Source organism: Ahaetulla prasina, chromosome 1 (assembly GCF_028640845.1).
Source record: "Ahaetulla prasina isolate Xishuangbanna chromosome 1, ASM2864084v1, whole genome shotgun sequence".
Lineage (NCBI taxonomy): Eukaryota > Metazoa > Chordata > Lepidosauria > Squamata > Colubridae > Ahaetulla > Ahaetulla prasina.
The window spans coordinates 261,027,102-261,137,951 of record NC_080539.1 but is presented as its reverse complement, the minus strand read 5'-3'; the positions used below and the strand labels follow the sequence as shown (position 1 = coordinate 261,137,951).

Genomic DNA, 110,850 nt, shown 5'->3' with positions numbered 1-110,850 from the left:
TGGCTCTCTAGAATATTATGTAGACTAATTTTCTTCTGCATTAGTATCCAAGGGCAATCATTAATCACTCTTCTTATCTGAATGCAATTAATTAATGAGAAGCATTTTTTTTAATTTGCATTTATATCCCGCCCTTCTCCGAAGACTCAGGGCAGCTTACACTATGTTAAGCAATAGTCTTCATCCATTTGTATATTATATACAAAGTCAACTTATTGCCCCCCAACAATCTGGGTCCTCATTTTACCTACCTTATAAAGGATGGAAGGCTGAGTCAACCTTGGGCCTGGTGGGACTTGAACCTGCAGTAATTGCAAGCAGCTGTGTTAATAACAGACTGTCTTAGCAGTCTGAGCCACCAGAGGCCCTAAATTTTCCTATTTAGTTAACTGTCTAAACCATGATTGGATTTACATATCTTGCTAAGACATAAATACTATGGTTTGTTAAATTTTTGTTTTAGTGTATTCTGTGAACTCCACTAATTGTGGTTTATTCAATAAACTGTGGCTGAATAAACAATGGGTTAAGTTGGATCCATCCATTGTGTATAATACTCTTTTTTATATACTTTGTTTATTTACTGAATCCTCCAGTTTTCATATGGCTTCAACTTTAGGACAAGCATTATCAAGATGGAGAGAGATATTTTGTCTATGAATGCATGGCCTATCACTATTACCTCACATAATTGTTGTACCTTTTACAATGGTTCAGTGTTACCTTTTTTCATTTGTAACTTTTTATTTTTCCCCTTTCTATAAGATTTCTTTGGAATTGATAACACCAGCAATCCTTCTTTAACCATATGTGGAATGAAATGTTATATTTAGATCTAACCAAGAGAAAAAATATGGTTTCTGTGTTTACACCTGCACAGAGAAGAAAAGGAAATCAAGGAAAATATTTTTAGAACATAGAACATGGAATAATAGAGTTGCAAGGGACCTTGGAGGTCTTCTACTCAATCCCCCTGCTCGAACAGTAGACCCAATATCATTTCAGACAAATGAAAGCCTTCAGTGATGGAGCACCCACAACTTCTGAAGGCAGGTTATTCCATTGGTTAATTGCTCTCACTGTCCATTGGTTGATTGTTTTAACCATTAGGAAATTTCTTCTTAGTCCTAGGTTACATCTCTCCTTGGTTAATTTCCAACCATTGTTTTTTATCCTGCCTTTTGGTGCTTTGGAAGTTTGTAGGAGCCCTTCAAATATTGGAACACTGCTATCATGTCCCCCCCAGTCCTTGTTTTCATTAGACTATACATACCCAATTCCTGTAACTGTTCTTCGTACCTTTTAGCCCCCAGCCCTTTAATCATTTTTGTTGCTCTTCTCTTCACTTTCCAGAGTCTCAATATTTTTTTTTGAATTGTGGTAACCAGAACTGGATGCAATATTCCAAGTGTGGTCTTACATGGCTTTTCAAAGTAGTACTAGAATTTTATGTGATCTTGAGTCTATCCCTCTATTAATGCAGCCTAGGATTGCATTGCATTGTTTGCTTCAAGACAATGTTGCATAGCTGTTGGATGTTTGCACCAAAAAGCTAACATTTCAATAGCTAGCTAGCTAGCTAGAGGATTGAAGAGAAAAAAATCTCAACCAAAATAGTCATTACTTATGTCCTAGAACATTATTCATTTGCCAATAGAAGATAACATTTATAGCTCAGAGTTGATTCTCTCTGAGCTTAGTTGGGTTTTCCCCCCAGACATTTCATTACCTGACATCATTACCTAACAACATTAGCACTGATGATGTTACCTAGTTGGGTAATGAAACATTTGCAAACAAGCTCAGAGAGCATCAAGGATTCCACATTATTCATCTGGAAAAATCTAAGATGTTGGCCTTAGAGGCTAGCATCTATTAATGTATATAAAAACTTTCTTTAAGAATAAAACGATAATTTAAAAAGATCAGGGATTCTTCACACCACCCACAAAGCTCCAAATCCATTAATATCTATTTGCACAAACACATTGCCCCATTTTTGTACAAATATTGCCTTTTCCTAAAGACAAGATATTAATCCTGTCTAATATAGATGGATGTTAAATCTCATGGATGCTAATTCCACAAAATACGCTTTCAGGGGGAATTTTTCAATTATGAGATTCATTTTACTGAAAATTAAGGAGGGGAAAGAACTGAAACTATGTTCTAGACTTCAAAGAAAAAGAAATCCGAGCATTTGCTGATTTGTATCAATTTATAACATGGCAGTGAAAAGCATATTAAGGTTAATGTTTCATTTCCCTTAAGTTCAATATTTTTTAGTTTGACATTGATTGCATATTATATAATGCAATACATGCTGTTAATGACTGATCTAAAAGTAGGAGCGAAAGATATTTTAGCTCTTCAAAATCAATGTTCTTTAGCACAGTTAATGATTGGTAACTTCCATGCAAGAGTTCTGCGTCAGTTTAATATGTCTGTAATTCCAGAGTATTGGTTGGGTTGAAGCACTGACCCAGTTCATTTCAAGTTAAGGTTAGACTGTCATCACTTAGCACTTCTATCAGTCTGTTTATTATGTTACAAACAAATTTTTTTCCATGTCTGAATATGAGGAAGCAGTTCCAATTTAATACTAAACTTATTTGGGCTTATTTAACAACTGAGATCTGACCTGCACAGAGACAGTCTTACCACAGCTATACATGCTCTGGTAATTTCTTTTTTTTTTTTTATTCAAAAAGTTTTACAAAAAAAATTTTCCCCCCCTTTCCCCCCAACCCCTCTCCCTTCACAAACCCCCTCCCCCCCTGGCTTCCCGGAACAAACACAAGGTATAGTTAAAAATAAAACAACCATATGCTAAAAAAATTTTTTCCCCCAAAACTATTATACCAATTCTCCCTCTCTAGCTCTGACTTCCTCCTTACATAACCAAAATCCTTCAAAAAATTAACAATAAACAGTAATAAAATATATAGATCAGTAGAACAAATTAATCCTAAAATATTTAAAACCAGCTAAAGCATAAAAATCCAATCCAATTCAGAGAATATCTCCCTTATAACTTCTATAACCATATAATTTTCCCCCCAAGTCTTTCTTACATAAGATCTTTCGAGAATATTCTATTTAAAATTCAATACAACAGATTATAGAATTTCAATACAGGGAAATTACAATATCTGTTCAACTTTAGTCCTTCCTCGTCAAAATCCAGTATAAATCCAAATATCTAGTCTTTTATGATGGTTATAAAACATATAATCAACCCATTTCTTCCAAATCTTCCTTACGTATTGTCTTTCAGAAAGGCTAAAATCTTTTTCTGTTAATATTTCAAAAAAAAATTCTTTCAAAAATGATACTTTTGTCTCTTGCCATTTTTGATGCATTAGTCTCTGTCTTTCCTTCATTACTCCTTTTGAAAAGTCAGTCACAATATTTCCTAATAGTTCCTTATGTCCAAGAATCCACGAGTTACTGCCGTATATTCCCTCAATCCGAAAAGAGAACTCTTGGAAAGCATTAACCCTGTGAATTTTTCCATTTCGGGAGACAGCCTCCTGTAGCACAACTTCAGGCTTTTCATCCAAACTTTTTAAAAAAGGCTTCTTTACATCCATTCCATATTCCAAGTCCTGATTACTTTGGTTAATTTCCTCCAAACTCTCATCCAAAACGCCTCCATTTTTTTCCAATTCGTATTGTTGAATAATTAAATACATTCTTTCTGTATAATCCTGTATAAAGTCACGAATCCATTCTTCTGAAAAAACCTTCATGGCAAAGTTCTTGCTGAAAATCCCCTTATGAAATACTTAAACAAACTAAAATAATCCAACAATCCACAGTCCAGTACAATAAGATAAAATCTCCATTCAGTTTCACTTTCTCAACAAGTAAACACCATTTTATTTCATTGTGTTGATTGTAGATGAGAGAAAAAAAAATTATTATTTTTTTAAAAGAAAAAATAGAAGTCAGATTTAATACTTGCAATTTAAATGACTGATCTCCTGTGTTTTATTCCGTCTGCTTATAAATATCCATAACAATCAATTGAAGCAGAAGTGGTCGCTCTCTTCTCTGTCTGCTTAAAGCAGAAACACACTGGGGCTGGAGCTTTGCAGAAGGAATTCCAGGGAACTTTCCCTTTCGAGTTCCCCAAACGGGGCCTCTACCCTTCCCTCTTCTGCTCTTTCCCTTCTCCTTACCGGGGAAGGTACTTTCAGCCGTTGATTTTGCCGGCTTTTACAGAATCCCAGCGCGGGCGCCCTTAGGGCGTCCTTTGGAGAGAGCGGAGCCACCAGAAGCCATGCTCTGGTAATTTCATGGTTGGATTATTATAATGAGTTATATATGGAGCTGCCTTTTTAATAATTTTGAAACTTTAATTAGTTCAAAATAAATTGACTCTGGGATTGACTAGTATGACCGATATAAACATATGCTTGTACTTTTCCATCTATACTGGCTGCCACTTTGTTTCTGGACCTAATTCAAAGTCCTGTTTTTGACCTTTAAAGTCCTAAACATCTTAGGACCAGTTTACTTGAAAGAGTGTGGCATGGAATTACCCAAACTTTAAGAACCTCTAATGAGGTCCTGGTCCCCCCCCCAGTACCCCCCAGTACCAAGGAAGTGATGCAGTGGCTCAGTGGCTAAGACACTGAGCTTATCAATCAGAAAGGTTGGCAGTTCAGCGGTTTGAATCCCTAGTGCCGCGTAATGGAGTGAGCTCCCATTACTCGTCCCAGCTTCTGCAAACCTAGCAGTTCGAAAGCACGTAAAACATGCAAGTAGAAAAATAGGGACCACCTTTGGTGGGAAGGTAACAGCGTTCTGTCCGCCTTTGGCATTTAGTCATGCCGGCCACATGACCACGGAGACGTCTTCGGACAGTGCTGGCTCTTCAGCTTTGTAACAGAGATGAGCATCACCTCCTAGAGTTGGGAACAACTAGCACATATGTGCAAGGGGACCTTTACCTTAATGAGGCCTCATCCTGGTCCCCCCTCCGTACCAAGGAGGTGAGGTAGATCTATACAAAGGAAAGAGCCTTTTCTGTGGGAGCACCCCATCGAATTTCCTTCCTTGATTGGTTGCCTGCATTAGTATAATTTTGGCATTAGGTGAAAACCTTTCCCCCCACTCTTTTAAATCAGTGTTAAATTCACATTTAAATCCATATTTTTTTTCAGATTTGCAATTACTGCCATGCTGCTGTCTAGTTTCTATGCTTTTACAAAATACATCTTCTTTGATTTTATTATATATGTTTTTATCCAAATTGTATTTTTATTATAAACTGCCCAGAGAGCTTCAGCTGTTGGGCAGTTTATATTTTTATTTAAATAAAATAAAAATAAATATTTCTGGAGTTCTAGTAGAATTCTTGGAGCAAATCAAGTTATGTCTAAAACCCATGAGTCTCTCTAAGCATGTTTTCAACGAAAAAAAATGGCAGCTGCATGAGGACCCTGAGACCCCAACCTTGAAAGCTTTTCCATTTATTAAAAAGGAATACATTTTTCCACCAATTCTTTTCAGTCTATTTTCCTCTTGAGCATAGAAACTCAGAACAGGAAGCTCCCAGCAGTTTAGCTAGATCACAAACAAGATCTGCACCCCTGATAAATAACGCTGAAAGAGACCCTACAGAGAAATCATAGTTAGATGCACAGGATGCGATTAGAATTGTACCTAGAAGCTTGTTGCAGCTTGGGCTGTGAGGAAAGCAGGGGTCTAGGTGGCACAGGCCATGCTAAGAACACCTGAACAACATGACATGTACATGTGCTTTCCAAGCTGAACAGCAGTATTGGTAAGAAATTTGCAACCTAGCGCTGTTCTGAATTTCCTGTATCCTGAGGTATAAAAATAGAATGCCAGTCCTCCTCAGTGCTCCCTCCCAGCTCCCCCCCTTTTTTTTTGCTAACAGAGAGCCCATTTGCTTCTGATCTGAAATAAAGTGACAAATTTCCACTTTCCTCAACCCTTCTGGTATTGATTGGCTCTTGTGCCAGGTAAACCAATGACAGATTGGCTCTTGGCCAACATGTATTAGAGGTTAGAAAGAAAAAAAGGAAAGCGTGGAAGGAAGATCTTCTGGTCTGAGAGATCTAAATTGCCAATGAATCTCAGTTGTTTTTCTTGACTGGCTGCTGTGGATGAATTTATACAATATACTAAGCCAGGGGTCTCCAACCTTGGTCCCTTTAAGACTTGTGGACTTCAACTCCCAGAGTTCAGAGCTTTGCTGGCTGAGGGACTCTGGGAGTTGAAGTCCACAAGTCTTAAAGGGACCAAGGTTGGAGACCCCTATACTAAGCCATATACCACAAATTATAAGCTAAATAGCTAGGGTCAGATATTGAGGTAAACTAGAACTAAATTAACCTTTGGTGGTCGCATGACTGAGTTGACAGGGAGCAAACTGGAAGACTCAGTCTTCCTATCGCAGAAACCCCTTAGTTCTGCATACCCTGGTTCCAATCTCCTGTCTTGGAATAGCAGATCGATAGCCTGTACCACAGTCTGTCTTCCAGGGAGTGCCTCACCTAGTATTCTCTCCCTAAACTCAATCCCTAAGTGGGATCCAGCGAGTTCGGGCTGGTTTGCGTGAACCAGTTGTTAAATTGCTGGCTGGCCCTGCCCCGCCCTGCCCTACCCCTTCTAGGAGTCCCCCCCCCACACCCTGTTTTGGCTCCCAGGTAAGTGCAGGGAGGCCTACCAGACCCAAAAATGGGGTGCAGGGGATGTGTGATGTGGTCCCTCCGTAGCCCATTTTTGCTCCCAGGAGGCTGCAGGGAAGCCTATCAGGCCCCAAAGGGGGCGTGAGGGTGTGTGGCCCAGCCCCCCATGGCCTGTTTTTGCTCCCAGGGGGTTGCAGGAGCCAAGTGCTGCCTGCCACACAACCTGCCCACGCCCACCCAGCCGGTCATTAGGGCAGAGAACCGGTTGTTAAATTATTTCAATCCCACTACTGCCTAAGTTTAGTGTATGCAAAACAGAGGGCCCTCACTATTTGTGCTGCCTTTCTGGATATTAAAAGATAAAAATGGGGGAAATGAAATAATCTCTGTAATGCAACCTGGCTGTATAATGGCTGTATAGCTTAAAGCAGGGGTCTCCAACTTTGGCAACTTTAAGCCTGGCGGACTTCAACTCCCAGAATTCCCCAGCCAGCTTTGCTGGCTGGGGGGTTCTGGGAGTTGAAGTCCTCCAGGCTTAAAGTTGCCAAGTTTGGAGACCCCTGGCTTAAAGATTTGTGGCCAGACCAGCACCAGCATTTCTCTGCTTTGGGAAATTCACCAGTCTCATAAGGTATAAGAACAATCAAACTTTATTGGAAAAAATAATATAAAACATATTTTACTGGAGATGGAACTGATCAAGTGGTAGATTTAATTGTGTTGCTGCTGACATACGGGTGAGTGGGTGGGTTATGATTCTTAATTTTGTGGAGTTTTAATGTTGTAAGTAGCCCGGAGTCATCTGTGTGTGAGTTGGGTGGCCATATAAATATGTTTACTAAATAAATACATACAGACTTTAAAATTTTAAAAGGCAAACACTGAGTAGGACAGGAGCAAAATATTGTAATAGAATGGTTCAAACCACAATGATATAGCTTAAAAATCAGTTGGGAAAGAAAAAGAAAAACCACAAAGGGCAAATGTTATACACTGGGTTGATCAGAAGATGGTGCTGCTGATCTCAAAGTCTTGTTCTTCCTGCCTCGTTATTGCCCGAATCTAACACTGGCGGCGAAGGTGGGATCTCGAGGCTAAGAGCGCCAGGAAAAAGCTGAACTCACCAGGAAGGCGAACCCAGCAAACAAGGGCGGAAAGCAGCGATGTCCAGCTACACACCGCCAGCGCCATTCGACCCAGCTAAGGAAAAATGGGGTCATACATGGCTCGTTTGAGTGTTTCCTCGTGACGAACTCAAGGAGTCTCAGACAACAGGAAGCGGCGTATTTCCTGAGCCACTGCGGTCCAGAGGTTTTCGACACCGCAGAATCCTGGCGAGCCAACGCCGTACAGTCGGTGCCGTGGCAGACTCTACAGACTATTGAAAGCCCATTATGCACCAACGCCTCCAAGTATGTGGAATTCAGGAGCGTAGGCAGCAAGAGGCGAGTCCATCAGCGTATACATGGCAGCCCTGAGGAAAGCCTCAAAACATTGCAGTACCGAGACTTGGAAGAGGCATTGCTGGAGCAACTCATTCGTGGGGTCAGGGACATCCGTTTGCGGCGGCTGCTGTCCAAAAGCAACTTAACGCTGGCAAGCGCCTTGGATGAAGCCAGGGCTCATGAGATGTCTACCCAAGCGGCGGAAACCCTACAAAAGCAGGTCGCACCAACGGCTGGTGCGAAATCAACCCCGGTCCACAATGAAGAGGTCCAGGCCGAGTCGGACGGTGAGGAGGAGGAAGGAGTCTTCCACACGGGAGGCGGAGAAAGAAGACCGGGTGACTGCGCGAGTTGTGGAGGGCAACACCAACGACAACAATGCAAATTTAAGGATGCGACTTGTCGGCGGTGCGAAAGGAAGGGCACATAGCACAGGTCTGTCGAGCACCCCAACCTTCCGCCAAAATTCAAACCGACCAATCAGGCGCGGAGCAGCGGCGGCCCGTGATTGGTCAATTCAAAAAGGCGAAGTTGAATCAGACTGTCGTGAGAGTGGGTCACGCAGCAACACGCCTAGAAAAAAATCTTTACAAACAAAGATTGAGGGGGTGCCGTGCCGATTGGAGGTGGACACCGGCTCAGCGATCACGATCATGTCCTGGGACACTCTCGTGAAAGCCTTACCCGCCATCGCAAAGCGCAAGCTGAAACCACAGAAATTAAAGGTACAAGACTACCAAGGGAATCGCATCCCTGTTCGAGGGTAACGTCCGTCCGTCGAGTATGGACACTACAAGAAAACTCTGCCCATCACCATAGTCGATGGGACCCTGCCAAGCTTGTTGGGACTGGACTGGTTCCGAGCATTGGGCATGGGGGTGACTGGAATCTTCAGAAACGAAGTCAACCTCAAAGACGCACTCATGAAGGAATTTGGGGCGTTTTCAGAGACTGCCTGGGCAAGTACACGGGACCCCTATTTCTTTAACTTAGACCCACAAGTTGCCCTATCCGTCTAAAGGCTAGGAGGGTCCCGTTAGCCTAAAGCCCAGGATTGACCGGGAACTGGACAAGCTAGTAAACCAGGGAATTCTAGTGCCAGTTGACCATGCTAAGTGGGAGACCCTATAGTCACCCCAGTCAAACCGGACGGGTCGGTCCGGATTTGCGCTGACTATAAGGCAACGCTTAACAAAGCGTTGCAAAGAGTGCTTACCCGTCCGGTGGTACAGCACTTACTGCACTCAATGGGGCAAGGGCAGGTTTTTGCCAAGCTAGACTTGGCCCAAGCCTATCAACAGCTGCCTGTAGATAGCAGCACAGCCGAAGCGCAGACAATTGTGACTCACAGAGGGGCTTTTAAGTGTACCCGGTTACAGTTTGGGGTTAGTGTGGCTCCAGGGTTATTTCAGAACCTAATGGAACGGCTATTGCAGGGACTACCAGGGGTGGTACCATACTTTGACGATGTACTAGTATCCGCTGAGAATCTAGAGGAATTAGGGGTAAGGCTGCGAAAAGTTTTGGGCATTTTCCGGTCTGCCGGTCTCAAAGTTAAACTGAACAAATGCCAGATCGGGGTTGAATCTGTGGAATTCCTAGGCTACCGGATAGACAGGAAGGATTCACCCACTGAGAGCAAGGTACGGGCCATCAGGAAGGCCCCAGTTCCAAAGAACAAAACGGAATTACAGGCATTCTTAGGTCTGGTCAATTTCTACGCGGTATTCTTAAGAAATAAGGCAACAGTAGCCGAGCCGCTGCATAAATTACTAGCAAAGACGGCTGCATGGTCTTGGGGAAAGGCGGAAGCTAGGGCATTCGAAGGGGTAAAGAATCTCCTATCGAGTGATAGCCTCCTTATCCAATACAATGGCACGCTGCCATTAGTGTTAAGCTGCGATGCATCTCCCTATGGGGTGGGGGCTGTGCTCAGCCACAGGTTGCCAAATGGCACAGAAGCCCCTATTGCATATTACTCCCGAACCATGTCATCAACTGAAAGGAATTATAGCCAGCTTGATAAGGAAGCCTTGGCTATAGTCTCCGGAGTAAAGAAATTCCATGAATATGTATTTGGTCGTGATTTCGAAATCATCACGGACCATAGACCTTTGCTAGGCCTGTTGGCAGGCGACCGCCCAACGCCCGTGGCACTTTCGCCCAGACTGACCAGATGGACTATCTTCCTAGCAGCGTATTCCTACAAGCTACTACACCGGCCAGGGAAGGAATTAGGGCATGCAGGCGCCTGAGCAGATGCCCGTTACCAGAGACTAACGAAGACCCCACTCCGGGGACACCAGTTCTGCTTATTGACTCTTTGGACTCTGGCCCAGTCACATCCAAAGAGGTGGCTCGGGTTTCGTATAAGGACATTACAATAAGGACTGTAATTGGTTGGGTACAAAGAGGTTGGCCCGCTGCGCCGGGCGGCGTTTTAAAGAATTTGTAAAAAACGTGGGAACTCTCAGCTCAAGGGGTGCCTGCTATGGGGGATCAGTGGTGATCCCGGAGAAATTGAGGAAAAGGTATTGGAGCTCCTTCACGAAGGCCACCCAGGGATCGTGAGAATGAAGGGTCTAGCGAGAAGCTATGTGTGGTGGCCCTTAATGGACACGGAAATTGCTGAAAGGGTAGGAAATGCCAGGCCTGCCAGGAGTCAGACCGCTACCCCAACGGCCCGATTCGGGAATGGGAGAGACCCCAGGGCCCTTGGTCTAGGATCCATATCGATTTTGCGGCCTTCCACGGCCAAACCTTTCTGGTAGTAGTCGATGCCTACTCCAAATGGCTGGAAATCATTCTCATGAGATCCATGACAGCCGAGGCCGTGATTTCAGTCCTCGGCACCTATTTGTAACCCATGGGTTGCCCGACACTTTAGTCTCCGATAACGGCCCGCAATTCACGGCAACCCAGTTTGAGGGTACTTGGCAGAGGAGGGCATCCGGCATGTCCTCTCGGCGCCTTTCCACCCTGCGACGAACGGCCTTGCAGAGCGTTTCGTCGGGCGCAAAGAAGCATTGTCCAGAATCAGGCCAGGCGATTGGCAAACAAAAATCGATACATTCCTAGCAGTCCAACACAGAACCCCTGTGTAACAACTGGCGCAGCCGGCAGAGCTATTAATGGGTCGGAAGCTTAGGTGCCCACTAGACCGTTTAAACCCAAACTATACACCAGACGGTTACAAAGGGCTGCGGTAAAACAAGAGGATGGCAGTAGGCGATCTAGTGTGGGCACACAACTACAGCGAGGGCCCGACCTGGTTAACAGGAAAAATCCTAGAGATAACAGGACCAAAATCATATCTAGTAGAGATAGAGGATGGTCGGGTATGGAGGCGCCACATAGACCAAATAAGGAAGCATAACGGTAAATCAGAATCAGACGAAACAGGCCCTGACTATCCAATGTTTGAATCCACAGCTGACTCAAACCCGGGGCAAACGCGGGACTTATCTGAGTTCCAGGAGGTCCAGCGACGCCAACCGGTTCCTCCTGAAGACAGCAGGGACGACTCTGCAAATAATCCAGGGCCGGATGGCCTAGAGGAGGAGCTGAGAGGAACAAACAGTCCCTCCGGTCAGCTCGACTCACTCCCAGAAAATGAATTGCGCAGGTCCGAAAGAGTCAGGAGACGCCCAGTCTACTTGCGTGATTACGTAGAAAAATAAGATGTTAATTCTATGTAAATATTGGTAAAGTGTTCTCTGGGAGGGAAGGAGTGTAATGTATCTTTAAGAGTTTTGGAGGGAAAACTGAGCGGGGAAAAAGCACGTTGCTGATTGGATAAAGCCTCTGGCTAAACTGTATATAAAGAGAGGGTTTTCCCAGCCCGAGCCGCTGGGTTCACCATATAGTAAAGAGCTGTTGTCACTATCCTGGTCTCCTGCCTCGTTATTGCCCGAATTTAATACCTGGCTTAAAGATTTGTGGCCAGACCAGCACCAGCATTTCTCTGCTTTGGGAAATTCACCAGTCTCATAAGGTATAAGAACAATCAAACTTTATTGGAAAAAATAATATAAAACATCTTTTACTGGAGATGGAACTGATCAAGTGGTAGATTTAATTGTGTTGCTGCTGACATACGGGTGAGTGGGTGGGTTATGATTCTTAATTTTGTGGAGTTTTAATGTTGTAAGTAGCCCGGAGTCATCTGTGTGTGAGTTGGGTGGCCATATAAATATGTTTACTAAATAAATACATACAGACTTTAAAATTTTAAAAGGCAAACACTGAGTAGGACAGGAGCAAAATATTGTAATAGAATGGTTCAAACCACAATGATATAGCTTAAAAATCAGTTGGGAAAGAAAAAGAAAAACCACAAAGGGCAAATGTTATACACTGGGTTGATCAGAAGATGGTGCTGCTGATCTCAAAGTCTTGTTCTTCCTGCTAGGACCTTTATTTAAAAGAGAGAGAGAGAGAGAGAGAGAGAGAAAGAGAGAGAGAGAGAGATTGGAAAGGGCTCAAGAAATACAACAGATTATAAATAGGTAATATTATTACACCCAAATTGTAGAATGGTTAAAAACTGAGTTTTAAAAACCCAATTTTATCAGTAATACAAAAAAATAAAGACAGGAATAAATCTTAACTGAGATTCCTGGCTAAGCTTGTTATCTATTAGTCTGCAGCCTGAATTCCCTTAAAACAGATATTCTATCTGTCTCAATTCCCTGTGCATCTCCAAGAATCCTGGTACATCAAACTCTAATGAGAGGCTCTGGGACATGTATTTCTTTCTTTTTTTCTGCCTCAGTCCTTATCTTAAGAAGTTTTGGTTGATTTTAAAAGCATTCCAAATGTTGCTATTTCCAGAAAAAAGGCAAGAGCTGTTCCTACATGTCAAATGCCATCTTTCTAAAATGTAGATTCTGCTTAAAAGAATAAAATTCTTTGTTTGGAAAAAGGAGCTGGCAGGCAGAATATTGCATAACTCCATATTATGGCTTACCCAGTGAGTTTTTGTTATTTCTCAATCTTTATTATACAGTTGTTATGTTAGCGAATACAGTATTTAGATTACACACCACTGTATGGATATATGAAACAATGATATTGTATCATCTACTGCACAAATGCTATTGGAATATGTCATTAATAACAATAATTATTTACTGTAACTTATACCATTTTCTATTTAATATTACTTTCTACTTAAAAAGGCTCCACAAGGTGTTTTACAATGAAAATAGTTTCAAAAAGGGGGGGAAAGGATGGAAAACCAAGAACTATCTGCCCCAAATCTCTAATAAAAGACCTGGATAACAATGGTCTTCAACAGATGCCTTCTAAGACACAGCCTATTTAGAAGCCTGTTGAACACCTTTCTCTATGCAGATCTCCTTGGTATAAACCTTTGAATTGTTTTGAAAATAAGTGAGTTTAATTATTTTTATTTGTAGAACAAATGTGGAGGAAAGTGCCAAGTGAAAGATCATCTTAATTCATCAGCTATTAAAAGGTCAAGAACTAAAACATGCTCCAACTTTGTTAACTTTTGGGGTGACCTCTGGGGCTGTAACACTTCAACAATTTGGTCTACTGGAGTTAACAGAATGTTGCATTCATCTTAATACTGTGAAAAGCTTTCCTTACTATTCTCCTGATCCAGCCACATTTTCAAAATAAAGAAATTCCGTTCTCCTAATGTAGCATAGAAACATGCAAATCATGTTTTTGCTACTTGGATTGGAAACAAACCTGCATGTAATTAAGATTTGAGTGGCTTTCTAATATGCCAGCAATATATTAATCAAGTTACATTTACTTAACAGTAATTGATTTCCATATCCTGTTCTTTAGAAGCAATATCTCTGTAAGCAAATAAAACACTAAACAAATCAATACTACAATATTTAGTTTTATTATCAATGCAGTACTCACTACTTCTCTTTCCAATTCCTTGTTTTTTATTCAATTTAGGTTTTTTAATTCAGTTTCTTTAATACACAATTGTGCATCCAATCATGCTTCACAAAGACTGTTCTAGTAATATTTATTTCATTATTTGTTTTATTAGTATTTGATAATTCTTTAATATTGCTATTTATCCAAGTAGCAAAATAAATGATTAGATCTTATTTTCACATGTCAATTGCAAAATGCAGTTTTATTTGGAACAATTTACATTCTGTGATAATACCTTTAACCAGAAACATCTCATATCCCACGTATTTGGGAAGGATTCAAATGGGGGGGAAAGATGCCAAATCCAATCTAAACATTTGTCTGACTTTGTGACCAACCATAATAATGTGAAAGTATTTTCCTAGCGATAATAATATTGTGGTATTTTTGTGGCAAATGTCTTGGTTGAGGCTTTTCCATAATCATGTTGTCACTACTAATCAGGTTTTCAAAATCCTCACATGGCATTCAGGCTAGAAAGGAATTGGGAACCAGGGCAGTGGCTCTTATCCCAGCTAATAACCGCAGGGAGACGGGACCAATACGTTGGTTCCGTCCCAGGCGCCTGATGGACCCAGAGAGGTTCCGGACGGAGCTTGGGCCGTTTCCTGAGGGTCTGGCTCATGACACGGCTGAAGAACTAGTCGCGGCCTGGGAACTGGCCGCGGCTGGGGCTCTAGACCGTGTCGTGCCTTTGCGGCCTTTGCGGCCTCTGACCCGGCGTAGGTCTCAACCGGCTCCTTGGTTCTCCGAGGAGCTAAGGGAGATGAAACGCCGGAGAAGACGCCTAGAGAGTTCTTGGAGGTCCAGCCGTTCGGAGGCTGATCGGACACTAATTAGGTCATATAGTAGGACCTACCTAGTGGTATTGAGGGAAGTGAGACGTTGTTACGTCTCCTCCCTCATTGCATCGGCAGATAACCGCCCGGCCGCCCTGTTTCGGGTGACCCGCTTCAACAGGGAGAGCGGGATGACCCATTACAGGGACGTGCTGAGGAGTTTAGTGGTTATCTATACGATAAAATCGTTCAGCTTCGGGATGGCTTGGATCAAAATTGGGTGGATCCAGGTGAGAGGTCGGAGAGCCGTCTTGTTGAGACTGTTTGGGATGAATTTGACCCTGTGGCTCCCGAGGACATGGACAGGTTGTTGGGGAGGTTGAATGCCACCACATGTTTACTGGACCTGTGCCCCTCCTGGCTGGTACTGGCCACGCAGGAGGTGACACGAGGCTGGCTCCGGGGGATTACTAACGCTTCGTTGTCGAAGGGAGTCTTTCCGGCCGCCTTGAAAGAGGCGGTGGTGAGACCCCTCCTCAAGAAGCCTTCCCTGGACCCAGCTGTTTTAGGTAATTATCGTCCGGTCTCCAATCTTTGCTTTGTGGCAAAGGTTGTAGAGAGTGTGGTGGCATGTCAATTACCCCAATACCTGAATGAATCTGTCTATCTAGACCCGTTCCAGTCCGGCTTTTGGCCCGGATACAGTACGGAGACGGCTTTGGTTGCGTTGGTGGATGATCTCTGGAGGGCCAGGGATAGGGGTTATTCCTCTGCCCTGGTCCTATTAGACCTCTCAGCGGCTTTTGATACCATCGACCATGGTATCTTGCTGCACCAGTTGGAGAGTTTGGGAGTGGGAGGCACCGTTTACCGGTGGTTCTCCTCCTATCTCTCTGACAGTGTTGACAGGGGGGCAGAGATCGACCCTGAGGCGCCTCACTTGTGGGGTGCCACAGGGGTCAATTCTCTCGCCCCTCCTGTTCAACATCTATATGAAGCCATTGGGTGAGATCATCAGTGGTTTTGGGGTGAGGTACCAACTGTACGCTGATGATACGCAGCTGTACTTTTCCACCCCAGGCCACCCCAATGAAGCTATCGATGTACTGTCCTGGTGTCTGGAAGCCGTACGGGTCTGGATGGGGAGAAACAGGCTCAAGCTCAATCCCTCCAAGACGGAGTGGCTGTGGATGCCGGCACCCCGGTACAGTCAGCTGCAATTGCGGCTGACTGTTGGGGGTGAGTCACTGGCCCCGATGGAAAGGGTGCGCAACTTGGGTGTTCTCCTGGATGGATGGTTGTCTTTCGAAGACCATCTGACGACCGTATCCAGGAGAGCTTTTTATCAGGTTTCCCTGATTCGCCAGTTGCGCCCCTTCCTTGACCGGGATGCCTTATGCACGGTCACTCATGCTCTTGTTACCTCTCGCTTGGATTACTGCAATGCTCTCTACATGGGGCTTCCCTTGAAGAGCACCCGGAGGCTCCAGTTGGTTCAGAATGCAGCTGCGCGGGTGATAGAGGGAGCCTCTCGTGGCTCCCATGTGACACCACTCCTGCGCAGGCTGCACTGGCTACCTGTGGTCTTCTGGGTGCACTTCAAGGTGTTGATTACTACCTTTAAAGTGCTCCATGGCTTAGGGCCGGGTTACTTACGGGACCGCCTACTGCCACCGACTGCCTCTCACCGACCCGTGTGCTCTCACAGAGAGGGACTCCTCAGGGTGCCGTCCGCCAAACACTGTCGGCTGGCGGCCCCCAGAAGTAGGGCTTTCTCTGTGAGGGCTCCCACCCTTTGGAACGAGCTACCCCCAGGACTTCGTCAACTTCCGGACCTTCGAACCTTCTGCCGCGAGCTGAAGACATATTTGTTTATCCGCGCAGGTCTGGCATAGGGTTTTAGATATTGTTTGGTTTTAATTATAGTGGGTTTTATTCTTTTAGTGATATTTTAACTTGGGCCAAATTGAATCAGTTTTTTAAGTCGTATTTTATTCTGTATTTATTCTGTTTGCTATTTTTATTTGGCTGTAAACTACCCTGAGTCCTTCGGGAGAAGGGCGGTATAAAAATTTGATTAATAAATAAATAAATTAATAAATAATATCTTTGCAACTTGTTTAGGGTTAAATTCAAATGTTGAACTAGCTTCTAAACCAATGCTATTTCTGACAACTTAATGTTCACTAACTGGTTAATTGCTGGGAAAATAGTCTAAAGCAAACCTGTTTGGAAGATTGAAACTGGGAAACTGGTCGAAAGAGTCACTATATGCCACTGATCTGGAAAAATGATGCCTCCATTGATAGCAATAGCATTTAGACTTATATACTGGTTCACGGTGCTTTACAGCTTTCTCTAAGCAGTTTTCAGAGTCAGCCTATTGCCCCCAACAATCTGGGTCCTCATTTTACCGACCTCGGAAAGATGGAAGGCTGAGTCAACCTTGAGCCGGTGAGATTCAAACTGCTGAAATACTGGCAGTCGGCAGTTAGCAGAATTAGCCAGAAGTACTGCATTCCAACCACTGTGCCACCACAGCTCTTATAGAGCCATTATTTTGTCAAAATCTGGCTTAGGTTTACTGGTTCTGGGACACCATGACAGTATTCTTCTTGCACAGTTGCACACTTAATAAAAGTGGTTAAGTTGGTTGACTTTCTCTCAACTCTAGGAGGAGTATCTGGTTTGTCCCCACACAACTCAGATTCTTCTTTTGCACTCCCAAATATCATCTTGCTCTTTTCTGATCTGAGTCTGGACTCCTGTTTGCTCTTGTCAACACAATTTTCCATTTGCTGTACGAAACATTTTTAGAGATTCCTGGTTAATGTTAATAAACCTGATTAGCATTCCTAATTAATGCTAAGAATAATCAGCATCCGTGTTTCTTGAATTTAGTTGATCCTTAAACCAAAACCAAGCTATATCTGAGTCTGATGTGTGATCCCACATATTGATCTATAAGCCTGGAAATGCAAAGCTCTAAACTTTGCATATATACAGTCAATACCCCGGATTGTACTAATTAGAAAACCAAAACCTGATCCTTACTTTCTCACTTAATAATTGTCTTTCTCAGTCTCAGCCTGAAGCATTGATTGGTCATGGAGTTTGCCTCAGAGCTATTCTGAAATTAATTTCAAAAGGAGCCAGATGTGAATTAGGAGTGAACATAACAATCTGTAGCTGTTGATGATTTCATATACTCTCCAAGGAAAAATCTTGTTCCCCCTTGATCAAAAGATCCAGAAAAAAAACATACTGCTCGCGATTCACCAGCTTGGAGGTACATGTGGTGTGCTGATGTACAATGCTCAATATTTTAAAAAATATTTAAATGTTACATCTAACAGTTGCCTTGTGGGTTTTAACCAGGAGAGATAGATAATAGCAATTTCTTCATAATCTGTCCAATAGATTGAGAAATGGAAAGATGCATTAATACTTAGCCTTTTGGTCTGGATGATGAATGTCCCATCTAAATTTGGTCTGGATGATGAATGTCCCATTTAAATTTGGATCTCCTGGAAGTGTGCAGGGTTGTTAATTTGAAAGTCAGTATTTCTTTTCCAGGATGCAGTTTCTGTTTGCTCTGACTGTTCTAGCTTTCACCCATAGGGCAACTGCTGTCTTTCTGGAAGATGTTTCATCAAGTAACATCTTCCAAGGACGGCGTTCTGTCTGGGGAGGCTTCTTGTTAGCCACTTGATGTATGACTGCATTTGAAAGTGTACCACTGCAGGTATTGGTATAGTGGATCATTAATTTCCCTAACTGGGTTCTTAAGTGAACTTTTCTTCATTAAATGGTATGCAACATTTACTTTGATGATCTTCCAGTTCACAAACTTGTCAAGTGTTTTATGAGTTCTAAATTCAGTGAGACACTCCATTGAAACTAACAGGGAACAACCATGGCTTAATTTGCTCCCCTCCCTTTTTTTTAAAAAAAAAAGGACTTAAGTTTTCAAAGAAGAGAGGACAGCAGGGTACTTGTATAGGAAGTTTAAATCAATCCTTAATCTCCCGTCATTAAAATAATCTTCCAATGGGGATAGGAAGAATTCAGCATGCATCGTTTTATGTGCTTGCCCATGGCTAGATATCTTATATAGTATATGGCTAAACAGCAGTCAGGAAACACCATGGCAGTTTGCTGTTTCATTCTTGCCACCTCTAATAATATATTAGTGAGAATTTCAGGGGGGCATGTATTGATTCAAGACTTTAATTTCTTTTGAATTAGAGTCTTGTTTTTGAATGTAGATGACTTAGTTACACAAGTATTTTATATGTGTCCTCAGTGTCGCCCAGAATGCTGTTCCTGTCAACATTCCAGAAAACTCTCCTGCAGAAAAGACTCCGAAGCCAACATCTTTCAAAGTTCTTTTACTAGCATAGGTAAACTGGCACAGCTGGATGAAAACCAAAACTGGGGATTCGGATTTCTCCTTCAAACTCCAAAATCTCCACCCTCATGACCCCTCTGCCGGTCACATGCTCCAATCCTCAAGCATCCCATGTCGAAGCATCACTCCGGCCATTCCTTCTCCAGATGTAAGCCCAGCCTGACCTTGATTGGCAGGAAGAATGTTGTTATGTCTAATAGCCCCTTGTACCTCCACACCCCTCTCCTACTTTCCCACACCGGAGAAAGTGGCAGCGTGTGGAAGCCTTAGGCCTAGTATGGCTTCCAAAGCTGACAGTTCCTTTCTGAAAACTGATGGGTTGGATGGCCAATTATGTGTTAACGTTCAAGGTCATCTCTAGATTAGACATCTTAGTGTGAATGAAACAGTGAGGGTGATCTTAGGATAAAATTGGGCTTTTGTTATACTTGTGACATCCTGGCCGAAATGTGTGTTGAGGGTAAAGGTTTGTTCTCTGAGCTTGTGAATTGGTTTCCGTACATATTGTTACCAGGCTAGGTAACACCAACTGTAACCAGTGCAGCCAATTCTACGTGGGACAATCATCACGTCAATTAAAAACCAGGATCCACGAACCCCGTCTGGCAGTCAAACACCACAATCCCAAATCCTTAATCTCTACCCACACCAACACCAAACAGCACCAGTTCGATTGGAGCAACACAAAAATCATTGGCCATGTTACCACCCGCTACACTCATGAGTTCATTGAAGCCTGGCACTCCACAAGCAATTCCTTCCACAGACACATTGACTTACAACTAGCCTACAAGCCCCTCAGATTCCAAATCAACCATACAGCCAACCCTCAATCAACCCACGCAATTCCCCTCCCACCATGATTCACCTCCCAATAACCTTGACCTGATGTAATCTCCTTATCACAAGACCCATCACAAGACTCACCAAAGACTCATAGCTGACTCATCACAAGGCCCTCACTTGACACACCCACACCTGAAGCCCTTATAAACAGAACACTGACATCCCTAAACTCCAGCGAAGATGTTACCTAGCCTGCTGAGGAAATTTTCGGAAAGCTCAGAGAACGAACCTTTACCCTCATCCTATACCCAAGCTACAGATATTCGCCACTATTGCAAAATGTGTGTGCCTTGAAAGAGAATGCTATGATAGTATTATGGATTTACTGCAGTTTGGACTTAGTGCAGTAAAGGGGCTTTGGAGAGGTTCTGGGCACACCAAGCATTCCTGCCTGTATTTCCTGAAAGAAGATGCATCTAGCCTTGAGCTACACATTTGAGGTCAGTAAGGAACATGCTGAAGGGGGCATCTCTTTACCTGAAAAGCATGTCCTACAAGCCCAGGAACAGACACACCTTATTTAAGACAGAATTGATAGACGCAGAGTCCTTGCCCCCTAGGAAGAAACTTTTCCCCTTTGGATCTGAAGCATTGTGCATTCCTATTATGCATCATCCAGGAGGTGGATGTGTCAAACACATCAAGATGCTATCTGTGATCACACATTCAAAGCCCTGTTTGATTTCCACCTGTGGTGTTTCAGCTTGACACGTATAAAAATTGTGGGCTTTGATTGCACCGTTGCATTGCCGCCATTTTGACTTTTTTGACACACACCCTTGCAAACATGTTTGCAAGTAGATAACCAGGGTGTGCACTGCAAAATATATTCATAGTATTAAATGAATATCTCCCCCATTTGCTTTCTAATGGAGATTTGCATCCTAAAATGCTTCCAAAGTCCTGTTTAGATATCTCGCCTGCTTCCCAGTTTGCGGGAATCACTTTAAGAGCTGAAGGCTGCTTGATGTGTTCCCTTTATGCAGTGATTGATTTGGCACTTTGCTTGGAGAGGGAGAAGATGATGGAAAACATTAGCTGTCATTCAGAACAGTCCAGGGTTCCTAGTGACAGTTCTAAAAAGGTAAGCAAAGTCTCCAAGGAGTAAGATAAACCCAAGCTCTGTGGATTAAGGATAATGAGTCTTCCATCATATCATTTTCAGTTCTCTTAAAATGATTGTCTCCAGATGGTATTCTACTAGTTTTAATGATTCAGAAATATGATTATAGAGTAGAGCAGTTGTGCAATAAAATGCTTATCCACTGTTAAACTACATTAAGACAAAAGGATTAATTTGTGCTGCTGTGCCCTACTAAGACAAATTATCATTTCATCTAGTAGTTTAATACTAATACAACTTTTCCCAAATGGATACTCTTCAGGTAATTCCCATAGTCCTCTAGCTAGAGGGTGAATTTTAATCTCATTTTCAAATCTCCTTCTTTTCAGCTGTGATGGCACCAGTATTTGCTCTGCAGAGCCTCTGAACCTGAAAATGCTATTCATGAATGCCAGGTTGCTCACAGACTTAATTGCATGAGCATTACCATGAGTGTCATGAGCACTTATCACCCCAGTCATACGAGGGTCGCCATGAGTATCGAAGGCACTCCTGGCTCCAGTTGTGTGAGCATCACATGCATTCATGTCCCCACTCGCATGAGCATTGTAGGAGCTTGCAGTCCCACTCGCTCAAGCACTCGCAGCCTCACTCACACAAGCAATGGGTATTCACACGAGCGCACAAACATGCACGTGCCTGCCCCTCCCACAAAACAATCCTCTCTTTCCTCCTTTCCCCTGCTCTGGGCTGCCAACCTGGAAAGATTGGGGTACTCAGTTCTACTCCAACCCCCTGCTGAAGCAGGAAACCCTATCCCATTTCAGACAAATGGTTGTCCTGTCTCTTCTTAAAAACCTCCTGTCCTGGAGCACCAGTGGTGGGTTGCCCCTGGTTCAGACCGGCTCACAAGAACCGGTAGTAAAACCGGTGGGAGGCTCCGCCCACCAACCCGGACATCATCAGGAAGTTTCTGTGCATGCACAGAAGCGTGTGCGCGTGAGCAAAGCAAGCGCACACATGCGGTCCCGTTGCGAACCGGCAGTAAAGGTAAGTAGAACTCACCCCTGTGGAGCACTCACAACTTCTGGAAATAAGTTGTTCCACTTACTAATTGTTCTAACTGTCAGGAAATTTCTCCTTAGTTCTAGATTGCTTCCTCCTTGATTAGTTTCCATCCTGCCTTCAGGTGCTCTGGAGAATAGGTTGACTCCTTCTTCTTTGTTCTCTTTCTTGGATATTGGAACACTGCTGGAAAAAATAATAAAAACCCGAGATCTGTGAACATCTAGAAACAAAGTTGTAACTAGTAGCCAAGATGGGTTTGTTAAAAACAGATCATACCAAACCAATCTTATTTCATTTTTTGACCAAGTGGACTAGCAAAATGCTGTGGACATATTATACTTAGACATCAGCTAGGCATTCAACAAAGTAGACCACAACCTACTTCTTGGAAACTAGAAAAATTTGGGATGGACAGCATCACCACCAGATGGATTTGTAATCTGCTGACAAATTGTACTGAATGGAATAGTCCTTAATGGTACCCTGTAGGTTCCATCTATATGGAAGGAAGCAGTAGGGTACACACAGTTCCGTTTAAGCCCATTACTCTTCAATATCTTCATAAATGACTTAGATGAGGGAATAGAAGGGGAACTCATCAAATTTGCTGATGACACTAAGCTGACAAGAATAGCCAGCACCTCAGAAGACAAGCTCAAGCTTCAAAAGGATATTAATAAACTTATAAAATGGGCCCTATCCATTAAAAAATGGGCCAGATCCTGAGGATGAAACTGAAATACTTTGGCCACCTAATGAGAAAGAAGGACTCACTAGAGAAGAACCTAATGCTGGGAAAGTTTGACGGCAAAAGAAGAATGGGACGACAGAGAATGAGGTGGCTGGATGGAGTCACTGAAGCAGTAGGCGTGAGCTTAAATGGACTCCAGAGGATGGTAGAGGATAGGAAGGCCTGGAGGAACGTTGTCCATGGGGTCGCGATGGGTCGGACATGACTTCGCAACTAACAACAAGAAGAAGAAGAAATCCAACAACATGAAATTTAATGTGGAGAAAAGCAAAGTTTTCACCTGGGCAGGAAAAACTAAAGGTACATGTACAGATTAGGTGAAAACTGAGTCAAAAACAGTAACTGTGAGAGGGACCTTGGAGTCCTAGTGGACAATCACTTAAACATGAGCCAGCAGTGTGTAGCAGCAGCCAAAAAAGCTGATACAATCCTTGGTTGTATAAACAGGCATAAACAAGCATAGAATCAAAATCATGTGAAGTATTAGTACCGCTTTATAAAATTTTAGTAAGATCACACCTAGAGAAAAGCACCAGAAGGCAAGGCAAGAAACAACGAATGGAAACTAATCAAGTAACCTGGAATTAAGGAGAAACTTCCTAACAGTGAGGACAATTAACCAGTGGAATAGCTTGCCTTCAGAAGGTGTTTCATCACTGGAGGTTTTTAAGAAAAGACTGAACAGCTGCCTATCTGAAATGGTATAGGGTCCCCTGCTTGAGCAGGGGGTTGGATTAGAAGACTTCCAAGGTCCCTTCCAGCTCTATTCTGATTGATTGATTGATATCACCCCTAGTCTTTCTTTTCATTAAACTAGACATACCCAATATTAAAGCGGAATGTTAAGACCTTGCTTGCATACTGTAGCAAAAATTAGAAAAATTCCAAACCACTTTCTGATCTGATATCTTCCTTATTGGCAGAAATCAAGACTCTGCGGGTTGACTGGGAATTCTAGAAAATGAAGTCCACATGTCTTAAAGTTGTTAAGTTGGCAAAACACTGTTCTAAAACAATGACTGAGGTAGTTCTCAATGTGAGTGATGCACAGAGAGACTGTGAAGAGTCTTCATATGTTTGTGAACCTGGAGCCTTGAATGCTTTCTGATAGGGTCCTATTGCCACCATCACTATCACTCTGCCTTGCTTCTTAACAGTGGGTAACTACACTTCCTTCTCAATTCTTTGTTGTAGTATCAGTATCCAGAGGAAAGTTCTTCAAGAAATATTAAGCCAAGTTGCTAAACTTAACTCATTTGTGCTTTTCTTTCGTTCTTTGCATTTTTATATACTACATTCTCCTTTACCTGCAGGTATCTTTAAAGAGAGAAAAAAATGAGATACAGAAGTGATTGATTTATTATGAATCTGTATAGAGAAATAGGGGCACACCAATATATTTAGGGTCTATTAACTTAGCCATATCAAAATAAGAAATAGATCAAAGAATTGTTTGCTACACTCTAAAATAACCATGATCCAAAACAAATATTTTGGATCTTTGGTCACATTCTCAAAACTACCATTAGATCTACCATGGGAAAAAGACATCCCACCTTACGTTTGAAGCTTTGCTAGTATGAGAGCCAAAATTCTACTCTGCCATCATTAGTCCATCAATCATTATAATAAATAATCTGTCATTTCTCTACATCATCCAAAGGAGTATGCGAAAAGGTTACTGTAAAGATCAGCATCATTGTGCAAAATATTTTATAGGCTGTAGGTTTATGAAAAAGGCGTCTCAGCCTCCACAAAGGCCTAACCTTTCATATTTGAGGAGGTCAGAGATCGTCCTTCAATAATGAAAGTAACAGTGATATTTGTGAGATTGGTTTTACTAAAGCCCATGCATATTGGAGCCTGCCTTTATTATGAAATCTACATTATCTAAAAGAAAATCATCTAGTAATGTGTTTTAAGCAGTGGTGGAATTCAAATGATTTAGCAACCGGTTCTATGCCCTAATGACCAACTGTGTAGGTGTGGCTTGGTGGTCATGGGACCGTGAGGGCGTAGCCAACTCAACATCACTCACGTTGATGTGCGCTTCGCCTTAGCCGTTACAATGTAATAAGGGTTAACCAGAGAGGCAGTTTCTGTAAGCAGGGCAATAAAGATTAGGCTAGAAACACCACCAGAATGTTTCCTTCCTGCCTTCCTTACAGGATTAGCCCTGTAAAGTGGAAAAAAATAAAATAAGATTTCTTCCAATAACTGGTTCTCCAAACTGCTTAGAAAGTTAACAACCAGTTCTCTCGAAGTGATGCAAACCGGCTGAATCCCACTACTGGTTTTAAGTATTCTGAAAGAGTTGGTATATAGATGTTGGGCTGCTCCTTTTGTTCAACAATCTATTTTTTGCAAATGCCATTTATTTAGTACGCTATTTCTCAAAAGTTATATTTTGTGCTTCACTAAACATCCAGAAAGCGATGGGGGTACCCAGTTAAACAAACATCCCTTCTGAATGTTTTTGTCTTTAGCAACATGGGAGTTCACATGTGTGCAGAATTAGGACTACAGATATGTATGTATTCTAATCCCTTTATTTTAAGCAGGTTCTTAAACTGCATTTTTATCAAAAGAATGTATTCACAATTAAGTATCTACTATTTGAATTATTTTATGTACTGTGTGGGAGATGGGCGGTTTATAAAATGGATGAATAAAAAAAATGCTTTGTGGTGTAATAACAGATCTTAGCAGAAATTTGCTATTCAGGAATATTCTTTAATATGGCAGTCTTTAACTATTAGGGCGAAGGGAGAAGTAGATCTTCAGTCCAATGAAATTCTGTTTTTAGATATTCATTATAGTGTCACCGATTCACGTTTTTATTCGGGGGTTACTTACTGATGCACTTATCATAGCTCCATATATCATCTGATTTTCAGTCAGTAACTATACTTCATTCTTGTTCTTGGCTGTCACAACAAATAAAAAACCATGCATCACAAATCAGTTGTTCATGTGGGGAGGTGAGGCTGAGGCAGTGAACAGGTCTGAGCAATGAATAGGTGAAAAGAGCAATGGACCTTTCTCCTATTCCTCCCCCCTCTCCCCCAAAAAAACTCTGAGGAAAGCTTGCTTTTAAAACCTGCTGCTGATGTTATTGTTTTAGAAGCCTATGAGAGCCTTTAGCACATTAGCTGATGGCTAATTAACCATTAAGGGACTCTGTGGCTCAGGGGCTAGGATGTTGAACTTGTCAATCGAAAGGTCGGCAGCTCAGCGGTTCGAATCCCTAGTGCTGCCGTGTAAGTGTAATGGGGTGAGCTCCCGTTACTTGTCCCAGCTTCTGCCAACCTAACAGTTTCGAAAGCACGTAAAAATGCAAGTAGAAAAATAGGGACCACCTTTGGTGGGAAGGTAACAGCGTTCCGTGTGCCTTTGGCATTGAGTCATGCCGGCCACATGACCATGGAGACGTCTTTGGACAGCGCTGGCTCTTCGGCTTTGAAACGGAGATGAGCACCACCCCTAGAGTCACCAATGACTAGCACGTATGTGCGAGGGGAACCTTTACCTTTACCTTAATTAACCATTAGCATGGTTAATATGTTCTGGAAAATCTATACATATTTAGTAACCACAACTGGGGCCAGCATCACAGTCAGGGGTTTGGGCAAGCCAGTTGCTCTGACGATCAGCTGGGAGCGAACCGGTTCACTCCGACCCTCAGCTGGGCCCACCCACCCGCCACTGTGCTATACCTACCTTTATTTCGTTCGTTTGAAGCCCAGCTGATTGGCGCAGCAAAGCGGATTGTCACGCCTCAGCTGTTTTTAGTGCTTTTAACACTGCTTGTAATGGTCTTTTCTAATGGACTGTTTGCATGCTCAGCAAACTGGTTGTTACACCGGTTGAATCCCATCATTGATCACAGTCATGATGTGAAGTGGTCACAAAGCAAAACAATGACTATGCTTATGGTCTTACTTCAGCTCTCCTTTGCTTTGCAGTCCTGAAAAGGTCGCAAATGCAAGGATTGACCAGAAGCTTATTTTTTCATCACTTATCATAACTGTGAACAGTCGCTGTCCAAAGCAGTTGCTAAAGGAGGACTGCCTGTACATGCTTTTCTAAGGTTTTCTTGATGGGCATGTCTTCAACAAAGCTGAGGTCTTTGCTGATTTTATCACATCACAAATTCATGCAATTTCCAGTTTCACTTGAATAACCTTTTCAAAAGGTAGCAGAAAAAGATGGTATCTAATAACTGAGACTTCTTTCAGACGAAGAAACACTAGAGGGCAGCTTTATCCATCATTAAATCGTCTAACATTGCTATTGAATTAAATAAATCCTGTGTTTACTTAGAACAGGGGTAGTCAACCTTTTTATACCTACCACCCACTTTTGTATCTCTGTTAATAGTAAAATTTTCTAACCGCCCACTGGTTTCACAGTAATGCACCATGTATCGTCATCTGTGCGTGCCTCTCACGCATCGTGGATTGGGTTTGGGGGGGTTCCGGCTACCAGCTCTGCTAGTCTGTTACAGCTGGGTGGTGTGGGGGAAGATGTGCGAGCTATTCTGGAACGAAGCTCTTTTATTTGCGGTCGCACTATAGCACCATTTAGTTTCACTTATGTAACATAACTAAACTTATACGCAGGCGATACAAATAGTATATTTTCAGAAATATAAATTGTCACAGGGAATTTTATGAAAACCTAATGAAAATGTTTTTAAATAATGCTATGAATTTTTTCCAAAAAGTCAATTAAATTAAAAAAAAGGAAAGTGCTTCAGAATCGGACAAAACCCCTACCGCCCACCATGAAAGCTGGAACGCCCACTAATGGGCAGTAGGGACCAGGTTGACTACCACTGACTTAGAAACATGCTAACAAAAAAAAATTGTCCAGTTTTTTGGGATAATAATGCTTCCCCCCCCTCCCTGCTTTCATTGGAGAACCTTGTGGTTTATCTACTCTATGACTAACATAACTGACAGACAGAAGAGGGCAAAGAAAAGAACAGCAGTAAAAGCAAAGTAATGGGTATTTTAAAAAACTAATCCACTTGCATAACTTTTTATTTAAAAAAATCCAGTAATGTAACATAGTAGTTTCAGATATGAACAATGATTAAAAGAGCGCGTTTGGTTTAGTGCAGGGGTGTCAAAATGGATTTCTTCGAGGGCCGGATCAGCACTGTAGTTCTCTGTGGGCCGGACGGGACGTTGGAGACGGGACGGACGCCTCCTGCAGCACTTTGTCAGCCAAAATGTGGTGTGTGGGGAGGGGGGACTGTGGCCCATTTTTGGCCTGCACAGCCTCCTACAACACTTTGCAGGCCAAAAATGGGCCACAAGGGGGACCCCCGCACCCCATTTTGGGTGCCAGAGGCACCATGGGCTGGTTCTTTGCTATTTCCAGGCTGGCCCCCAAGCCAGATTTAAGCACCCTGCGGGCCAGATCCAGCCCACAGGCCTTGAGTTTGACACCCCTGGTCTAGTGCTTAAGATACCAGGCTAGACACAGACATAGCAAAAAAAATCTGTCTTTTTCTTTGGGGTTTTTTTTGTGTGTTGTATTTTTTGTACTGTGTGTTTTAATATGTTGGAATTTCAATAAGTACTGTTTTTTAAAAAAAGATACCAGGCTAGAAACCAGGAGAGTGCGTAGCTACCCTGCCTCGCCTCACCTCATCCCATTGGACGAGCCTCCTGCCCTCGCTCCACCCATCAGAGACCCCTGGATTCTATCCCCAACCCTGCTAAGTCCCCACAAGCACCATCACACGAGTGACGTCAAGCTATGCCCAGTTGGACGCCCCTACCACACCCCTCCCCCCAGCCCCCAGAGGACAACTGCAATACTGATTTGGCCCTCGATGAACTCAAGTTTGACACCTTGGGCTAGACGATAAGCCAGTTGGTCAATTCCTGTCACAACCAATTGCAGGAAATAAGAAAATTCAAAAATAAAAATAGTTTGTATATAGTTAGAAATGCATATAAACATTATTCTGCTTTATGATAGTTGGAGAAAAACATGCTGAAAGTATACAAAAATATGTGTAACAGCGTAACAAGTGTTATGTTAGAAATAGATGTTCTTTTGTTTTAGGACTGTTAGAAAGAGGCCCTGCAAAGGGGACATTCCTTAAAACCAAGGAGACAGAGATAAGGAAAAGCCATGTTTGCAAAATATTTTATGGGTATAGTTATGTGGAGGTGTTGATGACGATGTAATTAGAGAGAAAGATGATATTGTCTCTGAAGGCGCCTCGGATTAGCTGTGATTGGTCACTGGATCCGATGTAGGAGGGGCATGGAGGGCGTCGGGATAGAGAACTATAAAATGTAATGCTTTTGAAATTTCAAGTTGTGGCTTCCTGGCTCAAAGATCCTTGTTCAGGTCTCTGCTGGGATACCCACTGCATTTTGCAAACTGCTATTATTATTTTCTTTTAATAAAGTCTCTTTGTTTTCACTGATCCAAGTTTTGTTGGTGGAAGTCATTTCCAGCACAATGGATTAACGTTTGACTGATCTGAGAAAAGCAGATCCTGCACTTGCGGGAAAGCGCTAGGAAGAAAAAAATACATATGAATAACGATATAGAAATATAATTGTGCAAGCTATGTCTTTCTCTGCATGGTTTCCCTCTGCCTCACACAGATTTATCTCAACAAGAGCCCGATGCTGGAACTGACCCACTTACAGCATGAGATGATCTATGACCAAATGTGTTTTGAATGCAAGCAGAAACTCTTATGAAATTCAGTCTCTGCCAGAAAGTCACCTAATCTTTCCCTATTCTATAAACATTTAGATTGGTAAAGTATACACTGGATTTTGCATGTCCTAAAGCTTTCCTATTTCAGAAAACATACTTTCTTTTGGGAAAATATATAATTTAAAGAAAAGGATATTTAGATATTACAATAAAAATGCTTGTTCATTTTTACAGAACAATACAGAAACAAGATGAAATAGACTTACAGAAAATATATTGAAACAAGTATAAAACCAAAAGGATATAATTTATCAATTTTCAAATTTGACCTCCATATTTTTAACATTATCTCTCTCCAGTGTTTCCTGTCTGCCTCCCCTCACATATATTTATAAATTTAACCAACTTTCTCATAAATTAATATGAAGATCTCCAAGAAGAGAGATCAGATCACCGCCCATCTCTTCCTGCCTAAAAGCATGCAAACAAACCTGATCTTTTTTCCCCTTAGTTCCCTGATCAATGTTTCCTGTTGGTCCCAGGCTGTCTTAATGTGTCAAGATAAAATATTTTCCACAAGATTACTTTTCCAAAGGATTTTAATTGAAAAATTGATGAGGAAACAGATGGGAAAAATTAGCATTGTGTTGTCAAGAAATACACTTCTTTGCTAGTTGCAGTTGAACAAACAGCGCAACGTTAATATCATATTAAGGTGTGGGTTTAATACATAGCACTGATTCTTGGCAACTGACTATTCCCAGGACAAAATATGCAATGGCCTAAAGCAGTGGTTCCTAACCTTTCTTTGGCCATGCCCCACCTAAGCATCTCTAAAATCCTGATGCTCCCCCTATGACATATAATTCTTACTTTACTCAAAAAGTGAACTCTACTCACGCAAAGGAAGCCTAAAAGACCATTAACTTATTTATTTATTTATTTATTTATTTATTTATTTATTTATTTATTTTGTCACAACATCATACAAAAAGATTATATAGTATATAAACATATATATGAGTAAATATTAGGAGGTATAAGCATATATATATATATAGGAAGAAGAAAAGAAAAGCAATAGGACAGGAACGGTAGGCACGTTTGTGCGCTTATGCATGCCCCTTATGGTCCTCTTAGGAATGGGGTGAGGTCAATAGTAGAAAGTTTTTGGTTAAAGCTTTTAGCATTTTAGGAAGAGACCACAGAGTCAGGTAAAGTATTCCAAGCACTAATGATTCTGTTACAGAAGTCATATTTTTTGCAATCTAGATTAAAGCGGTTGACATTAAATTTAAATCTATTGGTTGCTCTTGTATTATTGCAATTAAAGATGAAGTAGTCTTTAACAGGAAGGACATTACAATAGATGATGCTATGAGTTAAACTTAGGTCTTGTCGAAGGCGACGGAGTTTAAACTTGGTTTAAACAAGGTTCAAATTGCCCCCATTAAAAATCAAATTGCCCCCCTGTTGGGCGTGGGCCCCAGGTTGGGAACCAATGACCTAAAGGGATTAGGAAGTAGTTTTATATTTAATATTTATAACATTTATTTTCCGAGCATCGTGCTATCCAGGTTACTATTTATTGAAATGATGATAAAAGAAGCTAAGCCAAGTTCGGCTTGAATGGACCAGCAGGATATCCCAAGAGCTATACATTGGAGTAGAAAGGTGTGTGTGTGGGGAAATCCTGTAGGAAGGCAAAGCCAGGAGGTCTAGTAGTTAAAGTGCTGGATTAGAAGCCAGGAGGTCATGAGTTCAAGTCTTGCTTTATTCACAGAAGCAATCTGTGTTTCTTTGGACTAGTTATTCTCTGTCAGTCCTAGGAAGAAGACAATGGCAAACCAACTCTGAAAATGTCAGCAAAAAAATTGAAGGGACTTGTCTTTATAGTTACCAAGAGTCAGGATTGATCCAATGAATCATAACAAGAAGAAAGCAACAACAAATCACACCTACCAAAGGGGCATGGCAATGTACCAAGTTGAGCAGGGGTCAAGCCCAATTTAAAGGAGATAGCATTATTGATAGAAATAGTGTCCAAACGGTTTCCAAGAAAACTGGGAAAAACTATATGCGATAGAAAGGTATGGTTTAAATAAGTCATAAAATGGGTCTTTCCAATCAAATCAATACTAGTAGACTTTTCCCCCCTATCCATTCTTTCATAGTTCTTTCATTAGAAGACTACCCAAAACCCTTCTTGTATAATTTTGTAAAGCGTGCCCTTCAGCACTTCAGCACTTGGAACATTTGAATCTGAATGTGGACATTCAATTTGCTTCAAAGAACTCCTCGTGCTTGGGATTCAAGCATAACCAAGAAATATGTGTGTAACTGGGCACAGCTCTCTGCTGAGAGCTTTATCTTGAGACAGCCTTCCTTCCCATACAATTAATCAGAGCAGCTTCTGCTTATGATCAAGCTAGGATTGTCTGACTGTTATGAACAATCTAGAAAAGGATGAGTAATCCAATGTTCCCATCATAATGTCTGTGATACACCCATCATTCGGAATGAATTAAGAACATTCCAAGCACATAACTATTTCTCCTGGTAAATAAAATCTAAGCAAACATATACATAGGGTCCCTATCAAACAGAGTAATATGATGATGGAAGGAATGACAGATAGCACTGTGGTTTCCCTAAAATCAATCACTTTTATTATGCTTGCTATCATTTCAAGAATGTTTGCCAGATAAATTAGGAAATTAAAATTAAAAACTCATTCTAGCTTATTTGCCAGTACGCATTACCCTTATTTCAATCTTTACCCAATTAAGGGTTGCTGATAAGAGTGGAGTATTTATAGGAGAACAAAGCTGTGTTGTGTCATTGCAGGAACTGATGACCAGACGTTTTGCTTGGCCTAAAGCAGCATCTTTCAACAGTGTAAGTATTGGGGGAACTTTAGCAGGTTATTAGTCAAGGTTGGATGCCTGGGGACTTCAGCACTAAATTAATCCTAGACAATTGTATGGAAAAAATACCATATTTTTGGGAGCATAAGACGCACCTTTCCCCCCCCAAAAAAGGGTGGAAATCTAGGTGCATCTTATACTCCCAATGTAGCCTTGCCCAGCTTCTTAAATGGAGGTTTCAGAGGCTGAAAAAAGCATCAGAAGCAAAGTTTCAGAAAAGAAGCCCCCAAACAGAGCTTCTGAGGCTTTTTTTTCTGAAGCTGTTTCAGAGGCTTTCAGAGGCATAAAAAAAAGTTTTTTTCTGAAACAGAGTTTCAGACATTTCAGAGGCAGAAAAAAAAAAGAAAAAAAAAAGAAAAAAGCAAGGCACAGAGCTCACAACTAAAGAACCTGTTGCTAAAATTCACCTCTGGGAACAGCTGATTGGGGGTATTCCTGGAGGCAAATCCACCTGCCAATCAGCTTTTTTCTTATTTTCCTCCCCAAAAACTAAGGTGCGTCTTATACTCTAAAAAATACAGTAGCTAATTTATTTTTTGGTTTAATTTGCTTTGAAGACATTCAGCAAAGGCTACGTCTCTCAAAGGTGCTTTTTTTCAAAAGGCAGCAGAACTTGTTTCTTCCTTGAGGAAGATTTTTGTTTCTGATTCATGAAGCTTCTTAGATGAGAAGCGAAGGCCCCGTCTCCTATTTATCATAATATATGACTCCCAACCATAGAATATAAAAAAGTTAGGAATCCCATAGGAAATCTTAGACAATAGGTGGTTGGGCATCTTTTAAAATGCTTGAGTTAAAAGCTCCCTGGAACTAGAAGATATTAAATAATACATTCTGTGAAGCTTCTCTATTTTCAAGCCATGCCCCCTTTGCTATCTGAACTGGTGCTGTCTGAATAGTTTACTATCTCATTCTCAAGTCCTATAACCAGTGGTGGGATTCAAATAATTTAACAACCGGTTCTCTGCCCTAATGATTTCTTCAAACAACCAGTTTTCCAAACTGCTCAGAAAGTTAACAACCGGTTCTCCAGAAGTGGTGCTAACTGGCTGAATCCCACCATTGCCTATAACTATAAACCAAGCCTCAAGGAGCACTGGATTATTCCAAGGGAAAACCAGCGTGGTGCAAATATTCAAATTACATTGGCATCTGAAAAAGGCATTAGAGTACATTCATTGTAATCAGGGATATAATCACAAGTCTAATAGAATTTCTATTTCTCCTGTGTTTCTGCATTCTTTTTTGCTCCCCACCACCACCACGCATGTCTTATTTTATTTATTAATTGCCTTATATTCTGTAATCTCTCTTCTTCTCCATGGGAGGAAGGTGTACCAGACGTTCTTGCAAATTGCCGTAAATGAAAAAAAAAAGATGGTTGTTGGGTTGGTGCTTAATTTTATTCATGATGTTTCCAAGATAATTTGATTGGTTTGTCTTTTCAGGTTTTTTTTTTATTATTATACAGCTGATAGCAGTAGGACACTCATCCTCCTTCAATCCCATTAGCACTGCACCTTAAAAAAATCTATGTCAAATACAAGTTTTAACAAATTATATAAAACAGCACACATATGCAAGCTTAAAAAGAACATGATACAGAATAAAAGGTTTCATCAAAATTCTAAAGCTTGGAGAAATGGTAAAGTCAGATGGTAGCCCATAAGCCTCAGTGGGGAAAGGATTTCAAACCTGTGTCACCTGTGAGATCTTTAGGAGTCATTATTTTTCAAGGTGGTTTGTAAAATAACTCAGCTGATTATTATACAATCCTTTGCTGTCTCTGCCCCTTTCATCCAGGGAGAGCTATGGACATTGAACAGGCATACAATAGATGAATTTACAGCATGCTAAAGTTCCTTACGTATGTGTCAGATTCCAACTCCCAGAATTCTGACTGAGATTCATGAGAAGACAGAGTAATATATCTGGAAGCAGGGTGCATTTTCTCTCAATGGCCCTTTACTTACGTATCAAGATTAATGGATATTGGTTGGTTGGTTGGTTGGTTGGTTGGTTGGTTGGTTGGTTGGTTGGTTGAAAAACAGCATTGACACAACATGCAATTTTCAGAAATCAAAAGAGAATAATTTTTTATTACTCATAAATGTTGATTTGGATTTTTATGAAGCATCATGACATCAGCAGTGATGGGACTTTGGCAGCTAGCTGTGGCAGTGATGATCTTGATTCATATGTCCACATCACTTCCTTCATTGGAAAGGTAAAGCCATTTCTACAAATCCCTTCTATAGCTCCAGATTTCTGATTTTAGTGTTTGCTTAACCATTCAAAGATGGTCTGATTTTAGCCAGAAAGTGATAGATAATCTTTTCACAAATACTCGGGCGGATGCCTTAATTCCACAGATAATCATCAAGCCATGTTGGCATTCAAGGGGATACTTTCCATTGTTCATGATGCACTGGGGTAATCTGAAAAGTGCTTGATTGCTCATCCATATCCTCTGTAAATTTGCAAAAAGAGGGCAGAAGGAGAGAACAGGACATGAGACATACTGAAATCTCATTAATTTTGAATACTTGGCATCTGTTCACCATCTGAAAACAATTGAATATTCAGATTATATATTGGGCCAGATGTGTTAGTCACTAATTCTAACTTTCTCCTGTGCTTCACATTCAAACCAGTTGCTGATTAACAAAACATGGGGGGGGGTGTGGTTCTGCATAGCTATAAGTCCAGGAAGACAAATGCCGTATTTGAAACACTATAGTATACATTGCAGTTCAATTAATTCAAAATACAGGTGATTGAAGAAATACAATACTTTATTGAAGAAATAAAAATGAGTTGAAATATTACTTATTTTGTAATTCTAAGGTTTTTCAGAGTTAAAAACCCCTGCAGAAAGAAAAATGTTATGATAAACATATGAACAACAATCCATCTTCCAAATTGACGGGCTATTCTCTCTCTCAAAGGAAAAAGACACAAATATTTTCCTTCTCCAGACATGCTTTATATCCAATTGCGCATGTTCAGTTGCTAAACTCTAGAGAACTTGGTTTAAGAAACAAGAATAAAAACTGAAGAGAGGTAATATATTATATGAGACTTATAACTCCAATTCTTCAGCTGCATGGAGTCAACATTAAACTCCCTTCCCTCTCTTTTTTAAAAATCTGGGGAGTAACAAAAGTCCAAACATTGGTGGATTAGTTTTTATATAGCAGAGGAATGATATATAATGTTTGTTAGTGAAAATTGCAAGTACAAAGTATACAGTAACTCAGAGTTTTTCTTTGCCAATCCCAGACACCAGCGGCAAATTGAACTCAAATTGATGCATGATGCAGGAATGAGAAGAGAATATGAAAAAGCTGCCAAGTTACTTGAAACACTGATGAATTACAAGCGCAGGTAAAAAGAATGATAAATAAAAACTGGCTGAACTATTCATAATCATAGACAGGTAGTACCTATTCACTTGACAGATGTGTGAAGGATCTCAAATGAAACATTCCCAAATTTTTAGATCATTATTATGAGTCTTGCAGAAGATGATAAATTTATCTCCCTCTTTCCCGCCCTCTCTCAATTCTTGAGCAAGAACTCTGCAAACAATAGCAGATGGATCAATTAATATAGGGAATGCCAGAAATTCTGGAGCTTCAGACCAGGAATGAAATGCTCCCAGTTCAGACCGAATTGCCTGATCCGGTAGTGATGGCGGTGGGTGGTTCGCAGAACTGATAGCAAAAATCGCTGCCCACCCCCCATGCCCAGCTGAGCCACACAATCATCAGAGGGTTGTTTTTAACTTTTAAAAGCATTTTTTCTTCGGCCGAAAAAATGCTTTTAAAAGTAAAAAAAAAAAAGCCTCTGATGATCAGGCAACTCAGCTGGGATCGTCAGAGCCTTTTAAAAGCATTTTTTTACAATATCTTCGGCTGAAGAGGTTGTAGAAAAAATGCTTTCAAAAGTAAAAAAAAAAAGTTGCCCACGCCCACATTACCTCACCACCACCAAGCCACGCCCACAGAACCGGTAGTAACAAATTTTACATTTCATCACTGCTTCAGACCTAATATGTGAAGGACAGTAAGCTGGAGAAATGTGCTTCAGGAAATCAGGAATATCCTTAGCTTTGAGGAGTAGGAAAACTGCACATTCAAATTCTTGGCAACTGGTTCATATTTATGACCGTTGCTGTGTCCCAAGGTCGTGGGATGCAGCCTTCTCACAAGCAAAACCAATGGGGAAGCCAGCTTCATTTAAAAACTGGGTTACTAACTTATCAACTGCAGTGATTCACTTAACAACTGGCAGGAAAAGTTGCAAAATGGGGAAAAACTTCCTTAACAAATATCTCATTTAACAACAGAAATTTGGGCTCAATTGTGGTCATACGTTAAGGACTACCTGTACATGGGTATATATTGGCAGAGTGGGTTTTCTTAGCTTTAACACCTGTGGCTCTTCCCTTGTACACAAGCATCCCGAGTACATCTGGAGCAGAGGATGACTCTGACTTCTTTGATAAAGATGCCAGAGATTCATGGAGTTCAGAAGACAAACTTCTTAAGATGAAGACCTGCTTGCAATATCTACAGAATCTTGATGCAAGGTAAGAGCAGCGGAAGGCTTTCGCCAACTGCTGATCTTGAAAATTGAAAATCTTGAGAACTAAGAAGGAAACAATCAGAATCATGAGACTGAATGCTTTTATAACGTTAGGAAGGTCAAATATGAGGAGTACATGACAGTTTTTAATCTAGAAACCGGTCACTAAACTAATATCAAATTGCCCCATTCTTAATCAAACATCCATGGAAGCAACTGCAACTGTATCATGTAGGTCAGGGGTCTCCAACCTTGGTCCCTTTAAGACTTGTGGACTTCAACTCCCAGAGAACTCTGGGAGTTGAAGTCCACAAGTCTTAAAGGGACCAAGGTTGGAGACCCCTGGTGTAGGTCATTTAGCAGCAACCTCGTAAAGCAACCATTCGCAATTGTGACGGTGATTTTAAAAAAAAATTGCAACCGATCCTTGTATTTTTGACCTTCATAGGTCTATAAAGCAAAGGGCAGCAGAATGAAGATCATAAGCATAGTTGTGGTTTCATTTAGCAGTGGTTTCACTTAACAACAGAGTTGCTGGTCCCAATTGTGGTCACTCAGTAAGGACTAACAGTATTTGCTCTTTGGCTGATGAATTTTCTGATGAGTTAAAGTATAATATGTTTTGCATTCTATGCAACCAGTTTAGAACTTCCACTTGCCACAATTTACTTACATATAACTCTTGTCCTACAAATAGACTAATGTTATTTCCCCTCCACCCGCAAGCACATCATCTCTTCTTGCTATTCTACACTGCCTGATCCCAGACCTTCTTAGTAACATTTCAAACCAGGAATATTGAGGTCAACAAAAATGCCTCTTATTTTCCTGCCAAAAGGAAGGTACAAAAGCTGAATCAACTCTTACTGATTCCCCAACTTTACTGGCATCAAAGCCAGTGCGGGTTATATTGTCTCAGGACAGATTGTACTAAAGTCTTATGCAGAATCCCAAAGAAGGAAGATGCTGGGCTCTGGAATAGGAACAGTAGCCAATATGGAAATAATTAAGTAACCCTCCTCCCTGTCCCTCCATAGGTCAACACTTCTCAGTTCATTGCAGTGTAATGGGAAAAAACATTGCAAGAAAGGTGACCACATAAGGGTAACTTGCACCTTCAGCTACTAGTTGTGCATTAAGCAACATAGGGCATTACTTAGCTAATCACCTGTGCAAAGTACCCTTTATTATCCTGCTGTTTCTCTGAGTTTTGCTTGTAGTGGCAAAGAAATGTAGGTCAGCTGCTGGGATTCAGGTCAGGGACTAGGGTTGCAGGAAGATAGAGAGACTTGAAGTTACAGAGCAGGAGAAAATGATTTAAAAAATGTATGAGGAGTGGATTGTTTTATCTCCTGCTTCTGGGTGTGAAGGTGAAGCCAGAGATGGCTCAGAAAGGCCGGCAGAGGCAGTGATACTGGGAAAACAGCCAATAGCACTTCCCCTCAGCCATTAACCTTTAGTTTTATGCCAACATGCAATTGTCCTCCCTGTCAGGCTGCATCTTCCGATGAGTCAGTCAGCACTCCCTCCCCCAGTCAAGGCCCTGCCCTACTGCACCTTGCTCTGTGCTCTCACTGAATTTCCTTGTGGCCCTGAGAAAACAACAACTTTCAACAGACCATGGTACAGGGGTGTGGCAAAACTGTCTCTTGTAGCGACTGTGGATCATACAGGGGTGATGGTTGAGTGCCCTAAGTCCTGAGGGGGAAACTCTCAGGGGTTGAGAGGCAGGATGAGCTAGGAATTTCTACCATGTGGACGCCTGTCCCACAGCAGGCAGAAATATTACAGATCTGTCTTTGCAGAAGAAAAAATATTACAGATCTGTCTTTGCACTGCGGTGGCGCAGTGGTTAGACTGCAGTACTGCAGGCTACTTCTGCTGCCTGCCGACTGCCTGCAATTTGGCAGTTCAAATCTCACCAGGCTCAGCCTTCTATCCTTCCGAGGTGGGTAAAGTGGGGACCCAGATTGTTGGATGCAATATGCTGACTCTGTAAACAGCTTAGAGAGGGCTGTAAAAGCACTGTGAAGTGGTACATAAGCCTAAGTGCTATTGCTATTCTTTCTGAAGCAGAGCTTGAGCCAACAAATCACAGTTTCCCAAGGCTTACCACACTGTGGGAATCCCGGCATACAGTTATCCCTGTTTGGTTTCCCATGAGTTAAGACTGTGAGAGAAGGTTCAGTAAACAAACAGGCAGATGGAGGAGAGGCTGTCCAGTAGAGGAGCTTCTAGGTTTTGTAATGATGGGATGGCAGAGGCCAGGATTACAGGAATGTCAACCAATCCCAATTGCATTCTCTTTTATCTGCTGACAGCTTTTCAGACAAAACAGCCAATGGTGCAGTTCAGACCTTGATACACTCCATTTGCCAACTGATTGCAAAATTGAAAGAAGACGCCTCTGGAGCAGCAGTTCATGGAAGTCAAGAGTGAAGTACTGGGAGAATTCTCACGCAAGGAAATTGCCACTTCTGTTTGTCCTGTAAAAGAAGATCGTTTCAGAAGAGACAAATGGCTAAACATATGAGATTGCTTTAGATAATGCTGTTCAGATTCTATAAATTAAGGAGAATGGAACCCGGAAAGAAATAGATTTAGATTTTAGAAGAAATCAAAGATGTCAATCATTCTTTCATCTCCTTTCAGCTTCTCCAAATTTTAATAAAATAATGATAGCAAGAAACAAAAAGAATCTTTATTATTATTTTGTTTGTGATGCTCAGTTACCAAACCTAGCAAAATAAAGTTTATTTGTAAATTAGGCACATTCTCGTTAAGATAAGCAATTAAAAGGTATCTTGAAGTAAATAACAAAGGGGGCCAGACAACCCTGTGTGGCCTCTGGCTTCCATTTTGCTTGTAGATACAGCCTGGACTTTAAAAAAAAAAACCTGAATAAGCTAAATAATTCTAATCTATCCTGAGAAAGCATCAAAATATCTTTATACTATGCTGATTTGTATGCTGCATAGGAATATTAGCCTGAGTTTCAGTTCACTTCCGAGAAGCAACAATTCCGCTAAATTATTATGTCATAGCACAAATCCAAAACCTTTGCCTAATCTGCAACCACTTGCCTTGGTGGGTACTTCCTCAACATCCCATCACTTTCATTTCCCATCTCTCAAAGATTGTGATCATCTGTAATGGCCTTGAACTCCCAACACTTCAATATGAAAGTCAGGGTCCAAAAACTCTGCTGCTCACACTGGAATTTATAGTAACTAAAATCATTTCACAGCCCATGTTCCAATTCCAAGCAAAAAGATAATGATAATTGGTTGTTTACACTCCCCTGTATATATCTTTATATCAGCCTGGACACATTCATTTGATTATGTACAAAAAAGAATGTCAGTGGTTTCTATGAGCTGGATCTACAAAACTATCAAGATACCTTTCCTCACAAAAGATGTGCAGCTCAGGAGGCAAAATGTGGCAAAATAAGAGTTTTTGCAAATGGGGAACAGAGCTAACATTGTTCAGTCGCTGAGGTTCTCAGCCACAGTGTCTGCGGGCGGCAAAGGAAGTTGGTAGATGACCACCTATGCATCATCACATCTTAGTGCAAATAATGCAATTCAAATATTGATGTCAGATATCATGAGGCAAGTGTTATGCTGTCATCTGTGCAGAATGGTGTCCTGGTATGTACTGTCTTCTGGCTGCCATCATGGTTGTTTGTTTGTTTGTTTGTTTTTGACTGCTGCTGTTCTGAGCTTTCTTCACCTGAAGCAGAACCTTAGCATGGAAATTCCATGGGATGATCAGAGCCACTTATTACCATTGAGTGGGGAAGTGTGGAAATCCATTAGAGTGATATAGCTCATTCCGTTAATTATGGGAGCTACTTTTTTGAGAGAATTTTTACAAGACCAGTATTCCACCAGGAACGTCTGTTAAGTCCTTTTCCTGCCAAATGCTGAATAAAAGTTCCCTTATACAGCTGTGACCCTTTCAGATTATTCAGATTAATTGTCTCGGATCTCACATGACTACTGTACCTGACTGTTGTTCAAAAAGGCAGCCTGAAAAAAGAAGAAGATGCAGCTCCTTTAAGAAGTGCAATAAAGTGCTTTAATAGTTTGATTCATGAAAGAGCAGCAACTTTTCCAAGATTGTGTGGAGCCCCAGGGAGGAGAGGGGGGGGTTGGCTGCTTCAATGAAAGGAGGAAGGCTCTGTCTTTGCTCAAGATCTGAATCATTTCATTCAGAATATGTGATGGAGTGGGATTAGGAGTCTCTAGGTCCCAGTCACTGTTATGAGAATATCAGTTCCTAGGAGTCTCAGAGTTCAATAGGAAAAGAAAATATAAGTACATCTATCTCTCTCCCTCCCTCAAAGTTGATCTCTCAGTCAGAAAGGTTGATTGTGATACTCACTTCCACTCCCCTCAAGAAACCTGCTAATAGATCAGTTGGGAGGGAAATTCTTTCCATAAACTTTCAATCTTACAGAATTCTCTACTACTCAAAAGGCTTGTGCCTAGAAAGTTTGCTTTTTGCTGGGAAATGAGCAAGAAGGTTTCTGTTCCCCCCCCCCCCCGCCTCTTTGAGGTTCCCAAGTTGCAATTCAACGGGGTGAAAAGGAAGAAGAAAGCATGGACTTGGGCGCATATGCTAGTCAGTGTGAGAAAAATGGGAGGGGGGGGGAGGTTGCAGAACTTTGTCTTCACCAGGTAGGTGTGAGAGATTGTGAAGAGCCTAAGAAAGAAATTGGATATCAACAATCAACAGCTGGGAGAAGAGGCCTTTAGTAGCTTATCTCACAAATAGAAGCTCAGCCTGGGATGCAAAATAAAATCAGGAAGAACTTCAAACCATTCAAAGAGTTTTTGCCTAAATGAATTAACTATTAAAAGTGTTTCTGAGATTCTGTCCCTCGCACCTAATTCTTGCATTAAACCTTATTGAAGTCTGTGTGATTCGTCTTTCTTTGATCCCACCCTGTAGGACCCGCATCACAGTGGAAGACACAGCTGTAGTCCAGCTTCTTTGGCTAGTAATGCCACCAATCTCTTCCCTGTCTTCCTTCTACGAACAGTGAACTTTCCCCCTCCATTGACCGAACATTAACACTTCAGAAGAATATGCTGTACTGAGCTGTTTTCTGTGGTCTGGAATTCAATCTCCTCCTCCTTTTCCCCCATTTTAGACTGCAATTCTGTACTTACTTCCCTGTCAATCCTTCACACCAGAGGTGGGTTTCAGCAGGTTCTGACCAGTTCTGGAGAACCAGTAGCAGAAATTTTGAGTAGTTCGGAGAACCGGTAGTAAAAATTCTGACTGGTCCTGCCCCCATCTATTCTCTGCCTCCCAAGTCCCAGCTAATGGGAGGAAATGGGGATTTTGCAGTATCCTTCCTCTGGAGCGGGGAGGGAATGGAGATTTTACAGTATCCTTTCCTTGCCACCCAGGGAACGCGGGATGTGGTGGCTCAGGGGCTAAGACAGCTGCGCTTGTCGATTGAAAGGTCGGCAGTTTGGGCAGTTCAAATTCCTAGTGCTGCTGTGTAATGGGGTGAGCTCCCGTTACTAGTCCGAGCTTCTGCCAACCTAGCAGTTTCAAAAGCACATAAAAAATGCAAGTAGAAAAAATAGGGACCACCTTTGGTGGGAAGGTAACAGCGTTCTATACACCTTTGATGTTGAGTCATGCCGGCCACATGACCACAGAGACGTCTTCGGACAGTGCTGGCTCTTCGGCTTTGAAACGGAGATGAGCATCGCCCCCTAGAGTTGGTAACGACTAACACGTATGTGCGAGGGGAACCTTTACCTTTACCCTCCCTGCCACGCTCAGCAAGCCACGTCCACCAAGAACCGGTAGTAAAAAAAAATTGAAACCACCACAGCTTCACACATATACCGGTATATGAACTGGGCTGCATGAATCTAAATGATGGCATTTAGCACCTAAGGATTTTACTTTTTTCATAGGACTTATCTTATAAGAAAAAGAAGTTGATAAATCTGTATCAGGAGAAACAGGACTCTATATCTGTGTCAAAGCAAAAAAGAGTCTTTCCAACTGACTGGTGATATGTTGGAGATGCATGGACATGATCATGGAAGCTGTTGTGTCTTGCCCGCTCTCACCGCAGCCGGGGTCTTCTTATCTGCTTCCGAATGCTGAAGAATGTCCTAGTATGCCTCCCGGCCCCAGCCCTGGCTCCATGCCCAGACAGGCTGAAGAGGAAGAAATACCTCCAGCCCCCAGCTCTGGCTCCATGCCCAGGCAAACGGAGCAACTAGACCCCTCCCCCTCCTCCACAGCATGTGAGCCTGAGGAAGGTCTATTACCAACAGCTGCCGACTGGAGTGACCCTCGCGTCAGAAGACTTGATAGGCGGAGGCAACAGAAGGAAGGGAGGGGCAGGCCTGGATAAGTGCTGAGTCATGGAGCCACACCCCATGGCCTATATAAAGGATCTGCTTTCTGGCATTCTCTGAGTCAGGCAAAGTCTAAACATATCTTGCTGAAGTCACTTTCTGGTCTCCTGCCTGCCCTGAGGACTTTGCTAGGACTTTGGCAGAGCTGCAGAGGCACACCTGATTCGGATTTCCCTGACCCGGCCATCAGCGGAGGAGTGGGACACGACAGAAGTAAACTTTGCTTGTTGTTAATTATGCATATTCCTTTTTATCTGACCTCTTATTCTGAAGATTTTGTGGATGATTTTTTTTTAATTTTTATTTTTTGGAGGAAGGTGGAAGTTCTAATAGGTACATTGGTCTCCTGGAAGACTGGCATTCCTTCAGGAAACTCTGCTCTTCCAGGAGAGCAATATTACCATGGCAAAAGAAAACAAAACAAAAACAGGCTGCATAAACAAGATACCTGGTTTCATATCATAAGAAGAACGAAACATTTTAACTGTGGTAGGACTAAAGACTTCTGCAGCAGGCTGGCAAAGAGAAGGAAGCAAGAAGCAAGCCATAAAGACACCTCCCTTATCATGTTGGACTAAGCAGGAAAAGTCTTATACACTTAAAATTATTTTTACACTCTATATTTCTTCTGTGTTCTATAAATATGTTCCCTTTAATTCTTAGTTTGGTCAAGTACTCCCTATGAATCCATATTAGTTTCCATTTTTACTCTTACTGGAATGGTGTATGATAATGTTGGAGATGTTACATTGCTAGTATCTTATTTTTGAGAAGTTTTCAACTCTCTTGGCTTTCTTTGACCTGAGGATTTTGGTCCATGAGATCTCACACTACTTCTTGAAATTTCTTGACATTGGCTCTCCTGAATTCAAATGTGCATATACTGTGTATGACAATTACCCCAATTTCTCCATCTGCAGGAACTCAAACCACAAAGGGATATGGTCATGCCATCCCAAAAGCCTCATTCCTTCAACTAGCTGTTACTTAGTGAGGTACCTTGTTTTGAATTCAATAGCAGCAATTTTAGACAAGACAGAAAAACAGTTGTGCTTTTTGAAATTGTATCTTCCAGAGATAGTTACGCTTTCTTATTTTTAAATTGAGCTATCAAGTCTAGGCTGCAAAACTCCAGACAGCCACATGATATGGTAACAAAGAGTGTTTATTGTATCATTTTGCTGCCCATCTACTGTTTGTATAGATTTGTGTAGCTCAGAACTAGTAGTTCTAGGTTAAAGTACTCTGCACATGCTAAGACTAAAGTCAACCTTTGCTATTACTTCATAAGTTCCTGGACTGACCTTGAGTATAACCTTCCCCTCCTCCTTTTGTTTTGCTTATGGTTGCAAACATCGGTGCAATTGCAAAAGGCCAGCAAACAGTTAAGATGTCTGTATTTTGGCTGCCATCTTGCATTGTCAGGATGCTTGCAGTCCAGATCTGTTAGCCCCAGAAGAGGCTGAAGGTAGAAACCCTAAACTTGTAAGTTCAGGGTTGAGACTTTGGAAAAAGTGCAAAGAAGAGCAACTAACATGATTAAGAGCCCAGAGACAAAAACTTATGAAGAATGGTTTTGGGAATGGCCAGTCTAGAGAAAATAAGGAGTAGGGGTGGCATGATAGTAGTGTTCCAGTATTAGAGGGCCTGCCACAAAGAAGTGAGGTTCAACTCATTTTCCAAAGCACCAGAAGACAAGACAAGAAACTATGGATGGAAACCAATCAAGGAGAGAAACAACCTGGAGTTAAGGAGAAACTTCCTGACAGTGAGGACAATTAAACAATGGAACAGCTTGCCTTCAGAAGTTGTAGGTGCTTCATCACTGGAGGTTTTTAAGAAAAGACTGGACAGCTACCTGTCTCAAATTGTATAGGGTCTCCTGGTTGAGCAGGGGATTAGACAAGAAGACCCCCCAAGTCCCTTCCAGCTCTATTCTGATTGTGATTATGTAATCATTGAACTTGGAAGAACTGTCTACTGAGCAGATGGCTGGTGATGGCAGCAATAATCCGCCTTGCAAGGCAAGGCAAACTGACAAATGCTTTCAGCAAATGATGGCAGTAAATAGTAAGTCATAAATAAGTGAATCAATAAACTGGGATGCAAAGGTTAAACTACTGTGTCAGTTCACAGTAATTTGCAACATTATTTCCTCCTTGAATAGTGAAAGGAAGACGCATCGTGACAGACATGAAGAAAAGTAGATGGACTGTTTTGCTGTAAATTTTGGATTTGTCTCTCGTCTGCTTGATGGCTTTCCTCAGGCCGTTTTGTTCTTGTATGCTCTTCCTCTTGCTATCAGTAACACAGGTTGAAACCCAGAATGCAGGTAAGTTGCTAGGGATGGGCAAACTTTCTCTATAGGATCAAATGGTTAAATGTGGTGATTGGGAGTTGCTTACATTAAGTTATTCCAGCACACACACAAAATAATTGAGGCTCTTAATGTGCAAATCTGGATGTGATATATAACAAGCACAAACATATTCACACGTGCACACATCTGGACTTACTTAAAAGAAATGCTGATCACATTCACAAAAGTTTACTGTCTTGAAAGATAGCATAAAGACAGTGCTTTGCCAAGGGAGGAAAATATATAGATAGATAGATAGATAGATAGATAGATAGATAGATAGATAGATAGATAGATAGATGATAGATAGATAGAGATAGATAGAGATATAGATATATGTTTTCTGAGGTTTTCGCGGGTGTTTGTATGTAGGTCTTTGGTTATTCGGGTTTTTTCCCACGTAAAATTGGAATAACCAAAAAACCCGAATAACCAAAGACCTATATATATATATATTTGTTTTCTGAGGTTTTCACGGGTGTTTGTATGTAGGTCTTTGGTTGTTCGGGTTTTCTCCCGTGTAAAATTGGAAGTGTCTTGGCGATGTTTCGACGAAGTCTCATTCGTCATCTTCAGGCTTCAGCTTCGTGCTTCTGGGAGCAATGTGTGATCGCAGCTGTTTCTTCCTTTTAACTGCTAGTGGGGGGTTGAACTGATTGGGTGGGAGCTTGGCTGTGCTCTGATTGGATGGAGGTTTTTTTGTGCTCTGATTGGATGGGTGTGTGTCCTGTTTGGGTGGGGGCTTGGTTGTGTTCAGATTAGTCTGAGTTGCAGGGGGATTTGAGCCGGTGAGCTGCATTGCTGTTGTTTGGCTTCGTGGTCGTGGTCGTGCTACATCTTCATAGTGGGTGTCAGTCTGCTGCATGTATGGATTGGAGGGGTTTGAAATAGCTAATGTTGCAGCTGCGATCTGGCTTCTGGTCCTTGGTCGTGCTTCATGATCAGTGTGGGTTTGGGTCTGCTTTCTAGGTGGATGTGTAGTGGTGACATCCTGTATGGACCTCGTGAGTGTGGGTCTGGTGTCATTCCTCGTATTAGGGATTCTTTTGTCAATAAGGGCAGGTTTCCAAATGGCTGGTAGGCGGGAGGTAGCATCTTGTTTGTTCATGCTGTGTGGGCGTTTTTCTATCTTGATGGCTTCTCTGATTATTCTGTTGTTAAAGTGTTCGGTTTTCTCCCGTGTAAAATTGGAAGTGTCTTGGCGATGTTTCGACGAAGTCTCATTCGTCATCTTCAGGCTTCAACCGTGCTTCTGGGAGCAATGTGTGATCGCAGCTGTTTCTTCCTTTTAACTGCTAGTGGGGGGTTGAACTGATTGGGTGGGAGCTTGGCTGTGCTCTGATTGGATGGAGGTTTTTTTGTGCTCTGGTTGGATGGGTGTGTGTCCTGTTTGGGTGGGGGCTTGGTTGTGTTCAGATTAGTCTGAGTTGCAGGGGGATTTGAGCTGGTGAGCTGCATTGCTGTTGTTTGGCTTCGTGTTCGTGGTCGTGCTACATCTTCATAGTGGGTGTCAGTCTGCTGCATGTATGGATTGGAGGGGTTTGAAATGGCTAATGTTGCAGCTGCGGTCTGGCTTCTGGTCCTTGGTCGTGCTTCATGATCAGTGTGGGTTTGGGTCTGCTTTCTAGGTGGATGTGTGGTGGTGACATCCTGTATGGACCTCGTGAGTGTGGGTCTGGTGTCATTCCTCGTATTAGGGACTCTTTTGTCAATAAGGGCGGGTTTCCAAATGGCTGGTAGGCGGGAGGTAGCATCTTGTTTGTTCATGCTGTGTGGGCGTTTTTCTATCTCAATGGCTTCTCTGATTATTCTGTTGTTAAAGTGTTCAGTTTTGGCGATAGTTCTGGTCTTTTTAAAGTCAATATCATGTCCTGTGGCTTTAAGGTGTTGGACCAGGGAAGAAGTTGGTTCCTCTTTTTTGACTGAGTTTTTGTGTTCTTCAATGCGTGCACTTATTCTTCTGTTGGTTTGTCTGATGTATGTGGTGGGGCAGGCGGTGCATGGGATTTCATATACTCCTTGATTTGGGCTGTAGTTGTTTGGTGAGAAATTTGGCTAGGTTTTGTAAAGATGAGCCTATGGAGCTGACTATGGGTCTGAGTGGGGTTCCTTCTTTGTGTATCTTGGGGAGACCATAGAGCTTAAGGCATCTGGATGATTCCTGAAGATGACGAATGAGACTTTGTCGAAACGTCGCCAAGACACTTCCAATTTTCCGCGGGAGAAAACCCGAATAACCAAAGACATATATATATATATATATATATATATATATATATATGTATGTATGTATGTATGTATGTATGTATGTATGTATGTATGTATGTATGTATGTATGTAGGTCTTCGGTTATATGTGTGTGTGTGTGTGTGTGTGTGTGTGTGTGTTCTGAGATTTTTGCGCGTGTTTGTATGTAGGTCTTTGGTTATTCGGATTTTCTCCCACGTAAAATTAGAAGTGTCTTGGTGACGTTTCGATGAAGTCTCATTCGTCATCTTCAGGCTTCAGCTTCGTGCTTCTAGGAGCAATGTGTGATTGCAGTTGTTTCTTCCTTTTAACTGCTAGTGGGGGTTTCAACTGATTGGGTGGGAGCTTGGCTGTGTTCTGATTGGATGGGGTTTTTTTGTGCTCTGAGTGGCTGGGTGTGTGTTCTGTTTGGGTGGGGGCTTGGTTGTGCTCAGATTAGTCTGAGTTGCAGGGGATTTGAGCTGGTGAGCTGCATTGCTGTTGTTTGGCTTCGTTGTCATGGTCATGCTACATCTTCATGGTGGGTGTCAGTCTGCTGCATGTATGGATTGGAGGGGTTTGAAATGGCTAATGTTGCGGCTGTGGTCTGGCTTCTGGTCCTTGGTTGTGCTTCATCATCGGTGTGGGTTTGATGTGTGGTGGATTTCTGGGTGGATGTGTGGTGGTGACATCCTGTGTGGCCCTCGTGATTATGGGTCTGGTGTCATTCCTTGTGTTAGGACTCATTTGTCAATAAGGGCGGGTTTCCAAATGGCTGGTAGGCAGGAGGTAGCATCTCATTTATTCATGCTGTGTGGCTTCTCTGATTATTCTGTTGTTAAAGTGTTCAGTTTTGGCGATAGTTCTGGTCTTTTTAAAGTCAATATCATGTCCTGTGGCTTTAAGATGTTGGACCAGGGAAGAAGTTGGTTCCTCTTTTTTGACTGAGTTCTTGTGTTCTTCAATGCGTGCACTTATTCTTCTGCTGGTTTTTCTGATGTATGTGGTGGGGCAGGCGGTGCATGGGATTTCATATACTCCTTGATTTTCTAACTCAATTTTGTCTTTGGGGTTTCTTAGGATGGTGGATATTTTTCGGTTTGTGCAGAATGCTGTCTTGATGTTGTGTTTGCGGAGGATCTTGCTGATTCTGTCTGTGGTGCCTTTTATATATGGGAGGAGGGCTGTGCCGTTTTCTTGTTCTCTGTCTTGGATTTTAGTGGGGGTTTCTTTTTGGATTAGGTTGGTAATCTTATTTCTTTGGAACCCATTGGCTGTTAGTATGTTGGTGAAAATGTGTAGTTCGGTTTTTAGGTGTTGTTCGTCAGCTAAGCATTTTGTTCTGGAGATGAGTGTCTTGGCTACAGAGTTGATCTGTGCTGGGTGGTGGTGTGAGAGTGCATGCAGATAGTGGTTTGTGTGCGTTTTCTTCTGGTAGGTGGTGTGTCCATTGGGTTTCCTGTAGACTAAGACATCCAGGAAGGGAAGTTGGTTGTTAGCTTCTGTTTCCATGGTGAACTGTATTTTGAGGTGTAGGCTATTGAGGTGTATGAGGAAGTTGTCAAGTTTTTCTTTCCCGTGTGGCCAGATTATGAAGGTGTCGTCTACGTATCTGAGCCAGAGTTTGGGTTTGTGATCAGATTTTTCTAGTGCTTGGGTTTCAAAGTGTTCCATGTAGAGGTTGGCAATGACAGGTGAGAAGGGTGAGCACCCATGGGTTGGGGCATGGCAACATTAGCCATTTCAAACCCCTCCAATCCATACATGCAGCAGACTGACATCCACATGAAGATGTAGCATGACCATGACCACGAACACAAAGCCAAACAACAGCAATTCAGCTCACCAGCTCAAATCCCCCTGCAACTCAGACTAATCTGAGCACAACCAAGCCCCCACCCAAACAGGACACACACTCATCCAATCAGAGCACAAAAAAAACCCCATCCAATCAGAGCACAGCCAAGCTCCCACCCAATTAGTTCAAACCCCCACTAGCAGTTAAAAGGAAGAAACAGCTGCGATCACACATTGCTCCCAGAAGCACGAAGCTGAAGATGACGAATGAGACTTCATCGAAACGTTGCCAAGACACTTCTAATTTTATGTGGGAGAAAACCCGAATAACGAAAGACCTACACACACATACACACACACACACACACACACACACACACATATATACATACATACATACATACACATACATACATACATATATGTATATAATATATTGTAAATATTTTACCAGACATGTTAACTGAATAGATTAATAGTTTAAACTTTAATAAAAGTTTTCAAAAGTCTACACGAACATTTTAAAACAACACTTCAATTTCAAAGGTGGCTATGCTTCATGCTTACTTAATGAGTTATATAAACAATTAATTTAAAACAATTACATGAAAAAGATGAAAGAATGTCCACACTGGTTATTTTCTTAGATTTAGATTGTCCACGCTGCAAGCTAGTAGATGATTTCAGAAGGAAGTTGACAAGCTAATTGTTCTCTGACACTACATAGGCTTTGACATGCATGTACTTAGATATCATGTTGGATGAAATAATTATTAGACAAGTATCTTACCAACTTTTCCATTGCAGTGAGATTTGGCATAAACTCATCACTAATGATATACTGGTGCTGGAACAAAATTAGGACTTTCAGAGCAAGGCTCTAAAATCCACTAGATATAACATTATTTTTGCTGCCATCTGCATCTAATAGCCCTAATAAAATAGAAACTATACTCAAAGTATGAATTCTTATGACTCTGTTTATTAAATTAATGCTTCTGCTGATATAATCCATTTTCTTCTGTTTTATCAGAATGTTCGGTAGGCAACACCTTTGTGGAGATAATGGAGAATAATAATCCAGGATTGGTGGTGACTAACATTCTTGTTGATCCTGGCATTATAGTCACAATTAAACCTTCCACAGAAGCAAGTTCTCCCTCTGAATGGTTTGAAATAAAGGACTCACAACTCATCCTGAATAAATCTGTGGATTATGAGGTAATAGAATTGGGGAGGCCGAACACCTTAAATCCAGCAGGAAACAGATGTCAGGGAAGCCTTTCCAACCTAGCCCTCTCCAGATGCACTGGATCTTTAATTCCCTGGTGGAAACTTAGTCCAACCTTTATAGGGAATGCAAGCAGAGGTTTCAGCAGGTTTTGACCAGTTCTGGAGAACCAATAGTGGAAATTTTGAGTAATTCAGAGAACTGGTAAATACCACCTCTGACTGGCCCCACCCCCATCTATTCTCTGCCTCCTGAGTCCCAACTGATCGGGAGGGAATGGAGATTTTACAGTATCCTTCTGCTGCCATGCCCACCAAGCCATGCCCACAGAACCAGTAGTAAAATTTTTTGAATCCCATCATTGAATGCAAGCTTGGTGAAGGTTGGTCTATGATTGGCTGGTCAGTCAATCCCATGATGGGATTGGGCTGTATGTGTATAAAGATTGTGTAAAATGCAAGTGAATTGACACAAGGAACACACAGTAAAACTATTTGATAGTTAGACATAATTAATACATAGGTATTAGTATTAATAAATACAGTATACAGGTATTAATAAATACAGTATAGCATATGCTTTGTTTGTGATTATCTGTTGTCCCAAAGTTATTTCTTTCTTGCCCAAAGATTGTAGATAAGTGTCAATGTATCTTGGTAAAGTTAGTTGAAAACTCCCAGTGTTTCCTCCTCTCTGTACATATATACAATCTACCAAGTTTAAAGAAAGTGGACGGCTCAAGGAAGAGTTTAGCTCTTCTGGAAGACATATAGCAGTCCCGAGCCTCACCTGCCTAAAATGTGAGAAGGCCTCTGCCTTCCTAAATGGCTCCAATGACTACCTGCAAGGAAATCCCTCCCAACTGAGGTGATTCCAATATTGTGAAGCAGGGGCAATGTGGAATAACCTAATATATTTAGGCAGGATGGTTAAAAATCTAGAGAGGCTCCATTTTTACAGCATTTGGTTAAGGTTACTTCTGGCTGAGCTTTTGTGACTCCAACTCATCTATCATTTTTGGTGAGCTAAGAAGATGAATTAATTCAGTAAACAGTTTTAGTATGTTCTATGAACACAATCTATCAGTGGAAAGGATTCAATACGGGTAGACCTCCACTTACAACAGTTCATTTAGTGACAGTTTGAAGTTTCAATGGCAGTAAAAAAAAAGTGACTTATGACCATTTTTTACCCTTACGACTGTTGCAGCATTGCCATGGTTACATGATCAAATGCTTAGAAACTAAGTCATATTTATGACGGTTGCAGTATCCTGGGGTCATGTGATCCCCTTTTGTGACCTTCTGACAAATAAAGACAATGGGGAAGCCAAATTCCCTTAACAACCATGTTACTAATTTAACAACCGCAGTGATTCACTTAACAGCTGTAGCAAGAAAGGTCGCAAAATGGGTCAAATTCACTTAACAACGGTCTCACTTACTAACAGAAATTTTGGACCCAATGGTGGTCATAAGTCAAGGACTGCCTATTCTTCAAGTGGAAGATCTCAAAGGTGCTCACTACCTCTCGTTCTCTTTGCTGTCTGAGTCCGGTGAAAACCATTTTGCATACCAAAAGTGTCCCATGGTACTTGTTAGGTATATGTAAGGCCACTGAATTTCCCTAGAAGTATACTGTATGAAAATTTGAAACCATGTGGCATGAAAACTCTTCATCCTCTCTCAGAGTTAAACATTATTCACCCTTGATATTGTAAGTCACGAGCCTGCTTATTTTTGTACTAGTACAACCTCTGAGCAGCTGTTTTCAGTGCTCCCAGTGTGCTGGGCAGTCCAAATAGAAATCTTTTTCCCTTTCATCATAGGCCCTGCTTTTCACTCTTGAAGATTTCAAATAGGGGCACAGAATAAGAGACCCATAAACCTGGAGTTATTGCTAGATGGACTGCATTCTTCTATGAAAGAGTATAAATCTTTATAGAACAGCACAGTAATAGAGAAACCTAAGATATTTTCCTTGCTGCACTACGATCACTTTTTGTGTGTGTTTCATTTACTGTTGAAAAGGGAATTCAAATTAAACTCAGAAAAAAGAAATAGGGAGAAAGAATAAAAAGTACAAAGAAAGAAAGAGAAAAGCAAGGCAAAGGAAAAGAAAAGAAATATGTAAAAATTGACTTCCAATCTTCATCATAACAAGTAAAAACACATTTGATAACTCTTCAGCCCCCATAAGATTGCAAACAAATGTCTCTTCTTCCCATAACTCATCCCTTCTATACGCAAAATCATAAATCATAAACTTTTCAGTCCTGCTGTCAGCAAAAAGTCTATTTATAAAACTACCAGAGTTTTATAAATTATGCTTTATTTTAACATTCTGCCCATCTAGATTTTTAATAATTTCAGATGTTGTAATAGGATTTGGCCTCTTTTCCATTTTTCTTTTTCCTATCACAGAACCTTCTTTAAAGTTTTAGCAAATCTCCTTTGTAAAACCTGTAAAAAAATTATCCAGATTATTGTTTTGGTTTATCATTTGTATTTCCCCATTGATTTTCAAAGCTTTAATCAGCCTTTTTTGAATATCCAATAAAAAGTCCTTTTCAGGGTCATTCTTTTGGCTTGCCATTTGCAATTCCACTTTAATTGCCTTCTCCAATGTGTAATTCACCGTTTTTTTTATATTTCAACCTGGATTTGCAAACCTTTAACAAACTTATTTTGTGTATTCAGTAAAAGGTCCCTTATCAGAGTTATTCTCTTCATTTATTATTTGTAATTCCCTTTTAACTACCTTCCCTATCTTCTTTCCAAATAATTTTATTAAGCATTTTGGATAAAGCTATAAAAGATAACATAGACTAAAAAAAGAGAATAAAAACAAATACCAAAAAAAGGAAATATATAAAGAAAATATCTATTCTCAGTTCTCCCCACAAGAAAAAGACTTCCTATTTATTCTCTTTGTGGCAGATTACATAAATAAGTCTGTGTTCTCTTCACCTCCCCTTAACTAACCAATATAAACTCTCCATCACATTAACCATATCTTAACAATAGGCAAATCAAATAAGTAACATCTTCTTCAATCCAGTAATCAGGAAAACATCCAAACAGAACTTTTAACATTAATTAATATGTATAAAACTCATCATCTTGCTTCTTAACTATAACAAAATCCCATTTAAAAATCCTGAAATGATGCTAATATCCTACTATAAACAACATTTTTAAAAATTCTTTAGCGCTTTAAATAGTCTCTCTTATCATCCACCAAAGGGAACCGATTCCAGTTATTCTTAGGGATTTTTTTTCCTTCTTGATTTTCAGAACCTCATCTAGTGTATCTGGTAACAAATTTTTATTTAAAGTCCTGTTCATATCTTCCTCAAATAAATTTTGCTGCCTATCTCATTTGGTAACATCTTCATTTTGGAACAAATTGTTCTCTAGCAGACACAACATAACTGTTATTTCTTGACACAAAACTCTACGCAATTCTTCAAAGAGATCTCTAAAACATCATTATAGACTGTTTGTCTTATAATTCCAATTTCAAAAAGATTTTTTCTTTTCCACAAGTATATTTTTTTAAACATAGTTTCAAAATTTTAATATTTAAGGTCCAAAACACCAACATTTTCTGAGCCCTTAAAACTTTCTATTGCCAAAACTTTGTTTACATTTTGCTGTCTGTTTTAAGATAATATTTATTCTGAAAGTAGATCTTTATATTCTTATATTGAGGATTGAAGGTTCACTCACCTGATGTTTCCAGCTTTGTTACTCTGAAGGTGTCCAAGTTTTTTTAAAACCATTAATAGGCAATTTTGGAAAATAATTAGCAAGGGAAGTTAGCACAACTTAGTGTCCTTTGCAAGGTTCCATTTGCAGCTGAAGCAAAATGGCGAATTCCCCCACCTCACAATCTCCCCCCCCCCGCCTTCACATACAGGAGATCACTGTCTTGCATTCACTTGTGAGAAAAAGGAACGTCCATCAGGAGAAACAGTTTGTGCAATCTCGTGTCACTCTTTGATTCACAAAGTACTCCCTTTTGAAAAACTGCAAATGGCAGCTCAGTTTGTTGGCAATGCTGTAGTCAATCTGCTATCTTTCCCATGAAGGCCTGCCTTCTCTAATCCATGCCTTTTTATTATCCAATATTTTCTAGTTCTAGTATTTCTGCATCAGATTTAATATCTTCTGGACATAATATATCCATAGAAGCAGACATCATTGCTGACAATTCTAATTTTGTAACTAGTAATGTTTGGCCCCATTCTTCAAAATCTCTTCAAGTATTTCTAATGTTATGGAATCTTGTGTTATTTTGTAAATCCCCACACTAATAAAAAAAAAGAAGGCATTTATGAGCATGAGCATGAGCACAGTGATTAGAATGCAGTATTGAAGGCTAACTCTGCCCACAGCCAGGAGTTTGATTCTGACTGGCTCGAGATTGACTTGGCCTTCTATCCTTCCAGGGTCAGTAAAATGAGGACCCAGATTGTTGGCAGCAATATGCTGACATTTGTAAACCACTCAGAGAATGCTATAAAGCACTATGGAGTGGTATATAAGTTGAAGTGCTATTGCTGGTTGCTGTTTATACAATTTTTTTCTTTTCCTTTCCTTTGTCCTTTTCTCCTTCTCCTCCCACCAATGTCTAATTTCTGAAATAATAAATTTTCAATAAATAATAAATAAATTTTATCTTAAGTTAAAAAAACCAAAATATTCTGGTACCTAATGAAACACTGATTGTTTTATTTTATTACCCTGTTTCCCCCAAAATAAGACATCCCCTGATAATAAACCCAATCAGGCTGTTCAGTGCATGGCAATAAGACCAAGCACTTATTTCAGGGTTCAAAAAAATATAAGACAGGGTCTTATTCTCAGGGAAAAACAGTACTTCCAAAATCTTATAGTAAATATCTCAAAATTCCAAAATTGTATGAACTCTTACACCAAAAACATATTTAGCTTTTTCCAATTATTTAAATTCTTAAGCTTACAGTTAATTTTTCTTTTATTAAAGAAGGAAAGTAAACTCTCCAGATAGCTTTTCAAAACTGTTGTTCCAAAGATCTATAATAGAGTATTGAATAAGCAACTTTTGATTAGAAGTGAGGATAGTGGACTCAATGTCCTTTGAAGGATTCTGCTGTGATTGAGAACATAACTGGTCCCTTCATCTGGTTCTCAGACCCACAGGTGACCACTGTCTTATAGCATCCTCATAAGAAGCAATTCTCCAGAGCACATGTGGGTGATATTCCATCCTCTTCTTATCCAGAGAGGTTTTGAAGAGTTAATCTATTTACTACAGTTTTTGCTGCAGTCATCATCTTTCCTCTGTCAGAGGTGTTTAAGTTGCCATACCTCTTTGGAAATCCACTTGTTATCCATTAGAATAAGACTACAGTTAAAACAAAGGGGCACGGTGGCTCAGTGGCTAAGACACTTAATTTGTTGATCGAAAGGTCGGCAGTTCAGCGGTTCAAATCCCTAGTGCTGCGTAATGGGGTGAGCTCCTGTTACTTGTCCCAGCTTCTGCCAACCTAGCAGTTCAAAAGCAAGTAGAAAAATAGGGACCACCTTTGGTGGAAAGGTAACAGCATTCTGTGTGCCTTCGGCGTCAAGTCATGCCAGCCACATGACCACAGAGACATTTTCGGACAGCGCTGGCTCTTTGGCTTTGAAATGGAGATGAGCACCGCCCCCTAGAGTCGGGAATGACTAGCACATATGTGCGAGGGGAACCTTTACCTTTACAGTTAAAACAACTGATGGAAAATTCAGTTTTTCAAAGCCCCAACTGAAATGATTTTAACCAGCTAAATATTATATTTTATTAAATTTATTTATTATATTTTATTTATTTATTTATTTATTTAAATTTATTATATTTATTAAATATTATATTTTAACCAGCTAAACGTCTAATTTAGAAGGATTGCTGTTTGTTGATTCTTTAAAAATGGCTGAAAGTAGAGGAATTTAACAGTAGAACTTCTGTAGGGTATATCTCTCGCTTATGTCCAGATCTTTGAATGGAGAATTATTGTTCTTTTCCATTATTGCCTATCACACATATGCCAGGAGTAAGAGAGATAATGAACACAAATACAGATACAAATGTCTGTAAAAATAATACTTTGGAAGCTGCTAGTTTGAATGGAAGAGTAGAAATCGGCTTCTTATCCTTTAATCGCTTTAATCTCAAACGCTCAACTCAGGATCACCTGTGAATGAATCATCTCCTCTCTGAGATATCCAGATGTATGTTCAATTCTTAAGCAACATCTCCACTTCTGTTGCACTGAAAAAACATCCACTTTCCCCTAGGAGATAGCTTTTACTTATCTTCACAAAAACCAGGGGAGAGAGAGAGATCTGAAACTGCTGGATTTTATGTATGTTTTACAAAACAGGGTGGGAGATATTTTCCCAAGATAAAGGCCAGCATTTTCTCATTGAAAGCTGTTTGGGGGGAAGTGGGGGGGAGGCAGATGGCAGAAAGGTATTCAGTGCTGAACAAAATGCATGGCATACCAGCTCTCAGGGACCTCCATTTGACTTCAAGGGGTCAATCAGTTTTTAGGAATATCAAGATGCGAGTCTCTTTAGAGTGCCAGGATGCTGGCTATTAGCAAGCATTTTCTCTCACTATGACTACGCTGCTTTTATTTATTCTGAGCCCTGGTGAAATGGCTGTGTAGATGTAAAGAATAACGATTCCATCGCAAGGCCCACGGGAACCAGCATTTGCTAGGAATTATATGTGTAACAAATGGTTGTGCTACAAAGGGTTGCTTTAAATTAAAATATTTATTTTTAATGCAGACTGAAACGTTACTTCAGGTGGAACTGATATGCTGGAAAGCAGATTTGCAAGTGAGTCGTGTTTCAAATTTCCCTTTGTATTATTCGTCCTGCCAAAGTATAATATTGGAAGGAATGACTTTACATGAATGATAGTGTCCTATAGATGGAACAACCTTCTTCACCTTTCTTCCAAGTAGGCTGGACTTCATCTCCTCTAGTCCCTCAGCCAGGATGACTCTCAGTTTCCAACAGCCATACTGGCTGAGCATTGTGGGAGTTGAAGTCTAGCACATACAAAAGACAAATTGAAGAAGGTTTCAGCAGGTTCTGACTAGTTCTGGAGAACTGGTAGCAAAAATTTTAAGTAGTTCAGAGAACTGGTAGTAAAAATTCTGACTGGCCCTGCCCCTATCTATTCTCTGCCTCCCAAGTCCCAGCTGATCGGGAGGAAATGGAGATTTTGCTGTAGCCTTTCCCTGGATTGGGGAGGGAATGGAGATTTTACAGTATCTTTCCCCTGTCACCCCCACCAAGCTACACCCACAGAACTGTAGTAAAAAAATTTGAAATCCACCACTGGAGTTACATATACAGCAAAACATATCTTACTGTGTCAAGAAGTCTATTATAAATTTCTTTTCTCTTCTGTGAAGTTCATCTATGCTTTGTATTATTGGCATTGGGATGGTAGAATTTTGTACAGCATTAATGCTGCCTACAAAGAAAAAATCCTCTTCCAGTTTTCTGAAGAATTAGAAATGGTTCAAGAACCAGAGCTGATCTAGATGGACTAAGAGTTGGACCCACTTGGATCAGCCCTGACTCCATCGAGTAATAGAAGTTTTCTGCATTTCAAATAGATTTTTTTTTTAGCTCTAAATGGACAGTGAAACAAAGCATCTCTTCTACCACCAAAGCATGATCCTTTTTAATAGAATTGATTGTTTCTTAGTCCCTTTTTTTGTAGAAAGTGGGGGGAAGGGGTTGTGAGGAAACAGAATATGCAAGAAGTATAGAAAAATGATAGTTTGGAGAAATAATGGGTATTTGCCTTTGTGAGTTCCTTTCCCTAACACCTCTCTGCTGGAGTGTTTGTCAAAAAAAATGTGAATATAGATGTTAAATCAGAATTCAGAGTGCAAAGGAAAGAGGAAAATAGAGTATATGATGATGAAATCACAATCTTCAAGCTTTTGAATGAAAAATATATATTAGAATGTGAGGCTGTGCCTCTTTTGAGTCACAAAACACCTTTTTCAGAGACACATCTGGCCAAAATAATTTTGATCTAATTTAGTAGGAATAGATCCCAAAAGAGAGTTTTTCTGACTGAGAAAGAGAGGAACACAGGTACTAAAGATTCAGTCAAGACCTTAGCAGGGGCAGAGGCAAACTTTTGAAGAAGCAAAGGGGGTGTGTGGAGAAAGGCTAATCAGTCTGCTCTTGCTTTTCCGTGTTTTTGAGCTTGAAATCCATTGATAACCTTCTTCTGCTTTATTTGCCCCTAGGTAAAAAGTATCAATGTTTTAATTTCAATTCAAAATGAAAATGATAATGAACCGGTGTTCAAGCAAACTAACATCACCGTTGATGTTCCTGAGGTAAACCATTGTATTCATATGTCCCCTAAGGATATAGTAATAAGGACATAATTATAGTTCCAAGGAGCCAGTGATATTAAGAGAATTATAATTTTGTACAAGCAATAAATCCATGTATCTGTGATCTAATGTAAAGAAAGGTGCAAAATTCCACTCACAAAATTACAGTCACCAAATGTATAAAGCCTTTTTTTTCTGCCAAGAAAGATTGTCATATTTACATTGCTACTAGGTGTTGCAGCGCCACAGCAAATTAGAGCAATAATTTGGGGAAAAAACATTCAAGATACCCCACGTTTATATCCCACATCTTCCTCAGTGAATTAGTTGTAACACAATTCGAATTTCTAGGCAGCTGTGATTCTTTCTAAGGATTTTATGCATCTCTTTATTTTAATATGCCTGTTTTCTTTTATTTAGCAGCATTTCCAAAAGAATAACATCACAACATTGTATGCTGTTATTCATAAAATACATATCCTTTGCTGATAAATTTTTGTCTCTGTAAAATATCAGGTTCCGTCCCTTTAATAAGTAGTCCTTGATTTACAATCTAACAGTTAATCTGGACTAACAATGGTTCAAAATATTACAATGGCCTCAGCAAAAGTGATTTATATCCCCACACCAGTAGTGAAATGTAAAATTTGTTGCTACATGTTCTGAGGGCATGGCTTGTGGGGGGGTGTCATGTGACTGGGTAGGCATGGCCATTTTTTTTTACTTTTTTAAAGCATTTTTTTTACTACTGGTTCAGGAGAATAGGTAGTTTAAAAATGTGTTTAAAAAAAGGTTCCAACGATCACAGCTGTGCCTCGTGATCCTCAGAACCCTTTTTTTTTTCTTTTTTAAAGCATTCTTGTTATGTATTCATGTTTGTACCTTTAAATATTTGAGCGGGAAATCAGCACGTTGCTGATTGGACGAAGCCTCCAGCAGAACTGTATAAAAGGAGAGGTTTTTCCCCCAGCCTGTTGCTGGGTTCACCCTATATTAAAGAGCTGTTGTCACTACCCTGGTCTCCAGCCTCGTTACTTCCAGAACTTAACACTGGCGACGAAGGTGGGATTTCGAGGCTAAGGAGAACCAGAACCGAGCTGAAGCACGACAGACCCGAACCCAGCAAACACAGGGCAGAAAAGCGGAGATGGCCAGTTACACTCCGCCCGCACCGTTTGACCTGGCTAAAGAGAAATGGGGAACGTATATGACCCGTTTCGAAAGCTTTCTAGAAGCCAACGAACTGCAAGGAGTTCCAGATAACCGGAAAAGGGCTTATTTCTTAAGTCACTGCGGTCCGGAGGTCATTGATATCGCGGAAGCCCTGGCAGAGCCAACGCCATACAATCAGTGTCGTGGCCAACTCTACAGACTTTACTAAAACCACTTTCGCAACGCCGTCCAAATACGTGAGGCGGTTTGAATTCGGAGAGCGAAGACAGATGGAGGGCGAATCCATCGGTGACTACATGGCCGCCCTAAGAAAAGCGTCCAAGGACTGCGGATACCGCGACCTAGACGAGGTGCTCCTCGAGCAACTCATCCGAGGGGTCCGAGATATCCGTTTGCGGCGACGGCTGCTAGCAAAGAGCAACCTGACGCTGGCCAACGCTCTGGACGAAGCCAGAGCACATGAAATGTCCACCCAAGCGGCGGAGACACTGCAAAAGCCGGTCCCACAAAGGCGCGCGAAGACAACCCCAGTGCACCAGGAGGAGGTTCAGACCGAATCCGACGGTGAAGATGAGGAAGGGGTCTGCAGAACCGAGAAACGCGACAAAGGGGACCGAGACGAGTGCGGAAGCTGCGGTGGTCAACACCAGCGCCAACGCTGCAAATTTAAGGACGCGACATGTCGGCGGTGCGGAAAGAAGGGGCACCTAGCTCAAGTTTGTCGAGCGGCCCAACCTTCCCGCCGAAAATTCAAATCGGCCAATCAGAGCGCGGAATCGGCAAGGCGACCCGCGATTGGCTCAAACAAAAAAGGCGCGGATTCAAACCAAACGACTGTGGTCATAGGCCGCGCCTCGACCCGAGTGGAGAAGAAGATCTTCACCAGACCAAAAATAGAGGGAGTACGGTGCCGGCTCGAAGTAGACACGGGATCAGCGATCACCATCATGTCCTGGGACACTTTGGCGAAGTCACTGCCGTCAGTCGCGAAGCGCCACCTGCAAGCACAACGGCTGCGAATCCATGACTACCAGGGGAATCGCATCCCTGTTCGAGGGACCACCTCCGTCCGAGTCGAGTACGGACCACATAAGAAGACCCTGCCCATCACGATCGTCGAAGGGACCCTGCCCAGTCTGTTGGGACTAGACTGGTTTCGTGCCCTGGGCATGGGAGTGACTGGCATCTACAGAAGTGACTGTAACCTGAAAGACATTCTCTTTAACGAGTTCGAAGATGTCTTCAAGGACTGCCTGGGCAAGTACAAGGGGACCCCTATTTCCTTCAACTTAGACCCCAGGTAGCCCCATTAGGCTTAAGGCGAGGAGAGTCCTTTGCCCTAAAACCAAAATCGATAAGGAGCTAGATAAGCTCATAAATCAGGGATTTTGGTGCCAGTCGATCACGCAAAGTGGGAGACGCCAATCGTCACCCCAATAAAACCAGACGGGTCAATTAGAATTTGCGCTGACTACAAGGCGACGCTTAACAAAGCCTTACAGAAAAGCGCTTACCCGGTTCCAGTAGTGCAACATCTGCTGCACTCTTTGGGGCGAGGGCAAGTCTTTGCAAAGTTAGACTTGGCCCAAGCCTACCAACAACTGCCCGTAGACGCCCGCACAGCCAAGCCCAAACGATTGTAACGCACAGGGGGCCTTCAAGTGCACCCGATTGCAATTTGGGGTGAGTGTGGCACCAGGGCTGTTCCAAAACCTAATGGAACATCTTCTGCAGGGGCTCCCAGGGTAGTTCCTACTGATGATGTCCTAATTTCAGGGAAAACATAGAGGAATTGGGGAGCGTTAAGAAAGGTTTTGGGCATTTTCCGGACAGCCGGATTAAAAGTCAAGGTAAACAAATGCCAGATAGGGGTCGAATCCGTCGAATTCTTGGGCTACCGGATAGACAAGAAAGGAATTCACCCTACTGAGAGCAAGGTCAAGGCAATTAGGAAGGCTCCAGCGCCCAAAAACAAAGCAGAGCTGCAGGCATTCCTGGGGTTAGTGAATTTTTACGCGGTCTTTTTAAAGAACAAAGCGACTGCTATGGAACCGCTGCATAGACTGTTAGGAAAAATACTGTTTGGTCTTGGGGAAAGCCGGAAAATAGGGCTTTCGAAGCAGTAAAGAACCTGCTCTCAAGTGACAGCCTGCTTATCCAATATCACAACTCATTGCCCCTAGTGCTGGTTTGCGATGCCTCCCCTTATGGGGTGGGGGCTGTACTCAGCCATAGACTTCCAAACGGCACAGAAGCCCCTATAGCTTTTTACTCTAGAACAATGTCCTCCCCAGAGAGGAACTACAGCCAATTAGATAAAGAAGCACTAGCCATTGTGTCAGGGGTTAAAAATTCCACGAATATGTCTTTGGGCGGATTTTGAAATCGTGACTGACCACAGACCGCTACTAGGGATACTGGCTGGCGATCGCCCAACGCCTGTGGCACTTTCGCCACGCTTGACCCGATGGACTATTTTCTTAGCCGCTTATTCATACAAGCTGCAGCATCGACCAGGAAAAGAAGTGGGCATGCAGACGCTTAAGCAGATGCCCACTACCAGGGGCCATCAAGACCCCACGCCGGGACGCCCATCCTGCTTATTGACTCTTGACTCTGGCCCAGTCACATCTAAGGAAGTGGCTCGGCATCATACCGACATTATGTTAAGGACTGTACTCGGTTGGGTACAAGAGGGTGGCCGCTGCGCGGGCGAACGGTTCAAAGAATTTGTTAAAAAGCGGATGAGCTCTCGGCTCAAGGGGTGCCTGTTATGGGGTGATCGGGTAAATTAAGGGAAAGGTATTGGACCTCCTCCACGAGGGTCACCCAGGGATCGTAAGGATGAAGGGGCTAGCAAGAAGCTATGTGTGGTGGCCACTCATGGATTCAGAGATTGCTGAGAGGGTAGGGAAATGCCAGGCTTGCCAAGAGTCCAGACCCCTACCCCCAACGGCACCAGTCAGGAATGGGAAACCCCAAGGGCCCTGGTCAAGAATCCACATTGATTTTGCTGGCCCTTTCCATGGCCAAACTTTCCTAGTGGTTGTCGACGCATTTTCTAAATGGTTGGAGATCATACTCATGAAATCCACTACGGCCGAGGCAGTAATCGCAGCCCTGCGCCACCTATTCGCAACTCACGGGTTGCCTGACACTCTGGTGTCCGACAATGGGCCGCACCACGGCAGCCCAGTTTGAAGAATACCTGGCAGAGGAGGGCATCCGACATGCCCTCTCTGCGCCTTTCCACCCTGCGTCGAATGGCCTTGCAGAGCGCTCCGTCCGGAGCCCTAAGGAGGCATGGCCCAGCCTCAAGCCAGGTGACTGGCAAACAAAGATAGACTTCTTTCTGGCCGTTCACCACAGAACCCCAAGCACTGCTACAGGCAGAAGCCCAGCCGAATTATTGATGGACGGAAACTCCGGTGCCCACTTGACTGCTTGAGTCCCCATTACACACCAGAGGGTTACAAGGGGAATAGACAAAACAAGGGAAATGGGCATAGGCGATCGAGTGTGGGCCCGAACTACGGGGACGGCCCAAGTTGGCTCGCAGGGCAAATAATAAAAGCAACCGGCCCAAAGTCATACTTGGTCGAATTACAGGACAACCGAGTATGGAGGCGCCACATAGATCAGATAAGGAGACGAAGAACTGAACAACCTAAGCCACAGGAAATAAATTATGACCCCTCCTTATTTGAACCCACAGCTGACCATGACCCGGGAGGCGCAAGACTTAGCTGAGGTCCCAGAGTTCCAGCGACGCCATCAGGTTCCCGAGGGAAACGACAGGAAAATGACAAAGTAATCCAGGGCCGGATGGCCAAGAAAAAGAATCTGTAATAATCCAGGGCCCGATGGCTTAGAGAAAGAGCTGGGAGGAGAAACAGACCCTCCGAACAGCTCAAAACACCACCCAGGACTGAACCGCGCAGGTCTGAAAGAACTAGGAGACGCCCAGGTTATTTGCGTGACTACGTCGAAAAATAACATGTAAATAAAATGTAAATAGAGGCAAAGTGTTTTCTGGGAGGGGAGGAGTGTTATGTATTCATGTTTGTACCTTTAAATATTTGAGCGGGAAATCAGCACGTTGCTGATTGGACGAAGCCTCCAGCAGAACTGTATAAAAGGAGAGGTTTTTCCCCCAGCCTGTTGCTGGGTTCACCCTATATTAAAGAGCTGTTGTCACTACCCTGGTCTCCAGCCTCGTTACTTCCAGAACTTAACAATTCTTTTACTACCGGTTCCAGCGAATAGATAGTAAAAAATGCTTTAAAAAAGTAAAAAAAAGGTTCCGACGATTGTGTGGCACAGCTGTGCCATGCGATCATCGGAACCTTTTTTTTTACCTTTTTAAAGTATTTTTTACTACCGGTTCATCTGAACCAGTAGCATTCGCTGCATTATGTCCACAGTCATGTGATCACAATTCAGGCACTTGACAACCAGCTTGCACTTATGACTGGTTGCAGTGTTCTGTGGTCCTGTGATTGCAGTTTGTGACTTTCCCAGTGTCTGACAAAAGAGTCAATTGGAAAGCCGAATTTGTCTACTGACCATGTGATTCGCTTAATCAGCATGATAAAAATGATCATAAAATCTGGTCTAGTTACATGATGATTCAACTTATGGCTGCACTGACCATATAATGAAAATTCCAATCCCAAATTGGCCATAAAACAAGGATTACTTCAGAAAGTGATATCAAAATTATTTTGAGTTTAAATGCTCCTTCCTTCCTTCCTTCCTTCCTTCCTTCCTTCCTTCCTTCCTTCCTTCCTTCCTTCCTTCTCCACCCTCCAAATTTGCCCCAATGGCCAAAATCAGGCTGGAGAAATGTTTCTGCCAAAGTATGCAATCTGATAAGTAGATACAATTTTAAAAATCCTTAAAAAGAATTCTATACTAAATTAAATAAAATATAGAACAGCCTTCCTTTATTATAAATCAGTTTTATAGATTTATTATAGATCAGTTTTATAGAGTATTATAAATCAGTTTTATAGAGGAATTGTTGAGTCTGTCATTTGCACATCTATAACTGTCTGGTTCGGTTCTGCAACCCAACAAGAAAAACACAGACTTCAGAGGATAATTAGAACTGCAGAAAAAATAATTGCTACCAACCTGCCTTCCATTGAGGACCTGTATACTGCACGAATCAAGAAGAGGGCCGTGAAAATATTTACAGACCCCTCGCATCCTGGACATAAACTGTTTCAACTACTACCCTCAAAATGACGCTATAGAGCACTGCACACCAGAACAACTAGACACAAGAACAGTTTTTTCCCGAAGGCCATCACTCTGCTAAACAAATAATTCCATCAACACTGTCAAACTATTTATTGAATCTGCACTACTATTAATCGTTTCATAGTTCCCATCACCAATCTCTTTCCACTTATGACTGTATGACTATAATTTGTTGCTGGCAATCCTTATGATTTATATTGATATATTGACCATCAATTGTGTTGTAAATGTTGTACCTTGATGAACGTATCTTTTCTTTTATGTACACTGAGAGCATATGCACCAAGACAAATTCCTTGTGTGTCCAATCACACTTGGCCAATAAAAATTCTATTCTATTCTATTCTATTTACTGAAATGAACCAATTCCACTGTTAATTGAAAGGGGCATAATAATTTAACGCATTAAAAATGTTTCAAGATTTATTTCTAACAGACCTTCACACTGCTTACCTTCTAAAATCCTTTTGCCAAGTATGTTTATTGCAATCTTAAATCACAGCTCAGATTTCCCTCTACATATAACAAATTTTCCTATGCCCTTCCCAATGTCTCAGTTTTGCTAACATTTCTATTATGATTATATTATATATAATTAATACTTGTTTATTTGAGGTGCTGAGTATTTTATCTTGGTTTCTGAACAGGCCTACAACAGTACTTGATTTGAAAATCCATCCAGTCATTCAGCTCTATGGCTGATCAGTAAAATAATGTTAAGGTTAAGATAAGGCTACCATGGAAAAAGTAAACAGCACATAGAACTTAGCTCTTTTGGAAACTCAATTTGGCTTTCTGTTGATTAAGAGACTAAATTTACAGTATCAAAGCAGATCTGATGATAATTTTATTGTCCCAATCAGCAATTTGAACCTTAGGCAGGTTTCATGGTGTTAATGGAGATTGTCTTAAAATCAGAATATATATATTTTTTGAGATAGAAAAAGAAAGACTTTTTACCACCTAATCTTTTGCTCAGACCATTTCCTGGGTATTATTTACTTCATGCGGATCACAATTAATGAAATTAAGATCAGGCCTAATTTTGTCCTGAAGTCATTGCTCTTTTTTATTTTTCTGGGCTGCATTTTTTGATTTGGAGCTCCTGGGTGTTTAGAGAACGTTCTGTGTGTGGATGTGTATTTCTGTGGATCAATCCAATAAACCTCTAAAGATATATTTTCCCTTTTCAGGATACAAAAGTGAACACAACTGTCGTACCTCTGGCAAGCGTAACTGCTACTGATGCTGATCTTAATACAGTGTACTACAGCCTTGAAGGAAGTCCATCAGTTAGTATATAGTTTAACTGAACTCTTGAGATGTAGAATATAAATTCAACTAGAGATCAAAGGCTAAACTTCTTCTTGACAAGCAGTCTTCCAAAACAGGACACACATTGTTTCTATCTTCTCTGAAGATTGCCTCTTTTTTGGCTTAGACTGGAGAAGTGAGGGATCAGTACTGAAAAATTGTCTCATGCCAAACGGCTTAGTAATTCCATTATCATATAGAACAGGACCACACACTTACCTGCATGTTTCTTTTCTCCACGAAGTGGAAATAAAAAGAAACATTTTTCAACTGAAAACAGGCTTAATCTACAGAAAGATCATGTTAGATAAATCATGAAATGTATCAATAAGAGCATTCAGCCATGAAATAAGGTTTTGGGGTTTTTTGGAAGACAGTAGGTTATTTTCCCCTGATAAATTAAGAAAAGTCCAACTGTAAAATGAATTTACATTGGGCAGAGTTTCTCCCTCCCCCATGTATTCCCTGCTCTGTATTGTTTTGCTAATCAATATAATTAATACCTCTCAGCAGAAGAAATGTCCTAAAAAAGATTTTAAAAATCCATCACTATATGGGCAATTATATTTATTCTGTAGAAGGGAAGAAAAACAGTATAGAATCTCTGTGATTCACTTTTCATTCGGTTGGAAATAAGATGACAAACATATATTTAGCTCAGAATTGTTTGTGTCATGTATTATTTCCTGTAATATCTGTAATTAAACTTGGCATTCTCTCTTTCTTGTTAACTGATAGGAAGCAATGAACTATTTCAATATACAAGGAATTAACAACCCACAAATTTACTTGCGTAGAGCCCTGGATTATGAAGCAATTAATTTTATGAGATTTACTTTAAGGGCCATGGTGAGTTTTATTGGAAACAAAATATTTGCATGTTCTATCATTTGCTTAATTTTTCTTCTGAAGCTGAAACTGCCAATCATGATATCTGCCAGTTCTGAGACGTTTAATTTAAATGTTGAAACAGGAAACATTTCCCCATTGAAGGATGGTTATTGCAAAATTGTGCATCCACAACATGGATCATATGAGGCTCTTCATCATTCAGTGTTGGCTTTTACAGCATAGGGGATATAAACCATGCCATTTCTTGGATCATCATCTATCCTGCTGGCTTTTGCAAATGTACTAGAAGGGATTGATCTAATACTTCAAGATACTTTTTAGCTGATGAACCTTCTCCAATTTGTTCTCCTTTATTTTTCTGTTGCATAGGATGGAAGTGCTGATGTGGCAGGGACACACACAGCCACAGCCACAATAGCCATACGGATTGTACAATCTGATCTCAAACCTCCCTGGTTTCAGCCATGTACTGCCTTTGGAGGCCGCATAGTGTGTATCAGTCTTGGCTACACCAGCAAAGTCAATCTTTCAGAAAAAGTGGTACGTTAACAAGATGCTTAGACTGGTCACCTACCCAAAGTTGCCTTGTTTAATTTTAGTTTGTTTCTCCTTGGGCTTGTGTTGAAGTTATAGCAATGCCGTGTCTTGGGAAGCTGGTACTCAGCCTGCTTGGTTGAACCCAGAGTCCAAAAAGGACAACAACCAGAAAGATATGTTCTACCTTTAGTAAGAGGAATATTTGATGTAGTTAAACTTTGTGAACACAGAATGTTTCCATCATTTACAATTCAACCATCTGAGATTTGATTACTTTTTTTGTTTTTGTTTTCCTTCTTGCCAGATTAGTTCATCAGGAGACCAAGATGAATTTTTGCTTATATGCCCATAACTGCATTGTGATTTGTTGTAGCATTCAAACCAGCAGGTTCAGGGCAGGGCACATAGCTGATGGTGTCCCTTTGACAAAACAGAAAGCAGGGGTGAATGGACTGGAAGGTGGCAGAGAAAGTTGACATGAAGAACAGAGGCTGAACATAGAATCCCCAAAGGCTACGTATTCCTAAAGAGTCAAGAAATACAATCACTTTCTCACTGTGAAATTATGAAATTGGGCTGTCTTATTTCATGAATCACTCTATGGGTTCCAATAGACCTGAGTTTGAGACCAAATCAGTAATGCATCATTAAATCCCCACCCCATCTGGTCAGGCAGGGAGGGTATCCTGAAGAATTTTAACTGGTGGGGTCCAGGGGTGAAATGCTCCCGGTTCAGACTGGATCGCACGATCCAGTAACGATGGCGGCAGGTGGTTCGGAGAACCGGTAGCAAAAATCCCTGCCTCCCCATGCCCAGCTGAGCTGCGCGATCATCAGGTGTTTTTTTTTTTACTTTTAAAAGCATTATTTCTTCGGCCGAAAAAATGCTTTTAAAAGTAAAAAAAAAAAGCCTCTGATGATCGTGCAGGTCAGCTGGGATCGCCAGAACCTTTTAAAAGCATTTTTTCTACGACCTCTTCAGCCGAAGAGGTTGTAAAAAAATGCTTTTAAAAGGATCTGACAATCAGGCAACTCAGCTGAGATCATCAGAGGAGCCTTTTGGCTGAAGAGGTTGTAGAAAAAATGCTTTGAAAAGTGGAAAAAAAAGTTGGTCACGCCCACCAAGTCACATTACCCCCACCACAACCTAGCCACGCCCACAGAACTGGTAGTAACAAATTTTACATTTCACCACTGGTAGGGGTCCAGGAAAAGAGCCTTCTCTACTGTTGCCCCGTCCTTTGTAACGTTCTTCCTCCAAAGCCAAGGCAGGGTCCCAGTCTCCTGGCCTTTCAGAAATGTTTGAAGACCTGGCTCTGCTCTCTTGCTTGGGGCTCACAGAAGAACACACAGCCATGGGGCTGGTTAGCATCCTAAAGGCTCTCCCTCTGCCTTTTAATTAATTTTTAACATTGGCTTTTAATCTCCTTTGCCTCTTCTATAAATTTTATATATAGTTTTGATGTTTTAATATTTTACTTGTACACTGTCTATGAAGAGAAGGGCAAGGACTAAATGTGATAAAGAAAGAAAGAAAAATGAACAAATTATTGGAGCTGTCAGGAAATGATTTGCTTTTATTGCCATTGCAGAGTGGGCCACTGATCTTGGAGCCAGGACCCCTCTACGCTATTGATGGGGATAAAAGTTTGAATGAGAAAGTAATATATGAAATTGCTGCTGGTGAGTAGATTAAAATCCCCCTTTTAATCTAAATTTAAAAGTAATTTAAAAATCAGGTACTGATTTTCTAGACTTGATACTTTCTTGATACAGTTACTTTCAAGTAATTGCCAACATAGTTCTGGGCTACATAAACAGAGGGATAGAATCAAGATCACGTGAAGTGTTAGTGCCACTTTATAATGCCTTGGTAAGGCCACACTTGGAATACTGCATTCGGTTTTGGTCGCTGCGATGTAAAAAAGATGCTGAGACTCTAGAAAGAATGCAGAGAAGAGCAACAAAGATGATTAGGGGACTGGAGGCTAGAACATATGAAGAACGGTTGCAGGAATTGGGTACGTCTAGTTTAATGAAAAGAAGGACTAGAGGAGACATGAAAGCAGTGTTCCAATATCTCAGGGGTTGCTACAAAGAAGAGGGAGTCGGGCTGTTCTCCAAAGCACCTGAGGGTAGAACAAGAAGCAAATGGGTGGAAACTGATCAAGGAAAGAAGCAACTTAGAACTAAGGAGAAATTTCCTGGCAGAACAATTAATAAGTGGAACGACTTGCCTGCAGAAGTTGTGAATGCGCCAACACTGGAAATTTTTAAGAAAATGTTGGATAACCATCTGTCTGAGATGGTGTAGGGTTTCCTGCCTGGGCAGGGGGTTGGACTGGAAGACCTCCAAGGTCCCTTCCAACTCTGTTATTATTATTATTGTTGTTGTTGTTGTTGTTGTTCTTGTTGTTGTTATTATAAGTGTAATCCAGTTTCAGGACAATGAAGAAATTATTTAATAATAGTGCCGCATTACTACATATATTCTCCATACAGCTAAGTTATATGGAGTTTGTCAAGTATAAAATAGGGAAAGATTTGTAATCCAACTTCTTGGAGTCAGACTGTCCTCATAAAAACTCTTAAATCCTCTCCTCTAAATGCCTCTAAATCAAGCTGTTGAACTTTATTAACCAAATGACTGAATCCCACAGTGTGATTTCAGGATATCTTTAGAAGGATTTGGGCTTTAAGGGTTGAAAATAAACCCCATTCCCACCCTTATTCTTAATCAACTGCTCCCCTTCCCAAACACCCAAACTGACAAATCCATTTTGGCATCCAGTTTCAACAGCACCTTCTCTGCAGATGGAGTGAGTGGGGCCAAGTGTGACCCATGCTTTGCCATATTCTGTAATATACCACAAAGCACACATATATAGTTTGCACAATGTTTTCATCCATGGTATATTTAACCTGGTTTGTTGAATAAACTGTACTTGGTTGAGTTTTCACAACATACTATTAATAACTCCTGATTTTCAACTACAGTGACTAGAGTCACACATATACTAAGACAAATCAAAGACATTATAGCTGGGAGTGTGATGTTGGAAGTGAACCACATAGCTATGGATAGATATGTTTCATTTGGTTCAAGCACCTTCTACATTACATTTACTTCAATCTGTACTTGGAAGCAATTCAGCAAAAGATGTTGGAAATAATATTAATACATTGGATAATATCTCAAACCCCACAAAGCAACTAGTAAAGCAAGCATTTATTCAACTTCTAGTTTTTAGATACATCTAGGGTTTTTTTCTTCCGTTTGAAACTTTGCATTTATTACTGAACAAACACCAGCAGAATGATACCAGTGTGGATTTTCCCAGGACTTAAACACACAAAGACACAAAATGGCAGGCAGAATCTGTGTAATTATTTTTAGGGTCCATATATATAATTGGTACCAGTTTGATGTAGTGATAAAGGCACCAGGCTAGAATGTGGGAACTGGTGAGTTTAAGATCCACCTTAGGCACAGGTCACCATAGGTCTGCATTTGGGGGAAAGTAAAAGTAGAGTTACTTGCCCCTAAATGCAGCCATTGATGTAATAGCATGTGAATCATCTCACTTTTAAACAAGGCTGCCCCAATCATTTACAAAAAGAGAAATTGCTGATCCTGTTAAATATATATCCTTGCATGGTCACATATTTTTCCAAGCCAGGTTCCAGTAGAAGTAAGATAGGCTTTGAGAAAAAGAAATAAATGAAGGAATAAATAATTGGCCATTTTATGATATTAGGTTCTTTGGGCACCTTCAGTCGTGGTATTCAGATGGTTCTATCCGGTTCAGGCAAACTGGTAGTGGTGGCTGAAGGGAGGCTCCAACCACCCATCTGGACGTCATCACGTCCTGTTTTTGATGCTCTGTGCATGTGCAGAAGGTCCTGCACATGTGCGGAGGTGGCGCGTGCACTCACATTTGGGAACTGGTAGCAAAGGTAAGTGAATACCACTCCTGGGTACCTTACAATAAAGATAAAACTGAAATACATACCAAATAAAATAGAAAACTAACATGAAAAATTAGGGCACCGGTCAGAAAGCTGACCGAGGGATTCTTTGCCTGTCTTGGAACTGCACTGGATTTAATGCTAACAAGAGGGGGAATCTAATGTACAATCTCACAATCATGTGTGTGACACAGCCAGGAAGCTTCATCCTACTCTTTTTGTAGTAATCATGCATGCCAAGTATTTTCTTTTTCCAATTGTGCTTAGGAAATGATAATGACACATTCAAAATAAACAGAAATTCTGGAAACATAACCATGACCCAGCCTGCAAACACATTGAAGACATTCATGTTGTATATTGTGGTAAGTCTCCTGACAACGTTAGTACGTTGTTAATAAAATGTGACTCTTGAATATTTGTTTGCCAGGAGGACATAATTAGGAAGGCCAGAATTCCTAATATGCTGCCACAGGTTTTGATGGTTGGGAACAAAGTCAATTAAAATCCAACACATCTAGAGGGCACTTGACTGGGCAAGGCTAAGCTAGGCAGTGAGAAATAGATGTCATGCCTATTAACTATACCCAAGATAAATAAAATTTAGAACTTGCTGTTTCCTGAAGATCTTGTCAGCTCTGAGTTCTTGCCATATCCTGCTATATTCATTGTGTGTTAACACAATGAAACAAATTAACGATGATCCAATTAAAGCCAAAACCTACCCAATATCTCTGATGGTTTTTATAATGGGCTAATTACTAATTAAATATTATTATTGTTGTTGTTAATCCTCTCACAGTCAGCCAGATGTTCAAACTGGGTTTGGCATTTTTGTCTACGTACAGTATTGAGTCTTTACCAAGGACCTGGGATAGGCACATTTGGATGTTTGATGGTGTTACAGATATCATCGCAGGATGGAAGCTGTTCCAAGTAAAGCTGCCTTCAAACAGCTTCCTCCTCCTCCTCCTCCTCCTCCTCCTCCTCCTCCTCCTCCTCCTCCTCCTCCTCCTCCTCCTCCTCCTCCTCCTCCTCCTCCTTATTATTATTATTATTATTTACTTTATTCATTAAAAATGAAACTCAATCAACTGAACATTCAAAAATACATCACAAATAGCACTGACTGGTGCTAATGGTTGATACGGGTTGCTGCCAGCATCCTAGGTATCAACCAAGTACCTTCTTAAGATGTACAATGTTCCAAGTAGTGCAGTTTTTTTGCAATTCTGCTGGTGTTATTTCAGGAAACTGCAATTTGTTGATGTATCTTATAAAATTCTTGGACAGGGTACCAAGTGCCCTGATGACAATGGGTATCACTGTTACATGTTTTATCCATAGCTGTGTAGTTTCGATGCCCAGATCGCGATATTTCATGATTTTTTTCGTGTTCTTTTTGTTCAACTCTGGCATCTCCTGGTATCGCGATGTCAATAAATTGTGCGTTTCGGTTTTTCACAACTATGATATCTGGTGTGTTGTGTTCCAAGTGACGATCTGTCTGTATTCTAAAGTCCCACAAGATCTTCACCTTCTCCTTTTGTATAACTTTTTCCACTTTATGTTCCCATTACTTTTTGGATACAGGCAAGTCATATTTTTTACATAATGACCAGTGGATTAATTTAGCAACTCGGTCATGTCTAGTTTTGTAATCAGTTTGTGCGATTTTGCTGCATTCACATATTAAATGTGAAACAGTTTTGACTTTGTTGTTGCAAAGTTGGCAGGACTTTATTATTATTATTATTATTATTATTATTATTATTATTATTATTATTATTATTATTATTATTATTATTTCTGAGGATATGGTGGGTGGGGTCCTCTGGGTCTCTGAATTGGGGATTCTTAAGACCTTCCTCATAGTCCCTTCTGCTGTTCCTTCCCACATCCTTGGAAGGATCCTTTTGATATGCTACCTTCACCCATCGTTGTTCCAGAGAACCTCCTTATTTACCTGCCATTAAAATTTTACATTTTAGCCCTTAAGAAGATCTGTGCTCTTCTTACTCTCTCTTTCTCCAGGCTTCCCAAGAAAACAACGCATTCAGATACTCTCAGACCACGGTGAAAATTGATGTTGTACGGAAAAATGATAATCGACCCTACTTTGAGGAAGTTATGTATCTGGGAAGAGTGTCTGAGGCCCAGCCTGCAAAGTCATTGATCATGAAAGCCAACACTTCGTCAGAACCCCTGCAGATCTTTGCAGCAGATGATGACTTCTTGCCAGATGTTAGTCATTTCAGGATCTGTTGACTATCAAAGGGACCAAAGGTTGTTAAGATAGCAGTTATGGAAGTCAGTTCCTGTGTGAGATTGATATGAGAAACCTATATCGGGGTACAGTGTTGTACCTATTTTCAGATCCCTTCCAATGATGCATTTTTATTCTGGCACCTGTCAAATCTTCTTATCTCTGCAGCAGTTTTGTGCTGCCTTTTGAATTTGTCACTTAGGAAGATGAAAAAGATAAGAAGGACATCCTGGTCAGAAACATGGGCACAGGAAAAAAAATGGCAGCAGTGGTCAGCCTCAATATTTTCTCACCATTTTTGCTTTATGATGGGTGAGAGAGAAAATTAACCTTGGTAACTGAACAAGGGGAACATATGTTGTTCCACCAAATGTACCTCAAGAAGAGCACACAATAGATTTAAACTTAATGTTAACCGCTTCAATCTTGATTGCAGAAAATATGACTTCAGTAACAGAGTTGTTAATGCTTGGAACACACTACCTGACTCTGTGGTCTCTTCCCAAAATCCGCAAAGCTTCAACCAAAAACTGTTTACTATTAACCTCACCCCATTCCTAAGAGGTCTGTAAGGGGCGTGCATAAGAGCACAAGCGTGCCTTACCGTTCCTGTCCTATTGTTTCCTTTCGTTATACCCAATTAATATAGTTATTACATACTTATACTTATATATATGCTTATATATTATATAGTTACTTTCATGCTTATGCTTATATATACTGTTGTGACTAAATAAATAAATAAATAAATAAATAAATAAATAAATAAATAAATAAATAGAGAGTTGGTAAAAAAAGCACTAAGGCCCTTTCAAGAGAGAAGGAAGACTTTCAGGAGCCAAAGGGAAACACTCCTACAACGCAAAACTTTAGCAGTATATCCCCTGGAGCAGGAGCTGAGCTAATCATTAATCATCTCAGCTTCTCAAGCAAACTACACTACACTGGTAGGGTCCCAGGAGCAAGCATTACTAATCATAGTTCCACTGGAAGAGCCTTTTGTGAAAGGGATAACATGATAGCAGTCTACTAATAGTTGAGGGGCTGCCACAAAGAAGAGGGAGTCAAGCTATTCTCCTTAAGCACCTGAAGGCAGGACAAGAAGCAATGGATGGAAACTAATCAAGGAGAGAAGCAACCTAGAACTAAGGAGAAATTTCCTGACAGTTAGAACAATTAATCAGGGAATAAACTTGCCTCCAGAAGTTGTGAATGCTGTAACACTGGAAATTTTTAAAAAGAGATTGGACAACCATTTCTCTGAAATGGTATAATGGTATAAGGCCTGAGCTGGGGGTTGGACTAGAAGATCCCCAAGGTCCTTTCCAATTCTGTTCTCCTGTTATTTAGTTGTCAGATGATCAAAAAGGTGGCAATTATCTAAACCAAGCTGAATGCTGCCTGAGGGATTATGAGAATCAAATCTTATTTTATTTTATTTCTGGGCAAACCAGGTTGCAGGAAAATCAGATAAATAATACAGCTTATATCTAGGATATTACTTAGGATGCTTACTACATCATCAATTCTTAGAAACAGAATTTACTTAGTGAAACCATTTGTTTGATTAAGTCCTGATGCAGATTTTTGTTCACTGCTTTTAGAAAATAAATCCAGATATCAAATACAGAATACAAAACAGTTCAGATTTCAGAGTTACTGCAGAAGGATTTATCCAAACCACTAAGATTCTGAATGTATCATCTCATATTAGCCTTCTGGTAAGTAATTTTTCTGAAAATTAGTGTACATTTCTGTTTAATTTCAGGCTTCCAGATGACACTGTTGTCTTGAGTTGCTGTCTTTACTGTCTCTTTCATTATCATCTGTCACTTCAAACTAATTGATTTAAAATAGATGAAAGACTATAACTTGACAGAGGAAAATAATTTGACAATGCACTAAATCAAAACCAGACAAACCAATTTAAAGTGTAGCGCAATTTATACACCAGGTAGTTTTATTTATTTTTCAATCTAATGATCTAACATTGATCAATGTAGATTTTCTGAGTGAAATTAAACTTTGATCACATTATGGGTAAATAATATGATTCTATTGTATGTAGGTGTGTGCAAATATTTGAAATAACAAAGACTCTGCAGGAAACATTAATGTCTGACATTATTCTATCACTGAGTTTTTTACTCCAATGTTAATTATTAGCTGTTAAAAAGTTTTTCAAAAGGCTGAAATCTCTATATTATTGATTAAAAAACACACATGGTACAATTCTAAAGAGTTCAGTAAGGATTTAAATGCTGTTAAGTAGTCAATTAAAACAAAACAGAGCAAACAAAAAGACTTTTATCAGATGTATTTCTAAGAACAATTAAACAATACTGGCAAAAACCACAGTGAAGATTTCTATTTCACATTTCATTTTGAAGAATACGATCAAGTTTCATTTTAGTTGTCTTGGCTTTATAGTAAATAGGAAGGAAATTTGAATCACCTCTAATTCAATTTGACAAATCAGAAATTCATTTGATTTGATCTGACACTTCAGTCATATCAGTTCAGTTTTCTGAACTAATTTGAATGGAGCAGCATTGGTTTGTGTTCAGACTGAGGCTCCAATTTAAAGCTTTGCATTGCTCTAATAAATAGTGCCATTACTGAGTTCAAAAAATATTGTAAAAAATATGTCATTGTAAAAACAAAACAAAACCAGAACTATTATTTTTTTCAACCTTTTGTTGAACTGCCTTTGGTTTTAAATATCTACTGTATCTTCTCCAGAGATTGAATCATGAAATGAACATTATGGTACTCCCACTGCATGCAGTAGAATCACATCATTGCATAGGTTGTGCAAAACAGAGATAAACAAGAGAAGCATTGGTCTCCATATTCATAAACATGCTTTCAGCAAGTTTCCTTTGTAATGCCCAGGTCTTGCACATAAATGAGGGCAGGGGGGGCAGCAGTACTACCACCATCTCTGCCAGATGTAACCAGATCCAAATGAATATGTTGCCTTTTTAAATGGACTGATAGAATTGGCACATGTGTGTGCAAGACTAACACCTCCTTTCCTCTTTGCATAGGCCATTGCTACCGACATCAGTACTCTGGAAGAAGCAAGCACCCTGGTCTCAATAGATGTCACACCTTTGGCAAGTATGTTGGGAATGCTCTCTTCATGTCTTATATGATGCAGATAAAATTTAGAGATGTAGGAACCACAGAGATTGGTGAAGCACATTAAACAAAAGGTCCATCCCTCTAACTTCAGCACAACCATGGCTTATGGCAGTGACAGCTAACCTATTCAGCACCGAGGCACTCGCCAGAGCAGTGGAACCCAGTGCACTGGAACCCAGAGCGCTGAAAATGAAGCGCCAGAGTGTCGGAGCGTGCGCCACAGCACCAGAAGAGAGCAGCTGGCCAGTTCGCATGCACGGCGGCAGCCAGCTGCTCTTCCGTGTTCTAGCATGCAAGCAGGCACCAGAACCCAGAAGAGCAGCTGGCGACGGCATGTGAGCCTACAGAGAGGTCTCTGAGTGCCACCTGTGGCACGCGTGCCATAGGTTCAGCATCACAGCTGCATAGTTTTTGTGCTATGTCTTCAAGATATTTTCTCTCTGATACCCTAACTACACTTGAGGCAGCTGGAAGTCTTACATATTGGAAAAAAGAACCCAAACACTAAGTACAAGCTTGATGGACATTACCTTACTGATGACCCCCACCCTGTAAAAGTCCTTGGAGTTTTCATATCAAATGATCTAAATGCCAAAGCCCATTGCAACTACATCGCAAAAAAGGCTTTAAGAGTTGTAAGCCTAATCTTACGTAGCTTCTTCTCCAGAAACACTACACTACTAACCAGAGCATACAAAACATTTGCAAGACCCATTCTTGAATACAGCTCGCCTGTCTAGAACCCATACCACATCTCTGACATTAATACAATTGAACGAGTCCAGAAATATTTTACCAGAAGAATTCTCCGATCCTCTGTAAACAACAAAATACCTTATACCTCCAGACTTGAAATCCTGAGATTAGAAAATTTAGAACTCCGCCGACTCCGACATGACCTGTGTTTAACACACAGAATCATCTATTGCAATGTCCTTCCTGTTAAAGATTATTTCAGCTTCAATCGCAATAATACAAGAGGAAACAATAGATTCAAACTTAATGTTAACCGCTTCAATCTTGATTGCAGAAAATATGACTTTTGTAACAGAGTTGTTAACGCTTGGAACACACTACCTGACTCTGTGGTCTCCTCTCAAACTCCCAAAAGCTTTAACCAAAAACTGTCTACCATTGACCTCACCCCATTCCTAAGAGGACTATAAGGGGTGTGCATAAGTGCACAAAAGTGTCTACCGTTCCTGTCCTATTGTTCCCTTTCATTATATGTGCTTGTATATAATGTTGTGACAAAAATAAAAAAATAAAAATTTGCATCTAGCTGTTCCCATTTCAAAGCAGTATTTTCCCCTTGTTCCTAATATAATTTTCGCCATGGATGTGATCTGCTATGCTTCATTGAAACAATAATTGGAAACTAATCAAAGAGAGAAGCAACCTGGAATTAAGGAGGAACTTCCTAACAGTGAGGAGGATTAACCATTGGAACTGCTTGCCTTCAGGAATTAGACAGTCACTTATCTGAAATAGTATAGGTTCTCCTGCTTGAGCAGGGGGCTGGACAAGAAGACCTCCAAGGTCCTTCTATTCTAATCTATATCAATGCTTGGAGAGGCTCCGTTTCTGTACTATGAAGCATTATCACAAGCCCGCCCCCGCCCCACATCCCTGTGCTCAAAGGCAGAACATTTCCAAGGGTTAAGAGAAATTCTCTTTTCTATAGGAATGGCCCAGGGATGATTAGTTCTCTTATTTTGTTGTTGTTGTTTGTTTGTTTGTTTATTAATAAATAAATACAAAATAAAATAGTAGGAAAGATAGGAGAGGAAAAAGGGAAGGGAAAAGTGTAAGAAAAAAAGGGGGAGAGAAAAGGCATTGACTTCTGTCTCCCTTTGGTGCAGAAGAAGAATAACATCAAACCTTGACTTTTTACTTTTACGTAATAGTATAAACTAGCCAGTTCTATTACAACAAATCTATTTAATTGGTAAAATCCAAAATCAAAGTTTCAGTTTTTTCCACCTTAAGCATAAAGTCCAGAAGCAGGCATAATTATTTCTCAAAGATAATCTACTATAGAAATGTGGTGGGAGAGTTAAAGAGAGACTGGGTTTCAATTTTACTCAATTCATTGGTGATTTGTTCACCAATTGTTTCACCAATTTATTGGTGGAAAACAATCCAGCCCTTACACAACTAAATAACTAAATCCCTCTTTTGTCTTGGAGTGATGTTGGACAACCTGGGATAAAGATTCTGCTGACACAATTCAGTTTATGTATTTATTTTTATTTTATTTGTTTTATTTGTCACAACATTATATATAAACATAAGCATGAAATAACTATACGATATATAAGCATATATATAACCATAAGTATGTAATAACTATATGAAATTGGATACAATCAAAGGGAACATTAAGACAGGAACGGTAGGCACATTGGTGCTCTTATGCACGCCCCTTACAGACCTCTTAGGAATGGGGTGAGGTCAATAGTAGATAGTTTCTGGTTAAAGCTTTGGGGATTTTGGGAAGAGACCACAGAGTCTGGTAGTGCATTCCAAACATGAACAACTCTGTTTCTGAAGTCTTATTTTCTGCAATCAAGATAAGAGGGGTTCACATTAAGCTTAAATCAGCGGTTCTCAACCTGTGGGTCACGACCCCGTTGGGGGTCGAATGACGATTTGCCAGGAGTCGCCTAAGACCATCGGAAATATGGGAAGTATACTTGTGAGTCAAAGAATCGCGCTCCAATGGTTGATTCCACAAGCCAGCTGCAGGCTCTTCAAATTGCTAGCTGAATTCGGCTTCAGGCGCGATGAATTAAAAAAGAGAGAAATCTTTGCTCTGATGTCTCCCTCTCAAGCCAGCTGCAATCACTCCCAATCACTAGCCTAATCTGGCTTCAGGTGCGATAAACTTAATAAGGGAGGAGTCTCCGCTTTAATGCCTCCATCCTCAAGGCAATTGCAAGCAGTTCAGATCGCTAGCCAATATGGCTTCAGGCGCGATAAATTCAAAACGAAAATAATTTTACGGTTGGGGTTGCCACATCATGGGGAATTGTATTAAAGGGGCCGCAACATTGTGGGGAATTGTATTAAAGGGGTTGCAGCACTATAAAGGTTGAGAACCACTGGCTTAAATCTATTGTGTGCTCGTGTATTGTTGTGATTGAAGCTGAAGTAGTCTTCAACAGGAAGGACATTGTAACAGATGATTCTATGAGTTAAGCTCAGGTCATGTCGAAGGCGGCGGAGTTCTAAATTTTTTAAACCCAGGATTTCAACTCTGGTGGCATAAGGTATTTTGTTGTAATCAGAGGAGTGGAGAACTCTTTTTGTAAAACTGTTTTCAATTCTTGTAAAACTCTTTCAGTGTTATTATTTCTGCATAATGATTGCCGTGCTTAGGTCTTGGTGCCTTGAAAGTATGAAGGATTTGACTGTTAGATATAGAAGCATCACATTAAACAGTCCCTTTGCCTATTACATTTACAGCTCCAACGCCAACAGTTCCACTTGTAACTGCCACTGCCTTCACTGAAACCTCTCCTACCAGCCTAGGGAAAGGGAGCACTAGTCAAAAGCCATCCACTTTGCCACCTGGAATAAGTAGTCCTAAACCTTCTGGAACCACAAAGTCCTTGTCACCTCTTTCAAGTACAACTGGGAAGGATAACCTTACAGAGATTACAAGAAATCCTGTGACTGTTTCTGCATCTGGCTCAGTTAATCCACCTTTTGTAACTACACTAAAACCTCCTGTCATCCCAGGTAATTCTACAGAGTTTCTGACCACTAGTTCTCCTGCAACAGAGAGAAGCCAACGAACAGAGGAATCCATCAAGACCTCAAGCCCCACCACCATTCAAGCACCTACTCAGTCTGGAGCTCCCAAGCCTACCACACCAGGCAATTTTATAACAAGTGGTGGGAGTGTCCAGTCATCAACTACTTCCAAAATTGTAACCACGAAGACTCCCACTACAAGCTCAGTACCAGATGGTGATAGACAGTCTACTACTCCTTTACCTGGAATCACTACACCTTCCACAACAGGTATTTCTACAACAAAAAGTAACCATGTTTCTTTTGCTTCATTATCTTCCACAACTGCAACAAGCACACTTTCTCTAGCGAATACTTCTGCAACAAGCCCTACATCTAAGTCTAGCAGATCAACTTCTAGCACTTCAACTTCGACATCTATGTTTTCTACAAAGTCCTTTATCAAAGATATAACAACTCCATCAGTAAATAAATCTCATAACTCAGGAGAACTTACAACATCTCCCACAACATCTCCTTCAACGTCTCCCACAACTAATTCAGAAGGTAAAGTCTATGTTATTAAGTTTGCATTGAGGGGTCATGGCAAATCATGCATATTGGAATAAGTATACCCTTCACCTTCTCCTCAGTTCATAAGAAGAAAATAAAGTACTGTATGTCCTAATCTAGGCATATTATATTTAGGCTAAAAATATCCCTACAATCATTAGATGGCAGCCAAGAGATGTTAGAAAACTAGTATTAATCTGAATCATTGCAATCTGCATATAGTATGCCTGTATAAATAGTGGTTACCGTGATATGATGTTGAATGTCAACCTAAGAGTTTGAAAACATGCAAATGCAATTAGATAAATAGGTACCATTCAGTGGGAAAGTAGCAGCATACCTTGTGGTGCACTTCAGCATATAGCTATGATGGCCGCACGACCATGGAAATGACTTTGGACAGTACTTTTCTGTTATAGAGCATGGTGTTAAAAATATAGGAAAAACAAGGATATTGTCTTAATGATGCAAGTAGTATAGTGGACAGAATTTTAATGATTGTCACTCTAATCACTCTAACGGTGATTATATATAATCTTCAGCTACATCATTTAGGACAGTGGTTCTCAACCTTTATAGTGCTGTGACCCCTTTAATACAATTCCCCATGATGTGGCAACCCCAACCTTAAAATTATTTTCGTCTTGAATTTATCGCGCCTGAAGCCGTATTGGCTACCGATCTGAACTGCTTGCGATTGCCTTGAGGACGGGGGCATTAAAGCGGAGACTCCTCCCTTATTAAGTTTATCGCGCCTGAAGCCAGATTAGGCTAGCGATTGGGAGTGATTGCAGCTGGCTTGAGAGGGAGACATCAGAGCAAAGATTTCTCTCTTTTTTAATTCATCGCGCCTGAAGCCGAATTCAGCTAGCAATTTGAAGAGCCTGCAGCTGGCTTGTGGAGTCAACCATTGGAGCGCGATTCTTCGACTCACAAGTATACTTCCCATATTTCCGATGGTCTTAGGAGACTCCTGGCAAATCATCATTCGACCCCCAACGGGGTCCCGACCCATAGGTTGAGAACCGCTGATTTAGGATAACGAGGATTGCAAAGTGAAAAGGAGGCGAGGGGCCTGTCAACCAAACCAGTGGCATGGTGGGGCTAAGAAATGGCACATGGTACATCACCAAGGGGAGAGAGGCAGATGGCAAGAGAGGAGATTAGTGATAGCCAAAACAGGCCACAAACCATATTAGTCTGCTGAAAACATATACCCACCCAGCTCTTTCTATATTCATATGGCAATGTTCCTGAGCTGATTTACTAAGAAATTTCAGCTACTGTACAATTCTGATAGTCCTTGACTTAAAACAGTTCATTTAGCGATTGTTGGAAGTTACAATACTGAAAGAAATGAGTTACGACTGTTTTTCAAACTTATGACCATTGCAGCATCTCCACGGTCACATGATCAAAATTCAGACGCTTGGCAATGGACTCATATTTATGACCGTTGCAATGTCCTGGGGTCATGTGATCACCTTTTGCGAACTTCTGACAAGCAAGGTTCATGGGGAAGCCAGATTCACTTAACAACCGTGTTATTAACAATGGCAGTGATTCACTTAACGATTGCAAGAAAGGTCGTCAAACGGAATAAAACTCATTTAACAACTGTCTTGCTTAGCAACAGAAATCTTGGGCTCAGTTGTGGTTGTAAGTCAAGGATGACCTGTACTTTGGAAAGCAAGTCAATGTAACAATTAATACAATATATCACATTTTTAATCCAATTCCGCTGTTATTTGTTGTTAATACTTCTGCAGCAGAGAATTGTTTTATGATACGATGGTACTGATGTTATTTCTGGAAGGAATATGAGTCTATGAACTAATTATTTCAGCTCATTTTAATGATAAACTCTTAGGAGTAATTGAAACTTGCACTTATTTCAGAGTTCACTTTGCAAGGTATTACAGTTATATTGTTATTAATACCATAAAACTTTCAGGAAAATTGCTTTGTGTAATGTATTACTGTAAGTTTTGGCGGGAGTTTTAGGCGGGAAATATCTCGTTCCTGATTGGTTGCAGCCTCAGGCTGAAGTGTATATAAGGAGAGGTTTTTCTCCAGAGTTTTGCTGGGTCACACTATATTAAAGAGCTGTTGTCACTAACCTGGTCTCCTGCCTCGTCAATACCCGAACTTAACATTGGCGACGAAGGTGGGATTTTGAGGCAGAGCACCAGAACAGAGCTGAACTCACTACGAGAATCAAACCCAGCAAGGTGATAGCGAATGCAGCGATGACCGGCTACACGCCACCCACTCCGTTTGACCCTGCCCAGGAAACATGGGGAATATATATGACCCGTTTCGAAAGTTTCCTGGAGGCAAACGAGCTACAGGGAGTCTCCGACAACCGCAAACGGGCTTACTTCATAAGCCACTGTGGGTCCGCAGTCATCGCCGTCGCAGAAGCCCTGGCGGAGCCAACACCGCTACACTCCGTGTCGTGGCAGACCCTTCAGACCCTCCTGAAGAATCACTTCGCACCGGCCCCGTCCAAATACGTTCGACGGTACGAGTTTGGGGGGCGCAGGCAACAAGAAGGCGGGTCTATCAGCGGCTACATGGCAGCCCTGAGACAAGCCTCCAAGCATTGCAGTACCGCGATCTGGTCGAAGAGCTGCTGGAACAACTTATACGGGGGGTCAGAGACATCCGTTTGAGGAGACGGTTGCTAGCCAAGAGCAACCTGACATTGGCAAACGCTCTGGACGAAGCCAGAGCCCATGAGATGTCCAACCATGCAGCAGACACCTTGCAAAAGCGACTCACGCCGATGGCGGGCGCAAAGCCGAGCACAGTCCACCACGAAGAAACCTATCGTGAGTCAACCAGCGAAGAGGAGGAAGAAGTCCACTACACCGGAAAATCGACAAGGGAAGACCCGGAGGAATGCGGAAGCTGCGGGGGGCGACATCAGCGCCAAAGATGTAAGTTCAGGGGCGCCATTTGCGGCGGTGTGAGAGAAAGGGCACCTGGCCCAAGTCTGCCGAGCACCCCAACCTTCCGCCGAAAATTCAAATCGGCCAATCAGAGCGGCTCTGAGTCAGAGATGCAAACCCCACATTCCCGAATTTCAAACCAGCTAATCAGAGCGCGAGATCGGCAAGGCGACCCGCGATTGGCCAGGAAAGAAAGAGCGAAGTCAAACCGAATGACTGTTACCATAGACCACGCAGCTACCCGCATCAAGAAAAGATCTTCACAAACCCGACAATTGAAGGCGTACCGTGCCGACTGGAAGTAGACACAGGATCAGCTATCACAATCATGTCCTGGGACACTTTTGTGAAAGCCTTGCCGCACATCGCAGCGCAAGCTACAGAAACAACGGCTCCGGGTGCAGGATTACCAGGGCAACCGCATCCCTGTTCGAGGGACAACGACCGTCGAGGTCAAGTACGGGACATACGAAAAGACCCTGCCCATCACGTTAGTCGAGGGAACCTTGCCAAGCTTGCTGGGGCTAGACTGGTTCCGGGCGTTGGGAATGGGGGTGACTGGCGTCCACCGGAGCGGATGCAACCTGCAAAACGCCCTACTGGAGGAATTCGCAGACGTATTCGAGGACCGTTTAGGCAAGTATAAGGGACCCCTATCTCCTTCAATTTAGACCCCAAAATAGCTCCCATTAGGATAAAGGCAAGGAGGGTTCCTTTTGCACTCAAACCTAAAATCGACAAAGAGTTAGATAAATTAGTCAGCCAGGGGATACTAGTGCCAGTTGACCATGCCAAATGGGAGACGCCAATCGTCACCCCTATGAAACCAGACGGGTCCATAAGAATTTGCGCCGATTACAAGGCTACCTTGAACAAAGCATTGCAAAAGAGCGCCTACCCAGTTCCAGTAGTGCAACACTTATTGCACTCACTAGGGCACGGACAAGTTTTCGCCAAATTAGACTTGGCACAAGCTTACCAACAGCTACCCGTAGATGCTAGCACAGCGGAAGCCCAGACCATTGTAACGCACCGGGGTGCCTTTAAGTGCACCCGGTTACAGTTTGGGGTGAGTGTGGCCCGGGGGCTATTCCAAAATTTGATGGAGCGACTCCTACAAGGGTTACCGGGAGTCGTGCCCTATTTCGATGATGTGTTGGTATCAGGGGAAGATTTAAGAGAACTGGGAAGCGATTAAGGAAAGTTTTGGCCATTTTAGGTCGGCAGGATTAAAAGTTAAAGCAAGCAAGTGTCAGATAGGGGTCGAATCTGTTGAATTTTTGGGTTATAGAATAGACAAAAAAGGGATTCACCCCACTGAGAGCAAAGTCAAGGCGATAAAGAGAGCCCCAGCACCCAAAAACAAGACAGAACTCCAGGCTTTCCTGGGTCTGGTAAACTTTACGCCGTGTTTTTAAAAGACAAGGCAACCGTTGCTGAACCGCTGCATAAATTGCTTGGAAAAACACAGTTTGGTCGTGGGGAAGTCAGAGAATAGGGCATTTGAGGCAGTAAAAGTTTGCTATCAAGCGATAGCCTGTTAATACAATACAACAACAGGCTGCCGTTAGTATTGGTTTGTGATCGTCCCCTATGGAGTAGGAGCTGTACTTAGCCACAGACTCCCAAACGGCACAGAAGTCCCTATAGCGTTCTATTCACGAACGATGTCCCCGGCTGAGAGAAATTACAGCCAGCTAGATAGGGAGGCTCTCGCAATAGTGTCAGGGGTGAAAAATTCACGAATACGCTGGAGAGACTTTGACATTATCACTGACCACAGACCGCTATTGGGCTTACTGGCTGGCGACGCCCAACGCCAGTGGCACTATCACCCGGCTGACCAGATGGACTATCTTTTGGCTGCCTACTCTACAAACTACAGCATCGACCTGGAAAAGAGCTGGGGCATGCGGACGCACTGAGCAGATGCCCATTGCCCGGGAAATCGAGGACCCTACTCCGGCACCCCTGCTCTACTAATTGACTCTTGGGACTCTGGGCCAGTTACATCGCAGGAAGTGGCTCGGCCTCCTACCGGACGTTGTCTTAAGAACTGTAATCGGTTGGGTTCAAGGGATGGCCGCTGCCGGGCGACCGTTTAGAGAATTTGTAAAGAAAGAGGGGAATTGTCTGTGCAAGGGGGGTGCCTGCTCTGGGGGGATAGGGTGGTAGTTCCAGAGAAGCTGAGGAAAAAAGTCCTGGAACTACTGCATGAGGGTCACCCAGGAATTGTAAGGATGAAGGGGCTAGCCAGGAGCTATGTCTGGTGGCCCCTAATGGACAGGGAAATCGGTGACAGGGTTGGCCGATGCCAGGTATGTCAGGAATCCAGACCACTACCACCCACGGCCCCACTGTTGGAGTGGGAGAAACCCCTAGGCCCTTGGCCCCGCATTCACATTGTTTTTGCCGGCCCCTTCCACGGCCAAACATTTCTAATTGTGGTGGATGCATTCTCCAAATGGCTGGAGATCATCCTAATGAAATCCACAACCGCGGGAGCCGTCATTTCAGCACTAAAACACCTATTCGCCACGCACGGGCTACCGGACACCCTCGTGTCCGATAACGGCCCACAGTTCACTGCAGCATTATTTGAAGGGTACCTGGCTGAAGAGGGCATCCGACATGCCTCTCAGCGCCGCTCCACCCCGCGCCGAACGGCCTTGCTGAACGCTTTGTTCGGAGTGCGAAGAAGCGCTATCACGGCAGCCCCGGAGACTGGCAGGCACAAATCGACGATTCCTAACCGCCCAACACAGGACCCCTGTGTGGCCACCGCCGCAGCCCAGCCGAGCTATTAATGGGCGGAAGCTAAGGTGCCCGCTAGACCGGCTACACCGAACTACGTGCAGGACGGGTTCAAAACAAAACCAGATAGACTCGAATTAAACATAGGAGACTCAGTGTGGGCACATAATTATAGCGACGGCCCAAACTGGAAGAGGGGATAGTCATAGACAAACGGGCCCCAAATCTTATCTAGTGGAAATAGACGATGGCAGAGTTTGGAGGCGCCACATAGATCAGCTAAGAAACAGATTGAGCGATAAGGCAGAATTAGGCGAGACCAGCCCTGACTATGATTTAATTAACCCCACAGCTGACTGGAACCGAGAACAAACAGAAAGCAAAGAACCAAACAGAGACTTATCTGAGTCAGGCGAGGTCCAGCGACACCCTCTGGTCCCTCTAGAGGACAGCAGGTCCGAGCCGGCGAATAATCCAGGGCCGGATGGCCGGGAGGAGGAGCTCAGAGGAACGAAAAGTCCCTCCGGCAAGCTCGACTCAACTCCAGAAAGTGAACTGCGCAGGTCCGGGAGAGTCAGGAGACGCCCCACGTACCTGCAGGACTACGTAGAGAAGTAATATGCAAATATTGGCAAAGTGCCTTCTGGGAGGGAAGGAGTGTAATGTATTACTGTAAGTTTTGGCGGGAGTTTTAGGCGGGAAATATCTCGTTCCTGATTGGTTGCAGCCTCAGGCTGAAGTGTATATAAGGAGAGGTTTTTCTCCAGAGTTTTGCTGGGTCACACTATATTAAAGAGCTGTTGTCACTAACCTGGTCTCCTGCCTCGTCAATACCCGAACTTAACACTTTGTAATTATAGTGTAGAGATGTGAACTGTGATATGGGAAAGTACAAATCTCTCTAGAAAACAGCACTGGCCTTTGTTCCCAGCAAGATGAAAACTTGGAGCACAGCCATTTAGTGATGCGTTCAGCATTCAGGGTCTTAATTCAGCCTCCCAAAAACAGCGGTCTTAAGACCTGTTAGTATTTTAGCTTCCAAAATCGCATGACAGTGTAACTATTGGCTATGCTAATGGAGAATTATAATGGTTGTGGAAAGCTACCTTAATGCAAAGGCTTTTAGGTTTATTATACAGACAAAATGACCACAGAAGCCAAAAGTAAATCTTCATTTGTTCATTTTCTATAACGTCTTTAACAGTAACCTGATGGAAAAAGTAAGCATATGTATTTTTTCCATATAGTTTTATGGAAAATGTCACTCAGTTTATTCTTATTGACAGGCCTGGAAGCCATCTTTTGTATTGGGCCTTCAGACCTGCCACATTTATTACTGTGGGAAATTTTATTTATTTATTTATTTATTTATTTATTTATTTATTTATTTATTTATTTATTTATTTATTTAATCATATATAACACGTAAATGTATAAACGTAATTTGGATACATGAAAAGAGTAAGTAAAAAAGGAATATTAGGACAGGGACGGTAGGCACGTGGGTGCACTTATGCATGACCCTTACAGACCTCTTAGGAATGGGGTGGAGGGTTTGTGTAGACATGGGGGATATATAGTCATAATAACATTCCTTTCTCAGAGGTTCATGGACATCTTGCCCTGCATCTGGGAGGCTGGAATGGGAGGCATCTCCAGTTGGGACAGTGCTCTGATTGGACCGTGTAATGGACTTGCGGGTGTTGGGCAGGGACTTGAACTTCCCCTTGGGGAAACCCTGGAAGCATTCAGATTTGGATTTCCACAGATGTGCCAATATGACATCTCTAATAAAATGTAACTTTGAGGAAATCCAAGCCTCGGAGTGTTCTTTCATTGAGGGTGTTACTTGGAACCCTGACTTTAACCCAAATCTTGAATTTGTCATGCTGAAATTTAAGGGGCACAGGAAATTCTATCAAATCAAATCATGGCTCCATTGACTGATTTGACAAACCATCTTTGACTGATTACAGGTAGTCCTCGAAATGCAACCACAATTGAGCCCAAATTTTTTGTTACTGAAAGATTTGTTCAGTGAATTTTGTCTCATTTTATGACCTTTTGTGCCACAGTTGTTAAGTGAATCACGGGAGTTGTTAAGCTAGTAGCATGGTTGCTAAGTGAATCTGGCTTCCCCATTGACTTTCCCCGTAAGAAGGTCACAAAAGGTGATCACATGACCCTGGGCCACTGCAACCGTCATAAATATGAGTCAGTTGCCAAGCATCCGAATTTTGATCATGTGACCATGGGGATACTGCAACGGTTGTAACAGTGAAAAGCAGTCATAAGTCGCTTTTTTCAGTGCTGTTGTAACTTTGAACGGTGATTAAGTGAACAGTTGTAAATCGAGGACGACCTGTATGTGGCATCAAATTGGTGTCATCCACATAGATCAGGGGTGTCCAAACTTGGTCCTTTTAAGACTTGTGGACTTCAACTCCCAGAGTTCCTCAGCCAGCTTTGCTGGCTGAGGGACTCTGGGAGTTGAAGTCCACAAGTCTTAAAGGGACCAAGTTTGGACACCCCTGACATAGATTTTCTCTGTGATGTTCTGTCCCTAATCTAGTCCTTCGGATCTTCCAATGGTGCAGCCACCACCAGTGCAACTGAGTCCATTTACGTGATTGTTGATCATCTTCTTCTCTTTCCTTCCACCTTTCCTGGCATTAGAACTTTCCTCAGAGGACTCAGCCTTCACATAATGTGTCTGAAGCAGATGAATTTGAGCTGGTCACTTCTGCCTTGAATGAGAACTCTGGGTTGCTTTGTTTGATGACCCATTCATTGGTTTTCTTGGCTCTCCAGGGCATTCTCAGGAGGCATCTGCCACACCAACATTTAAACATTTTCCACCCTGCTTCTTCAAAGTCAAAGGATTCCTTTTTAACTGTTGTGAAATAACCGTGTGAGATGCTTGGGGATATAAGGAGGGTTGTTTGTTTTCTTGACAGGAGGACCCTATAGAGCAGAAGACATGGCTGCTCTGGGAGCCACCCTGGGGACCTTATTGCTGATTGCACTAGCCTTGCTTGCACTGATCTCCTACAAGTATTACAAATTAAAAAAAGAACTCGAAAAAGAGAATTCAGAAGTAAGTTGGGCTTCTTCCTTTATTTCAGGAAGTGGATTTTTTTTAAATAAAAAAGAAAATACAATGCTGTGGAGATTATAAGAACGTTTAGGTTGTTGCCAACTTGCAAAGTTGTAATTATGGCAAAACAACATTGCCAATGAAGAAATTAGCTGGGAATTGCAGATCGTATGATTCCAATGTATCATGAAAGGGAAATGGACACTGGCAATTCCCTTACCTCAGAAATAACCCAGCTATATAACTACGAAGGGAACAGATCAGTGGTGAAATGTAAAATTTGTTACTACCGGTTCTATGGGCGTGGCTTGGTGGGGTGGGGGTAATGTGACTGTTTGGCTGAAGAGGTTGTAAAAAATGCTTTTAAAAGGCTCTGAAGATCCCAGCTGAGTTGCCTGATTGTCAGAGGCGTTCGTTTTCTTTTAAAAGCATTTTTTCAAAGAAAAAGTAAAAAAAAAGGCTCTGATGATCGCACGGCTCAGCTGGGCATGGGGGGTGGGCAGGGAGTTTTGCTACTGGTTCTCCAAACCACCCACCACCATAGCTACTGGATCGAGTGATCTGGTTCAAACCGGGATTATTTCACCCCTGGAATAGATCTAATAAAGTAATTTCTAAGGTGATTAGTTGTTTTATCTGATCATCAGTTTCCCTTTATCTTTGCAGTATTGTACAGACATTTGTCTCTTTTGCAGCTTACGGAAAGCTTTTCTAATGCCAACTTCCAGGATGACGAGAACTCTAACTCAGATGGAAATGAAGATGAATCACCCGCAAGCCTTATGCCCAAGAGTTATGCAGAGAAGGAACCAGAAAACAAGAAAACACAGTCAGCTCATAAAACAATCCAGGAAGAAATTGATATAAATAGTGAAAAGGAAGTGAGATCCATCCTGACAAAAGACAGGAAAACGGAAGACGATGGCTACAAGGCAGTGTGGTTTAAAGAAGACGTTACAGAAACTAAGAGTGATGATATGATGATTGATGAAGACAGTGACCTAGAACAGAACAGGCTTGGGAGTGACAGTGACAGTGATGCTGAGGAGTATGACGACCACGATGATACCAATAGTGGCAGAGGGGACAGCAACATAAATAAGAGAGTGAGAAGAGGACAGGTCTTTGATACTAATCCTTCTGCTAGCCGATCTCCTGAAGAAGCAGAAGAACAGGACGATGCTTTGTAAAAGAAAGTGGTTTTGCAAAGATATTGTGAGAAGATCGGATTTGGAGAAGGATTTGCTAGGGAAGTAGGGTTCTATACCCATTTGCTTAACTGAAGGACTATTGCAGGATCCAATCTGGAACTGTCACTGGGACCAGAGGTTTGGTCTGGTCTGAAGAAGGGCTCCAGCATGAGTCCAAAACTTCAGAAGACTGAACTTTTTGTCCCAGTGACTGACCCAGGTTGGATCCTGCACCATCATCCTGGAACACGTACATTTGCCTTCATTCGAAGCATTCTTGAAAAGCAAAAGAAACTTAGCATTAGTTATGAGTTGGTACCTTTTTTTTTTTTTTGGCAGATGTTTATTTGCATTAGAACAGCCACTGGTGCACACAGAGTCTCCCAGACTGGGCTGGATTCCATCTTCAGTCAGGAGCAGGAAGCATGGCCAATGGAATCCAATCTGAGAAAAATAAAGGATTTGTACGATTATGATTCTAAGTGTATTTATCTGGGGGGCAAAAACTGTCTAGGATTGAGATTTAGTTTTGAACAGACAGAATTGCTGTAGAGTTGCTTTTTAAATTAATGCTATTCTTTTTTCTTTTTGAATTCATCCATAATTTGTGTTGCTGTTGAACAGTTGCCTGTGAAAAAGTTATACAAAACCTTCCCAACTTTACAAAAAGCCAAAGCCAGTTCATATTAACATCAACACTTACACTAAATTGTTCTCAATTCCGACATTAAAAAAGCATGGTGAGAAAAAATAGCATGTTACCACTTCAATAGGCACATTTTAGGATAACTTTTCAAGGGTGACATGATAATATGCTGTGATATGCCTATATGTATTAAACCAAAAATGTTATTTATTTATTTAGTGCATGGCCACCAATAATAATTAAATAATGTAAGTAAGAAATATAACAAAAATTGGATTTCCGGTTGATGTCATGGCACTATCGGACATGAAAAGCAGGGCTCCGTGAACTCACGCCGAATCCCTTCAATGGAGTGCCCCATAAGGGGCTAAAGTCACTCCTGTAGGGGTGATGAAGAGCGGAGCTAATTCCCTCTCATCTGACAATGAAAAGAAGAGGCAGCCATTAGAGCTGCCATGAAGCTGGGGCAGCTGAAGAAACAAAGGCTGCTGGAGCAGTGCGCGAACAGTGACTGGAACTGAGTGAGGTGACTTTTTTTCCTACTTGAAACCTACCCTAAATAAAATAAACTCTGGAAAAGGGTTCTTTGAAGAGTTTATTTAAGCAGTGAACAATTACAGAGAGAAAAATCATAGACTCAAAGAAAAGAAAAGAAAAGAAAAGAAAAAGGTATTAAGAAGACAGCGCAAAACCTTTAAAAACACAGAAAGTTTGGATCTTTAATTTTTATTGGCAATAAGACATTTTAAAATGCTGGAATCACTTGTCAGAATTTTGATTATTTGAATAAATACAAACAGAACTTGTAAGAATCTATGCAAAATTGAAGTTAGCTGAAGGTGCCATCTACTGGTGAATGGAATAATAGGACAGGAACGGTAGGCACGTTTGTGCTCTTATGCACGCCCCTTATGGTCCTCTTAGGAATGGGGTGAGATCAATATTAGAAAGTTTTTGGTTAAAGCTTTTGGGATTATGGGAAGAGACCACAAAGTCAGGTAAAGTGTTCCTAGCACTGATGATTCTGTTACAGAAGTCATATTTTCTGCAATCTAGATTAAAGCGGTTAACATTAAGTTTAAATCTATTGGTTGCTCTTGTATATTGTTATAAAATATTTCAATGTACTATATAATTCTCAAGCTGTATAATGCATTGGGATGTTTTTCCCATGTACCTATTGGGTTCCTTGTGGAGCATTTAGTGATTGCAAAAGAGTTCAAGATTGAAACTTTGAATGCTTTACTTGCTCTCTTGTTAGTAACCTTCTATTATTCATTCCAAAGTGCACTGGACTGTCAGCTAAATGTCATGTAAGAAAAGGCAATTCCTTGAAGATATTCTTTTCTTAGGTTAATTTACCTTAACCAATGTCAATCAATACCCCAGTTCTTAAGAAAGGCAGAAAGCAAACTAATTGGAAATTGATGAAGCTTGAAATACTACAGTGCAACAGAGAACATATGTTTATAGTGGTGTCATAAACACAATGGAACAGGTAGTTATGACAATAGTTCCAATGATATTGCCTCTGTGAAAACATCAAGAGATACATATATTGGATCAAGAATAGTCATTTTAGCACTGTACACTGCCAATAGACCTTGATGTCCACAGTATAAGTGTAATAAATACATAATAATACTAAATTATTCTTAGTAAGTTTACTTGACAATTGACAATTTGACAATCATTCAGAATCTCTTGCTAAGGCAATGCTGGTAGTTAATGAATGTGCTTTTGCTCCCATCCTGGGGAACTTACTGTTACATTAATGTTTTGAATGCTGTCATAGTCTATAACTTTCAGATTTAATCCTTCCATAGATTGATTTGAGCTGTGAGTGGTGTGGTGGCCTAGAGGTAGAGGTCTTGCCTCACAATCAATCCTAGATAGAGGCAGATATTTCTCTCTCTGGGCATATTGAGCATATATATCTGCTGAACAAACCTCCGCATTGGTGACAGGAACAGCATCCGGCCATTAAAACACTCTGCTAGCTCCATGCAGTTGCCCAGACTCCACCCTGCGAAGGATTATTATTGGGTTGTAAAATGATGATAATGATGATAGATTGATTTGAGCTGATAATAAATCTCTCTCTCTCTCTCTCTCTCTCTCTCTCACACACACACACACACACACGGGGGGGGGGGAATAATTTGCTCCTAACTTTAAAGTTTGCAAGATACTCACCTTCTTTCTAAAAGGAAATGGGTTCTGACCCATCAGTGATAGTTAACTGTATATCCACCATGGTTATAAAAAATGTGAATTTGGTTCTGTCAGAGAAACAAAACTCAAAACAGTGAGAAGATGGATTTGAGGAAAATTGGTCTCCTTTTATTTCATTTTATTTCCAATAGGAAATGATTCTTCTTTGTTTTAGATCTTTGGTCCATTAAGATGACTTTTAAACATCTCAGCCAACACTTTGGAGGGGTTTTTTTTTGTTTTTTTTTTTGCACAAAAGATGGGGTTTTAATTTTTTTTTAATGAAACATGCATCAAACATTATGCTCTCAAGTTATATACGATAAACTACAGAGTAATTTTCTATCTCAGCTTACAAAGAGCTGAGTTGAAAGTTCATCCAAAGAATGTTTCAATCTTATTCTGTATAAATAATTTTGGTACTTAAGGAGAGGAGAGGCACCTACTGGTTGAAAGAGGGATTTCCTTTTGCTGTAATAGTTGTATTAAAGAGGCAGTGTAGGACATGGGTCTCTAGCCTTGGCAACTTTAAGCCTGGTGGACTTCAACTCCCAGAATTCCCCAGCCAGCTTAGCTGGCTGGGGAATTCTGGGAGTTAAAGTCCACCAGGCTTAAAGTTGCCAAGATTAGAGATCCCTGGTGTAGGACATATTTAAACCAATACATCTGAAAAACACCATGGTGCAATTAAATCAGTGGTGGCATTCATCCAGTTTGGACCAGTTCGGGCAAACCGGTAGTGATGACCCGCCCCGGCTCTATGCCATCCTATTTAGCCATTTTTTCTAAGCCACGTGCATGCGTGCAAGCCGCGCGCATAAGCAAAGTGCATGCACAGAAGGCCAGGCGCTTGCATGGAAGGCGCACGAGCGTTCATATTTTCAGTGTGCGGCAAACTGGTGGTAAAATTATGTGAAACCTGCCTCTGAACTAAACCCAGCTGCCTTGAAACTACATGCCCCAGAATTGCAAGTTATCAGTGCTAATAGTCATATTCCTACAACTCAAAAGAGCAACATAAGGAAGGCTGGTTATGCTGCTTTCAGAATTATATTTCTGAAGTACAGTTGAATTCTTAATTTTATACTCAGAACCACTAAAAACCAGAGTCTTTTACTGTGTTACAGACTGAGCCAAAGGTTCCTCTATCTCGACTTTCTGTTTGAAAATAACAGGATAATTATCTGAGCTCACAGGTTAGACATGGGCAGATAAGCTGGTTTATACTTTATAGGGTACTTATTGATCACATAAGGATCAAAAACAGATGCCAACCAACATCAGGAATAGATACAACCTAGTATGTTATGAAATGCTGTATATGACTGCATCAGGAAACTGGGATGGATAATCAGGCTCTATATAGAGTTAAAGCAGTGATTTTTGTCTAGTGTTAAAATTGTTAAGTTACACAGAATAATATTTATCCATTATCAGCTGAAGATTTTTATTTGTATTAAGCTATCTCCCTGTCAGTTGCAGTCAAACAGAAGTGAAAACAGGAAACAGCCATTCTCTTTTTTTTTTTTTTCATAAACAAGTTTTATTTTTACAATCGTATCAAACAGCTCATCCAATGTACAGTTATATACAATTAGTTGGGCTTGCCCAGTCACCACCCCCCTTTTTAACACTCTTCCCTCTTTTACCTTCTTCTACTTTCCAGACCTTCCTCTCCTTATCTTATCTACATCCTCTCCTCCCTCCACCTTCCTTCTCCCTCTTCTATCCCTCTTCCTTCCTCTTCTCCTCTTTCCTACCTCCTATTCTCTCCTCTTTTCTCCCTCCCCACCATTCTAAAATGGTAACTGGGCAGACCCGACCCTACATTAATTATATTTATACATCTTCAATAATCCCTGTACATTAACCATCACTCCATCCTCTACTCTCAACCCCCCAATTCCCTTCCCCCTTACCCCCCATCCCCCACCCCGACTTCCCAGAACAAAATGCAGGGTATCAAAACTAACAATCATAATCCAAAATAAATCCTAAATTATAATCTCTAGTCACTCCACACATAATCACACTCTCAATTCCCCTCTCCTTCAGAAATATATCTAATACAAAATATTTCCTAAATTTACTCATATGTTGTTCGATATTTTTTTATCTGATACTTATTTTGAATATAATCAATCCACATTTTCCATTCTAAAATGTATTTTTCTTGTGTATAGTCTTTCAAGTAAGCAGCAATTTTTGCCATTTCTGCCAGATTTGATACTTTGAGTGTCCATTCTTCAACAGCCATTCTCAAAGGACAATTTCAATATTCAGAATATTTGTTTTTCCATTTTACAGGAAATAAAAGTATTGTGTTTCAAGGGAAATAGTTCAACGGGATTTTTAAAATTTTGTCACAAGTCATACACAAACATGACATTCATCAAATCTTGAGAAAATTAGTGTTACTACTTTTCATTGATAGTTCAACTGCACTGACTCCACTCCTTACTGTTTGAAAATAACAGGATAATTATCTGAGCTCACAGGTTAGACATGGGCAGATAAACTGGTTTATACCTTATAGGGTACTTATTGATCACATAAGGATCAAAAACAGATGCCAAACCAACATCAAGAATAGATACAACCTAGTATGTTATAAAATGCTGTATATGACTGCATCAGGAAACTGGGATGGATAATCAGGCTCTATATAGAGTTAAAGCAGTGATTTTTGTCTAGTGTTAAAATTGTTAAGTTACACAAAATAACATTTATCCATTATCAGCTGAAGATTTTTATTTGTATCAAGCTATCTCTCTGTCAGTTGCAGTCAAACAGAAGTGAAAACAGGAAACAGCCATTCTCTTTTTTTTTTTGTTCATAAAAAAGTTTTATTTTTACAATCGTATCAAAGAAGCTCATCCAATGTACAGTTATATACAATTAGTCGGGCTTGCCCAGTCACCACCCTCCTTTTTAACACTCTTCCCTCTTCTACCTTCTTCTACTTTCCAGACCTTCCTCTCCTTCTCTTATCTACATCCACTCCTCCCTCCACCTTCCTTCTCCCTCTTCTATCCCTCTTCCTTCCTCTTCTCCTCTTTCCTACCTCCTATTCTCTCCTCTTTTCTCCCTCCCCCCCATTCTAAAATGGTAACTGGGCAGACCCGCCCCCACATTAATTATATTTATACATCTTCAATAATCCCTGTACATTAACCATCACTCCATCCTCTACTCTCAACCCCCCCCCAGTTCCCCTCCCCCTTACCCCCCATCCCCCACCCCGACTTCCCAGAACAAAATGCAGGGTATCAAAACTAACAATCATAATCCAAAATAATTCCTAAATTATAATCTCTAGTCACTCCACATAATCACACTCTCAATTCCCCTCTCCTTCAGAAATATATCTAATACAAAATATTTCCTAAATTTACTCATATGTTGTTCGATATTTTTTTATCTGATACTTATTTTGAATATAATCAATCCACATTTTCCATTCTAAAATGTATTTTTCTTGTGTATAGTCTTTCAAGTAAGCAGCAATTTTTGCCATTTCTGCCAGATTTGATACTTTGAGTGTCCATTCTTCAACAGCCATTCTCAAAGGACAATTTCAATATTCAGAATATTTGTTTTTCCATTTTACAGGAAATAAAGTATTGTGTTTCAAGGAAAAAAGTTCAACAGGATTTTTAAAATTTTGTCACAAGTCATACACAAACATGACATTCATCAAATCTTGAGAAAATTAGTGTTACTACTTTTCATTGATAGTTCAACTGCACTGACTCCACTCCTTACTGTTTGAATATTGAGCATGTTGCCTTCTGAAAATATTGCCAGTAGATGGTGCTCTTCAGTTGTCTGTCTTTTACAAAGGTTTAAAGCCTGACTTCCTGGTTTGTAAACTTTAGAGTTACAAAGAGAAAGCTCACAAAGGGGCTGAAGATAAAAGGCAAAGAGGTCATTCCATTCCTCCCGCGGTATCATCGTTCTGAGCCCAAAAGCCCATTCTTTTGAAGGACTGTGGACAATCCAGAAAAATATGTGAGGCATCATGGAACTGAGAAAGAACAACTGATCCAAAAAGTTGATCTGTTCTCCCCTCCCTCTTCTCTCACCATGGTAAGACTCTGATTCATCCTGGGTTCTTTCACTAATGGAAGAAATTCTTGCACTGACAGAAAATCTCTGTTGGTGCCAACCTAATGTTTACAACACATTCTTCAAAGCAGTTAATACCAGTGTTGGAAGAAATATCCATCTGGGTTCAGTTCCAAGTGGGGACAAAGACACTGGAAACATGGAGGCTGCTTGGAAAGATGGTTTAATGGTGGTCAGGATCACATGGCTTGAGTTCCTGAACAGAAAAGGGCTGAGATCCTGTGTGCTCCCTGGCTTTATGCTTTTTCTGAGCTTTGAACTTTCTGGGGCACAAGAAGAGTACCCTGATTGGCTGACTCCCAGGGGGTGGGGGTCTTAGCTAGCCTTGCTGGCTGATGTAATCTTCCCAGGTGCCATGTGGTGAGTTTCAGTTGCTAGATGGGTTCTATTATGATGCAGATGATGGCCCATTGACAAAGGTGGGGGGTGGCAGGAAGTTGCAGGGAGCTGTTTTGTCTTTAAAAGATGTTTCTCCATTTCTCATCCAGGGAAATATATTCTGCCTTGTTAAATATTTTCTAAAATATTTCATTCTTCTAGGAGGGGGGTGGGTGCTAAATTCCTACACCAGTATATACATAATGATTGCCGATAATCGTTTGTGCTGCTGTTCCACCACGAAGTAGCGAAGAATGTAGGAACAAGGGCCAATGTTTGCACTCACTTTCAATGTATTACATAAAGCTGATGATTGCCTAGACTTGTTGGATGAGAATAATTGGGATTTTGACTTCGTTTTTCAACTACAAGTTGTATGTGAAAACCTGCCGGTCCAGTTCTTACATCAGTCAGTGGCTATAACTGGGAATGTAATTTCTACTTCTGAAACATATGAGAAATCTGACAGCTTACAAGCTATTGGCTGGACAATGTTGACTCAACAGAGGAAGCTCCATATTGGGAGTTTGGCATGTTGTTTCTTCTGTGGTTAAGTAATCCTATACACACACCCAGTTTCCAGCATTTCTGACTTTTCTGGTAATATCATGCCACCACTGGCTCAAAATGCTGTATTGTATACAATATATTATAATCAAAATAAGCACATGCTTTGAATATCTTCCATGAAGCGAGTTTCCCTTAAGTTTATTTTTTTAAAAAAGAATCCCTTTCACCCCTATGGGTAGTATGTGACTTCCTTAGCCTCAGATCCTCTCTCAGAGGCCTGGAATTTGGGGATTCTGTGCAGTCTCTTAGTTGTTCCTAGCAATGCACTCTTCTGGTCAAAGTGCTCTGATGTTGTTCCTAGGATCTGTGGGAGCCACTCTCCCAGCTTAGGTGTCGCAGTACTGAGTGCTCCTACCACAACTAGCTACTTTGACCTTTACATTCTACATCCTCTCTAGTTTCTCCTCCAGGTCCTGGTATTTCTCCAGCTTCTCATACTCCTTTGTAATGTTGCTCTCACTTAGCACCTCTACCTTGATTGCCACCGCTATTTTCTGATCCTTGTCTACTACCACAATTTCTAATTCATTGGCCTGTCTGTCTGAATCTGGAAGTCTCAAAGGATCTTAGTTCCTATTACGCTCCACAATCTTCTGTGGAATCTACAATCTGGATTTGGAAAAGGCCACCACATAGACTGTGAGGATATTTCTGGACACAATGCCAGCTATTTGATTGTGCTGTTCATTGCATATCATTCATGTCTGGATATACCACCACTCTATTGTACGTTGGACTATCTCTGAGGCCTTTCTGCCAAGACTGCGTCCTGAGCTGCCATAAAGAGGAGGAGTGAATTTATTTTCCAAAGCACCAGAGAGCAGGACAAGAAACAATGAATGGAAAATAATCAAGAAGAGAAGCAACATGGAATTAAGGAGAAACTTCCTAACAGTGAAGACAATTAACCAGTGGAACAGCTTGCATTCAGATGTTGTGGGTGCTTCATCACTGGAGATTTTTAAAAAGAGACTGGACAGCCACTTGTCTGAAATGGTAAAGGGTCTCCTGCTTGAGCAGGGGGCTGGACTAGAAAACCTCCAAGGTCCCTTCTAGCTCTATTCTGATCGACCCAGCGTCTATGGATCTGTCTATGGATCTCGTTGTCTGTTCTTATGCTGGTGTGATCAGTGCCTTTAGATACCTTAGAGTTGCCACTAGATGCTATCATTTTAAGGGAGAAAACACAATTTAAACATGGTCCAAGAATGTGATTAAACATGACATTGTAACATCATGGCAGAAAAAAATATTTCATGATCATGTTTTTCTTGCTTTAGGTAGATTTGGGCAAATGTGACCCTTAAAACTAAATTCCATTATTTTGTCACTGTATCAATTTCAGTGGGTTTTTTATCCTGGAAACCCCATGAAATATGCATCATAAGTGAACGAGGGCAATGGATATGGGAAATGTATGAACTACTTTGAGCATTATTTCTACAAATAATAGCAATAAATTGCAATCCTAGGGAATGTGACCTTACAGTATGTGTGATTGCTATGATGCTTTCTGGACTTATTTTTCATCATGATCAAAGCCTATTTATAAGACAGAGGGACCATGTTATCTTCCTGCTCATGTTTCCCAGGGAAGAGTATTCACATGCCTTCAATATTAGGGGTAAAATATAGCATTATGACTTGTAGTCACTGGCACTTTGAGCTTTAGTCACAAAGCATTACCATCTTATGGTAGATGGTAGTTTTAATTATGCTCTGCATAAAGAAGTGCTTCCTCTTATGTGTCCTGAAACTCCTTGTTTCTCTTCCTTGTTATTTTTTATCTGCAAAATAGAATTGAAGAAGATAATTGAAACTGGCAGGGTGATGAAGTTCCTTGCTTCTGCATTTTATTACAGAAGGAAAAGAGAAGCATTACATAAGACTATTATTTTAGAGCAACTTTATGCTTAGGTCAACAGGAAGCTGAGTTTGAAACAAATTTAACCTAGTGTAAGAAAGAAGCAAAGCAGGGCCTTTCCATCAAGAGTCCCATTGGGGTCTCATTACGGAAACTTGGTGGGATGAAACCCACAAATAGAACATACAGCTAGAGGGATTTAAATTATTTAAAAGAAATAGATCATACAATAAAAGAGAAGGTGCACTATATATAAGAAATAACTACATCTCTACAGAAATAGAGCACAACAATGATGAAAATTATCTTGAATATTAAAGGGAGGGAATGACATTGCCAGGTCTATACTATAGGCCACCCAACCATACAGAGAAATAGATGAACTTTTTGCTAAGAAGCTAACTAAGGTATGTAGGAAGCACATCACCATAGTAATGGGGGATTTTAACTACCCTGACATCAACTAGGAGACAAACTCTGCACCAAGTGAAAGATCCAACAGGTTCCTAACAAACCTAGCAGACAACTTTGTTTCCCAAAAAGTAGAGAAGGGAACAAGGGGATCAGCCATATTGGACTTGATTCTCACTAACAGAGATAGAAGGTGCTGAAGCTACAGGAACTTTGGGGGCTAGTGATCATTCAATATTGGAATTCAACATCATACAAGCACAAGTAGTAGAACAAAGTAAAACTAGAGTCTTGGATTTTAAGAGAGTGAATTTCAATAAACTTAGAGAGAGCTTGGGAAGGATTCCATGGATGAGAAGGGGAAAACAACTCAAGAACCTTGGGAAATTTTGAAAAGTGAGATTATAACAGCCCGGTCTAGCACAATACCAATGAAGAAGAAAAATAATAGAATAGAATAGAATTTTTTATTGGCCAAGTATGATTGGACACACAAGGAATTTGTCTTGGTGCATATGCTCTCAGTGTACATAAAAGAAAAGAAACGTTCATCAAGGTACAACATTTACAACACAATTGATGGTCAATATATCAATATAAATCATAAGGATTGCCAGCAACAAAGTTACAGTCATACAGTCATAAGTGGAAAGAGATTGGTGATGGGAACAATGAGAAGATTAATAGTAGTGCAGATTTAGTAAATAGTTTGACAGTGTTGAGGGAATTATTTGTTTAGCAGAGTGATGGCCTTCAGGAAAAAACTGTTCTTTTGTATAGTTGTTCTGGTGTGCAGTGCTCTATAGCGTCGTTTTGAGGGTAGGAGTTGAAACAGTTTATGTCCTGGATGTGAGGGATCTGTAAATATTTTTACGACCCTCTTCTTGATTCGTGCAGTATACAGGTCCTCAATGGAAGGCAGGTTGGTAGCAATTATTTTTTCTGCAGTTCTAATTATCCTCTGAAGTCTTTGTCTTTCTTGTTGGGTTGCAGAACCGAACCAGACAGCTATAGAGGTGCAAATGACAGACTCAATAATTCCTCTGTAGAACTGAATCAGCAGCTCCTTGGGCAGTTTGAGCTTACTGAGTTGGCGCAGAAAGAACATTCTTTGTTATCCTTTTTTGATGATGTTTTTGATGTTAGCTGTCCATTTTAGATCTTGCGATATGATAGAACCTAGAAATTTAAAGGTTTCTACTGTTGATACTGTGTTGTCTAGTATTGTGAGAGGTGGAAGTATGGAAGGGTTTCTCCTAAAGTTTGCCACCATTTCTACAGTTTTGAGCGTGTTCAGTTCCAGATTGTTTTAGTTGCACCACAAGGCTAGTTGTTCGACCTCTCGTCTATATGCGGATTCGTCATTGTCTCGAATGAGACCAATCACTGTTGTGTCATCTGCGAACTTCAGTAGCTTAACAGATGGATCATTGGAGATGCAGTCATTGGTATACAGAGAGAAGAGAAGTGGGGAGAGCACACAGCCTTGGGGGGGCCCTGTGCTAATTGTACAGGTATTTGATGTGATCTTGCTTAGCTTCACTTGCTGCTTCCTGTTTATTAGGAAGCTTGTGATCCACTTACAAGTCTGTTCCAGTACCTGTAGCTGGTTTAGCTTAGTTAGAAGAATATCTGGAATGATGGTATTGAATGCTGAACTAAAGTCTACAAAAAGGACCCTTGCATAGGTCTTTGGAGACTCAAGATGTTGTAGGATGTAGTGCAGAGCCATATTAACAGCATCATCTGTTGATCTATTTGCTCGGTATGCAAATTGCAAGGGGTCTAACAGCGGATTCGTGATGGTTTTCAAATAGGAAAGCACTAGCCTTTCAAAGGTTTTCATGACTACAGATGTTAAAGCAACTGGTCTGCAGTCATTCAGTTCCTTGATGGTGGGCTTCTTCGGCACTGGGATGATGGTAGAGCATTTGAAGCAAGAAGGAACATAGCACATCTCTAGTGATTTATTGAAAATATGGGTGAAGATGGGGGCCAATTGGTCAGCACAGACTTTTAAGCAAGAAGGAGTTATCTTGTCTGGGCCTGGAGCTTTTCCTGGCTGGGCGCAGAAGGGGGGGTTCCCCTCACTGAGATGTGCCCACCAGGCTTCCGTGCATTCCATCAGCCAAGGGCCCAGGGTAGGGGGGGGTAGCAGTTGTTATCAACGAGAGTCTGGAACCGAGGGAGGTTGCTGTCCCGCAGATAGCCGGTTGTGAAACCCTTCTAGTGAAGTGGGGCTGTGGGGTGCAGGTGGGCTTGCTGATTGCGTACCTGGCTCCTTGCTACGTAACGGTGGCCCTGCCTGAGCTGCTCAAGATGATAGCCGGGACGGCGGTTGAGACCCCCAGACTTATGGTTATGGGGGATTTCAACTTGCCGTCGGCGGGCGACTCGTCAACGGCAGCTCGGGAGTTCATGGCTTCCATGACGGCCTTGGACCTGACCCAGTTAGTTAACAGTCCCACCCACACTGGGGGTAACACACTGGACTTGATTTTCATCTCGGGACAGTGGCTAAATGATCTGGAGTTAGGGGAGTTATTATTTAAACCCTTGTCATGGTCAGATCATTTGCTCCTTCAGCTAGACTTTCGAACTGCTGCACCGCACCGCAGGGAGCCAGAGCCGGTCCAATGGTTCTGTCCCAGGCGCCTGATGGACCTTGAGAGGTTTCTGATGGATCTTGGGCCGTTTCCAAGGGAATTAGCCCATCGCTTGGCCGAGGAACTGGTCGCCGCCTGGGAAGAGGTGGCGGCTGGGGCTTTAGACCGCGTTGTGCCTTTGCGGCCTCTGACCTGGCGATGAACTTAACCAGCTCCTTGGTATAACGAGGAGCTGAGAGAGATGAAGCGCCGGAAAAGACACCTAGAGAGTGCTTGGAGGTCCAGTCACTCCGAACCCGACCGAGCACTAGCGAGGTCGCATATTCAGACCTATCTAGTGGTGATCAGAGCGGCGAAACATAATTATTTTTCCGCTCTCATCGCATCGGCAGATAATCGCCCAGCCACCCTGTTTAGGGTGACCCGCTCCCTGCTTACGCAGGAGGCTCGGGAGGACCCCTTACAGGGGTGTGCTGAGGATTTTGTACAATATCTCTCTGATAAAATCGCTCGGATTCGGGACGGACTGGACACTGATTGGATAGATCCGGGTGGGTTGGTGGGGACGAGTCTTGAGAGTAATATCTGGGCTGAGTTCGATCCTGTGACTCCCGATGACATGGACAGGTTGTTGGGTAGGCTGAATCCCACCACATGTTTATTGGACCCGTGTCCCTCCTGGATGGTACTGGCCACACGGGAGGTTACATGAGGCTAGCTCCTGGGAGTTACCAACGGTTCTTTGTTGGGGGGCATTTTCCCCACCGCCTTGAAAGAGGTGGTGGTGAGGCCCCTCCTCAAGAAGCCCTCCCTGGACCCAGCTGTATTAGCGAACTACCGTCCAGTCTCCAACCTTCGCTTTTTGGCGAAGGTTGTTGAGAGTGTGGTGGCATATCAGCTTCCTCAATACCTGGAGGAAACTGTCTATCTGGACCCAGTCCGGTTTCAGACCCGGGTACAGCACCGAGACGGCTTTGGTCGCGTTGGTGGATGACTTCTGGAGGGCTCGGGACAGGGGATGTTCCTCTGTCCTGGTCCTGCTAAATCTCTCGGTGGCTTTTGATACCATCGACCATTGTATCCTGCTGCGGCGGTTGGAGGGACTGGTGGTAGGAGGCACCATTTATCGGTGGTTCTCCTCCTATCTTTCTGACTGTTCGCAGACGGTGTTGGCAGGGGGGCAGAGATCGACCACGAGGCGCCTCACTTGTGGGGTGCCTCAGGGGTCTGTTCTCTCGCCTCTCCTGTTCAACATCTAAAATGAAGCCGCTGGGCGAGGTTATCCGTGGTTTCGGGGTGGATTATCATCTGTACGCTGATGATACGCAGCTGTACATTTCCACCCCAAACCACCCCAACGAAGCCGTCGAGGTGATGGGCCTGTGTCTTGAGGCCGTGCGGGTCTGGATGGGGAGGAACAGGCTCCAGCTCAACCCCTCCAAGACTGAGTGGCTGTGGGTTCCGGCGTCCCAGTACAGTCAGCTTACGCCATCGCTGACTGTTGGGGGGGAAGTACTGACCCCCAGGGGAAGAGTGCGCAACTTAGGCGTTCTCCTGGACGATCGGCTGTCTCTAGAAGAACACTTGACGGCCGTCGCCAGGGGAGCATTTTATCAGGTTCACCTGATTCGCCAGTTGCGCCCCTTCCTTGATCGGGACTCCTTACGCACGGTCACTCATGCCCTCGTCACTTCCCGCCTGGACTATTGCAATGCTCTCTACATGGGGCTCCCCTTGAAGAGCACTAGGAGGCTCCAGCTAGTCCAGAATGCGGCCGCGCGGGTGATAGAGGGTGCACCGCGTTGCTCCCATATAACACCCATCCTGCGCGGCCTGCACTGGCTGCCAGTAGCCTTCCAGGTGCAATTCAAGGTGCTGGTTACCAACTTTAAAGCGCTCCATGGCTTAGGACCAGGGTATTTGCGAGACTGCCTTCTGCCACCGATTGCCTCCCAACGACCTTTGCGCTCCCACAGAGCGGGCCTCCTCAGGGTGCCGTCGACCAAACAATGTAGGTTGGCGGCCCCCAGGGGGAGGGCCTTCTCTGTGGCGGCACCAGCCTTATGGAACGAGCTACCTCCAGGGTTACGCCAACTCCCCAACCTCCGGACCTTCAAACGTGAACTGAAGACTTTATTATTTCACCGAGCGGGACTAGCCTAAGACATATTTTAGCGAAATTTTAATGGGTTTTAATCAGTCTTTGACCGTTTTAGTGATTCGGCCAGTAAATATTTGTTTTTAATTGTTTTTTAAATATTATTATTTATTATGCTTATATTGTATTGGTGTGGGTATTTTAACATTGGCTGTAAACCGCCCTGAGTCCTCCTGGAGATGGTGCGTATAGAAATGTAATTATAAATAAATAAATAAATAAAAAATCACACTTGGCCAATAAATTCTATTCTATTCTATTAATTAAGAGACTATACCACCAAGAAGAATTCAGAATTAAACATATTACAAAGAACAGTGTACAAATCATTTAGAAATGATTACAAGAAAGTTAACATTCATCTGGAACAGTGTTATGGCCTATTCCTGTGTCAATAGGTCTTTGAATGCCTGACATGGGCCCTTTGGACAGCTTCATGCATTGAACAACTAAATAATCCTTTGACACTGGAGTCATAGCTCATATTTTATGGCTTGCTTAACTGACTTCTTTAAAGCACAATTGGCTGGATTCACATTATGCACTAAAGCATACAGCACAGTATACAAATTAAAGTGGTGTGGTGCAGTGGTGGGTTTCAAAAATTTTTACTATCGGTTCTGTGGGTGTGACTTGGTGGGCGTGGCAGGGGAAGGATACTGTAAAATCTCCATTCCCTCCCGATCAGCTGGGACTTTGGAGGCAGAGAACAGATGGGGGCAGAGCCAGTCAGAATTTTTACTACCGGTTTCCGAACTACTCAAAATTTCCACTACCAGTTCTCCAGAACTGGTCAGAACCTGCTGAAACCCACCTCTGGTGTGGTTCATATAGTATGTTAAGCTGAAACCAGGTAAACTGCACTCCTGGCTTAATGCAATGTATGGACCAAATCTATTTTTTTAACATTTTACTATTTCCTATTGATTTTATCCTTACCTTGTCTCCAAAGGATAGAGGAATCCTTGTGCATCCTTTATAGCTTGCAAGGATACAAGGGCTCATCTTCTTCTCCATTGGCTGAGTGCAGAAAATAATGATTTCAATTTATCTGCATCACCTGGTAATTGTAGCTCATCAAACGTCTATTAAATGTACAAGAGCAATCTGTGTTTTAGGTCCTCTGGCAACTTAAATATCATTAAAACTATCCATAATGTATGTGTAAAACTATGTGTACAGTAAAATGTTGTTGTTGTTAGTTGTGAACTCATATCCGATCCATTGCAACCCCATGGACAACATTCCTCCAGGCCTTCCTGTCCTCTACCATCCTCTGGAGTCCATTTTAGCTCACGCCTACTGTTCAGTGACTCCATCTAGCCACCTCATTGTCTGTCGTCCCATTCTTCTTTTGCCCTCAATCTGTCCCAGCATTAGGCTCTTCTCCAGTGAATCCTTCCTTCTCATTAAGTGGCCAAAGTATTTCATTTTCATCTTCAGGACCTGGCCTTCTGAAGAACAGTCAGGATTGATCTCCTCTAGGATTGATTGGTTTGATCTCTTTGCAGTCCAAGGGACTCGCAGGAGTCTTCTCCAGCACCATAGTTCAAAGGCCTCAATACTTTGGTGCTCAGCCTTCCTTATGGTCCAACTTTCACAGCCATACATTGCAACTTGGAAAACCATAGCCTTGACTATACACACTTTTGTTGGCAGGGTGTTGTCTCTGCTTTTTAGTAAGCTATCTAGATTTGTCATAGCTTTCCTTCTCAGGAGCAAGCATCTTTTAATTTCTTGGCTGTAGTCCCCATCTGCGGTGATCTTGGAGCCGAGGAAAATAAAATCTGTAACTACCTCCATTTCTTCCCCATCTATTTGCCAGGAATGAGAAGAAGCCATGATCTTAGTTTTCTTAATGTTGAGTTTTAAACCAACTTTTGCACTCTCCTCCTTCACGCACCTCAGAAGGCTCTTTAGTTCCTCTTCACTTTCTGCCATTAGGTATCATCTACTTATCTGAGGTTGTTGATATTTCTCCAGGCAATCTTAATTCCAATTTGTGATTCATCTAACCCCTCTTTTCTCATATGTGCTCTGCATATTAAGTTAAATAAGCAGGACGACAGTATACAGCCTTGCCAAACTCCTTTCTCAATTTTGAACCAATCAGTGGCTCCATGTCCAGTTCTCTGTTGCTTCTTGACCCACATATAGGTTTCTCAAGAGACAAATAAGATGGTCTGGTACTCCCATCTCTTTGAGAACTTGCCACAATTAGTTGTGATCCACACCATCAAAGGCTTTAGCGTAGTCAATGAAGCAGAAGTAAATGTTTTTCTGGAACTCCCTCGCTTTCTCCATGATCCAGCGTATGTTGGCAATTTGATCTCTAGTTCCTCTGCCTCTTCGAAATGCTGTCTGCACTTCTGGTAGTTCTCAGTCCACATACTGCTGGAGCCTAGCTTGTAAGATTTTGAACATAATTTTGCTAGCATGTGAAATGAGTGCAATTGTGTGGTAGATTCAGCATTCTTTGGCATTGCTCTTCTTTGGAATTGGAATGTAAATGGACCTTTTCCAATCCTGTGGCTACTGCTGAGTTTTCCAAATATGCTGGCATATTGAGTATAGCACTTTTACTGCATTATCTTTTAAGATTTTGAATAACTCAGCTGGAATACTGTCACCTCCAGCTTTGTTGTTGCTCAGACTTCCTAAGGCCCATATGACTTTGCATTCCAGAATGTCTGGCTCAAGCTCAATGGCCACCCTATTGTGGTTATAAGGGATGTTAAGCTCCTTCTTGGATAGTTTTTCTGTGTAATTTTACCATTGTATTCTCTTGACAAAATTCTACCAGCCTGTGCCCTGCCTCATTTTGTACTCCAAGGCCAAACTTACTCCGGTTATCTTTTGACTTCCTACTTTAGCATTCCAATCCCCCATGATGATAAGAACATCATTTTTTGCTGTTAATTCTAGAAGGTGTTGTAGGTCTTCATAGAACTGATCAACTTCAGCCTCTTCAGCCCCAGTGGTTGGGGCATAGACCTGGACTACTGTAGTTAAAAAGTAGTGGCTCTGCGCGTGCGCAAGATGGCGCGGCGCTGAAGATTTACCTTCGGCGATCGGGCGGTTCTCCGAGGATGGCGACGCCTGGACCGCCTGCTTAGCTGCCTGCCTTTCCCAGCCTGGTGCATCATCTCTCTGGCAGCCGCGGGAGAGGTCTTCGGATCTTTTTATACCCGCGGTTGCCGAGAACGAGGCTGGGACGGCGGAGCGGTGGACTGCGGCGGCCATGTTTTCCAGGCTTAAGGAGGTGGGGCGATGAGTCAGCTTGTCAGTCTGTCGGCTTTTCGGCCTGGAGTTTCGGCCTGGAGTTTTCGACCTGGAGTTTCAGCCTGGAGTTCCAGTTCTGCCGGATTTTTAGCCGGGCCGTTGGCTTCCTCTCAAGCAGGGAGGTTTGGTCACGATCTGGGACGACCTGGATTTTCCATCCTCCACGATGTTGGAGTTTCTCCGGCTTTT

At 41.6% G+C, this 110,850-nt stretch overlaps 1 protein-coding gene across 1 annotated transcript; it reads left to right on the top strand.

Annotated features, from left to right (window-relative positions):
• Positions 1–45,814: 45,814 nt before the first annotated feature.
• On the top strand, positions 45,815–92,404 carry CDHR5 (cadherin related family member 5). Its single transcript, XM_058159923.1, has 15 exons — positions 45,815–45,893; positions 50,977–51,164; positions 57,993–58,043; positions 59,483–59,575; positions 67,207–67,305; positions 68,066–68,176; positions 68,549–68,719; positions 70,309–70,399; positions 72,953–73,050; positions 74,720–74,929; positions 76,556–76,672; positions 78,002–78,074; positions 81,567–82,403; positions 91,075–91,214; positions 91,910–92,404. Exons 1-15 carry the CDS (start codon positions 45,815–45,817, stop codon positions 92,402–92,404), a joined length of 2,853 nt encoding a protein of 950 aa, XP_058015906.1.
• Positions 92,405–110,850: the final 18,446 nt, after the last annotated feature.

Bases quoted from the DNA above. Each gene is read 5' to 3' on its own strand.
- CDHR5 (XM_058159923.1), top strand. From the start codon at position 45,815: ATGGCTTTCCTCAGGCCGTTTTGTTCTTGTATGCTCTTCCTCTTGCTA. The intron at 58,044-59,482 runs GTGAGTCGTGTT...ATTTGCCCCTAG, and splicing joins GCTGGAAAGCAGATTTGCAA to GTAAAAAGTATCAATGTTTT. The intron at 59,576-67,206 runs GTAAACCATTGT...TTCCCTTTTCAG, and splicing joins TCACCGTTGATGTTCCTGAG to GATACAAAAGTGAACACAAC.